This window comes from Lissotriton helveticus, chromosome 11 (genome assembly GCF_964261635.1).
Source record: "Lissotriton helveticus chromosome 11, aLisHel1.1, whole genome shotgun sequence".
NCBI lineage: Eukaryota > Metazoa > Chordata > Amphibia > Caudata > Salamandridae > Lissotriton > Lissotriton helveticus.
Window position 1 is genome coordinate 641,925,274 of NC_136072.1, and position 144,179 is coordinate 642,069,452.

Here is a 144,179-nt window from a genome sequence, read left to right on the forward strand (position 1 = left end):
GAGTGCACGGTGACCCATGCGACAGTGTGAGAGTAGGGTAAGAGGAGTGACTGCAGGGTGAGTGAGGTGACCATATGAATTCGGGTGAGGGTGTAAGTGCAGAGTGGGACGAATGAATGTATGGTTATTGATGGGCTTATTTCTGTGAAATTCCAGATTGAGCAGTGAGGGGGACAGGTGAGTGAAGTGTCACATGAGTGCAGGTTGAGTAGTGTGCTCGTGTGACTGCAGGGTGAGGTACGGGGTGAACAGCGCCAGTGCATTGTGAGTGCAGAGTGATCACTGTGAGTGCAGGGTAAGCAGGTGAATGGTGTGAGTGCATGGTGATCAGTGTGTGTGCATTGTGATCGCTGTGAGTGCAGGGTGAGGGTGAAAGTGAATGGCGAGAATGAGGAGCGATTTGTCTGAATTCAGGGTGCATTCCCTGACACTTGAAGTAACTCATCATGTTATTGACTGCAGCGTAGGGTTTCAGATATAAGCTAAAACTATTGCTATTATGGCATTAACCAAGGATCAGGGTGGAGGAAATACATGTGCTTATCTTGTAACAAACGTGGGGGCATATCAACAAGGGCCTTATCTCCGCCTTTTTGGCTTTAAAAGCCAAATATGCAGCGATAAAACTATCGCCCTATTTACAAGTGGATGCTAACATGCATTAGCGCCCGTTTTCCCGACCCCTCGCTTTGCATTTCTAATGAGATGCAAAGTGGGAGTCACTGGGCAGTACAGCTTGTAAAATATTGCTGATGTGCACATCGCGATATTTACAAGGAGGCCCAAGCATTTTAGCAGATGTTAGTTTTGGGCGAGAACCGCGGATTTTGCCAAAAACTAACATCTGCTAAAATGCTTACTTACCTATACTTTACATTTGGGGTGGATTATGCTGATACGACCACAGGGTCGTATCAGCAAGGTTATCGCCGTTTTCCATGGAACATCGCTGGAAAACCAGCGATGTTCCATGGAAAACACCGCTATAGCTGGAATAATTATCGCCATTGCGCTATGCGTTGTTAATACAGCGCAAGCATGGTAATAATTTACAGCGCTAGTTGGCGATAACATCTCACGCTAAGCAAAGCCAGCGATAATTATCGCTGCCGCTTGATAATATGCCCCTTCCAGTTTTATAATTAGGGTTGCCAGGTCATTATTTTGATGTCCCAGGCGATACAAATATAAGCAGTCACCTAAAGCTGTATTGTCGGTACTTGTCTGTGCATACTTGGAACGGGACATAAATAGAGAGTACTTTTAATTGTGTTCTAGGGCGGCCTGAATGATCCATGACTGATAATAAAAGGGAACAAAGACAGAAAAGTCACATTACAAAGGAATACATATGTCTTTATTTATAAGCATATTTAATGTCAAGACAAGTAATTTGCAGGCTGTTTAAACAACACATGGCTGGCTGGCATTTTACTTTTGGCAACTTGATGCCCTTTTAACCCTGTGGGGCATTGTGCGCCTACTTGTGTAATTTTAAAAGAAACTTTGTCTCCTTTCTGCTAAGAGTTAACCCTCCCAAGACGGGGTTAACTAAATAGAGCTGAAATGTTTCAGCTGCAGTGGGAGGCAGGATGCCTCCTCTGCTGAAACTGAAAGAAAGTAACAGTCACTTTCAGCTGCAGTGGGAGGCAAGGAGTATCTCTGCTATGAAATCTAATGAAAAGGAACAGGACTGTCTGTTCATTTGCTTTTGGTTTTAGCAGAGACTTCCTGCCTTCCACTGCAGCTGAAGTATTTCAGCTCGACTAATTAACCCCCTCCCAGGACGATTACAAATAACTGTTAGCTCTTAACGTGACAAAGAAAGAGCACGTCCCTCCCCCATCCAAACCTCTGTTACCGGAGTTCTCCCAAGAAACAGTTCAATTTGAAATGGCTTGTAGACTTGCGACCGGGACAGTTAAAGACCACCACAGTTAAGGTTTTATGGTGGAGTGCGTGCCCCTCCCTGAGATGGCACCCCACAGATTGAAGAACTCTGGTCTAGAGGCTTCTGGGATCTTAGAGCAGTGAATGAGACACTGAAATCTAGACTGGCAATGGTGGGCGCTTCAGCTTCTCTGAAATGGCCTGGTGGATTATCTTTTTTGTTGATGAGCTTTAGAAGTACCCCAGACAAAAGAATGGGATTATCCCCTCACAAATTGATTATGGGAAAGGCTATGAGACAGACTGCAGTCCCTGCCACTGTCTTAGTAAAAAATAACAGATGACGTGTTTTTTGATTACTATAAAGGACTGGCTGATGTGGTACGTTCTGTGTCTTGGTAGGTTGCGGAATGTGAAACTCTGGCTCAACTGGAGCTATGCCATGATCTCAGTCTCAGTGACTGGGGCTTGGTGAAGTAGCATGTACACAAGTCATGCTTGGAGCCTCGTTGGCGTTCCAAGTGAATTTAGTAACCACATCTGTTGTTAAATTTGATATCTTCCAAATTGGGTACATTCTGCTTGTACCTGCAGAAACCCATGTCCTCTTGAAGATATAGCGCCTGTTTTGGGAGTACAGCTGTTTACAGAAAGACAAGCTACTCAGGTCAGCCAAATTGTTGAGGGCACACAAGCTGCTGGGACTCCATATACCTTGTTCCTGAAGGGTGTGTGAGAGTCAGCTCTTGTAGGTAATGAAGGGTCACAGGATAGAGGACCGACCAGGTGAGATACTGACCCCGCTAAATGGGCTAGTACCCCTGAAAAACAAGTAGAACACGAAAAACATTGGCCCAGAAGACAAAGTTTGAGACGAATTCTCACTGAGGGACAAGTACCACAAACAACTGCAGAACTCTCCAGTCAGTCTGATCAAAGTGACAGTGGTGAAGAAGGGTCATCTTTGAGAAGGCCCAAAATAGTTAAAGTAGCGAGTCAGATATGCTGCACCTGAATGGATATACTTGAAATTAAACGACTGAGAGAAAGCATATCACTCCTTGTGTTACAGCAATTCAAGCCTGCATGAGCCGCCTTGAGAAAATGCTGTGTGCTCGCTGAAATTTGGGTGATTTATGAAGAAAAGAACTTGAGTCAATTGTGCTGGAATTATTCTACAGCAAAGCAGAATTGTGCTGATATTGAAAGATTCACTTACAGGACTGTAAAGAAAATGTAAACTGAGCCAATAAAGGATCTTTGTGGAAAAGCCTTGCTGGAACACCTTGCATTTAGCCTGTGCTGGAACAATACTAAAACATCTGATCTAAATTTATCGAAAGTAGCGACATCTGATTCTGAGGAGGTAATCGATCTGAAAGTGGTATTACCACAACGCAAATGTATATATGCATGTACACTTGCTATATTTTCTATAGTACTCATAGCAGTTCTTATAGTATTGAATCTGCCACATAATGTATATACAACAAAAGTTAAGCCTACTTCTGTGCCTGGATCTCCTTTAATGAATAAAAAGAAATTAAGCATTTCAAAATATAAGGTATTCCACGGAGATATGTCAACTGGTGATTTTTCAATGAATATATTTACTGAGGTTTTATATGAATATTTTGAAATAAACGGTACTCATGATTGTAATGTGCGTGTGCCATTGCCTACTTCCAGTATCTAAAGGTGTGACTTACAATCACCTTCCTGTGACTTATGGAATTTCATGCAGTGTTCTGACTAATTTATTTTATGGCAAAGGACAATTCCAGTATTATTAACCTAACTATGATTTCATCTTTTCTGAGGTGCCTGTGAGAAAATATTTAAATCCTGTGCCTGATACTAAAACTGCTGAAATGATGGGAGATTGTTTCCAGTATGCAAAACGTAAGCACATGCTATGCACAAGACATAGCTTAACAAGAATATTACATCAAATGGAGAGAATGTGTAGAATCAGTAGAAAAGAGACAGAGAAAAATAATGAGTAAAGCTGCAAATCATTTGAAATTTACATTCGCTTAGAAAACCAGAGTTTTAGGCAAGGGGAAATCAAGCTCCTCTTGCTTTAGACTGAAAACATAGAGGAAAGTTATGTTCATTGCAACACAAAACTGAAGCAAATACTAAATGTGTTGGTTCCAGCAAATGTGACCATAATTTCCAATTATTGGGAAATTGGGGATTGTTTTTGAGAGATATACATGCTGTCTTTCCTGGAATCTATTACATTTGTAGGAAGCATGCCTATTGCAGGCTGCTTAACAAATGGTACTGATCTTGCTATATGGGAATAGTTTTTCCGAACATTTATCAAGTGGGGCTATCTGATGAAACCAACAATGTGATGCACAGACTGTTTCAAAGAGATACAAGTGTTAGTGAAATAGAGGAAGACATTTTGGAAGCCATAATACCATCTGTTGGAGTGATGATGAATTTGCACAATATACGGAAACTTTCTACCGTAGTAGATAAGCTGTCAAATGACACCCCTGGTGGATTCTTAGCAATAGACACTAAAGTGATTGCCATGAGATCTATGGTTCTTCAAAACAGTCTTGCTTTAGACGTCCTTGCACAGGAAGGCGGAGTCTGACAGATGTTAAAGGTGCAACATTGGTGCACTTACATTCCAGACAAAAGTAAACATCTGAAAGGGAACATTGCACACCTTGAAAGGAATTTGAAAGATTTAAAGGTTGAGGGTGCCTGAAAATCAGTTGGGAAAGGCTTTTCCTCTATAGGTAGTTGGTTTGGAGAACTTGTAAGTTGATTAATGGGAAAAATCCTGAAGAGTATAGAACTAATCGCTATTGGTGTATTCATCTTGATTATCATCTTCAAGATTTACAGATGAATGGTAACTAAGAAAGAGACATGAGGATTAAAAAGGAAAAGAACTGAGATGGAATTAAAAGATAGACAAAGTGTATACTATGATGAGATGAAATCTTTGGAACAAGCTAGATTTAAAATCATGAAAACAACAGAGCCAAATGTGTCACATAAGATAATAATGTGATGGATTAACTCACCTTCAGAGGGGGGATTGATGCAGGCCAAAAGCAGCTCGATCCTTTGATATATATCTAAAATGATTTTTGAGATATTTCGAGTAGTACAACTGAATGGGTATAAATTACAGATTGAAGAACCCTTCAAAATAGACATGAGAGAAAATTTCTATATTGTAAAAGCATGCAGATAAATGTAAAGTAAAAAAGTTATATTCGCATAATAAAATATGTTAACTTACATGTAATGAACTCTTAAATTTTACTCATCAAAATATGAATGTGCATGAAGAACTAATAAAATATAATATGATTTGATTCCTTATGTGTATTATTTATGAGTTCATTCTGAATGTTATCATTGTACATGCAAAACCGTGCACCAAATAAGATAAGAAAAGTGGTGCTGCATAGTTATAGTTATTTTGAATGACAAAGTTACCAAACTCTCAATATTAGATTCTTATATATGTACTAATGTAATCCACTAAAATCGATATTGATATTTTATCATTTGCAATAATTTTCACACATGCAGTAATATGTCATAATTACATGTGAGATTTACAATATGACTAATGATTCCTTTTGAGTGCTTGTGCATTGAAAGAATACTTGTGCCTTGCTTTATATTCATGAAATGTGTATTTCCATTACTTTATATTCTTCATATCTTGAAAGCAAATATATGAGGCCTGCATTTTCTTATTTCCTTATTTCCTTACGCTGCCTTCTCATCATGAGAAAGCATCTTAATCTTTCAATTTAAAACTGAGTCTGATTAGAAGAGTTCTCACTCGCTTACACAGACCAATTGTTACAGAAGTTGATATTTTGGGAACTTTTTTATGAGAACTATTCATCTGAATTTGCTGATGTGCCTAATGCAGATGGATCATTATTTGTGGAGTTTCATATACCAGATGATTCGAAAATGTACATTCTGCAGTACCTCTGTAGTACAAAATGTCTTCTTTATGTCTCATGACAACCATCCTGTACAAACTGAACAATGGACTGAGTGGTCTGTTACAATGAGGTGATCAAGGAGGTGTCACCACCATAACTAGAGGATTATATTATACATTGATTTAAAGGAGGAGGAGAGATTTATATCAGAGAGAGACACTCAAAAGGACTTTTCCCTAATTGACTAATTGAGCCAGATGTGATCCCAGAGCCTGCCTTTGAGAACTTTGTTAATTTTTCTATTTTTCCCTATCGGCTGATGCATACTCTGTGTGTGTCATTCTCAGACATTTTCTTATGGGACACTGCCTTTCGTCTATGCTAAACTTACCTCTGCTACTTATCACTTTATGGCAAGTTTAAGCTATTCCAGAACTGCTTGTGTTCTTTAAATTTCTAATTCTAATCAATAATGTGCCCGATCTTTAATTCTTTTATAAAATGTATCTATAACTAAACGGAAGACTGTCTGTCATGATTGATTCTTTAAATTGATTGTGCATTTCCAATTGATTTATTAATGACAGGAAGGGATTGATATAGAGAAATCTCTGAGTTCCAGATTATAATGTTATGTTCTGCATCGCCCTAACAGAAATATTGGTCTGTAGGATTTTGATCTGACTGAATTTCTTCAGGAGAGTTTGACTATCTATAATAATTCTGTATGTATATAGCCTGATCTTGCAAGTTATGTTTGGATTTTAATTACTAGCCTTTAAATGGTTGTCCAATTCCTGGTCCTCGTTGGATAACCTCTCAAACGGATCCTCTATGTCCAAACCCTCATCGATAAAATAGATGGTCCATCGGAGGGCCATGTGATGTTATAAGAGAGAGTTTTAAGAAGCTAGAGCTATAAATAACAAGCATTGGTAAATGCATTAGGTTTCACCTATCTTATTGATAATACGCTGTTTTTGTTGTAAGTTGTAGCTTGGTGAGCAGTTGTGTATTATACATTATTTAAACTCTGTTAAGTGTTATGACTTGTTTATTGAGAAAGGCAGTATATTGTGCTGGACATTAAAGGCTACAATGGCCAACATTTTGGCTGGGGCAAGAAAATGCACTACCCCATGAGGAATAGGATACTACTTATTGACCCCCTTACCTTAGTGGAGAAAAATATACAGGCAGTAGAAAGACCACCCACATATATCTCTAAAGGAAAAGTTGTTAGGAGCACTGTAGCACATCACCATGATATGTGAATCACCTACTGACATATGTCAACAAAGACCACAGACGTGGTAATATTGTCAATTAGCTTATCAAATATATGTCTTCCTATATAGGAAACAGGAGAGTAAGGCAGAGATTAGAACATGTTATTGTCATCCCCCAAAACTCATAGCAGTTCAACCCAAAAGCCCACCAAAGAAAATATGAACAACTTACTTCATGCAATGACAGGAATTGTCCTTAAGATGCTATGCAACACTTGTAAGAACGTGAAGTCAGGCAGCGCTCCTCCACAACGTACAATGCAATTAAAATTACTAAAGAAAAACCATGTAGACAACCCCTTGATAAGGGTTGAGCACTAAAGGCTTGAACACAATGGACGAAATGTGTGTTGAAACCATCATTATAAATGAGTACAAACAGTAAAAACCCTATTCATCACTAGGGACAGGCAAGTGTCCCCCAACATATTGAGAAATATTAAAGCACACGTATGTCATAAATAGCAGAGAATCAAAATGATTATTAGTTTGAGTAAGCAGAATGGATAGGGATATCTGATGAAAACTGTCTAAAAATTGAAGCGTCATCTAAAAGTAGCTAGATATCCATGTCTAACAATGGTTGTCTGGTAAGTAATGCGTTATCTCAGGAAGGAAACAGCATCATCTGTGATGGAAGGCGGCAGTTGGTAAATGCAGTAGGTTTTGCCTATGTGATCAATAATAGGCTGTTTTTGTTGTAAGTTTTGGCTTGGTATTGGCGCTGCAGAAACACTGCAAAAAAGAGTTGCCCAGTTTTTGTTCCTTTGCAAATAATGCCTCCCCTCCTAGAAGGTTCTCGGTAGGAAGGAGAATCACAACAATTCACGCCATCAAATAGCGCCAATTATCAGTTTGGTGGTGTTAAATTTCAACACTGAATATCTCTTTTAATTCTTATTATTTAAGCACCGATTGCATTCCTTGAAATGTTGAGAATTACATTTATCTTGTTTTTACTTAAAAAAAACTGTGCATAAAAATTGTGCTTCCTGATAGGTCTGGGACAGTTGCAGTGACTATGCTGGGTAAGGAACAAAATCATGTAAATGCTAATATGCATTAAATTGAAAATTATTATAAGTCTCATGTCACAAAAGCACATTGACATTCTGTGCACAAGGTAAACTTATAGAGGCTATTAATGCTAAAAGGAGGATCTAAAGCCATACGTTATTAATGGGAAGAAGTGCTTATTTGTGTTTAAAATCGCGCAAGAACTTAGCAAGAAAGGCCACTTTATTAAGACAGGTGTGAAATAAACATCTGAACAACATATTTAATTTATTTATTTATTAACCAAACTTCTTTCGCTTAACTGAGCATCCACACCAAAGAGTAAAACCCCCCACCAAGTTAACCCTAATAAACCCAGAAGCAACTAACTCTTGTAGCTACCCCTCCTTTCCTTTAACTGCCCTTTGAAGATGGACCAACCCGCTCCAGACTGCCCACCCCCCACTAAAAACCCGCCTAAAAAGAAAAAATTCCACCTGTCCTAGCGTGGCAAACCTACCAAAAAACTAATTAGAAAAACAAAAAAAAAACTAAAAACAAAATAGAGGTCTAAAGTGAAAAAAAAGGGTAGGGGGGGTGGGGCCAAAACGATACTACGCAGCCCCCTCCCGACGACACAGCCCTTTCCTGCCCTGCGCTAGCCCTATATAAACCCTCAGACCCCCCTCGCGCACTGATTACCACCTGCCCGTGGCCAGCCTTGCGCAAACCTACCCAGGGAGAGACCGGCTCGCGCACGGCTCTCCCTGGGTCCCCCCTCGGGTCCCCCCTCGTGCAAGAACTCACTGTCCACATCTTCTTAGTAAGCAAGAAAGGCCACTTTATTAAGACAGGTGTGAAATAAACATCTGAACAACATATTTCATTTATTTATTTAATAACCAAACTTCTTTCGCTTAACTGAGCATCCTTACCAAAGAGTAAAACCCCCCACCAAGTTAACCCTAATAAACCCAGAAGCAACTAACTCTTGTAGCTACCCCTCCTTTCCCTGCCCTTTGAGGATGGACCAACCCGCTCCAGGCTGCCCACCACCCACTAAAAACCCGCCATCCAGGAAAACCTTTAGAGTTTTCCTGCTCCACTAGAAATATAAAATTAAAGCTGACTCTGCGAGCACCACAACTGAACATCCAACACTTTGGAGATTAAATCACGTAATTCTAATAAATAAAAAGATTGACCCAACTGGGAAAGCTGGACCTCATCCTCACGAAATAAATGTAATTCAGAAACCTGTAAATGAGGATGAGCCAAGCTGTAAACATTAATGTCTTTACAAAAAAGTCTCATTGAACGGTTTAGTTTTCTCCTCGCTCTGTCCTTCGCCGCGTGATTTCATGCCCCAGTCCAATGTATTCATGGCAAAAATTCCGTCCAGATCACCATGGTGCTCGCCCAGGCTACTTGATGACTTCCAGATCCATCTGCATCAATTTTATCAGAGTCAACCCAGATAAGGAAACCAGATCGTTCTCACCCAGATGAATGACTAGCAAGTCTGGTGGGCCCCCTCGTTCTTGACAAAGCACAGACAAAAAAGGAAACAATCCCCCCCAACGCATCCCCCCTCTACCATTCCAAAAAACCTCATGTGTGAAACTGCTGAGGCCCAGGGATCTCCCACAAAGTAATCGTTCTGCAGAGACTGCGGCCCATTTCACGAAGGAATGTCCAACTATCCATACCCTCCATTTAACTCTGTTCATGCTGTGCAAAGTACCTAGGAGAAAAACAAATATTAACAGGAGACAAAATGGGCTACTTTCTAACATTCTTTTCGCAACATCTCGACTTCCATCTCCCAATCCTGTGGATCTGAGACCAATCCCACCCCAACCTGGCGGCCTCAGTCGCCGCCCCAATCCTAAATGAATGAGTGCCAAAAAGTGGGAAGGATTCCACCCCAAAAACACCAGAACCTTTCGCAAAACTACCAATAACTGGGCAACAGAAATCGGGCTGCCATCAGCGTGGCAAAAAATTACACCCGGCGTACAAGAAGAAGACTCCCTGACAACCTCCCATTCCCGAACTGGGCAACAAGAAACCACACCGCTCCTACCCAAGAAAACCCATTTACCCCTACCCAACTGATCCGTTTTAGAGACTCGCAGCCAAAGGCGCAGCCTATGCCTCTCCACAGCAACTTCATTACTAGTCATGCCCGGCCTATTTCGCAAACCCAATAGTTCGGAAGCCCGGAATGCCCCTAAAAATAACCACACAAAACTAAGCATGGGCGGATCTAGCGGATCTCGCGTACGCGAATTTGCGAATTTACGGATTCGCAATCCGCAAAAATACGCGAACTCTCGCGGATTTTCACAGTTTTTGTGTTGGCGAGCGTTCGCGAGGATTTGTGGACCATTTCGCAATTGCGAACTTACTTTTCGGCTCGCAACGGCCGCGACTATGTTGTTTCTACGTCTGATTTATCAACATAGGTTCACAGCACCCTCTGTTTCACCACTGCCACCCTCTGGTACACCCATGCCACCCTCTGGTACATCCTCACTGGCACCCATTAGGTTTGTTTATCACTGTAGATTATGGGGGTGAAAAAAAGCAAGCACACCTGCCCTGCTTCAACTGCCATGAATTAATTTGGGGTTGATTAATGTGTCAGTGATTTAGAAACTTCCAGTCTGGCTGGCACCTGCTTCCTTCCTTATCTGTAATTTGCTTTCTGTTGCAGTGCAATTTTTTTTCACAGGACCTTTATGGTCTACTTGTAGCTATTCTATGAGCCTGCTGTTTGGGTCATAGCAGGGTCATAGAATTGTTGCAAATAGGCAACTGAACTCTGGAGGGGCCCCTCAGGAAGCACTAGAGTGAATGGTTACTAATGTTAAGTTTGAACTTTTGCACCTGGTGATTGCTTTCAGTTTAGCAAAAATCGTTTTTCTGCAATTTCGCGCAATTTGCGGGGCGCAAATCCGTGCAAGAAAGATTTCAAGAGCCGCGAATGCGTGCGAATACACAATTTTTTTTTTTTTGCGGCGTGTATGTTCGCGTGATTTTTTGCGTGTTCGCAAGGCGCTTGTAGTGATACGTTTGCGAACTTACCCACGCGGTCGTACACGGGCGCGGCCATCTTGTTTGCGTGAAGTAATTCCGTTTCCGCCCGCTATGTGTAATCTCGCAAAGTGTGCTGCTCGCTAGTACAATTTTGCGTGTGATCGCGAGGAAAATCTCGCCCGAACTTACCCACGCGTTCGTGAATGGGCGTGGCCATCTTGTTTCTCATTCATTACTATGGTTCTGGGCATGCTTTCTGTATCCTCTCTGAATCTCTGCCATCCTTTGCTTGTTTGAAGTTTATTTGATCTATTTTACTTATTATCTATCCCTCTATTTTTCTAGCTCTATATTTTTGTGTTTTCTGCTACTTTTAGTTAATTTTAAACTACTTTTTTAAACTCTTTTTTCTTTTCTTCTTCCCTATTCTATTTCTTCTTTATCATTTAACTTCATTTCTGCCCAGACCATGGTAAAGGGAACCGGGAAGCACCCTGAGAAGGGGAAGGGTCCCGCACCCCGTGCCCGGCTCCCGTGCGGGCGTTTGAGGGGGGAGCAAGTGATGCCAGGGGAGATCTTTAGCGCGGAGGAGGTGGGCGCACTAATCTTCTACGTCCAGCGCCGCCTCCCCAAGACCATCCTGGGAGGCGGCAAGATCTCAACCGGCTATGGCATCCGGGAGCGCCGGAAGCGGTGGGAGAAGGTGTGCCGGGCCATGTTTAAGCTCTCTGGGGTCCGGCGCACCTATAACCAGGCCACCCACCGCTGGACGGATGTCATGGACCGGGAACGGGACTTGCTGAATGCGCTCGGCGTAGAGGTCCCCGGGCTTGGTGAGTAGTAGTAGCTATTTCTAGCTATTTCATCACTACTCTGTTTTATCCGGCTCTGTTATTTGCAAATCTTTGTTCTTTACCAAGAGCAATAATGCTGCCGATTACATTGTAGGTAAATTATATTTCAAAATCTTCTATGCATTTCAGGTGCACTGCTCTCCTTCTCAGTAGCCTTGCTTGCTACTATGCTTATTTGTTTTGTATTTTGTGTTCATTTCATTGGCCTGAGAAATTATGTATGAGTGTAGTGTAAAGAACTGCGTAATGCTAGACACTAAGGGTCATATTTTCAATTACCGGCGCATCCCTGCAAAGTAGCAGGGATGCGGCAGTAATTGTGCGCCATGCCACCACCCCCCCCCCATGGGCCCAAAACGTCACAGAAGCCTTAGGCATCTGTGCCGTAAAGGCGGCGCATTGCTGGAGTTGCGTGCCAACGATGGCGCAGCTCCAGCAATGCTCTGGGGTGCCCTATCTCCCCAATGCTGCATCAAGCCGTACGTCGGCTTCAAGCAGGCGCAGGGTTTCAATCACGCATCATTGTCCTAAAAGTGACTGATTGACATCTTGTAGATTTCCCTCAGCCACTTTTAGGATTCGTTCCTGCGCAGGAACGCCCTCCCTTGCGCCGGAGGAATGGAGGAATGTGAGCCGCAAGGGACTTCTAAATCAGCCCCAACAGACTGAAGTCCAGTACTTCCTTTTAGACACATGGCTATAAGAAGAAATAGTGGTGGTGGTCGGTGGATTGATAGTTTGAGAATTCACTGATCTGCAAGCAGGATGGACTTTGTCTGTCACTTCGCGTGCTGCGGACTGCTGCCTGCCAGGCCTAGGCAAACCTTTTTAGTAGTCTGTTTAGTGAGTTACATAGGAACTTTCAAAGTCAACGGTCCGCAAATCAGGCAATACGAATAACGTAGTATACCACATGAGATAGGTCAATATATCCCGTGGAATAGTTGTCTATCTATTTGCTATTTCTCCAAAATATTTTGTTATTGTTCTTTTGAAATGTTTGAATTGGTTGACAAATCTCATCCATGTTTTCTGGTCTTTCTTTCTTTCATGTTGTACATCAGCTCCCCCCAAGGGCAAGAGGACACAGGAGGAGGAGGAGGAGGGTGCTGTTCAGGAGGATGCAGGCCAGGATCGGGCAGGCGAGGGCTCCTTTGCTGGCCCCAGTAAGTTTTAATTTTAATATAGAGTACCTATTTTTTCCTAGCGTTCCTCATTCGATTTTTTCTAAATCGTCTTTGATCTTCTTGTAGACTGGATCTAAATTCTTATCCTGCCTCGACTATGACTCCCTGTGGTATTACTAGATTATTCTTATTAGTCTGTCTGTGTAGCTAACTAAGATTGCACATTTGGCAATTCCATTGGACTCCCATTCTAGTCAGCAATAGCTCTATGCACTGAGTGCAGTCCTCTGGGATTGTCCATAATGTCTTTTCAAGAGTTCTAAATGTTTATGCTTTGACAATTGCCAACAATAAAAAGGTGAATGACCACTAAGAAAGAATAAGATACTACTTTACTTTTGGTTTGGATAGGAGGACAATCCATTCTACTACTGTTGCAGGGACAAATCTGCACAAACCGAACTATGAACACTAAATAGTGCATTGTTTATCAATTATAATAGGTGCAGGTAGACTTTCTTTCCACATACCTCAGTGATATCAGACTTCGAAGAACCCCCAATCTCCTTACTGACTAGATAGTGTGGCAGAGTCATTTAGCTCCCAAAGTCACCGATGATTGATCCCCAATGATCATTAGATTATCCAACGCAGGACAAGAGTACGGAGTCAGAGTCAAGAAGTGCCAGAGGCACTCATGCTTGCAAAAATTCCAAAACCTTTAGCTCATCCACTCTAGTCTGGAGGACCAAAAACCACAGAGTCTATTTAAGTTTAAAAGCTTTATTAAAAGTAAACACATTTATTAAAATCAAATTTGTCATAAAAGTAAACGTTTAACTGAAAATGGAAAAGGGCTTAGTGCTAACGATTAATTGGACACATTTCTTGTGGAAAAAGGGACATTTTTACTTTAGAGTAGACAGTTACAAATTATTACATTGTATTTCGTTTTTTTAACATTTGTTTATTCCTCCTAGACCAAATATTGTATAGTAGTGAGTGGTGTATTCTAACATTCTTAAATGTACTTTGAAGGTGGAACATCTGGTGGCGGGGCCAGCGCGGAGGTGGTGGTGTTGGGCGAGGACTCTGGGGAGGAGGCGGTGCAAGTGCCGGACGTTCCTGTGAGGGTTCGCACAGTGGTGGCGGGAAGAGGTAAGCTATATATTCCTTACTTATTGAGATTGAAGACTGCATAGTGTGCTAGTGTGTTAGAAATTAGGGCTAGGCCCAGGGCTGGCTCCACGGGAAATGGGGATTAAGGTTGGCAATCCTGGGCGGATGAAATTTCCTCGTTGCGGTGGTACTAGTGGTGTGTGACAGTGGCAGTTGCATGCCTATGGAAAAAAAGAAAACGAAACCTGGTTTGTCCTTACTGTAGCATTACAACGGTTACGGTACGATAGAGAATATAGCAGGTGACAGTACACTAGAACAGTGCCACAATGTAGCCTAACAAATGGTAAAGTATTGCAAGTATAACTAGTACTTGCGTTGAATTTATTTGACATTGGCTCCTACTACTACAAGAAATAGTACTGAAGCTGAGTAAGTCTAGAATATATCCTCGTATTCCTTCACCAGCCTGTTGATATGACCTTATCCTCCCCAGCAAGTGTGTGGAATTATTGATGTCATTTAGTCAGACATCAAGCAAAACCACACAGCCCGGGGGAAGAGGGTTAGGGTTTGGAAAATGGATGGGAATGGGGGTTTCTTTTTGGGTAGGTTTTGTTGAGAGAAGAAAAAAATAGCACAGCATGGACAAACAATAATTGAAGATAAAGAAATCTTTGGGTACAAACTAAAGCTAACCACATGCAGTCACACTCAAAGAAGAAAACAATGGATACTGTATCTGTATTCTGTATGTTGTTGGAGTTGTCCTGTTGAATTTGGTAAGTAAGTTGCATGCAGCAAACAATTCCTCTTATTAGCGGCACTCCTCCATTCCAGCTGATGCTTCGTCCATCAATGTTGGTGACCAGTGACCACTGACAGAAGACACCCTGTCCACTGCCTGCCTGGCGGATGTTGACTGAAACCCGGCCTGTAATTATTGAACGGAAAACAGGAAGTGCTATTACAATACCACTGATAAATAAATATAAGGTATGTACGCTGTGTGGTGCAAAAAGTCACACTTTGATTTTCCTAATAGACAGTACAATATTTTTGAAATTGCGTAATCTGTCTGAGTCACCTTTTTAAGGATAAATAAGTATGGCCAAATTAATTTAGCTGATCTTTCCCCTCAAGCTAGGTGTACTGTAAACTGTGTTTTAGAACAAAATTAGACCTTCCCAGCAATGCTCCCACCAAGACCCTTACTAAAGCCAGTCGCAAAAATGTAGAAGACCCCCAATCAGATCTCAAAAAATGAGGCCTAGCAGAAAAATGGTGACAAAACTTACTTTGAAAGTAAAAGTAGGCCCAAATACACCCTTACCCACCGTGGATTGTATTCAAACCACTTGCAAGCAAGTAAAAGTATCCATAGCCAGCATCGCTCCAAGAGTGCTCTAAGACCCCAGAACTCAGTTGCAAAAATCTAGAACACCCCGAAACACATGCAATCCTGCTGCTAGGGCTAACCCTAACGAACCCTAAGTTACAAAAAGTGCCAAAAGGCTTTTCCTTATGGATTTTGTCCAAACCACTTCTATCCGGTATTAGACCTTCCCAGGAATGCCCTAAGAGACCCGCCAACCCACCCGCAAAAAAGCACGCGACAACACCCCCAAACAGCCAAAAAGCAAAATCTCATACTTACAATATCTCTCGGCCTTCGGTCCAAACGCGCCGTGCAGCTAGGTCATCATCATCATAACTCCTGTTTTCCACCACGGATTTCCTGAAAAGCAAATGCAATCAAGATTAGACTGTCGCAGCAGTGCTTCGACAGAGACCCCGCTACCCACCCACAAACACCAGGAAGCCCCCCAAACAGGCCCCCGAAAACGCTACATTGAGCAAGATGTCAGAAGAAATAGCAAAAAAAAGGCTTTTCCTTATGGATTTTGTCCAAACCACTTCTATCCGGTATTAGACCTTCCCAGGAATGCCCCAAGAGACCCGCCAACCCACCCGCAAAAAAGCACGCGACAACACCCCCAAACAGCCAAAAAGCAAAATCTCATACTTACAATATCTCTCGGCCTTCGGTCCAAACGCGCCGTGCAGCTAGGTCATCATCATCATAACTCCTGTTTTCCACCACGGATTTCCTGAAAAGCAAATGCAATCAAGATTAGACTGTCGCAGCAGTGCTTCGACAGAGACCCCGCTACCCACCCACAAACACCAGGAAGCCCCCCAAACAGGCCCCCGAAAACGCTACATTGAGCAAGATGTCAGAAGAAATAGCAAAAAAAAGGCTTTTCCTTATGGATTTTGTCCAAACCACTTCTATCCGGTATTAGACCTTCCCAGGAATGCCCCAAGAGACCCGCCAACCCACCCGCAAAAAAGCACGCGACAACACCCCCAAACAGCCAAAAAGCAAAATCTCATACTTACAATATCTCTCGGCCTTCGGTCCAAACGCGCCGTGCAGCTAGGTCATCATCATCATAACTCCTGTTTTCCACCACGGATTTCCTGAAAAGCAAATGCAATCAAGATTAGACTGTCGCAGCAGTGCTTCGACAGAGACCCCGCTACCCACCCACAAACACCAGGAAGCCCCCCAAACAGGCCCCCGAAAACGCTACATTGAGCAAGATGTCAGAAGAAATAGCAAAAAAAAGGCTTTTCCTTATGGATTTTGTCCAAACCACTTCTATCCGGTATTAGACCTTCCCAGGAATGCCCCAAGAGACCCGCCAACCCACCCGCAAAAAAGCACGCGACAACACCCCCAAACAGCCAAAAAGCAAAATCTCATACTTACAATATCTCTCGGCCTTCGGTCCAAAACGCGCTGTGCAGCTAGGTCATCATCATAACTCTTGTTTTCCACCACGGATTTCCTGAAAAGCAAATGCAATCAAGATTAGACTGTCGCAGCAGTGCTCCCAGACCCCAAAACTCATCCACAAACACCCGGAACCCCGCCAAAGAGCACCTCAAAGGCAAGCAAGTCAGCAAAAACGGCAAGAAATTTCCGCCTCATATTTGGTCCAAAACACTTTTATCCGTTATTAGAGCTTCACAGCAATGGGCCCAGAGCCGTCAACTCACCCGCAAAAAAGTAGAACACCCCCACAAGTGCTGAGTCTTTCTTCATTGGGCGTAATCCAGCCCTCTGCTTTGAGGGAAATAGGAGGAGGAGGATAGAGGAGCATGTTCTTCTGAACTTGTGAACCTGAGGAATGTAGACTGCGGCACCTTCAAATCAATAAGCAAACAAGTGAAGACAGTTCTGCTGATGGGCTTGTTTTTGGGATTAGGTGATTAAAGTTTGAATTAAATTAACTGTGCAAAACAAAGAAAGACAGACACACAGGAATAAAAGTGAATAAGGACGAAAAAGAAAGTTATTGATTCATTGTCTCATTTTCAGGGCTCGGTGTCAGGGAATAAGAAGAAGATTTCGTCATCATACTCTGCGAATTCAGACAGGATGAGGTCAGCGTCACCGAACAGAGAACAAATCCCCTCATCTACGTTGCCGTCCTCCTCGTCTTCATGCGGCGTGCTTTCTCGTACTTTGTAATCTGGTGGTATGAGGTGCTGATTCATCTTGATCATTGTTAGCCTCTCCACATTTTTGGGCGAGAGGCGGCTCCGTTTGGGAGTTACAATGCCACCAGCAGCACTGAAAACACGTTCAGAAGACACACTTGCGAGTGGGTAAGACAAATAGTTTATAGCCAGATTGGAGAGCTGTGGCCACAATTGTTTTTTCCCATGCCAATACTGCAATGGCTCATCATTAAGAAAGACCTCTGTTGAGTCATTCAGATAGTCCTGCACCATCGACTCAAGGTCCTCAACGGTTCCTCCACTTTGCTTACTTTTTGCTGTGCCTGTGACCTTTTTTCGAGAACCATACCCAAGCAAAGTTAGCCAATCCTCTTCAGCAGCCACTGTTACTCTTGTGTGTGGTGCAGATGATCCGGTTGCCGGTGTTTTTAACAGCTGAGAGGTCACTTGTGCCACAGGTGCATAAGTGGATTCTTTTGACTGGGGATGGCCTGCTGATGCTGATGCTGATGCTGATGTACTGCCTTCTCCTTCAATATCCTGCCGTTCTTTTTCAAACCTCTTGGCTGACCAGGCTAGCCAACGTTTGTACTTTTTAACATCTTCATCAGCAAAAGGAAAGAATGCTTGGCCTGCCAGCGCCTCTTTGTAGCGTGGATCCAGAATAGTAGCACAAATGTAATGCTGTTCTGAGTTGATCTTTTTAAGACGTTCATCACCACGTAGGCGCTCTAATAATTTCTCCGACAAAAAAAAGGTCTTTTTTTTTCCATCTTTTTCTAACTCAGAAGACACCGCCTTCAGTTGGTGCTCCAGCATGCACAACAATGGGATAGCTTTTCCCAAATTACAGTCCTCCTGGCTGACTGCACGCGTGAAGAACTCAAAAGGACGAAGCATGTCTGTCAGGCTTTTAACTATGTCCCATTGCGCCGCACCCATCCGCAGGTCCTTCTGAGCTGTACCCTCTTTTAAGAAATAGTGATCGAGTACCGTATACTGCTCATACAGACGCTCAAGCATGTAGAAGGTTGACTTCCAACGTGTTGCCACCTCCTGGATGAGTGCTTTCACTGGTATTCGACGTTCAAGTAGCAGGCTCCTCAGATGCTTCCGGGCCTTAAAAGAATGGCTGAAATGGTTGCACATTTTGCGGCAGGTGGCCATTACCTCGAACGCTGGACTGTCTTTATCACTCAAGAATTTTTGAACTACCAGGTTGATACAGTGCGCCAAACACGGCACTCTGAAATAGTCACCCAGCGCCATGGCCTTAACTACATTGGCGCCATTATCCGTGGAAACATAACCAATCTGGCGTTTTTTTGGGGACAGCCAGTGAAAGACCTTTTTGTTAAACTCGTTCAAAATGTTTTGTGATGTGTGACTTTTCTCCAAGCCAAACATGGCTAGTGTTGCATGTTTCCGAGCAGCTTTAAAAACTTGGTCCGGGTCAACACCTGCGTTTAGCTTTGCTTTAACACCTGAAAAAGAGACCCAGTGTGCAGTGATGCACATGTAATCAGTGCCTGCGCCACTGGTCCACATGTCTGTTGTCAGATGTATTGTGTGAACAGCACTCTTCTGCAAAGCTGCCCCAATCGCCTCCAGCACATCTTCATGTAGTGCTGGAACCGCAACTCTGGCAAAATAGAACCGGCTAGGAACCTTCCATTTAGGGCAGAGCGTTGCCACTAATTCTAGAAAACCTACCGCTTCTACAAAAGAAAAAGGGAGAAGGTCCACAGCTAGCATTTTAGCCAGCTTAGTGTTATACAGACGCGTCAGTGGGTGGTTGCGTTCATATGGCGCGTCTGAAGAAAACATGGTTCTAATGTTGCCCTGGACCAAGCATTTACGGGATGATAATGACTTCGTTGACCCAATTATGCTCGCTGGTGAACTTTTGCGCGTTGGTGTCTCACTCGCTCCAACACTCTTAGTGTGCCTCACACGGGGTGTGCTGCTGACAGGGGTACTGGGTGTAAGTGAAGTGTTTGACACGTCTTCTTCCTCCTCGTCATCATCAGATGCAACATCAACGTTTTCTTGACTTCCAATTCGGGCTTCCTTGATCGCATCTAGGTGCGCAAACCATCGGACAGTGTGCTGTCACTCAAGATGACCTCTCTGGCCTCCGGTACCATAGTTGGTACCTGACTTACCACGACTAACTGCAAGCTTACAAAGGGTACAAATGGCGAACTTTTCCCTTTTTGGGCAAACAGTAAAGAAGTCCCAAACTGAGGACTTGAAGTGTCTGTGGGGCCTGGAGGAGGCGGCGATACTGGTGGTGGTGGTCATGCTGCTAATGCCAGATGAAGTGGAGGATCTGGATTGCCCAACTTTTGTACGTTGTGCACTTTCACCGCCACTAATTAAGGTCGAGGTGGATGGAGGTCCCTTCTTGTGAAAATGCTTGCAAAAATTCCAAAACCTTTAGCTCATCCACTCTAGTCTGGAGGACCAAAAACCACAGAGTCTATTTAAGTTTAAAAGCTTTATTAAAAGTAAACACATTTATTAAAATCAAATTTGTCATAAAAGTAAACGTTTAACTGAAAATGGAAAAGTGCTTAGTGCTAACGATTAATTGGACACATTTCTTGTGGAAAAAGGGACATTTTTACTTTAGAGTAGACAGTTACAAATTATTACATTGTATTTCGTTTTTTTAACATTTGTTTATTCCTCCTAGACCAAATATTGTATAGTAGTGAGTGGTGTATTCTAACATTCTTAAATGTACTTTGAAGGTGGAACATCTGGTGGCGGGGCCAGCGCGGAGGTGGTGGTGTTGGGCGAGGACTCTGGGGAGGAGGCGGTGCAAGTGCCGGACGTTCCTGTGAGGGTTCGCACAGTGGTGGCGGGAAGAGGTAAGCTATATATTCCTTACTTATTGAGATTGAAGACTGCATAGTGTGCTAGTGTGTTAGAAATTAGGGCTAGGCCCAGGGCTGGCTCCACGGGAAATGGGGATTAAGGTTGGCAATCCTGGGCGGATGAAATTTCCTCGTTGCGGTGGTACTAGTGGTGTGTGACAGTGGCAGTTGCATGCCTATGGAAAAAAAGAAAACGAAACCTGGTTTGTCCTTACTGTAGCATTACAACGGTTACGGTACGATAGAGAATATAGCAGGTGACAGTACACTAGAACAGTGCCACAATGTAGCCTAACAAATGGTAAAGTATTGCAAGTATAACTAGTACTTGCGTTGAATTTATTTGACATTGGCTCCTACTACTACAAGAAATAGTACTGAAGCTGAGTAAGTCTAGAATATATCCTCGTATTCCTTCACCAGCCTGTTGATATGACCTTATCCTCCCCAGCAAGTGTGTGGAATTATTGATGTCATTTAGTCAGACATCAAGCAAAACCACACAGCCCGGGGGAAGAGGGTTAGGGTTTGGAAAATGGATGGGAATGGGGGTTTCTTTTTGGGTAGGTTTTGTTGAGAGAAGAAAAAAATAGCACAGCATGGACAAACAATAATTGAAGATAAAGAAATCTTTGGGTACAAACTAAAGCTAACCACATGCAGTCACACTCAAAGAAGAAAACAATGGATACTGTATCTGTATTCTGTATGTTGTTGGAGTTGTCCTGTTGAATTTGGTAAGTAAGTTGCATGCAGCAAACAATTCCTCTTATTAGCGGCACTCCTCCATTCCAGCTGATGCTTCGTCCATCAATGTTGGTGACCAGTGACCACTGACAGAAGACACCCTGTCCACTGCCTGCCTGGCGGATGTTGACTGAAACCCGGCCTGTAATTATTGAACGGAAAACAGGAAGTGCTATTACAATACCACTGATAAATAAATATAAGGTATGTACGCTGTGTGGTGCAAAAAGTCACACTTTGATTTTCCTAATAGACAGTACAATATTTTTGAAATTGCGTAATCTGTCTGAGTCACCTTTTTAAGGATAAATAAGTATGGCCAAATTAATTTAGCTGATCTTTCCCCTCAAGCTAGGTGTACTGTAAACTGTGTTTTAGAACAAAATTAGACCTTCCCAGCAATGCTCCCACCAAGACCCTTACTAAAGCCAGTCGCAAAAATGTAGAAGACCCCCAATCAGATCTCAAAAAATGAGGCCTAGCAGAAAAATGGTGACAAAACTTACTTTGAAAGTAAAAGTAGGCCCAAATACACCCTTACCCACCGTGGATTGTATTCAAACCACTTGCAAGCAAGTAAAAGTATCCATAGCCAGCATCGCTCCAAGAGTGCTCTAAGACCCCAGAACTCAGTTGCAAAAATCTAGAACACCCCGAAACACATGCAATCCTGCTGCTAGGGCTAACCCTAACGAACCCTAAGTTACAAAAAGTGCCAAAAGGCTTTTCCTTATGGATTTTGTCCAAACCACTTCTATCCGGTATTAGACCTTCCCAGGAATGCCCTAAGAGACCCGCCAACCCACCCGCAAAAAAGCACGCGACAACACCCCCAAACAGCCAAAAAGCAAAATCTCATACTTACAATATCTCTCGGCCTTCGGTCCAAACGCGCCGTGCAGCTAGGTCATCATCATCATAACTCCTGTTTTCCACCACGGATTTCCTGAAAAGCAAATGCAATCAAGATTAGACTGTCGCAGCAGTGCTTCGACAGAGACCCCGCTACCCACCCACAAACACCAGGAAGCCCCCCAAACAGGCCCCCGAAAACGCTACATTGAGCAAGATGTCAGAAGAAATAGCAAAAAAAAGGCTTTTCCTTATGGATTTTGTCCAAACCACTTCTATCCGGTATTAGACCTTCCCAGGAATGCCCCAAGAGACCCGCCAACCCACCCGCAAAAAAGCACGCGACAACACCCCCAAACAGCCAAAAAGCAAAATCTCATACTTACAATATCTCTCGGCCTTCGGTCCAAACGCGCCGTGCAGCTAGGTCATCATCATCATAACTCCTGTTTTCCACCACGGATTTCCTGAAAAGCAAATGCAATCAAGATTAGACTGTCGCAGCAGTGCTTCGACAGAGACCCCGCTACCCACCCACAAACACCAGGAAGCCCCCCAAACAGGCCCCCGAAAACGCTACATTGAGCAAGATGTCAGAAGAAATAGCAAAAAAAAGGCTTTTCCTTATGGATTTTGTCCAAACCACTTCTATCCGGTATTAGACCTTCCCAGGAATGCCCCAAGAGACCCGCCAACCCACCAGCAAAAAAGCACGCGACAACACCCCCAAACAGCCAAAAAGCAAAATCTCATACTTACAATATCTCTCGGCCTTCGGTCCAAAACGCGCTGTGCAGCTAGGTCATCATCATAACTCTTGTTTTCCACCACGGATTTCCTGAAAAGCAAATGCAATCAAGATTAGACTGTCGCAGCAGTGCTCCCAGACCCCAAAACTCATCCACAAACACCCGGAACCCCGCCAAAGAGCACCTCAAAGGCAAGCAAGTCAGCAAAAACGGCAAGAAATTTCCGCCTCATATTTGGTCCAAAACACTTTTATCCGTTATTAGAGCTTCACAGCAATGGGCCCAGAGCCGTCAACTCACCCGCAAAAAAGTAGAACACCCCCACAAGTGCTGAGTCTTTCTTCATTGGGCGTAATCCAGCCCTCTGCTTTGAGGGAAATAGGAGGAGGAGGATAGAGGAGCATGTTCTTCTGAACTTGTGAACCTGAGGAATGTAGACTGCGGCACCTTCAAATCAATAAGCAAACAAGTGAAGACAGTTCTGCTGATGGGCTTGTTTTTGGGATTAGGTGATTAAAGTTTGAATTAAATTAACTGTGCAAAACAAAGAAAGACAGACACACAGGAATAAAAGTGAATAAGGACGAAAAAGAAAGTTATTGATTCATTGTCTCATTTTCAGGGCTCGGTGTCAGGGAATAAGAAGAAGATTTCGTCATCATACTCTGCGAATTCAGACAGGATGAGGTCAGCGTCACCGAACAGAGAACAAATCCCCTCATCTACGTTGCCGTCCTCCTCGTCTTCATGCGGCGTGCTTTCTCGTACTTTGTAATCTGGTGGTATGAGGTGCTGATTCATCTTGATCATTGTTAGCCTCTCCACATTTTTGGGCGAGAGGCGGCTCCGTTTGGGAGTTACAATGCCACCAGCAGCACTGAAAACACGTTCAGAAGACACACTTGCGAGTGGGTAAGACAAATAGTTTATAGCCAGATTGGAGAGCTGTGGCCACAATTGTTTTTTCCCATGCCAATACTGCAATGGCTCATCATTAAGAAAGACCTCTGTTGAGTCATTCAGATAGTCCTGCACCATCGACTCAAGGTCCTCAACGGTTCCTCCACTTTGCTTACTTTTTGCTGTGCCTGTGACCTTTTTTCGAGAACCATACCCAAGCAAAGTTAGCCAATCCTCTTCAGCAGCCACTGTTACTCTTGTGTGTGGTGCAGATGATCCGGTTGCCGGTGTTTTTAACAGCTGAGAGGTCACTTGTGCCACAGGTGCATAAGTGGATTCTTTTGACTGGGGATGGCCTGCTGATGCTGATGCTGATGCTGATGTACTGCCTTCTCCTTCAATATCCTGCCGTTCTTTTTCAAACCTCTTGGCTGACCAGGCTAGCCAACGTTTGTACTTTTTAACATCTTCATCAGCAAAAGGAAAGAATGCTTGGCCTGCCAGCGCCTCTTTGTAGCGTGGATCCAGAATAGTAGCACAAATGTAATGCTGTTCTGAGTTGATCTTTTTAAGACGTTCATCACCACGTAGACGCTCTAATAATTTCTCCGACAAAAAAAAGGTCTTTTTTTTCCCATCTTTTTCTAACTCAGAAGACACCGCCTTCAGTTGGTGCTCCAGCATGCACAACAATGGGATAGCTTTTCCCAAATTACAGTCCTCCTGGCTGACTGCACGCGTGAAGAACTCAAAAGGACGAAGCATGTCTGTCAGGCTTTTAACTATGTCCCATTGCGCCGCACCCATCCGCAGGTCCTTCTGAGCTGTACCCTCTTTTAAGAAATAGTGATCGAGTACCGTATACTGCTCATACAGACGCTCAAGCATGTAGAAGGTTGACTTCCAACGTGTTGCCACCTCCTGGATGAGTGCTTTCACTGGTATTCGACGTTCAAGTAGCAGGCTCCTCAGATGCTTCCGGGCCTTAAAAGAATGGCTGAAATGGTTGCACATTTTGCGGCAGGTGGCCATTACCTCGAACGCTGGACTGTCTTTATCACTCAAGAATTTTTGAACTACCAGGTTGATACAGTGCGCCAAACACGGCACTCTGAAATAGTCACCCAGCGCCATGGCCTTAACTACATTGGCGCCATTATCCGTGGAAACATAACCAATCTGGCGTTTTTTTGGGGACAGCCAGTGAAAGACCTTTTTGTTAAACTCGTTCAAAATGTTTTGTGATGTGTGACTTTTCTCCAAGCCAAACATGGCTAGTGTTGCATGTTTCCGAGCAGCTTTAAAAACTTGGTCCGGGTCAACACCTGCGTTTAGCTTTGCTTTAACACCTGAAAAAGAGACCCAGTGTGCAGTGATGCACATGTAATCAGTGCCTGCGCCACTGGTCCACATGTCTGTTGTCAGATGTATTGTGTGAACAGCACTCTTCTGCAAAGCTGCCCCAATCGCCTCCAGCACATCTTCATGTAGTGCTGGAACCGCAACTCTGGCAAAATAGAACCGGCTAGGAACCTTCCATTTAGGGCAGAGCGTTGCCACTAATTCTAGAAAACCTACCGCTTCTACAAAAGAAAAAGGGAGAAGGTCCACAGCTAGCATTTTAGCCAGCTTAGTGTTATACAGACGCGTCAGTGGGTGGTTGCGTTCATATGGCGCGTCTGAAGAAAACATGGTTCTAATGTTGCCCTGGACCAAGCATTTACGGGATGATAATGACTTCGTTGACCCAATTATGCTCGCTGGTGAACTTTTGCGCGTTGGTGTCTCACTCGCTCCAACACTCTTAGTGTGCCTCACACGGGGTGTGCTGCTGACAGGGGTACTGGGTGTAAGTGAAGTGTTTGACACGTCTTCTTCCTCCTCGTCATCATCAGATGCAACATCAACATTTTCTTGACTTCCAATTCGGGCTTCCTTGATCGCATCTAGGTGCGCAAACCATCGGACAGTGTGCTGTCACTCAAGATGACCTCTCTGGCCTCCGGTACCATAGTTGGTACCTGACTTACCACGACTAACTGCAAGCTTACAAAGGGTACAAATGGCGAACTTTTCCCTTTTTGGGCAAACAGTAAAGAAGTCCCAAACTGAGGACTTGAAGTGTCTGTGGGGCCTGGAGGAGGCGGCGATACTGGTGGTGGTGGTCATGCTGCTAATGCCAGATGAAGTGGAGGATCTGGATTGCCCAACTTTTGTACGTTGTGCACTTTCACCGCCACTAATTAAGGTCGAGGTGGATGGAGGTCCCTTCTTGTGAGAAAGAAATATGGAAGCGGTACGAGTTGGGGTACTTAACTCCAATGATTGTGGTGTTTCCACTGCCTCCTCGTCGACAACATCATCATCATCACGCTCAGCAGCTTTTCGGGCTAGGGTCAAAATGTCTGTTTGCTGCATGCCCGCTGGGGCTGCAGTGACCTTTATGATGACTGGGTCGTCGTTGTCAGAGTTTTCATCAGCAGCAGTATCCGCCACTTCTTGTTGAGCCTCATCATCACACTCCATAAGTCTGAGACTTTGGACGAGCTTCCTTTTACGCTTAACTACCTTTGTCAGATCATGTGCCTCACTCTCAGACGGCAGTGGTGCTGGTTCCCAATTTTGATCCGTATCATCAGAAGGAGGTGTGCTTGAAGAAGATGTAGACACCACCCTTGATCTTTTCCTTGCTAGGGGTGTGAAAGACAATGAATGATCATCAGGAGGAGTGTCTTCCTCAAATGATACCTCGCCTTGATTGTCGATTTCCTGATGTGCCCCTACTTCGGGAGGAACAACTATTGTGGGCACTTGTGACCCTCGATGCACCCCTGCTTGCGCATCTCCTTGCGCTGCCTCTCCTTCCACATGTACTTGGGCTTGTACTTGCACATGTGGTTTTTGTTGCGGCTGTGGTTGTTCAACACTCATCAGATGAGTTACAACAACCTGTGTTGATTGAGGGACATTGCTGCTACTTTCTTGCGATGAGCCAACATCACTGGTCGATGGTGATTGAACAACTAGACTAAGTGCCTCTGCAGCACTGAAGGGCTTGGACTTAAGTTGGCGTGGTGGTGGTGGTGGCACTGAGCCCAATGGAGCGGGGGTGCTGCTCCCAGCCTGGTCCCCAGCAGATCCAGCTGCTGCTGCAGGCATACTTTTTTTTTACTCCCAAAAAAAGGGGCGGCCGGCACACCAGTCTCCTTGGTAACTTGCTTCTTCTGCTCCTTACTGGCAACTTTCTTGATAGAGGAGCTACGGGTAACTTTTTTTGGGGCCATCTTCTTCAGAACAGCAGGCAGCAGTTGCACGAGTTGCAGAGTTGTCTGTGTCCAGACGTGACGTCGTGTGACGTTATGCTGCACACACACACCGCTGCAGGACTTCTTCCTGGCACTGGTGGTTCTCTAGAGTCTTGTGCACCTAAAAGCAATGGAAGACAGAGGAACATCAGTTCAGTTATACACCCCAAAAAATGGAAAAACACAGAAAAATAAGCACAATCCCATGCCATCCATGATGTTTACATTCAAGACACCACACAGAAAGACTAGGCCCATGCAACACTGAGTCACTACCCCTGGGGATAATGGATGAAAAGTAGGCTAAATAAGTGCAGGCCTCAGACCCTGCCTCTCTTCAAAATGGCCCCTTGCACCCCAAGCACATGTTGCCTGTACCAGCCAGCACTCAAGATGGCCACCACCACCACCCACATGGCCAGTCCACATCAACAGTACACCCCAAAAAAACAGAAAAACACCCAAAAATCACCACAATCCAATGCCATCCAGGATGTTTACATTAAAGAGAGTGAGACCCCACAGGCACACTCAGTCCATGCACCACTACCCCTGGGCAAAAGGCCACACCAGCAGCCACAAAAAACCGACAAAAAACAGCACAATCCCAGCCCATCCATGGCTTCAATGGTGTTTAAATTCAAGAGGACACCCCACAGAAAGACTGGGCCCATGCAACACTCACCACCCCTGGGCAAAGGGCCACACCAGCAGCCCCCAAAAAACGACAAAAAACACAAAAAACAGCACAATCCCAGCCCATCCATGGCCTCAATGGTGTTTAAATTCAAGAGGACACCCCAAAGAAAGACTGGGCCCATGCAACACTCACCACCCCTGGGCAAAGGGCCCCACCAGCAGCCCCAAAAAACGACAAAAACCACACAATTCAGCACAATCGTAGCCCATCCATGCCCTCAATGGTGTTTAAATTCAAGAAGACACCCCACAGAAAGACTAGGCCCATGCAACACTCACTACCCCTGGGGATAATGGATGAAAAGTAGGCAAAATAAGTGCAGGCCTCAGACACTGCCTCTCTTCAAAATGGCCCCTTGCACCCCAAGCACATGTTGCCTGTACCAGCCAGCACTCAGGATGGCCACCACCACCACCCACATGGCCAGTCCACATCAACAGTACACCCCAAAAAAACAGAAAAACACCCAAAAATCACCACAATCCAATGCCATCCAGGATGTTTACATTAAAGAGAGTGAGACCACACCACAGGCACACTCAGTTCAAGCACCACTACCCCTGGGCAAAAGGCCACACCAGCAGCCCCCAAAAAACGACAAAAACACAAAAATCTGCACAATCCCAGCCCATCCATGGCCTCAATGGTGTTTACATTCAAGAAGACACCCCACAGAAAGACTAGGCCCATGCAACACTCACCACCCCTGGGCAAAGGGCCCCACCAGCAGCCCCAAAAAAACGACAAAAACAACAAAAATCAGCACAATCCCAGCCCATCCATGGCCTCAATGGTGTTTAAATTCAACAAAACAGTTGTATCATGCACCCATAACCAACACTGGTCCTACTGGATACTGTGGCTAGGCTACCCACAATATATTTTATTTAATGTTCTGAAAAAGTTCCAAAATTTTAGTTGCAGCAACTGTAATGCCCCAAACAAACTTACTTGTGAAAGTTGATTTCTAATCCAAAAGTGATTCAAAGAAAGTCAAAAAGGCCTCAAATCCAAATATCCAGCAGCACCCACAAAAAGTAATCCTTCCAGGTCAAGGTCCAAATGAAAGTGACCAGCACATGAAGAAAGCACTGGGAGGAGCCTGCTGGACAGGAACAGGAAGTTGGAGACTGTGGGGCACTTCCTTCCCCCCCCCCCCCCAAAATGGACTCCTTGCAAAAAAAAAAGGCCATGCAAATGTCAACCTGAGGAGTGATTCTGATAAAAATCATCATTTTCTGAAGGTTTATCCTGTTTGCTGGTGGATTTCTTGTGCAGAATTGCTAAATCTCTATTTCGCAAGTGCGAGATTGTTCCTTTCCCCCGCAACTTCGTGTTCGCAGTTGCGAACTCTCGCGAGGCGTGCTGTGCAAGGTGGCAAGCCGCGATTACGTATTCGCGGGCGCCAAACTCCCGCGGGATCCCGCAGCAAGATCCAAAATGGCGCAGCACTCGCAAAATATGATCGAGAAAAACAACTCGGCAAACGGTGAATGACGGAAAGTGTACGCCGTGCACCACGCCGCGCGCCGCAATATTGTATCACCAAGCAAAAAATCCGCCGCGAGCGAATTCACGGATTTTCGACAAATTCGCGAGAGTTCGCGGATTGCGAATTTGCCGAAAATCCCAAAAATCCGCGAGCGGAGCGGATTTTACGCCCATACTTACACAAAACACAACCTAAATTTAAGACACTCAAAAGCATCGTAACAGCAAGAAGGCAACTGAAACCGCATCTGCTGAAGTAAATCAAAAGTGATCGGCTGCCGTAACTGCCTAGAGCCAGCCGGTAGCCTACCCAAGCCCTTCAGGACCTTTTTGACCAGCACCCCACCCACAGGATCCCTACCCCACCGCAGCTGCCCATAAAAAAAAAATCCCAGAAAGTTTACCAGAGATAGTGGTGTGAGAAAGACCTTTGTCAGCCAAATGCAAAACAAAACTCAACAAACTGTTCTTCAGTCAACCCCCCTTCGGGAAAACAGAACTCTTCACCAAAAGTCACAAATTCACGCCATGCTTGCAAATAACTCCTCCGAGTAGAAGCAGCGATTGAATTCTCAACCAACTGGGCGACCCTCACTCCCCCCAGGCCCATACGTACTGTGGGATTGTTGTTTGTTCGAGGTCTGCCCCAGGAGCTAGTCTGCTATACGAGATGAAGCGTCTGCTATACGATTAGTGGCCCCTGGGATATGTCTTGCTTTGAAAACAATATTCAGCTGCAAACACCTCAACACGAATGCACGCAACAACTTCAGCACTCGCAAATCCTTTGTTTGTTAATCAGGTCTACTACTGCCAAATTATCAACCCGGAATAACACAGTCCTGTTCCTAAACTCATCACCCCAGATGTAAAGTGCCACCAGCAGGGGGAACAACTCCAAAAATGCAATACTGCGGCCGTGATCCTTCCAGTGAACAGGCCAGATTCCAGCACACCAGAGCCCTTCCCAGAATATGCCAAATCTGTGTGCGCCAGCGGTATCTGTGTAAATTTGCACCTGCCATATCGTGTCCTCATCCGTAAAAAACAAGGACACGTCATTAAAATCTTTCAAGAAGGTCAACCAGATAGACAGATCCGCCCTGACTGCTGCTGTAATGCGCACCCGATGATGTGGAAGACACGCCCTAGACAACGACATTATTATTATATTATTATATTTAATTTTATACAGCGCACAGCTACCCGGAGGTTTCCCGGCGCTAAACCAAAGAGAGAGAACGGGGTAGTTACAAAGAACAAACTTTTACCAACAAAAGGGTCTATAAGTTAAATAACCAGGTTTTAAGGTCTCTACGGAACCTTAGATATCAAGATTCAGTGCGTAAGGAAAGAGGTAGAGTATTCCACAAGGAAGGAGCCAAATAAGCGAATGAGCGGCCGCCCATTCTGGCTCTCCTAATACGAGGCACCTGATATCTGTGTTGGGTAGATGAACGAAGAGTGCGGGGAGGACAATAGTGGTGAACCAGAGTGCTTAAATAAAGAGGGGCTGTACCTGACTTGATACGGTGCATAATGCAGAGGGCTTTAAATTTAGAACGGCTTTCGATTCGAAGCCAGTGTAGACTGCGCAAAGAAGCCGAGGTGGGAGAGGTTCTCGGGAGATTGCCGAGTAATCGAACAGCCATGTTTTGGACCATCTGAAGTTTACGAGTCACCTCCTTAAATGCACCCAGGAGAAGGACATTCCCATAGTCCAACCGAGATGTAATTGACGCTTGGACTACGGTTCTCTGGGTGTCATGGGGAAGCATCCATATGACCTTTCTCAGCCACTTGAGGATGGTAATACAGGTGGCCGAGACCTTGATCACATGTTGCCTCATCGACAGCTGATCATCAAATATGATGCCTAAGTTGCGAGCTGTTTTGGAGGGAACAGGTAGGGGACCCATTTGCTGTGGCGTGAGTGTGGTGTTGTGGCCAAACAGGAGAAGCTCTTTCTTATCCTCATTTAGTTTTAATTTGTTGTTATGCATCCAACTAGCTATATTGTTGAGACCAGAGAGGAGAGAAGATGTGGTGGAGTGTTGGCCTGTGGAAAGTGAGTAGATGATCTGAGTATCATCAGCATAAGAATAAATAATAAGTCCGGCTTGTTCCGCAATGGTGGCAAGGGGTCTAACATATACGTTGAAAAATAGTGGACTCAGAATAGAGCCCTGCGGAACACCATGAGTGGAATGATGGATTTTTGAAACTGAGGAGGGGGAAAAAACTTGAAACGTGAGATCAGAGAGATAGCTGGCCAGCCAATCGAGAGCTGAGCCACTGATGCCGATGGACTTAATGGCAGTAAGAAGGATGGAGTGGGAAACAGTGTCGAAAGCGGCACTCAAATCCAATAGGATGAGTGCCACAGTTTCCCCTCTATCTACCTGGCATCGAATGGCCTCAGATACCCCAAGAAGAGTAGACTCTGTTGAGAAGCCAGCCCTAAAACCAGACTGAGACTGATGGAGAAAGTTGCCTGATTCAATATGAGTGGTAAGCTGTTTGTTAACATGTTTTTCCAGGATTTTGGAACAGACCGGAAGGAGTGAGATGGGGCGGAAATTAGCTGGATTGTCGGGATCAGCGTTGGCCTTCTTCAGTAGGGGCACAATCATGGCGTGCTTCCACGTACTCGGGACCTTGGCTTCCTTGAGTGAGGCATTGAGGAGTTCCAAAATTAAAGTGAGTGCATGCGAATCAAGAGATAAAAGGATTTGTGGGGGCATGGGGTCCAAGGGGGAACCGGATTTAATGCAACCCAAAATATTCTGCAGAGAAGTGATAGTGAGGGGGTCCCATGCAGTCAACTGAAACTGGGAGGGCGAATCCCTTAGCGTGTTTGTTTCTAATTCATGCAAGGGTAAGGACATGACCTTCTCAACAGGGGAAGTAGTGTGAGTATGAGCTCCAAAATTAGTATAGATGATCTCGATTTTAGCAGTGAAAAATTCTGCCAGGGAGTTACATTGCATTTCGTTCAGGCATGGAGCCTTGGGCAGGCAGGACGTGCCCGAAAGTTCCTGCACTGCTTTAAATAAGGCTTTAGGTCGATTTTGAGCATTAAGAATGGATCGATTTACATGTTCCGCCCTGGCTGTATTACAAAGAGATTGGTATTTAGTAAGAGCATCTTTGTAAGTACGTTTCGCCCCCGGGTCGTAATCCACGCGCCATTTCCGTTCCAACTTTTTACATATAGATTTCTCCTTTTTTAATTGCTCAGTGAACCATGGGGCGGGGGAATGACGCAAGTTGTGTTTATATTTGCGCAAGGGAACACATGCATTGACCGCGGAGGTAAGCCAATTTTGTTAAACAGTCTCCTCCTCAATGGTGGCCATGTTAATAGAAGGTCTAGTATCCTTAAGACAGGCATTCAGTTTTTTAAAATCTAGATTCTTCCAATTTCTGCCAGCTCTAGGAAGCGTGGAGTTACCCGAAGAATTCGGCACACAGTCAATTTTTATAGAAAAACTAATTATGTAATGATCTGACCAGGGAATGGGCCTGGGGGGTTTACAAGTTACAGTGTCTAAATTGGAAAGGATGGGATCTAACAAATTTCCTGCCTTGTGAGTGGGGCCAGAGTTATGCAGAGAGATGTTCAGTGCTGCTAAATCCTGTATAAAGTGTGTACTGGTGGAGCAGGATGCACCGCTAAGATGTAAGTTAAGGTCTCCGAGGACCAGAAAATTGGTTGAGTGCAAGAGTAATGGAGCAATATGGTCAGGAAATGAAGAGGCCCAAATACTGGCCGTGCCAGGTGGACGGTAGACGAGAATGCCCGAAAGAGTGTAATTGGGGGAAAGCAGAAGTTTAAACAGACCGGCTTCACAATTAGGAATAGCTAGGTCTTCCCATTTACAAGAATAAGTTCTTTTAAAAAATGATTGCTATACCGCCTCCCTCTTTTCCCACTCTATTTTTACCTACATAAGTGTAGTCATCAGGGAGGGCAGAGGCTATGTCGGGGCCCGAGTTGTCGTTCAGCCAAGTTTCCGTGAGAAACATAGCAGCTGGTTGAGTGGAAGTGATAAGGTCAAAGATTTCGTTCCTATGCTTCGGTAAGGACCTACAATTTAAGCTGATAAAAGTGAGGTCAGCAGGGGAATTAAAGGATTTGTGCTGTGATGGGGTTTGCGGAAAAATAGAGGAGGCTATATCAATCAAAGAGGGAAGGGATAATAAGGATAAATTGCACTCCGGACAACTTAAAGGCGCATGGAGGCAAGACAGAGGGGGGTGGTGCCGTGAACATTGTAAAGGCTTAAGACTCATCAGGGTCTCACTGGAGTACGGAAAAGTCACTTTTGAAGAGGCAGGGGGGGTGGCCCCTGGTCCCGTTTGGTCGCGGACGGGCACAGATGGGCAGGACTCTGGCACGACTCCGGCGCGCCACCGTCGCGCCCGCTGCACGCGTCCGCCAGCACATCAGTTATGTAGGGAGGAGGCGGCAGGAAGACTAGACCGCTCCCCCCACTTCCGCCGGAAGTGAGTGCAAAAGAGGAAAGTAAGACCTCCCTCCACACCACGAGCTCGACATACCCAACCGTCTACAAAATGTCCTGCCAGCCCAAACCACTCGACATGCAAAATTCAAATATCCCAGCAATTTCTGAACCTTTCTTAGTTCCAATTTGCGCTCTCCCATCACTAGCAACAAAAATGCTGACATTTCCTGAACCTTGCTAGTGGGCAGTTGCGCCACCATAGCCAGCGTGTCAATTTTAATCCCCAAAAAAGTCAATGATGTACATGGACCCTCTGTCTTGTCCGGAGCCAAAGGCACCCCCAGCTCCCCCGTCATTGCCTGAAAAGTCTGCAATGCCACCTGACACTGACCGGACTGCCGTTCACCGATATAAAGGAAATCGTCCAGATAATGACAGACCAGCGTATGCCCACTGGTGAAAGTGAAACGCAACTGCAAGAAGGTATTGAAAGTTTTGAATAAAGCACAGGACACAGAGCACCCCATTGGCAAAACCTTGTCTACATAGAAATTTCCTTGAAAGTGCATTCCCAGCAAGCCAAAATCACAGGGGTGAATAGGCAAAAGCCGGAAAGCCGACTAAAAGTCACTCTTCGCCAGCTGTGCCCCTATGCCCGGCAGATCGCACCAACCCCAAGGCATCATCCACAAAAGCATATGATACACTAGAATCTTCTGGAGCAATGAAGTCATTGATAGAGGAACCCTCAGGCCAGGACAAGTGATGTATTAACTGGAACTCGCCCGGTGCCTTTTTGGGCACCACCCCCAGAGGGGAAACAATGAGATCAGGCAAAGGACAGTGCACGAAAGGACCAGCAACCCTGCCCACAGCAAGTTCCGCTTCCAATTTCTTCTGTACAACCTGAGGGCTCTCTTTCGCAGACTTCAAATTATCGGACCACCTACCCTGCCTTGGCCCATGATAACCAATCCTGAAACCTACCTTGAAACCCCATAGCAAGCATTTGGCCGCATCGGCGTCTGGATACTCCTGCAACCAATATTCCAGTACATCAAGCTTAATAGGAGTGGGGGCCCTTTGGAACAAACTGAGAAGCCTGGCTGTTGCCACCGTGCCCCCTCCCCTGATCTCCAAAACGCTGTCCCGGGAAGCATTGTGTGATAGGATGCCTGTTCCCACATTGTGAGCACTCATGTTTATATTTGCAGTATTGTCAGGTACAAAAACCTTTGTTATAGTGCCAGCAGGCACCGGATGGAGCTGTCTGCCCTCTGCCCATGACTCCCGCCCCAAACTGGGCGGGACAAAATTGAAAGGGCCGATACGTCACCGACAAGACACTAGCTGTGTGAATAGTCGCCGGCGGCTGAGCAGAAGCCATCCACTGCAACCACAGCTCAGCATCCACTTCTCCCCAAGAACGCTCAGGGAACAAACTCATTCTAGCCCGGAACTCTTCATCATACGAAAGCCAAGCATAGCCTCCAAAATAACTGTGCGCTTTCCTAATGACGTCCACGTATTTGAAAACTGCCACCGCCTTATCCGGATGATGCTCGCAATAGACACTGGCATATATAAAAAACGCAGACGTCCAATTCTCAATCGACTTCGGGACCCTGGGGCGACGAGCCAACTCCCACTCCTCTTCCTTAGACCCCTCCTTGGCCTGAATATCACGATGAAGCAATTTGAAAACATCAACAAACTCATTACGCCAAATCCTAGACTTCGTCTTTTCAGACAAATGAGAACCCAACGGCATACCAATACCCGTATAAGGCAATTTCTTATGGATGTTTTTGTCCCCATCAACAGAATCCTTGGAGGGAGGAACTTCCCCTGCCTTCCCATTTGAAGCGGCAACTTGCCCACCAGATGTAACACAATCATTATCCTGCCGCACCGGCAGCGTGTGAACAGCAACTTGCTCCCCAATCACCGCATCCCCAATACCAATAGATCGAGTACTTTTAAGAGGAAGACTCTCCCCTGGTTGCCAAACAGACCACTAACCCACCTTACCTTTAGGCAACTGCGACAATTTTTGTTGAAAGACAGCAGAGTCCCCTTGGTGTGACTTGCTCGTGGAGGATATTCGTACTTTTGCGCAGTCCGCACCTGACTCCTGCAAAATACTAAACACAACGGATTAGCCCGCCCAACCCGACCAAAAAAGTTGTTGCCACATGTCCCACATCACCAACACGTAATTCACCCTCTTCCAGATCATCATCATCAATATCCAAAGGTATGACATCACCATGAACATAATCACCACTGCCACCCGGCAACTCGCCGTCACCAACTCCCCCATCATGAAACTCCCATTGAAGAGCATCATTGCGCACTGCGCCAATCTGAAAAGAAGAAGAAACCGAAGGGAAATCCGCTCCAGACCCCTCTCCTGATCCCCCCCCCTCCCCAGACTGAACCGCAACCTGTTCAGCCCGCAACTTTCGTTTACCAGCCGAAGATGATTAATAAGAGCGAAAATTAGCATTGAAATCCGAAGGAAGAAAAAACAGCACAACTCTGACAAAAGAGAAACAACGTAAGTAAAATTAAGAGGAAAAGGAACGACATGCGGAAAGAACCAAACATGCAGTTGTGGTTGCAAGACAAGGGAAATTACAATGATTTTTGGGTAGCCAGAAATTTTAACAAGAACATGAAAACGGTCAGAAAACAAACAAAAAATAGAGAAAAGTCTAACGAGAGGGCCGCATAAGGAATAGAGAGAGGAAATTATTCTTATGTAGGAAAACATTTTTGAAAAAGACAATTACTGTGAAATAATTAAAACCGATATTTAAACATAATTAATCTGCAAACAAATACATGAAATCTGAAAACGCCTGATAGTTCTGCAGGGGCTAGTGAAATAAAGAAGGAACATAGAAAGAAGGAAAGAAAGAGCAATCACACGCAGAAAGAAAAACAGTAAAGACAATATTGAGTGTCAGTCGCAGAGCATTCTGACGATATTTTAGTCTTCAAAACAGCCCTTTTTCTTCTAGAATAAATAAATTGCATCCCTCCCCGCCATCAACCCCCTATTATTAATCCAGACATTATCAATCCAGTGCATTATCTAAAGATGAGTTTATGAACAGGAAATTTCTTTTCTGCAAAACTTTTGCTTGTACAGCTGCATCTTCCCTTAAACACAGGTGTATGAAAGGCATCAGAGCACTGTTAGAATACTTTGTTTTAGTAAAAACTCGTACATTTATAGCTAAACATTGCTAGCAAATGCGAAATGGGGGTCTCACTGGATAATTGTGAGAAATACTGAAAACCAGGTGTTTTTTTCCAAATACAATTATAAATACATTAAATTCCCTGCGTTATATACACAAATCTTAACAATGTGAATCACATCTCAGAACGTCTGTACCTTGAGGGGACAGTGAGCCCGCCCAGCTTGTGCTTATACATTAATTACAAGTTGCACCTAGAGAGTATAATAATCATTTAAATTCTGGTGTACAACATTACACTGTTTTATATGCATGCCTATACGTACATAAATATTCATATTTAAAATTAATAAAAACTCATAGCGCACCACGCAGCTGCTCGGAGGCTTAAAGGCAGCCACCCAATGCCGAAGTGAGGGTCCCTGGCAGGGGGCCCAGGAGGAGGCAAGCTTCCCCAGCTGTAGTTTGAGAGACACAGCTCTCAAAGAAAGAAGATGCTCCTGGAAGCACTTGAAGAGGGCTCCAGAGGTGCAGGGCAGGAGTACTGGGTACCAGTTAGTGTTCTGATATGAGCCGTGGTGCCAGAGGCAGTTAGTCTTTACTTTTTAGTGTCTTCTGGCAGCTGTATGGAGAGCGAGAAGAGCCATTCTTACAAACATTACAAAACTCGCACTGGCTTGTCCATAGGTGCTTCCTGTTCTGTTTACGTAACACTTTCTGGTCGCATAAAACCATTATTAAATACGTGCACTGTTCAGTATGGGTACTGTACTGTACAGCTGCCACATTCTGTTTTTACTTTCAAGTGGATGTACTGTGCTATACATGTGGAGGTCCGTATGTACGTTACATCATACATGTCCTGAGGTATGCATGTAAGGAGATTACTGTATATGAGCTGCACGTGGAGTACACCATACTGGTGCTATTGTATTTTGCACTGTAGTGCTTTGTTGCACTGGATGGTAAACAAGTAAATAAAACAAGTGAGATAGAAAAAAAGATGGCCGGCGCTGCTTTGGAACGCATAATGATAATGTATTTTAATTGTGCATTTCAAAGGAGTGCCGGCCATGTTATAAGATGATCTTCTCAATTTCTCCAGACAATGAGGCATAAGGGCTACAGCGCTGGCCTTGAAGCTGGGGAGCAAGTTTCGAGTATCGGCGGGAGGCTCAAGAGCCCCAGTGTAAACTGGTGCTCATGTAAAGCTCTTCAATAGTTCTGGCAGTTAAATTGATAAGGGTTGAACAGTGGGAGGTAGTTGGGAAACAAATACACGCTTGCTCACAGATAAAGTAGGTCACAGGTTACCAAAGTTGTTCTTTTTTTTGTTTTCGCAATCGTTTCTTGATACGCTCAAAAGTAGTTTCATTAAAGTGGAGGGGCATAGTACTTTGCCAATGGGAACCTGATAAGAGAAACACACATGGAAGAACAGGAAATAGAATACTTACAGGCAAAAGAAATGAGTGAAGGTAAAGTGACAAGCACAAGGACCAATTAGAAGTGAAGACGGAATGTAAGTGTCTTTTAAGATATATTTAATACAATCGATTTCACATGCACAGCATAAACCTAAAAATGGCCCAGTGACCCTGGAACACGTGTATACCTCTTGCAGCACCAATCAGCAGTGGAGTACCTTAAACACTGGTGAAGGGGGTTCACCACTGTACACAGTGAGCCAAAGGAGGCCACGTCCGCTTGCTGCTGTAGTTCAGCAAATTCAAAGTGAGTTAGTGAAGGTCAGGCCCTTTCTATACTTGAACATCTCCCAAGCAGGTGGTGTTTGGGTTTGGCTGAGAAATGTAGTTACCATGCTGTAAAAGCAGGGGCTTTTGCTTGTGGATTCTTGTGGTAGAAACCCACATCCAAAGAACTCATGGGAGCAGCACCATTATGAGAAGCCACTCCTTACTTGATGTTCCACAGTAGCAAAGAGAAGAAGCCTTTAGACTCCTCACAAGTATGAGTCCAGGTTTAGGCCCTAGCACCCTTCCAACAATGTTTTTGTCTCAAGAATCCCACCAAACAGGCTTCACAGTATGAAGTATGGCAGAAGAATAAACCACAAAATTCCTAACAAGACTATATGTTAGCAAATCAGTAGATTGTTTATTTTGAGTATATTCTCCATATAACTCGGGTTATTTGTGCCGAGTATTTAACTTTGCATGTATATTCCCCTTCAAATTATCAATCTACTTTATTTACCCCCCATTTTCTAAAGCATTTCTTGATAAGGTTTATGATCTCACTTTGTATAAGATATATAATGTTGGATCATTTTCTGGGGTCTTGGAGCATACCGGAGTTACTAGGCTCACACTGTGACAATCAGCCTTATATCTCTGACTGGTAACCCTACTGCTAAAACATGAAACTGGGCAACAAGTGCACCCCTTTGCTCTTGACCCTTAGACTAGTGGAGTCTAGCAGCCCAATTCATATTTGGGGATGTGGTGTGGGATTAAGGACTCCTAACTGAATAATACCATCTAAAAGTAATAAATGAAGGTTCAACTCATTTTCTTTTCTCAAAAGGAAACGCTCTTAAACACACACTACAAAACACCTTACATAAGATTTTTTTTAAATGCACTGTGATATATATACCTCTGCACTTGTGGGGGGGATGGGGATGGGAGACAGCTCATGCTGATTTGTAAGTCCTTGTCAGGAATTGTGCAATTTTCTGTTCAGGCTTTCACGTGGTGAATGATCTAATCCATGAATCGCTCCTCCTTCTTGGAGGATCTTCCCCGCTCAGGAGTTTTTGCAAGATTAATGAGTCAAATAATGAAAACTGCCTCCTTCTGGCTACACATCCGGATTTGATCAGTAGTTTTGACTCTCTCATGTACCGCTGGCCTGGCCTGGCCTACACATCCCCTCTGTGGTCACCATGCCTAATGCTTCAGTTGCCATGCGCCATGCACAACCCACTAAGCAAGACTGATGGCTCATCATCTCAATTCGGTCAAATTCTTGAGGTGCGCAGTGCCGGCAACTCCAGCCATCCACTGGCTTGCAGTCCTTAGCTTTGTGGTTTCTTTCTTTAGGATCAGACACAAGTATCCTCCACAAAAGCAAGGCTAGGAGCACACCCCAACCCCAGAGCGGATCTTCAGTGTAGCTTGTTTTCTTCATTTGATGTTGGCTGTTGAGCACAGGACAGTTTGTTAACTGCAGAAGTGGCTGGTTATTGTTCAGTACCACACAATTATAAGCACTACATCTCGGAGACCTCACCCATCAGCGTGAGTGGTGTAGGTTCTCCTGAGATGCAGCAGCAGTATCATTTCTTTTGGCATGGGCTCCTTAGAGTACTGCCTTCTTTGCCTCCAATGTGTCTTCTCAGCATTTGGTCAGTCCTTCCTTCAATCAGAGTTCAGACAGCCCTCTAGCAGGCTTGCAACACTTCTCCAGGTTTCTGGTCCCGAACCTGGCAAGGGAAGGTGGCATTAGTTACATCAACCATGGTGAACAAATTCCTGGTGGCTACTCGTCAAACCCCTGTATCTGGTAGGTTCTGCCTCATCTTTATTTTAAAGTAACAGATAGTGGTTGTGTATTCAAAGAGTCAGTTGTGAGACTGGTCCTGGGCACTGCTGCCCTTTTGCTCATTTCACTTGGACTACACCAACCACATTCCAGGTCACAAAGTATAGGCAGGAAGGACTCATGGAGCAAGAGGTCTCCAGGACAGAAATCCAAAAGATGGATGCAAGGGAGGATGCCCCACTTAACTACATGTTAAACTATGGGGTTATACCTTTTAGAGAGCAGGCACCCATGTGGCCCTTCAGCCACCCCGCCACATTGCACACATCTTATGCAACAGACACAGATGGTATTCCATCAATGTGTAAGCTGTCTGTGATGCCAGTGGGAGGTTCATCAATGTACATGCAGTGTTCCCAGGCAGTATCCATGACAGCTTCATATTCCGCATGTCACCTCTTGCCCGGCGTATGGCTGCTGGAGAATTTTTCAACATGTGGCTATTGGGTAAGTACCAAGCATTACAAATTAGTGATATGTGTCATTGAAATGTCTGAATGCCCCCCAATATTAACCATTGAACAATAAGCATCATGGCCCAACAGACACTGCATGTACTAACGCATAGATCATGTTCTGTGCACGTCAAAGAGGGAAATGTTAACAACTGCCCTTTCTTCCCTCCTCAGGCAATGCTGGGTATGAACTCTCCCCACATCTCCTCACCCTTTACAGGCGTGCAAACACTGTACCTCAGCGTAGGTACAATAGGGCACACATGTGGACTCGAGCCATCACAGAGCGCACTTTTGGTCTCTTGAAGTCGCAATTCAGATGTCTCGACCGTACAGGGGGTGTGCTGCTATACTCCCCAGAAGTTGTGTGCAAGATCATATTAGCCTGTTGTGTTTTGCACAACATTGCTTTAACGCATGGCTTACACATGCCTCTGGAACATCGGCTAGCTCTGATTCTGGGAAACCGGGCCATTGCACATGACCGACGTCAGGGCATGCAAGTCCGTGATCAGCTTGTTGCCACGTTTTTCACATGAGCAACCTGTAGTGTCATGGACAAAATCTGGTTTGCTGTCTGTTGTCAATGATGAAACTTGGATAGACATGACTGTGTAAATAAATCCCACCCTGAGACGACTTTGCAAGCCACACTACCTGCATGTAAATCACAGCTGTTGACCGTAGTCAAAAGGTGGAGTGTGCCTCAGGTAATGTGCCCATGTCAGCGATCAGTGTAGTGGACGTCCGTAAAAACAACTATTCACGCTAATGACAAACAATACATGTCCTGTGAGACATACCTGGACCTCATGAGGATGGGTCACCTAATCACAAAAGGCCAAAACCCCTGCATACTCAGGCCTGTGACCTCAACAGATTTGACTCCCCCACAAATGATGGACCCAGAATGTGAGTGATGATGTCATGGGTGAATCAGGCACCATGGGGAAGATTTATATTAACTGGTGCATCCCTGCATATCAGCAGGGATGTCCCAGTTATTGTGCGTCACGGCAGACACTCCTTGCGCCATCATGGATGCGCCGCATTTACAATGTGATGCACCATGGGGCAAGAATAGACAGATGTGTGACGCATCTGCTGCCATAAAGGTGAAGCACTGCTGGAGCTGCGTCGCAAGCACAACGCAGCTCTAGCAAGGCTTGCGGTGACCCTATGCCTAACTAGCTGCATCAATCCTTACGCCTGCTTCAAGCAGGCACAGGGTTTTGACGCAGCTTGGCCATAAAAGTGACTGAGTGAAATCTTGTACATTTCACTCAGCCGCTCCTGTGCCAGAACGACCCCCCCCCCCCCTGCGCCGGAACGCCCAACTGTGGCACAGGGCTTTACAACGTGACACATCTCCCAGATGCGACACGTTGAAAATACCCAACAGCATGGCGGTGGCTTTGCGCTGCTGCTGCATCACAAAAGTGACACAACTGTTGCGCAAATGTGGCAAACGGGGCTTGTAAATCTGCCTAAAGATCACAAAATTTCCCTCATTGACCAACAGTACTTTAGATATACCAGTGACCAAAAGAATTTTTCATATCAAAGTTTTAATTTATCATTTTTTTATAAATATAAAGTCACTTTATTTTTTTGATTTTTTCTTTTCAGAGTCATTTTATTTATTTTATTTATTTAGTATTTAGGCTTGTAGAGCGCGACAGCTACCCCTAAGGGTCTCCTGGAGCTAAAATACTGCAGCTAACAAGGGATGGTTTGGCCAATTAGTTATAGATCGAAAAGCCAGGTCTTAACGGCTTTACGAAAACAAATAAGGCTGTCCTCAGACCGGATGGCCAAAGGAAGGGAGTTGCAAATATTAAAAGAAGGGAGGTCTCCTTAATATTCCAATTAGGGACAAGGAGGATTAGCTCAGGAAACTATACACAAGTCCCAATATTTAGTCTTTGACAGAACCTCTTGTATACACCCCTCATAACTCAAAGAACCAAACTTGATAACAAACAAATAATCCAGACAATATACCATTTGGCACGTAAAATGCAAGCAATAATAATCAAAAAGCAATTTCTTAAAAGATAAACAGTTTATTACACATAGTACAGTAAAATGTTTGATAACAACAATGCACAGTTAATCAATTCAATGTTTTTTTTTTAATGTGCCATTCACATAAGGAACATTAAAATCACAAAGTTCAAGGTAGTCGAGGCAGCGTTTCGGTTTATATTGATAGCACCTTCATCAGGACAAGGTTCTGATTACAAAAGAAAACATACAATTAGGATCAGGCATTGATTGTTTTACAAATAATTTTTCTTTTTACGTGTTCTATGGTACAAGCAAATAATTAAACATTATCAAGTTATACCACTAGTAGATCTGTTATTTACATATTTAAATACTCCTGTTTTTGGTTCTGGTCGTTGAGTTACATGGGGTTATACATTGGGGCCCAGCTAGGAATGACCTGTGTCATGCGCTGGTTGCATTTTACGATGATTTATTCTTGTGCATACCTTAAATTGATAGTTCATTAATACTGTTAAATTGGAGGTTTCTTTTTCTCGGGGCCTTGATAAATAAAGGCTTTGTTCTTATACTTCTGCCCAAATTTGTTTACTAGGGTTGGATAAGTTGGCAAAATGAAATTATTAAAATCACTGATTTAATCAATTTCGGCGTTTCACTATAAATGACCTCAAGGTTCACTCTCCCCCTAGTCTTATATTACCTTTCACTTTCATGTACTTTGTGAAGCAGATGGAACCCGAGGGGGGCCACCGTATTATTATTGAAAAGTCACTGTGAGAAAACACGGATATCTATTAGGGTCTTTCCAAATAGTGCTGTATACACACATTATGACATCTTTCAAGTATGTAACCTTACTGACCTATTGTTCTGTTATGTAAGAACATCAGGAGTGAGTTATCCGTAGTCTCAGGTACACAGGGATCTATAACAATTAAGGTGAACATCCAATGTATCAACATTTTGTGTCTTTTCCTGCTCCTAAAGAATATGAGACTACAAGGCAAGATACTTACCCTGAAAACAGGGATATGGGGCCCTCAACGCAGCGTGACTGGATTCTTTTTGACTCTACCAGTGCTGTGTTTTGAGTTGTGGTCTCTCTTTCAATTTGACCTGCATAAAAATTATATATACATATATTTAAAAATGTATCTGATCACTCCATTCTTAATTCATCAGAGGTCGTCCTACTCTTGTTTTGAAATGTGGTCTCTCAATTAATTTGACCTGTATTCGAATTATCTATACGTGTATTTAACATTTGTACGATCTCTCCACTATAAATTTATCAAAGGTAGTTCTGAGCTTGCTGGCTCCTCTCGCTGGCTCATTTAATTTATTGCAATGCTAAATCGTTTAGAATCTCTGGAGGGAAATTTACTTACATATATTAAAAAAACGGCTACTATGTATAAGATTTTCGTATTACATAGTAATGGCCCCACTTATTCTGATAGCCGCGTTGAATTGCGTATGTCTTCATGGGTACTAATCACTCTCACTCCATGACACTATTCACGATTAGACTAGCGGTTGCCATTATTGCATCGTCTAGCGTATGCTTAATAACGGGTGAGGTTTACACGAGCGAGCGCAACCCGTGGCCTCTTACCTTCTTCTCTCAATTCGGCCTCCCTGCTCCCCTCACGGCTCCGTTTTCTTCGTTTTAGTGGAAAATAGGGGGTCAATATCAGAGGAGCTTTTTATTCAAGCTGTCGCGGTAATTTTAGATGTATTCTCGCGAGAATACGTCGCTCTTCTGACGTCATCGTTCCGTGCCAACAGAACTACAATTGTAGTTTTACTCATGTTGGGTGCCTCACATTGTAATAAAAAAACGGCTGAAAACTCGACAAAACTTTATTTAAAATGGACAGATAGAAATTAGTCACCGTCTTAATATTTATCATTCCTAATTCGTAGGGAACATAGAATTTCGCTTATTCTCCGCCTAGCATATAGGGCAGATGCCCCAGACTGACTTTGTAATTTCTCATAACATCTGTTCACTTTTAATTTAATATTGGTAGCGGCAATGCATCCCCATTATTCATGAATACAGAATGTAATTAGAGGTTATGCATCGTATATGGCCTATTGCCTTATACAAGGTTCTATATAATATTAAACATAGACAGAAAAAATTAATCGTAGTTAAGGTTCCAATATATCTATTCCACTACTATCATGCATGTTATGAGTATCTGTTCACATAGTCATCAATAGGATGCTGCCTGCTCAGTGGAGTTATAAAATCCGTTCCCAATCTTCTTTAGTGTTAAGTCCTTCTCTCACTGAATTAAATCAAGACATGAAGAATTGTTCACGTTTTTTACGTTTAACCTCAGTGTTACCACCTCTACTGTTAAGCATGGTAAGTTCTAATCCACACCATCTTAAATCATCTGCTGTGTGGCCCGCTGTTTTCCAATGGTCTGTCAGAGGGGCACCTTTTTTGTTGCTGCGAATAGCTGATTTGTGCTCATTAATTCTCAAACGAATTTCGCGAGATGTCTCACCAATGTATATAAAATCACAAGGGCATTTAATTAGATATACCATGTTTTTTGATCTACAGTTCATGAATGACTTAATTCTTTGCTTTGTTTCGTTATGTTCGACAAGGCCACCTTTAATTATATTTGCACAATTTGAGCAAGTACTACAGGGGAACGTCCCTAATGGGAGTGGAGTTTTAGTCATGCTCTGTTGTGACACTTTGTTGTCCTCTCTATATGTATGAACAAGACTGTTTTTAATGGTACGATTGCATCTGAAGGCAAACAACGGTTTGGGGGTCTTTTCTTTATTTTTCTTTGTTACTAGATTCCAGTTACGATTAATAATATTTTTCACTTTGTTACTTATTCCACTGTAATTGCTTACAAATACCAACCGTTTTTCCTTTTCATTTTCTGTAATTTTATCTTGAAACAGGGTCTCTCTATTGAAATATTTCGCTCTCTTAAAAGCTTGTTTGACCATACGTTTTGGATAGCCTCTATTAAAAAATTTCGTAGTCAGAACTTCTGCATGTTTTATAAAATCACGATTTTGAGAACAGTTACGTTTTAGTCTTAAAAACTGACCAGAGGGATATTATTCTTTTGGCAAGGTGGGTGGTGACTCTTGTAGTGGAGCATTGTGTTTCTATCAGTTTTTTTGGTAAACAGTTCTACCTGTAACTTGCCCTCGTCGTGTTTTATTATTATGTCTAGGAATTCGCATTTGTATTGGTCATGGTTGGCTGTAAATTTAAGGTTCCTATCTCCTAGATTTACTCAGGCAATGAATTCTCCTAGCATTTCTAATGGTCCGGTCCAAATAAAAAAAACATCATCTATATACCGTGACCAAACTGAAATATTTTCAAAAAAAGGTGCAATTGAATTAAAAATATGCATCTCTTCAAACTGTGCTACGTATAAACATGCCAGACTAGGGGCACAGGTGGCCCCCATGCTGGTACCCTTAACTCGTTTAAAAAACCTTTTATTGAATAAAAAAATGTTATTTTTCAGCACAGTGGTTACACAGTCAATAATGAATGATTCATGAGGAGTAGGGTCATTATCGCCTGGGCATAATAGAGTACTAATCATATCTATCGTGCTGTCTTGAGGTATGTTTGTGTATAATGACTCGATGTCAAGAGACACGAGGTATTGTGTGTCTGGATTAAAAGGTAAATTCTCTACTTTTTTGATGATAGCAGCTGTATCTTTGATATATACTTTCTGCTTGATCACATATGGTTGCAGAAATAGATCAGCATATTTACTCAGTGGGTCTGTGAGTGATCCTATGCTAGAGACAATAGGTCTCATGGGGTGGTCTGTAGGATTTTTATGGACTTTTGGAAGTCCATAAAGTGCAGGGACTGTTGGGTTGGTATTTAGTAGGAATCTATATTCCTCATCACAGATAATGTCTTCTTCTCTGGCGAAGTCTAACATTCTTTTAATCTTACACTGAAGATCTGACCAATCTTGCCTACTTGATTTTTGGTAATGATCTTTATTATCTAAAAGAAAGGTCATTGTGTCATTGTATTGTGTGGTCGACATCACAACAATACTACCACCCTTATCTGCGGGCTTAATAGTTAACATATGGCAGTTTTCCAATCTAGTGAGGGCCTCTCTTTCCTCTTTATTCAAATTAAAGTCAATCCAGTTTTTCTGATCAAGTAAATCTGAAACACTTTTAGTTACCACTGTTTCAAAGGCTTCAATCTCTTTGTTTACTTGTCCAATTTGTGGAGTCCAGGTTGATTTAGGCTTAAGGCCTGATTTGTTCAAAGAAGGTACTCTCTCCCTATCCTCAAAAAATGACTGGAGTCTAACTTTTCTAAAAAAAAGTTTGCAGGTCTCTCTCAAGGTTAAATCTATCAACTGGTGATACAATCGCATATCCTAGCCCTTTCTCTAGAAGTTTGATTTCTATGGTTGACAATTCTATTTCAGATAAATTAAGCACCGGAGCTTTATTTAGATATTCCAGGGTTTCTGGCTCCTGGTGTAGGGTCTCTGTTGATGTTGAGGGTGAGGGGGATATTTGCCTCTCCCTCTGCCTCTCCCTCTCTGTTGGACAAAGTTCTGTCGCTGTTCTAAAAAGAGAGGGAGTCTCTGTTTCCGCTTTTTGTAGTTTCTTTATCTTTGCTATTATTTCTATTGTCACTCTGTATTTCAGTTTCACTATCAGAGCTGGTGTATGAAGTATCAAATAATCTGACCTTCTTTTTTTGATAGTTATGGCCCTGATGTTGTTGCCATGGTTTGCGGTATTGGGGTAATTCTCCTGGACGTTCATAATAATCTTTCTGTAGGTATGGATAGATGAGTTCTGGATTATATTTAGTAATGTCTTTTCTTAATGTGTTACTTTTCATATTAAATAAATAATCTCTATACCCATCAACATCTTTCTGAATATCTTCCAGTTTTTTAATGGCATCCTCGAGAGCCGTGCACTCTGTTAATTTCTTTTCTAGGTCTTTAAGTTCTTGTCTCTCTATGATTAGTATATCTGATGCTGTCTCTATTATTAAGAGCATCCAGTCACGGCTGCATCGATTGGCCTCCAGGGTCCATTTTTCTATAAATGTATGATTGCCAATGAATATACCTGATTCGTTCGTCACCTGAAGTCCCTTGGGAATTATACCACTCTTGCAGTAATCAATGAGAAAGTCCGAATGTAATTCAGTTCTTATCATCTTTTTCTTAGTGTTCCATAGATTACGCCACTCTTCCTTATCGGTATTATTAATTTGTACAGATGAGATATTTTTGGTAGTGCCATTTATTATTTTATTAAATTGATCTTCGCTATAACTAAGCGTTTTGATGCCTTCCATGTCGGCTGATAATTACTCTTATTCTAAGGTGTAACTCAACACCTCCCCGGTTAACAAACCGTGAGTTGCAAATATTAAAAGAAGGGAGGTCTCCTTAATAGTCCAATTAGGGACAAGGAGGATTAGCTCAGGAAACTATACACAAGTCCCAATATTTAGTCTTTGACAGAACCTCTTGTATACACCCCTCATAACTCAAAGAACCAAACTTAATAACAAACAAATAATCCAGACAATATACCATTTGGCACGTAAAATACAAGCAATAATAATTAAAAAGCAATTTCTTAAAAGATAAACAGTTTATTACACATAGTACAGTAAAATGTTTGATAACAACAATGCACAGTTAATCAATTAACTTTTTTTTTTAAATGTGCCATTCAAAATAAGGAACATTAAAATCACAAAGATCAAGGTAGTCGACGCAGCGTTTCGGTTTATATTGATAGCACCTTCATCAGGACAAGGTTCTGATTACAAAAGAAAACATACAATTAGGATCAGGCATTGATTGTTTTACAAATAATTTTTCTTTTTACGTTTTCTATGGTACAAGCAAATAATTACACATTATCAAGTTATAACACTAGTAGATCTGTTATTTACATATTTAAATACTCATGTTTTTGGTTCTGGTCATTGAGTTACATGGGGTTATACATTGGGGCCCAGCTAGGAATGACCTGTGTCATGCTCTGGTTGCATTTTACGATGATTTATTCTTGTGCATACCTTAAATTGATAGTGTAGTGTAGTTCCTATTATCCCAATAGGCTCTGCGCATTGGAATAATACCTTCAATAGTATAGACCTAGGACGGAGGTTAACTAAGTCTTCTACTGACGATATTAGACTTAAAGTTTTGTGTTTGCCAGCTAGCTCAGAGTTCACTAGAAACTTTCTCGAATAGGCAAGGAGGATTTTAACCTCCCTGGATAGACAAGAAGGGATTTAGTTTCTGACAACCATAGAACATGACAACTTTGCTCTCCCCTAATCAAGAGTGTATCTCTAGAGTCGTGTGAAAACAAAAGACAACTTATTTTACTCAGTCAGTTCAGTGCATTCTTAGTTTCACCAGATTGTAGAGAAAAGGAAGAGACGGCCGTGTTCAATAAAAGATAATATTTATTGATCAGTCTCTTTTCTCGTACAAGAGAAATGAATCGATATTATTGTAATACTTATGGTTAAGTAAAGTGCATACAATAAAAGCAGGAGTATAAAATAATACTGTAAAAGCATTGATATGGTTTCTAAGCCATAAGATATTTAAAATGGATAAAATAGATACATACATATATACATTTGACTAATCGTACTCAACTGGTGCTTCTAACTACGCCTTCCCCGGTGTACCTGACCTAAGCCTAATACGTGGGCGGGAGTAGATAAGTAGCAGTTTAAGTTAAGTTTGTTTTGCCAAGTGACTGACTCAAGAATTCTCTGTAAGGGGTTATTCAGTTCTGTACCTGAGATCTAGAATGGTTGAGGGCTGGTATCTCTCGTCTTTGGTCTTGATATTCCAGCTGCCTGCAAGGGCTGCTTGGAAGCGCCGGAGCTGGATTTCTCGGCAGGAGAAAGGCAGCGTTTCCTTCTCAGCGCGTCAGGAAGGCGGGGCAGCGCCAGTGGGCTTCGCTCTCTGCTGGGCTCCTCGGCAAGTCTCGCTGCTCCGATCTCGTCACCACCGCGTGTGTTTGCTTAAGGCAATGTCGGTAATATTTATACCTGTGAGGTGCCGAGATTGACGTAAGGATGGACATATATACGTCAATAAGGATGTCATACGAACTGGTCGTTAGCACATTCTTTACTGAAGTTCTCGGTGAAATCAAAACAATGGCTGTAGGGATTTTCCCAGGTGGTCATAGGTTTGATTTTTTTTTGAGAACTCCGTATGCCTTATCAGGGGCTGGAGGAATAGTGCTTGCCTAATTAGATGGCAAGCGTTATGACCTAATCAGATAACGCGTTCCTGTGCCGTGGTGTGACTTATTCAGATAACGGTTTTTGCACCGTGTGATGGCTGCTAGTCAATTATTAACCAGACCAGGGTCAGGAATAGGGGGATCGATACAGAACCTATAGGAATACATCACAATAGTTCATCCTCACTTTTAAATTGGAGGTTTCTTTTTCTCGGGGCCTCGATAAATAAAGGCTTTGTTATTATACTTCTGCCCACATTTGTTTGCTAGGGTTGGATAAGAAATTATTAAAATCACCGATTTAATCAATTTTGGCGTTTCACTATAAATGACCTCAAGGTTCACTCTCCGCCTAGTCTTATATTACCTTTCACTTTCATGTACTTTGTGAAGCAGATGGAACCGGAGGGGGTTCACCGTATTATTATTGAAAAGTCACTGTGAGAAAACATGGATATCTATTAGGGTCTTTCCAAATAGTGCCGTATACACACATTATGACATATTTCAAGTATGTAACCTTACTGATCTATTGTTCTGTTGTGTAAGAACATCAGGAGTGAGTTATCAGTAGTTTCAGGTACACAGGGATCTATAACAATTAAGGTGAACATCCAATGTATCAACATTTTCTGTCTTTTCCTGCACCTAAAGAATATAATGAGACTACAAGGCAAGATACTTACCCTGAAAACAGGGATATGGGGCCCTCAACGCAGTGTGACTGGATTCTTTTTGACACTACCAGTGCTGTGTTTTGAGTTGTGGTCTCTCTTTCAATTTGACCTGCATAAAAATTATATATACATATATTTAAAATTTTTATCTGATCACTCCATTCTTAGTTTATCAGAGGTCGTCCTACTCTTGTTTTGAAATGTGGTCTCTCAATTAATTTGACCTGTATTCGAATTATCTATATGTGTATTTAACATTTGTACGATCTCTCCACTATAAATTTATCAAAGGTAGTTCTGAGCTTGCTGGCTCCTCTCGCTGGCTCATTTAATTTATTGCAATGCTAAATCGTTTAGAGTCTCTGGAGGGAAATTTACTTACATATATTAAACAAGCACTGGCGTTGCCAATAGGTCTCGCAGTAGGAAAGTTGGAGCTATTACAATTGCAAATAACAATGCTTTTTTTTTGTTTTCATTTTAAAAACATAAAGGGCTTTGTCATTTACAAAACCAATAGCTCCAACTTTCCTACTGCGAGACCTTTTGGCAAAGCCAGTGCTTGTTTGATGAATGTGTGTATACACACTCTGTTCTAATGCGCTATTGTGCCACACAACATAACAGGCTCACGTGCCACGATTTTGCCTACTGAAACCAGTCATGCTTTAGACTACCGACCAAGGCCGTGTCGCCAGTATTTTTTTAACACTTTAAGCTCGGCTGGCTCTCGTGCACAAGTGTGATCCTGGGCAAAACGTGCCAGGTAGCGCCAGATACACTGGTATATCGCTTCACCTCCACAATTCACGTTTTATGACACGCCGTGTGCCAAAGTCCTACGGTAATTAGTGGTTAATCTCGCCCCCTCCCTCCATTTAGCTTTTTTCCATTTAATTGTCTGTCCCAGGGCGGCAGATGGCAGCTTAGCTTGGGGCTGGAAGGAGGCGGAGGGGGGAGGCGGAGGGGGGAGGCATGGAGACGAAGAGACCACGGCAGAAGTCTGCATTCGCCTTGGGTCAGAGGTCATAGGAACATCTGCCCCGGGATGCTTCCAGGAGTCACATTTCTGCGGATGGGGGGAGGGCGTGAAAAAGACACAACCTGTTGCTCGAGGGGTTAAAGGGAAGTGTTGAAGCCGGCCAACAAAAGGGCAGACGATGTTTGTTGGACAACTGCGGTGGGCGTATCTCCGGCGGGCTGTACTCGACGCTTTTGGGGAGAAATAGTGCCATTCCACATAAGGAACATTAAAATCACAAAGTTCAAGGTAGTCGACGCAGCGTTTCGGTTTATATTGATAGCACCTTCATCAGGACAAGGTTCTGATTACAAAAGAAAACATACAATTAGGATCAGGCATTGATTGTTTTACAAATAATTTTTCTTTTTACGTGTTCTATGGTACAAGCAAATAATTATACATTATCAAGTTATACCACTAGTAGATCTGTTATTTACATATTTTAATACTCATGTTTTTGGTTCTGGTCGTTGAGTTACATGGGGTTATACATTGGGGCCCAGCTAGGAATGACCTGTGTCATGCGCTGGTTGCATTTTACGATGATTTATTCTTGTGCATACCTTAAATTGATAGTTCATCCTCACTGTTAAATTGGAGGTTTCTTTTTCTCGGGGCCTCGATAAATAAAGGCTTTGTTCTTATACTTCTGCCCAAATTTGCTTGCTAGGGTTGGATAAGTTGACAAAATGAAATTATTAAAATCACTGATTTAATCAATTTCGGCGTTTCACTATAAATGACCTCAAGGTTCACTCTCCCCCAGTCTTATATTACCTTTCACTTTCATGTACTTTGTGAAGCAGATGGAACCGGAGGGGGCCATCGTATTATTATTTAAAAGTCACTGTGAGAAAACACGGATATCTATTAGTCTTTCCAAATAGTGCCATATACACACATTATGACATCTTTAAAGTATGTAACCTTACTGACCTATTCTGTTTTGTAAGAACATCAGGAGTGAGTTATCAGTAGTCTCAGGTACACAGGGATCTATAACAATTAAGGTGAACATCCAATGTAACAAGATTTTCTGACTTTTCCTGCACCTAAAGAATATAATGAGACTACAAGGCAAGACACCGTGAAAACAGGGATATGGGGCCCTCAACGCAGCGTGACTGGATTCTTTTTGACTCTACCAGTGCTGTGTTTTGAGTTGTGATTTTATAACTCCACTGAGCAGGCAGCGTCCTATTGACGACTATGTGAACAGATACTCATAACATGCATGATAGTAGTGGAATAGATATATTGGAACCTTAACTACGATTAATTTTTTCTGTCTATGTTTAATATTATATAGAACCTTTTATAAGGCAATAGGCCATATACGATGCATAACCTCTAATTACATTCTGTATTCGAGAATAATGGGGGTGCATTGCCGCTACCAATATTAAGTTAAAAGTGAATAGATGTTATGAGAAATTACAAAGTCAGTCTGGGGCATCTGCCCTATATGCTAGGCGGAGAATAAGCGAAATTCTATGTTCCCTACGAATTAGGAATGATAAATATTAAGACGGTGACTAATTTCTATCTGTCCATTTTAAATAAAGTTTTGTCGAGTTGACGGACGTTTTTTATTACAATGTGAGGCACCCAACATGAGTAAAACTACAATTGTACTTCTGTTGGCACGGAACGATGACGTCAGAAGAGCGACGTATTCTCACGAGAATACATCTAAAATTACCGCGACAGCTTGAATAAAAAGCTCCTCTGATATTGACCCCATATTGTCCACTAAAACGAAGAAAACGGAGCCGTGAGGGGAGCAGGGAGGCTGATTTGAGAGAAGAAGGTAAGAGGCCTCGAGTTGCGCTCGCTCGTGTATACCTCCGTTCACCCGTTATTAAGCATACGCTAGACGATGCAATAATGGCGACCGCTAGTCTAATCGTGAATAGTGTCATGGAGTGAGAGTGATTAGTTTCCATGAAGACATACGCAATTCAACGCGGCTATCAGACTAAGTGGGGCCATTACTATGTAATACGAAATCTTATACATAGTAGCTGTTTTTTAGGTCTCGTGACCTACAATGCGCGCAAGCGCATTGAGGGATCCAGAATTCAAGTGCTCGAAATCCTCGTCAAACCAAGGGCTTCTTGCACTGCGGTTTTCTTAGAGTTCACGTGAATCACATGAGCAAACAAGCACGCGCATTCCCGGCCGCACAGCACATCAAAGGGCTTCTCCTCCCCTAAATATTCATGGCCGGCCGTACTTTCAGTTATCACCCTCCCACGCCAGCAGCTCTTCCTGCTCCGACCCCTGCTCTCCGCCCCCCTGCTGATCCACTTCACCCTGCCAGCAGCATTTGCATTTGCATTTCAATTCTTCCCCGGCTATGGCGCTACGAGGCTGCATGCCTGTGGGTGTAAGCACTACACAATATATGTGTTAATACGAATAGCATCACCCTTCTCAATTTGATTTCTCTTTCTTAGAAACGGGTACTGTATTCTACGAGGCTGCATGCCTGTGGGTGTAAGCACTGCAGCCGTACTTTCAGTTATCACCCTCCCACGCCAGCAGCTCTTCCTGCTCTGACCCCTGCTCTCCGCCCCCCTGCTGATCCACTTCACCCTGCCAGCGGCATTTGCATTTGCATTTCAATTCTTCCCCGGCTATGGCGCTACGAGGCTGCATGCCTGAGGGTGTAAGCACTACACAATATGTGTTAATACGAATAGCATCACCCTTCTCAATTTGATTTCTGAAAAAAACTCAGACTTCGGACGTCTCTTTCTTAGAAACGGGTACTGTATGCGTGCCAGGCAAGCAGAGTCTTTGAAAGATGCCCACGGCATTCAACCAACCTTCAGAGTAACGGCTGGAGAACATTTACTGAGACAGAGATGAGACACAACATCAAAGGAATGAGATCGTAGGCCCGTGTTTACAGGACCTCCGACTTTGGATAGAAGGCAAAAGAAGATGAAGTGCTTTGCTCAAGATCACACAATTTGGTCAAATGCGGAAGCCAAGATTTTTACTCGTGTTCCCCAGCTCCACAAAAAAACATAAGTCGCATGCAACAAATTAGCACCAAGTGCAAGCTATGATTTTCTAATTGTTTGAGCACGGGGCTGGAATTGTGAGAGACGCCCACGTGAAAATGCACAGGTCTGCGAATTTAGAAAAGGGAGAAAAAATCACCTAAAAAATCACAAAATAGGAAAGTGCCTTTAAAATCTATTTCTCCCCAAAAGCGTCGAGTACAGCCCGCCGGAGACACGCCCACCGCAGTTGTCCAACAAACATCGTCTGCCCTTTTGTTGGCCGGCTTCAACACTTCCCTTTAAACCCTCGAGCAACAGGTTGTGTCTTTTTCACGCCTTCCCCCCATCTGCAGAAATGTGACTCCTGGAAGCATCCCGGGGCAGATGTTCCTATGACCTCTGACCCAAGGCGAATGCAGACTTCTGCTGTGGTCTCTTCGTCTCCATGCCTCCCCCCTCCGCCTCCTCCCAGCCCCAAGCTAAGCTGCCATCTGCCGCCCTGGGACAGACAATTAAATGGAAAAAAAGCTAAATGGAGGGAGGGGGCGAGATTAACCACTAATTACCGTAGGACTTTGGCACACGGCGTGTGATAAAACGTGAATTGTGGAGGTGAAGCGATATACCAGTGTATCTGGCGCTACCTGGCACGTTTTGCCCAGGATCACACTTGTGCACAAGAGCCAGCTGAGCTTAAAGTGTTAAAAAAATACTGGCGACACGGCCTTGGTCGGTAGTCTAAAGCATGACTGGTTTCAGTAGGCAAAATCGTGGCACGTGAGCCTGTTATGTTGTGTGGCACAATAGCGCATTAGAACAGAGTGTGTATACACACATTCATCAAACAAGCACTGGCTTTGCCAATAGGTCTCGCAGTAGGAAAGTTGGAGCTATTGGTTTTGTAAATGACAAAGCCCTTTATGTTTTTAAAATGAAAACAAAAAAAAAGCATTGTTATTTGCAATTGTAATAGCTCCAACTTTCCTACTGCGAGACCTATTGGCAACGCCAGTGCTTGTTTAATATATGTAAGTAAATTTCCCTCCAGAGACTCTAAACGATTTAGCATTGCAATAAATTAAATGAGCCAGCGAGAGGAGCCAGCAAGCTCAGAACTACCTTTGATAAATTTATAGTGGAGAGATCGTACAAATGTTAAATACACATATAGATAATTCGAACACAGGTCAAATTAATTGAGAGACCACATTTCAAAACAAGAGTAGGACGACCTCTGATAAACTAAGAATGGAGTGATCAGATAACATTTTTAAATATATGTATATATAATTTTTATGCAGGTCAAATTGAAAGAGAGACCACAACTCAAAACACAGCACTGGTAGAGTCAAAAAGAATCCAGTCACACTGCGTTGAGGGCCCCATATTCCTGTTTTCAGGGTAAGTATCTTGCCTTGTAGTCTCATTATATTCTTTAGGTGCAGGAAAAGACAGAAAATGTTGATACATTGGATGTTCACCTTAATTGTTATAGATCCCTGTGTACCTGAAACTACAGATAACTCACTCCTGATGTTCTTACAGAACAATAGATCAGTAAGGTTACATACTTGAAAGATGTCATAATGTGTGTATACGGCACTATTTGGAAAGACCCTAATAGATATCCATGTTTTCTCACAGTGACTTTTCAATAATAATACGGTGACCCCCCTCCGGTTCCATCTGCTTCACAAAGTACATGAAAGTGAAAGGTAATATAAGAGAGTGAACCTTGAGGTCATTTATAGTGAAACGCCAAAATTGATTAAATCGGTGATTTTAATAATTTCTTATCCAACCCTAGCAAACAAATGTGGGCAGAAGTATAAGAACAAAGCCTTTATTTATCGAGGCCCCGAGAAAAAGAAACCTCCAATTTAAAAGTGAGGATGAACTATCAATTTAAGGTATGCACAAGAATAAATCATCGTAAAATGCAACCAGAGCATGACACAGGTCATTCCTAGCTGGGCCCCAATGTATAACCCCATGTAACTCAACGACCAGAACCAAAAACATGAGTATTTAAATATGTAAATAACAGATCTACTAGTGGTATAACTTGATAATGTGTAATTATTTGCTTGTACCATAGAACACGTAAAAAGAAAAATTATTTGTAAAACAATCAATGCCTGATCCTAATTGTATGTTTTCTTTTGTAATCAGAACCTTGTCCTGATGAAGGTGCTATCAATATAAACCGAAACGCTGCGTTGACTACCTTGAACTTTGTGATTTTAATGTTCCTTATGTGGAATGGCACACTTTTTTTTTAAATGTAATTGATTAACTGTGCATTGTTGTTATCTAACATTTTACTGTACTATGTGTAATAAACTGTTTATCTTTTAAGAAATTGCTTTTTGATTATTATTGCTTGTATTTTACGTGCCAAATGGTATATTGTCTGGATTATTTGTTTGTTATTAAGTTTGGTTCTTTGAGTTATGAGGGGTGTATACAAGAGGTTCTGTCAAAGACTAAATATTGGGACTTGTGTATAGTTTCCAAAGGAAGGGAGTTCCATAACGTGGGCCCTAAGTTAGAAAAGGAGCGACCTCCCATTCTGGAGAGCTTGATCCTAGGAACTGAGAAAAGGCATTGGGAGGAAGAACGGAGAGAACGGGAAGGTGAGTAACATTTTACTAGGTTCTGTAGATAACTAGGTGCCACCTCGTGCCTGATCTTGTGCATGTAGGTGAGAGCCTTAAACTTCACCCGGTTGTCATCCTTTAACCAGTGAAGATCACGGAGGCGGCTAGATATGTGATCGGTTTGCGGCAACCGCTGAGAAGACGCGCTGCAGCATTTTGAACTAGTTGCAAGCGTCGGGTGACAGCCTTGGCCGCCCCCAGGTAGAGTATGTTGCCATAGTCCAACCGGGAGGTGGCCAAGGCACTCACCACCGTCCTCCTTGTGTCATCAGGCAACATCCACAGGATCTTACGAAGCCAACGTATAATGGTGAAACATATGGCTGATACTTTACTGACTTGACATTGCATTGTCAGGCCCCTGTCAATGGCAACGTCCACATTTCGTACCTGCTCCACTGGTACAGGAAGGGGACCTAGGTTTGCTGGCCAGTGTCTCGAGGTCCACAGGTTAGGCTCTGTCCTAAGACAAGGACCTCCATCTTCTCGCCATTCAGCTTGAGAGGGTTGTAATTCATCCATTTTGCTATTTCTCCGAGACCAAACTGAAGGCGGGAGGAGGAGGCCTCGCCACAGTTCGTAAGCGAAAAGATAACCTGGTAGTCGTCGGCGTATGTGAATAACGTGAGACCGACGTTATCAACTATATGAGCCAGAGGGGTAACATATAGATTAAAGAGTAGGGGACTAAGGATAGAACCCTGAGGGACACCATGGGACTGTGAATAGGTATTGGAAGTGGCAGAATGGGGGAAAATTTGAAAGGTGCGTTTAGAAAGAAAGGAGGCCAGCCAATCCAAAGCCAATCCTTCCACGCCCATGGTGGCTAAGGCGTCAAATAGGATTTTGTGTGAGATGGTGTCAAACGCCGCGCTGAGATCAAGTAATATCAGCGCGACCGTTTCACCTTTGTCAAGCAAGGACCGTAGGTTCTCTGTAACGCCCAGGAGAGTGGTCTCCGTCGAGAAACCTGGCCGGAAACCAGACTGCGAGGGATGAAGTAAGTTGTTGGAGCTCACATACTGAGTAAGATGAAGATGGATGTGACGCTCCAGGACCTAAGAAAAAGCAGGTAACAATGAGATGGGGGCGGTAGTTAACAAGAAGCTCAGGATCGGCAGTTGGCTTTTTTAAAAGTGGCGTGACCATTGCATGTTTCCAGATAGCAGGAACCGTGGCAGTCTTTAGTGATAAATTCAGGATGGAACAGATTTTAGACAAATGCGGGGGATCGAGCGCCCTAAGTACAGAAATAGGGAGGGGATCCAAAGGGGAGCCAGATTTTACATTGCAGAGCAATTCCTGAAGACCTTCAGGCTGTAGTTCAGGCCAAGTTAGGAGCGGGTGGAGAAAGGAGGTCTCGGGCCGGGGTGCTTTCTCTACTAGAGCGGGTTGGGCTATGGTCTTGTTATTAGAGTTACAGGTGGAGATGTCCTGGTGGATCTTCTCCACCTTGCTTAGGAAAAACTGGGCAATTTCATCGCATTTCCTGTCTGTCAGAGGAGGAGTTTTAGCTAATGTGGAAGAGCCTGCGAGATTTTTCACTAAGCTGAACAAGACTTTGGAATTGTCGATGGCATCTGTTATAGATTTCGCCACAAAGCTGGCCCTAGTAGAGGCGCATGCTTTGTGGTAAGATTTTAAAGCGATTCTGTAGGTCAGAGATGCATGCTGAGAATAGTCTTTGCACCAAAAGCGCTCAAGCTTCTTACACCGAGACTTCTCAACTTTTAATGCCTCGGTGTACCAAGGGGCGGGCATCTTGTGAGATACATCCTGCTTTAGAGAAGCAGGGAGGACGTTGTCAATGGCATTTTTTAGCCAGAAGTCGATCAGCATAGCAGAAGTTTCCACACCTGCTGGTGTGGACAGTTCCAAAGGGAGGTGGGAGGCAAGAACTTTATTCAGAGAACCGATGTCCAATTTCCTCCATGCCCTGCTCCTTTCCGCATAGTTGCCTCTGTGCAGAGCTGCGGTGGTCAAAGCCGAAATTCTAAAATTGACTAGATAGTGATCTGCCCAAAGGACGGGCAAGGCCGGAAGACATTGTAGATCCGGCAGATTGGAGAAAATGGGGTCTAAGAGATGTCCACCTTTGTGTGTGGGACCATGATTATGTAAAATAATGTTCATCGCATGGAGGTCGGTGATCAAGGTTCTAGCTACACCATTGCTAAGGCCATCCAAATGAATATTAAGGTCAACCACAACTAGAAGAGAACTAACGTTAGGCAGCAGGGAGGCAATGAGCTCAGACAGGTGAGAGACCCAGTCATTGACTGGCCCTGGTGAGCGGTAGATAAGAGTTCATTCTTTATACAATACATTATATCCTTGGTACATTTCTATTATAACCATGATAATTGTAGAACAAAATCCTAAGAATAAATACATATACAATAATATTACTCAACGCCCTCCTGATTGCATACCAATACAGTCACTCCAATCATACAAAAACATTCACTCTCATACAAATATCAGCATACTATATCTGAAGATGATAGAGGATAATGGTCAGGAAAAAACAATTATTCTCCTGTCAACATTACGGGTCTCAAAAAGGAAATTTTAGAGACTCGGCACTGGGTCGCCGCGCGTTTCGGTGGAATACGTGTATAAAACACCACCTTCCTCAGGACCACTGCAGATATGACAGAAAATCAGGGGACCTATAAATGTAATAATATTAAAATTTACAACACTGGTCTATACAAGAATATCTACATTGATAAAAAAATACAAAAAAATCTATTTTTTATTTTCATTTGTTTGACCCGGTATAGAGATGAGCAAAACACTAATGAGCACATTTCAACATAACATAGAATACACACATCATTCCATTATCTATTACATGCAAAAATAAAGAGTTTGTGAAAAGACAAGTCCAACAGAGAGACCGACAGAAAATGTCTGGACCTCTCTATCCCTCTGGACACTGTTTAAAAAAAGCATCACCATCACCCAGTGTTAGACAAGTATGTATAATACCTACAATTCACAAATCCAATTCAGATAGCAGAACAAGGTGCAAGTTGCGATGAGTGTCTGTCAAACATTCACAAAATCGTCTGTTCAATCTCCTGAAATATGGGGACATATAGATATAAACTTATTTTTCCTTACAGCCAGAAGGCAGAAGAAAGATGTATAACTGACAGATCATATAATTACCCAAAATTAAGTAGAAAGAAATATATGGCTGGATTACTGGTTCGAATCACTGCTTCTTTCATCACACTAATTTCCCCAAAATGGCTGAGGAGTATGAAGAGAGAGCACCCCCTTTCTCAGAAAGGGAATTGAACATATTGGTAGAGGGGGTGCTGGAGAAATTTCCTCAGCTATATGGAGACCCTGAGCACTGCAGCCCGGGCTAGGCTATGGGCCAACATCGGCGAGCGCAGGAGTACAGTGGGAGTGTACACCAGGAGTGCTAGGGCCTGCCGCAAGCGCTGGGAGGACCTAAAGTGCTGGACCCGTCACAAGGCTTGCAGAACTGGCGGGCCTGTCTTCCCAGCACCATGTTCATCGTCCTAGCCTCTCCCCACTGTACAGGAGGGTCCTGCAAACAGCTTGGCGACCCTCCATGCTCAGCTGGAGGAGCATGAGCAGCAGGGACCAAGTAAGTGCATCATATGCAATATGTGTCTGGGAGTATGATGTGAGTGAAACAGTGCTGTACCATTGTGTCCCATGCCTCCATTCACCAATTCCGTGTCCATGCAGCAGTCCCCAAGATTAAAAAGGCACACTTTGGCATATGGACTGTACAGGGCAGAGTGGATTTTGGGAGTTGTAGTATCTTCATGACAACTGGGTAAATGAGCCACACTTGTCCATTCATATTGAATGCTGCTCTGCCAGCACCACTACCATTGAACCAAGGAAATCATATCTGATGTGTGCATTGGATGAGCAATGGTACAGAGACTGTCCAGTGTGCGCATGGCAAGCCATAGGAAATTGGATGCTGTGATTTGCATTGCATTTGTAGAGTTTGGGTACAATTGAGACAGATCATCATATGCCATGGAGTCAAGACAGACTTTGAGATCCTTGCATCACTCTTAAGTTTTCCTAAATTTGATGGGTGTGTCCACTGACAGACGTCTCACCCTCAGTGGCCTGTATGACATTTTACATGTACAGGTAGCTGTCACAACCACCCACCACTGTTCATCGGTGTACCGCACTACCTTTTAAGTCAACAAAGCCAATATGTGGCACTGGATTGTCCGATGATGTGTGGGCATGGCAAAAGGCCAGACTCACAATGTAGCTAGAGAAGTAGCCCAGACCCTATGTGGATGTGTGACCCACATTCGGCATTCGGCTTGTCCCATACAATGCAACAAAACAGATGACACTTGTCCAGACATTAAATAGCTGCAACTCCATATCAATGGCCAAATTGTATTAAATATGGACTATTCATGTTCTCCTTTGGTGGACTGGTTTTGGAACTGGCACATGTAGCAGTGACAGGACACACAGATCACAAGAATGCCAAGGTTGAGGTTTGGCCAATACAGTAGCCTAAGCCACAATAATACACATGAGATGTCCATGTCGAACTCAATTCAGTAAATGACAGCGAACATACATGTAATGTAAGTTCATAAACACTGAGGGGCAGATTTACAAGGCCCTTGCGCCTCTTTTACACCGCCGCTGGGTCACTTTTGTGACGCAGCGGCGGCGCAAACCAAGCACCATGCTGCTGGGTAATTACAACGTGACGCATCTGGGAGATGGGTCACGTTGTACAGCCCTGCACCACATGTAGGCATTCTGGCACTGGGGGGGTGGGGCGTTCCGGTGCAGGAACGCCTCCTAAAAGTGGCTGAGTGAAATCTAGAAGATTTCACTCAGTCACTTTTAGGGCCATGCTGCGTCAAAACCCTGCGCCTGCTTGAAGCAGGCGTAACGATTGACGCAGCATGTTAGAGATCGGGTACCCCCGAGCTTTGCTGGAGCGGCGTACGCTTGTAACGCCACTCCAACACAGTGCCGTTTTTCCACCGGGGAGGCGTCACGCATCTGCCCACCCAAGCGCCACGGTGTGTCGCATTGTAAATGTGGCGCATCAGGGGTGGCGCACGGGTGGGCAGATGCGTGACGCCTCCCCGGTGGAAAAACGGCACTGTGTTGGAGTGGCGTTACAAGCGTGACGCCGCTCCAGCAAAGCTCGGGGGTACCCGATCTCTAACATGCTGCGTCAATCGTTACGCCTGCTTCAAGCAGGCGCAGGGTTTTGACGCAGCATGATTAGCAGAGATGCGCCAGAAGTCATAAGTCATAAATCGGGGGGGGGGGGACCGGACACCTCTGACCATGATGTGGTGGAGAGCCACTCTCTCACACACTCTTCACCAGTGGCTCTTGAAGAGGTGTCCCCGGGGCAGGCCAAAATTCAATCTGGGCCTGTCATCAGTCATTCCCTACCTTTAGAGTCCCCCATGCCATCGGGGGCTCCAGCTCCATCCCCTGCAACCTGTCCCCTCCTCGTAGCCGCCAAGCCGAACACATCAGCTCCGGACCTGAGGAACCACCTCCCTCCTGTCCCCCCCAGGCCCTTCCCGGTGTTGTTCCTCCTGTGAATGAGCCAGGGGACTTGAGTTGAATGGTTGAGGGTCAAACAGACATGTCTGCTCGCATCTTGCTACAAGTGTGTCTAGAGATACGCACAATGCGAGCGGGCCTTGTCCGATCTCTGGACAACTTCGCCACTAATTTCTAGTCCCTGACCACAGCCATGTCGTCTGTTGTCTCCCAAATCCCTTCCCATACTACCGTCAATGTTTCCACCTGCCCGTTGCCCCACACTGTTTCCTCCCGTACTCCTCGTGTGTCACGAACCCATGTGGTGCCTGTTCCTGCACTAGCCAGCAGTGTGCCTGCATCGGACACTGAGGATCTAGACATTGAGGTCCTGGAGGATTACCAGAAGGATACTTGACTTTTTGACCGAGACATTGTTGAGGACAAAGATTTCATTTTCCCCCTTGTAAATAGACTGGTTTCCCTGACGCTCCCTGATGTATTATATTTTTTTTGCCCACCCCAATCCAAGTTCCCTTCTCCTTCTGCATTAAGATCATTTGTTTTCTTTTCTCCCTTCCAAATGGACGGTTATTTTCTGTTTATACATAAATATCTTTGAGGAATTCTACTTTGTTTAACTAGTTTGACTTCATTTTGAATGTCTGTTTCCAAATATGGACACATATTTTGTGAGTCATATGCTATGCACATAATAGCGTGTTGCAATGATGGGTTACTGTGAGGAGGAGCCTGTCTTTATCCCAGTAATCAGCCCCCGCCAGAGTTTTACTGATGAACGGCCGTCCCACGGCCCAGACAATAGAGGGTTAACTAACCCGGAATCCTCTTCCCTGCAGGAACGCCCAGGGGAGAGCAACAACCAATGGGACACGACCGGGGCCATAAGGAGGGCGGACCTGACACACGAAGGGGAGAACCCGGAAGACGCCAGTAATCCGGAGGACGACACGCGAAACACAATGAGGACCAGCTGTTATGAAGACCAACCCGAGGACAACGACCCCACCGAAGCAGACGAAGACGACGCTGCCGACGGCGAGGCCGAGACCTGGTCTAAAGATTGGTGGACACCCCCTGAGGACGCCCAAGTGCCGCTGTAACTCTGGAGAGTTATGGCTTTCACGGTGCGTGAATCGGGCGAAGGGGTTGGAGGGAGGGAGGCATCGTTATGGATAAAGACTGGGGCACGGGGATTTGTGTTGGTTTGTTGCGTTTTGTTTTCTCTCCCTTTTCTTTTCTCCATTTTGAGGAGGGGAGCAGGCGCACCTGGTCTCCATAGTTCTGACGATTTGAATGTGTACCGAGGTCTCGGCTAGTGTCTGTGATCGCGGGCTGCCATTTCCTTTATTTAAACCCTCATATAGCGTTACTCTCTCCATAAGCCTAATTTGTCGCCTTGCTTTACTTGACGGGTGAAAGAAGAAACCCATAATTAAGCTTTTTGGGAACCGCCTGTAGGTTTATATCCTGAAGTAAGGGCATGCTTAAAACCTTCTACGCCTATTTTCTTTGAGCCCTCTTTTTGCTCCTATCTTTGCACACATCCAATCCTAGTGCACCTGGGGATTTCCTTAAACACATCTTGGTGATGGTACTCCTTTAATAGAGGTCCTTAACAGCCATACTTACCACCTCTGTTTCTTCTCTCTTCACGCTACCCGGGGGAACGTCACCAACAACCACCTGGAGAAGAAAACGACATCGCCAGAGGAAATCCCTCACTATTCTGGAGACCTACCCCTAGAAGACGTCAATATGCTTTACTAACTCTGTTTGTGCACAGACTTTAAATAAACACGCCAAAATAGATCCACGCATAAGACCTCCCAGCTTCTTTTTTCGCCCGTCCCTCTCACAGTTACACTTGTAACTGTGTCTCACACACACACACACACACACACACATGCCTACATCGTTAGACAGGACATGATACACAACAGAATATTACTTTTGTAGATCTTTATTTTCACTATACACCTAAGGACCCCAAGACAAATTGACCACGTGAATGTCACTGGCGATAGTGTTTGCGACTCCGCAATTTTGGGGGTGATGAACGTTGTGAGGGGTCAGGTTGAGCTTGTCGCCTGCGTGTATGTGGGTGTTGTACAGGGTGATCTACAAGTGCAGGTGCAGATGGTGGACAAGGGCTGGTTGTGCAGATGGTGGGAGTGACTGTACAGAGATTCTATCCAATCTATCCAAAGCTTGGCTCACCCTGTCCACCACCTGATGGAATTGGACCATGTCCTGCAGGGACCCAGACATGTCTGACAGGGTAGCACCTATCTTGAGAACAAAAGGGGGGTTGGGCCCAGTGGGAAAGAGGGTAGGTCGGCCCACACTGAACTGTGGGAATAAGGGAGTTTTACCTAAGCCTCTGCTATGAATTCAAACAATGAATGTGAGTTTGAGGATAAACAAAAGTTTATTAGTCTATCCTGACAATGATTCATGTCATTTTTTCTTTTTGCTAAATCATCAAATTCTTTTGTATATAGACAGAAAAAAGATTGTCGTCAACTTCATGTATCGCCATATATTGTAACACGATAACACAATAAGAAATAAATCATAAATATTTACAGTGAAAAAACACATTAGTGGACATGTGATTATACAAACAACAGTGGTGTGCTCGCATTTTTGCTGAAACATGGAACAATTATTCGTGACTGAAAAATTCCTTGGTCAAAATCTCAATAATCAATACAACACAGGAAGAGTCAATTAACTTTTCAAATCTCACCCCAATTCCTGATACATTTATCAATCTATTTGTGTTCAAATCAGGAAATTAAAGCTAATTAATAAGCGGATGTCGCTGGCATTGAATGTCATTAGGGGAAGAAATGCCGACGCGTTTCGAGTCCCGTGCTCTTAATCAGCAGACTCTCATCAGGGCAGTGTGAATCAGATCCATGGGAACTATTTCCAAAAGGGGGAAAAAAAGGAGATGGGAATTTTAAGTACAAAGTCCTCAATCCATTTGCCAATATCATCAGTTACATCAAGATGCAGCGTAACTTGTTTTTTCGTTACCAAGGCTGCGCTTGCTTTGCAGTGTCGTCAGTGCCGTGGGTATCCCTGCAATAGAGTGAATGTTTGCTCAGGAATAATTTCAGACTGAGCGAACTAATGCTCATGTCGGCGGGGGACGCGAGGGAAAAAAATCAATCTTTACCTTTAATCCTCTTGCTTGAGCGGCGAGTATGCCGTCTTGCGGATGAATTGATTTGTCAGTTGCGATCACATATCTGAAGGTGTTAAAACACAATTTCAGAATCATGTATGTCCGGCAAACAACAGTCAATTGTCCTAACTGATTGTAAACTTACTCGTAAGGCGACCCCAGGGGGTGCGGAAGTTAATGCCGCTACTCTTTCGGAGGGGTTCGATTCTGTGGAAAATTAATGAAAGGGCGAGTGAGAATCGCTTCGCTGGTCTCACGTTAAAAAAACTGGGCGGAAGCACCCATTTTGCATTAGTGGCTTACCGTGTTATGACACGTTTGGCAGCGTTTCCCAGTTTAGCCCCAGCGTGGGTTCAGTCTGCTGGCAGTTTCCGCGGGCGTCCCAGCGAGTTTAAGATTTGGTCATGTGATCTTCATGTGACCAATCAAACCGTGTGGGGCCGTGGAGCCCATTGCAGTGTCTTGTGGGATTTGTAGTTGGACCAAGCTATTGATGCGATATAAGTAGGTCTCACGCCCTATTGATTTCACTTAGACAGTTGAGACCTTTATTTACACTGTCAAATTTCATGATAAGATATGCCTCTTTGCGGAGTAGCATAGTTTCCACACTAGGCTTGTATTTGGGGTCAATCCAAACCAATGTTGTCCATTTGAAATCATTTTCGCTGTGATTGTTGTTCACAAAATGTTCCACCATTGGTGCGGACAAGACTTTTTTCTTTATTCGTGAACGATGTTGTGTGATCCTGACATTGATGGGCTGACTTGTCTTCCCAATGTACACTCTATTACAAGGACACACCACTGCATAGACAACATTCTTGGTCTTACAATTTGTGAATGCATCATGTTTCCATTTGATCCCATCATGGGTGAAAACATTTCCTTCCAATGTCGTTGCACAGGCTATACAATTGCCACATTTATGGTGTCCACATATCGGTTTTAAATTCCACTGTGCTATAAGATCACTTTTCTGCTTGGGAATGTAGCTGTCTGCTTTTATGAGCTGTTGACCTAAGCTCACATTTTTCCGCATAGCGAAAATTGGTTTTGGGAGGGGTATTCCAACGTTTCCAATAGATGCCAGTTTTTTAAAATGATGCGTTTAAATTGGTTTGTGTGCTGACCAAAGGTCGTTACACACACCAGTTTCTCTAGCTCCTTTTTGTCCTTCACCTGGAGAAAAGTTAATTGACACTTCCTGTCTTGTATTGATTATTGAGATTTTGACCAAGGAATTTTTCAGTCACGAATAATTGTTCCATGTTTCAGCAAAAATGCGAGCACACCACTGTTGTTTGTATAATCACATGTCCACTAATGTGTTTTTTTCACTGTAAATATTTATGATTTATTTCTTATTGTGTTATCGTGTTACAATATATAGCGATACATGAATTTGACGACTATCTTTTTTCTGTCTATATACAAAAGAATTTGATGATTTAGCAAAAAGAAAAAATGACATGAATCATTGTCAGGATAGACTAATAAACTTTTGTTTATCCTCAAACTCACATTCATTGTTTGAATTCATAGCAGAGGCTTAGGTAAAACTCCCTTATTCCCACAGTTCAGTGTGGCCCGACCTACCCTCTTTCCCACTGGGCCCAACCCCCCTCTTGTTCTCAAGTTACGAGCGGGTAACTACCTGAGCGGGTAGGGATTGACACAAATGTGTCCTTCCTTATTCTAGTCAGAAAGATTAATTTGTGCGCAGGGGAGCATTCTCCTGCTTAGCATAGCAGATAAAGATACGCTGTCCTTCACGGAAAGCCATATTCAGAATCTCATCGCGTCCTCTCCATTTTCTTCAATCACTCTCAGCGCCTCAGCCAAACAGCAAAATGAGGCAGACAAATTAACTCGTCTCCAAAAAAAGCATATTCGAACTGAACTGCACGGCCACTTTTTACTCAAACATTTAAAAGCGGGGACTATCCCTTGGGGCCTTCAGGTCAAAAACATTCCAGTCATCTTTATTGAAGACGCAGAATATAAGAAAGGCTTCAGTCAAATAAATACCAAGTGCAGCAGAGATTTAATGGTGCACACCATAGAGACAGCACAACGCATATGTAGCCAAGAAGAGAGAGAAATAGAGGAACTCATCAAAACCATTAATGATAATCAGACTGTCACTGAAGCTAAAGTGCTCCTTGATAAAATTGAGAAAGAAATTGCACTTTTTAAAGATAATACCCTTAACATCAAATCAGCCCAATTTGACAGATACTCCAAATTATTTAAATTAGATCAAGTGTACCCTTTTCTTAAAGAAGATTTTTACACTTCAGGAGAGTCAAGGGGGGCACTCACATCATTCCAGGGTAGATCAAGGAACAGGTTCCTCACATTCTCCGACACAACTTCATCAGATTCTTCCCCAGACTCTAGGCAAAATAATTCCAAAAGACGAGGTGCTCCAGCAGCATCTTCTTTTTTAGCCAGAGGCGGCCAATCGAGAGTTCGCTTCAAGCAGCCATGGGAGATGCGAACTCGCAACAAGACTTACAACAACTAGAGTTGTCTACCATAGTCAACCTTTCTAATAAACAACTCACGAAAGATGAAGAAATGCTTTTGAGCCTGGGTCTCAAATGTGTCCCCAATAAAAGAACAGATTTCACAAAACTAAAATTGGAGGCATTGGATTTTTGTCGCAAAATTAGGGTGAAGGCCTTCTTTGCGGGTGCCGATGTGACGTTTAGCCAAGAAACTATTGGACTCAGAGTCAAATCGAGATTTACTCCCACACAAAACATTCCGAGGCAAATTATTGCTTCCGAACAAGCGGTCCTATCATCTCTCACTAAACTCGAAAATACCAAAAGTTTTGTGAAAACCAATATCGGTAAGGGTCTTACAACAGCAATTCGTGATCTCAAATCAGACACATCCATCTTAATAAAACAGGCCGACAAGGGCGGGGCAGTGGTGCTGTGGCCCCGTTCCATGTACCTTGCCGAGGGCCAATCACATGTGAATAATCGAGAGTGGTACAGGCCTTCCAAAGAGGACCCGGTACACGCAATTCAAGACAAAATTGCAAGAATTTCCTAGACAGGTCTGGATGAAGGCTTTCTTGGTCCTAAAGAGCTTGAATATTTAAACAAGAAATCGCCAAGAATGCCAGTTCTTTATTTTCTGCCGAAAATACACAAAAATGAACAGGTCCCACCAGGCAGACCCATCGTGTCAGGCTGCGACTCAGCACTAGAGCCAGTTTCTAAATATATTGATTTCTTTTTAAAACCTTTCATAGTGCAGGTGAAATCATATCTCAGGGACACGACAGATTTTATCACTAAAGTAGAGGGGCAAACATTTGATGAACAAACTCAATTGATGGTGACACTCGATGTCGCCTCACTCTATACCCAAATTCCTCAAGACGAGGCACTTGAGGTGATAGAATTATATCTTGATCAACGTGACAGACCCCACAGGGTACCGACCTCATTCATTGTGTCACTGGCAGAAATCACTCTACGGAGTAATTACTTCAAATTTGAAAACGATTTCTTCATTCAAATCAAAGGGACCGCCATGGGCTGCCCCTATGCGCCGGAGCTGGCAGTGCTTTATATGGCACAATATGAAGAACGATTCATATACAACAACAACCCATTTTCTGGGTACATAAATCAATGGCTACGATACATCGACGACGTCTGGCTCCTGTGGCAGGGGACAGAGCTCGACCAGTTCTACGCATGGTTAAACTCCCGGCATAATGACATCAAATTTACGCTCGAATCCAGTAAACAAAAAATGACTTTCCTAGACGTCCCAATAGGCACTTGCCAAGCAACGCTGACAACCACTATACACAAAAAAGAAACAGACAGAAACACCATTCTCCATTACACAAGTTCACATCCACAATGCTTGAAAGAAAACTTGCCCTACGGGCAACTGCTGAGGTTAAGACGCAATTGTACAAATATGTCAGACTTTGAGTCACATGCAACAACATTCTGCAGTGAAATGACGAAACGGGGTTATCCAAAAAAGGGCCAGATTTATCCCTAGAGAGACTCTTCTCCAGGTGAAGGACCAAAAGGAGCTAGAGAAACTGGTGTGTGTAACGACCTTTGGTCAGCACACAAACCAATTTAAACGCATTATTTTAAAAAAACTGGCATCTATTGGAAACGTTGGAATACCCCCTCCCAAAACCAATTTTCGCTATGCGGAAAAATGCAAGCTTAGGTCAACAGCTCATAAAAGCAGACAGCTACATTCCCAAGCAGAAAAGTGATCTTATAGCACAGTGGAATTTAAAACCGATATGTGGACACCATAAATGTGGCAATTGTATATCCTGTGCAACGACATTGGAAGGAAATGTTTTCACCCATGATGGGATCAAATGGAAACATGATGCATTCACAAATTGTAAGACCAAGAATGTTGTCTATGCAGTGGTGTGTCCTTGTAATAGAGTGTACATTGGGAAGACAAGTCAGCCCATCAATGTCAGGATCACACAACATCGTTCACGAATAAAGAAAAAAGTCTTGTCCGCACCAATGGTGGAACATTTTGTGAACAACAATCACAGCGAAAATGATTTCAAATGGACAACATTGGTTTGGATTGACCCCAAATACCAGCCTAGTGTGGAAACTATGCTACTCCGCAAAGAGGCATATCTCATCATGAAATTTGACAGTGTAAATAAAGGTCTCAACTGTCTAAGTGAAATCAATAGGGCGTGAGACCTACTTATATCGCATCAATAGCTTGGTCCAACTACAAATCCCACAAGACACTGCAATGGGCTCCACGGCCCCACACGGTTTGATTGGTCACATGAAGATCACATGACCAAATCTTAAACTCGCTGGGACGCCCGCGGAAACCGCCAGCAGACTGAACCCGCGCTGGAGCTAAACTGGGAAACGCTGCCAAACGTGTCATAACACGGTAAGCCACTAATACAGAATGGGTGCTTTCGCCCAGTTTTTTTAACGTGAGACCAGCGAAGCGATTCTCACTCGCCCTTTCATTCATTTTCCACAGAATCGAACCCCTCCGAAAGAGTAGCGGCATCAACTTCCGAACCCCCTGGGGTCGCCTTACGAGTAAGTTTACAATCAGTTAGGACAATTGACTGTTGTTTGCCGGACATACATGATTCTGAAATTGTGTTTTAACACCTTCAGATATGTGATCGCAACTGACAAATCAATTCATCCGCAAGACGGCATACACGCCGCTCAAGCAAGAGGATTAAAGGTAAAGATTGAGTTTTTTTCCCTCGCGTCCCCCGCCGACATGAGCATTAGTTCGCTCAGTCTGAAATTATTCCTGAGCAAACATTCACTCTATTGCAGGGACACCCATGGCACTGACGACACTGCAAAGCAAGCGCAGCCTTGGTAACGAAAAAACAAGGTACGCTGCATCTTGATGTAACTGATGATATTGGCAAATGGATTGAGGACTTTGTACTTAAAATTCCCTTCTCCTTTTTTTCCCCATTTTGTAAATAGTTCCCATGGATCTGATTCACACTGCCCTGATGAGAGTCCGCTGATTAAGAGCACGGGACTCGAAACGCGTCGGCATTTCTCCCCCTAATGACATTCAATGCCAGCGACATCCGCTTATTAATTAGCTTTAATTTCCTGATTTGAACACAAATAGATTGATAAATGTATCAGGAATTGGGGTGATATTTGATAAGTTAATTGACACTTCCTGTGTTGTATTGATTATTGAGATTTTGACCAAGGAATTTTTCAGTCACGAATAATTGTTCCATGTTTCAGCAAAAATGCGAGCACACCACTGTTGTTTGTATAATCACATGTCCACTAATGTGTTTTTTTCACTGTAAATATTTATGATTTATTTCTTATTGTGTTATCGTGTTACAATGTATGGCGATACATGAAGTTGACGACTATCTTTTTTCTGTCTATATACAAAAGAATTTGATGATTTAGCAAAAAGAAAAAATGACATGAATCATTGTCAGGATAGACTAATAAACTTTTGTTTATCCTCAAACTCACATTCATTGTTTGAATTCATAGCAGAGGCTTAGGTAAAACTCCCTTATTCCCACAGGGTAGCCCCTATGGCACGAATGTCCTCCTCACATCTGCCTGCTGTTGGTAGAAGTCCTGCTCCCCCTGGCCACCATCGCCAGATGCAGGCCCCCTCTGCAGGTGTCTGCCAGGGATGAGATGAGCAGGTCCAACACCAGGGGGGGTGGCAGGTGGAAGACTGGGCAGGAGAAGGGTGCCCAGGGGATACCTGCACCACAACAGGGCTGGTACTTCCCACAGATGGTGGAGGGAATGGCAGGGATACACTGAGTAGGGAAGAGCGGTTAGGGGAACCACCATGTCGGTCCAGGACGTGAGGGCTGTGAGGGAGTGATGTCTGTTATTGTATATGTGGGAGCGGTGGCTGGTTTGATCTATGCTGAGGACATGGTATTGTTTGTTTGGGAGGAGGCTGACAAACGTTGCTTGGTGGAGGATGTGATGCTGTGACATCAGAATCGTCATCCACGGAGTGGATGGATATGTGGTCATCATCATCCTCAAAGTCAACGTCCTCATGATCTTCCACCTCCTCTTGAGCATGACTTGCTGCCGACATTACTGCCTGGAGTATCAGGGGATTCTCCCCTCTGATTCCCCGTCGGCCAGCACTGGTCATCGGTCTGTCATCCTCTCCCTCAGCATCTTCTGAAACGCAGAGGTTGCAACCGTATTAGTGATTGACCTGGTATTACATGTGGTGCAACACCAGGGTTGTATTAACTGTACTTTGCATCAGCAGATGAGGATCATGTGACCTGGTTACGGTACCACCACAAATGACCGCTCACACCATAGCACTGAGGTGTTACACGGAGATGTACATAATACTAGCAAACTCACCAGCTCCAGCCACAACTCTCTGTCCCTTCGCGTTCCCCCCTGGTGTATCCTGCTGAACCGGTCTCCTCATAGACATAGACATAGACATAGCTGTAGAGGGTAGGGACAACATTCTCAATGATCTGCATCACCAATTGACAGACAGGCACATGTGACACTCCTAATTTGTATTTCACGTTGTAAACAACAACTGTTGATTCCATGCAGAAGGGGATCTTGCTCTCTGTCATGGCCTAATAATCTATGTTAGTGACACACCTCATGCCAGATTTACCTGAAGGACTGGCCCACGAGGGTCGCACAGCTGCAGCCAGGATATCATGCATCCCCCGGGATATTGTTCGCTCCAGTGGTATCATCCTGTCAGCACCTGTGATGAGACATACATGTCCATATTTTAGTACAACAGATTGTAGCTATGAGCCAAACTGTCATTCTCAATAACCATTAGCGGACAATCAAGGACAATGTGCAGCATGTTTACCTCATTGACATTACATGTGGGCACCTGCTCACATGCAGCATTTACCAGCTGTTACCTCCATGCAGTACTGACATCAATAAGATGACACATCAACTGACAAACTTGTATAAGAAGGTTACTGATATTTCAAGAAAGGGGATAAATGACCTTGACTCATCCACATCACACTGATTTCACCTTTACCATTGAGACTAACATTTTTCATGAGTGTAATGTTGTCTGTTGACAAGTCAGAAAGGAGTTCCAGTGTGAGATGTGCAGTAGTCAGGGACATGATATACAAGCAGGAAGGTTTTTAGTGTCAGTCACGCATGGGCGCACTGCCAGAATAAAGGCACAAAATGAAAATACGGTTGTGCAACTGGGTAAGTGGAAAAACCTATTAACCACTCATAAGGTTAAACCAGTAGGCTGGTGAAACACAACAATTCTAAAAAAGACAAACCCTATGCACACACAAATGTAATCAATGAAAAAATGGGAAGTATTGAAGTGCAATACGAAATACAAATCAGGCAGCAGAAAGAAAATTGTGTCCAGAACCGAAAACAATTTCTTCACTTCTTTAATTTCCATATACAATACAGCAGCCAGCCGACACGTTACATCGCTTACGCGAATCTTCAGGGCTGGGAAAATAAAACAATCTTTGTTGTACATGGAGACACAAATGGTAACGTTTTAATACAAATGACATAAAGCTAACATGAAGTTTATCCACGCTAAAAGACAAGTTCTACAAGTCCTGTCCCTTCAGACATATAATGAGCATTCCATAGTAGCCACCGTGCAACCCTTAGTGTGGACGGCATGTCTAGTTTCTAGAGACCTTATCAATTAGATAGTGTAGTACACTATAAGAGTAACTTATAGGTGTACACAGAGATGCCAATCTTTCTCGTATTCACAGGTAAGATGCCGTAAATAGGTGTACACAGAGACCAAAACGTAAGTGTGACCTAAACGTGTAAAAGTTGAAGCAACCTCCAGCATGTATTAATAAGACATGCTGCTGACCAATACCTAATGCCGTGGATAAGTGCCTATACGTCAGAAGACCAATGGAGTGATATATAGTGAGTACATTGGTAGTGATGTGAACAGTCAGACTGTTTCGTGAAAAGAAACATCTCCCAGTTGTTAAACCGGAACATACCTCTTGATTGACTGTGAAATTGTTGAAGGTCTGAGGGGACAGAAACAGATAAGTCGAAGAAAAAGGGAGGGGGAAGGGGCGGGATGGAAAGGTTGGGAAAAAAGAAGGAAATGACGCTTTCTTAGTAATTAAGAAAACATTTTTAAAACATATTCTTAGCATCTTGCAGCAACGTTAAAACCATAGCAGAGAGAAAATGAAAAAAAGCTCACCGCTCTGCCAGTGATACTTCCGACCCAGTGGGGCCCTTGACCAGTTCAAGATAAAAAGTGGAAACGAACACTAAATAAAAATAAAAGAACAGAGCATCTCTTTAGGAGAGACCGTAGATAGCTGTATAGGTCTTATACTAATGTTACCACATGTAAGGCCTAGCATAATTTGTGCAAGTTTAAGTAGAATGCACATTCTGAATGCCTACATAGTAGGTCCCAAATTCCATAAATATGCACAGCGCGTCTAAAATGATCGCATGATGATCAGTGTCTAGTTAGGGTGCAGAACTATTTCAAATGCTGTGCCTACACATGTGACCCACAATAGGTCTGAGTGTCACTAAATTATACCAATTAGACATTATGGAAAGTTATTACCCATTAAAACATGCGGTACGAATTGGTCTGTAATCACTGCGAACTGCCAAAATTGTGAACATCCTTTAGATCATCACTCAGACTGTAAACCACCACTAAGTGGCCAAAAACATAATATCTTCGCGTATGTTTTGCAGTCTCTTGTCTCGCGTAGTAATTAATCTCTATAATGTCACTCATAGATCCCTCAATTACTAAGGTCCATCTATCGTATAGAATGTGCCCTTTTGATAAAAAACGCCCAAAACGATCGCTCATAAACCCTTACCTGTCGTGTGTAACACCTAGCAGGAATCCCAGGTGTTTCTTCAGTGTGGTAGTTGGGGAGCGGATAACTCCATCTACCATCTATAATGGGGCAAAAATAAAATAATATAGAAGGTCCTGTCTATTATTCTCTATCGTCTAGATAAATCTATTTCCATATGTATCTCTCTGTCGTGTACCTGTATAACGGTTCATAAACTCACCAGTGTTCAAATTGTAGATTCGGGGGAAAGAGGCGAGAGGGTAGTAATCTCTCCAACTCTCAAGTATCCCTCGTGCGCTGTATGGAGAATAGAGAAGAACAGGCGTATTACTTAAGTCCCCTATAGTTGTGGTAGGTTCCCTAATAGTAATTTGAAGTAAAAACCTAAGGCCTATGGCAGATGCCTGTAAATATGGGGGCACAACTTACTAGTGAGACGCGATGTGCGCGCTGTATCCACAGCTCCCGGGTCACCGTGTTCCTTGTTGCGGACACGTGGCCCAGAAGTCGGTCCTCTTTAAAAATATTTGCGTCGGATAACATCCTGTCGACCACTAGAACGTTAACCTAAATGTTCTAACGATAGAAAAAACGCGTTGAAATGTGTCCAAGTACGGTCACATGGCCAGGGCGTCTAACACTAATGAACAAAGCCGCGTTCTTCTATATGATGGCTGGAAACATAAAGATTAAAAGAGTGACAATGCGCCAAGAAAAAAGATAAAAGGAGAAGAGAAAAGAAGGGGTTCTGAGCTTAAAAAGAGACCATCCTTTTTTGGATTCACTATGCGGTAAATATGTACATATACGTCCGTAGGGCGTATTTACTGCAATTCAACATTAAACGTAACATGCAGTGATACAAATGTGGCAATGGAAATAACTGGTCACATCCATTCTCCTCGAGTATTATCCAGTCCGCAAGAGTGCTGGTGTGTATGATGAGAACATGCACTATTTGCTTGTGTACTTGAAACGTGCATTATTGTGTCTCTCCTAGATAAAAGAACAACGTTACTAGATTAATAAGCCAAACCTATCTACGGTCCCCGTGTTTATGGGAAATGAACAATTAGATACAGATTGATTCTTGTTCTCATTAGGAACAGTCAATATGAGTCATTCATTTGTATCCATTATGAATCATACCAAGGTATCATTAACATTCATTTGTGATACTGTAATCACAACTAATCTGTGATGTATTTAAGGAGACACTGTCAACATTGCTGGTGATGCTGCTATAGACAGTTATTATTTATATGGACCATAAACACATGGATATCCAAAACAGGTATGAGATTTAGCGATATATCTGATATCCATAAAAGGTACAGTGTCTAAAAGACGATATTCATCACAATGAACAGTCTCTAATAATAAGGTGACTGGAGCTACATGTGTTACATACGGTTGATATCCACATATAGGTGACAAACATTTCCTTATTTATGGTCTTTGCATGTAATACAGAAAAACGGTCAGACACACAGGCTTAAATCAGTCTCTTAGAAAAAATTGTAATTCTGAGTCATAATTCAGTCCATGTCCCACCGCGTGCACATCTAAGTTTGAGCTCCCTGTTGCCACCGCTGACCCCCATAGTTATTGTCTCTATGACAAAGAATCGTACCGTTCTGTTTGATTCTGTGTTCTGACAACTAGCTACATGTAGTGCCACAGGATACTTGGGGTCTTGCTTAAGGATGGCTCTCATATGCTCCGATATTCGATCTTTTAAAGGTCGGATAGTGCTCCCTACATATTGTTACCCACAGTTACATTCAATGACGTAGACAACAAATTTTGTCGTGCAGTTGATGTTGGGTTTAATGGAAAATAGGTCTCCCTTCGGGCTTTTGAAACTCTTAGTGCCGTGCTTCGCCCACCTGCACATGGCACACAGTCCACATTTGTAAAACCCTACGCTGCGTTGGGACAACCAAGTGGTCGGGTAGGTATCATGCGGTACTGTAGGGCTAAGTCTATTTCTCAATGTATTGCCCTTCCTAAAACAGATCTGTGGTCTTTCTGTAATGTACTCTTGTATAGTCCTCTCTGTTTTGATAATTCCCCAATGTTTGACGAGGCTCTTCCGTAAAGTATCGTGTAGTGAGTTGTAATCAGTAACTAACTTAATAGTATTGCTCCCTGGTCTGTTGGAAACATGTGTGTGAAGTGTGTCTGTCCTGTTAGTTTTGGCTATTCTCCGCTCAGCTTTCCGGATGGCTATGTTATGTTATGTTATGTTAAGGGAATTTTGTATAGCGCACTGTCACCGGAGGTATCATGGCGCTGAGAAGGTGCTGAGGAAACAGAGGGGGTTTAGCAGGATTGTGGGAAGAGCCAGGATTTTAGTGATTTGCGAAATTGGATGAGAGTGCCGGAGGTCCTAACTGGGAGGGGGAGAGAGTTCCAAAGTTTGGGGCCGAGAAAAGCGAATCTACGACCCCCAGATCTGCAGAGTTTAAAGGAGGGGACCACCAAGAGATGCAGGTGAAGTGATCTAAGGTTACGTGAAGGACAGTAGGGTCGGATAAGGGATTTCAGAAAAGCGGGGCAAGAACCAGAGAGAGACTTGAAGATAAGACAGCCAACCTTGAAGGCAGCTCTTAGGCTGACCGGGAGCCAATGTAGTTTGACAAGAAGGGGTTTGGCGGACTGCCACCTCGGAATCCCGAGAGCCAGTCTCGCCGCCTGGTTTTGAATGATTTGCAACCTATAGATGGAACATTTGGGCAAACCATAATAGATGGAATTTGAGAAATCCAGGCGGGAGAGAACAAGGGCCATGATGACTTGTAGCAAGGCATCGGGAGTGAGGAGGTAGGCCACCTTCCTAATCCTGCGTAGTTGGAACATGCAGGAGGAGACCACTGTCCCCACCTGCGGCCCCAGGGAGAGCCCAGCATCAATAGTGATCCCGAGGCTTTTCACCGAGGCTACCGGGGTGGGAGGGGAGCCAAGCTCTGTCGGCCAGAAATGTGGACCCCAGTGGACGGTGCTCTTACCCGGCAGGAGGAGCTCCGTCTTTCCTGGGTTCAATTTCAACTGGTTCTGACACATCCACTGAAAGATATGGGACATAACTGCCTGGAAAGTAGGAATAGCAGAGGGAGAGTTTAGAGAGAAAATGAGTTGTAGGTCGTCCGCGTAATTGAAGACGCGGACGTCCCACTGCCTCAAAGAAAAAAGAAGAGGTTGAAGATAAAGATTGAAAAGAAGAGGGGATAAAGAGGAGCCCTGGGGGACCCCACAAGGCAGGTGTTCTCTAGGGGCCCTAAATGTACCTAGGCTGAGAGACTGGGATCTCCCCATGAGGAAAGATTTCACCCAGGCCAGCGCCAGGCCCTGGATGCCGGCCTGTTCGACACGGTGGAGAAGGATGTTGTGGTCCACCGTGTCGAAAGCGGCCGACAGATCTAATAATACCAGGGCCTGGGAGGTACCCTTGTCAGCTCCGTCTCTCAAGGTGTCTAGGACAGCCAGGATCACAGCCTCCGTAGAATGACAAGGACGGAAGCCGGCCTGGTTGGCCTCGAGAAAGATGGAACTCTCGATAAACCCCGAGAGGCAGGCAGGCTATACCTGTGTAGCCCCTAGATGAAAATCTGTCTTTCATGCCATGTATGCAGCGTTCAAATTCCAGGTTTTCGGTGCAATTTCTTCTAGCCCTCAAAAACTCACCATATGTTATGGAATTGATTTGGTGTGGAGGATGTGCACTAGAGGCGTGCAAAATGGAATTGCAAGCGGTAGACTGTCTAAATAGTTTACTGTGTAGTGTGTCATTGTTTACATAGAACTCAACATCCAGGAATTCAATCCTGGTTCTGCTGTATTCCATGGTGAAGTTGATTTCCCACGAATTGTTGTTCAAATGTCTAAAGAAATCTGTTAAGTGTTCCTCTGTGCCTGATCACAAGAGTATGCAATCATCAATATACCGACCCCACAAGATAATGGAGTCGATATATTGAGAGCCTTTCTGTCCCCATATTAAGTCTGCCTCCAGTGTGCCCCTAAAGAGGTTAGCAAACGACGGGGACATTTTTGATCCCATGGCAACACCCCTCTTTTGGCGATACCAAGTTTTGTCGAATACAAAGTAATTGTTTCTTAATACTAGTTCCATCATTGTGGATAGCATCTCAGTGTGTTGCAATAGAGATGCTGGTTGGTTGTGTAGTATCTTATTGATTGCCTGTATACCCAAGTCCATATTGATGCTAGTATAAAGGGACACCACGTCCATGGTGACCAAATATGTACCCGGTTGCCATTGTATGTCAGAAAGTGTACTCAAGAGATGTCTGGTGTCCTGTATGTAGGAGGGGAGATTCTGCACAAGAGAGCCGAGGAAAAGATTGATATATTCGGCGATTCTCTCCGTCGGACCCCCTATGCCGGACACTATAGGTCTACCTGGAGGAAATGGCAAGTTCTTGTGTACTTTTGGAAGGGTGTAGAGCCAAGGATACGATGGCCTAAAAACCTTCATGTACAAATATTCATCATCATTCAAGAGACCAGATTGTTTCCAAGTTAGAAGTCTACCATTGATCTCAATAGTGAGGGGGCTAATAGGGTTATGAGAAATGCGTTTGTAACATGATGTATCTGCAAGTTGGCCAAGGATTTCACCCTCATAGTCCACGCGGTTCATAATGACCACATTGCCACCTTTGTCGGCTTCCCTGATAGTAATTGTATCGTTCTTACTGAGGGTTTTTAATGCCAGGCGCTCGCCCTGTGTCAAATTGTCTTTATATTTAAAGACGTTGTCTCTGTGTCTTGCGTTGAGTCTGTCTATATCCTCTAGTACACGGCTGTGGAAGTTGTCTACGGCATTGCCACCTGGTAAGGTGGGGATCCATTTAGATTTAGACCTTAAACCACTCGATATGCTAAAATCAGAGTCCATATTTAATTCCGCCAAGAGTCTATCCATATCATATGGGGAGTCCTCGACATCAGTAATAGACAGGAGAAGATGCGTTGCTTGAATGTCTTTTATTGACAGGAAATCATCAGTACCAGACAAAGCAGGAATATTCTTTGCAACTGTAGTTGGTCGTACTTTCCCAGAAAAATGTTTTTTCAATTTTAAACTTCTGATAAACTTAAATAGGTCTACCTTGAGTTTACAAATATCACCCGTAGCATAAGGATTGAAATTAAGACCTTTTCCGAATAGAGAAATCATATCCGGAGTGAGGTGACATGAGGAAAGGTTGATCACCTGCACTTCTGTAGAACATTGTAGGTCTAATTCTTGTTGGTCCCTGACCTGAGCTTTCTCCTGTAATCTTCTGGGTTTGACCCTCCTATCCCTGCGGGTTTTGGATCTGATAGATCCCTTTGTGGAAAACCCCTGTTGCCTCTTCGCATACGCTCGATCTCGCGTAAAAAAGCAGAACCACTGGCTACTGGTCCTTCTGTATTTTCAGGGTCACTTTCACTGACACCTGTAGTGCTTAGTGAGGTATTACTGGATGATATGGAACTAGGGCCTGTCCCTGGAGGGATGTTCTTGTCCCTGACTGTAGTGTTTGGAATTAAAGAGTCATACCTTCTGGCATAGGTAAAAATCCTGCCTTGTTGATAATCTAGCTCATCTCTCCTGAGCTGTCTAGCTTTTCTGTTTTTTATGTCCAACTGTTGTTTTAGAAGAATATCGTCTAAGATGTTATAATTTTTCACAGTAGCCTCTGGTAGATTCAGATCTTTAATCTCCTGCTCTACCACAGAGATTTCTGCCTGAAGTTTATCAACTTTGTGATTAGCACTTTCTATCAATAAGTCCATTAGAGTCATGGAGTTATGTGTCAGTGCTTCCTGTCAGGGACATGATGTTGCTCATTTGTGCTTCGCTACCCATGAGGTCACACAGCTCATTTTTGAATGAGAGAACACAGATTACTAATGTCCATCCTTTCAGTGTCCTCTGTTCCCATACTCTATTTCCAACATCATGGTACTTCTTAGCTGACAACGGATGGTGTCTTGTGCAGCAGTCATCCAAACCTCATATGTCAAACACTCACCTATACATGTGAATACGATAGAAGGGAGGCAAGAAGAAAACAACATTTGGTTATGATCACACATTGCAGATGATGTGAGAAGCTTTCAGGCTTTCCCGCCTGCACTGGATTATCGTGTTGCTCTTCAGCCAATTCATTTTGCAGGTGTAACTGCATGAAGAGTCACCTTAGCAGCCCCTACACCCATCTCAACGGTACACAACTGGCATCAGTGTGTGCCTCAGCCATACCAATTTCATTTTGATTTAACCATGTATATTTTGCTAGGGATTTATCCTATCATTGAATTGCAAGCCTGTTGTGTTTTGGTCAGTTCATATGACACATTGTTCTATTGTATGTCCATTGTGCATTCACTTGGCATACATTTTGTGTCAGCCTCTCATTTGCCACCAGGGTCTGATCTGCCATGAGTTCAAATGCCATATGTGAGCATATTGTGATGCAGGACAACAGTATTGTACAACACATACAGTGGAGGTGAAAGCCCAATTAATGAGCATTCAGCCAGGTTGACTTACTTTGGCCCAGCACCGGAGCTGTGTGTGGTCCCTGAACAGATGTCACGTTCAACCTAGTAGCAGAAGTCAGTGTGTGTCTTGGATTCTGGGAGGACCGCATTGTACCTACAATGATAAGTGTGTTTTGCAACTTTACATTTCTGCAGATGCATGTGATGCACTCAATTTATGGCACAAAGGATGAGCACAAGCAGTTGTGGGCACCACCGTTGCAGTAGTGTGTCATACATGATGTAATGAGTGCTCCCACATCTAACTTAGAATGGGCCCACTACCTTGATGCCACCTATATCACAATTACATGCCTACGAATCAAGAGCTAAGGTCCACTATGGTGTTTTGTTGATGCCCAAAAAATAATCCATCCAATGTAAGCAGTACATGACCAGCTGTGTGGACTGTGCAATTTAATGTATATTGGAAAGATTTAAAGTTGGACAGTGGATGCATTGTCAATACTGCTGAGACTGGTATCTCACTGCTTGTTCATCATTTCCATAACTGTGGAAATAGGATTTCTTGATTAGGTCTACAGACACTATTAGAATATAGTGGACACACCCTTTTGACTAGTTGTGGCACTTGATTACATGATTGGATTCCCCGGTCTGGGACTGTTGGTGAAATACACGTTGTGTACCACAATTCCAAAGGTATGATGAGCCAAGACATTTTATATTTTGTCTTTCGCTGTTCACAAATGTCATATGGTAAAGGTGAATGTCCATTGACAACTCCGATTGTAATGAAGCAAATTTTGCATCTCTAGTTGACTTTCATAGGTGGGCACTATTTGTCCCTCTGTCGTCTCCTGACAATGTATGCATTTTGACCATCTCCTGGCCAGTTTGACTTACCAGTTAGTGAGGTTGTCATGCCTTCCTCTGTACGTTGGCGACTCCTCCCAGTAGATGTGATGCCCTCTGCTACTGCAGTTGTCTGTGCTCTGGCTGGATGTGTCAATGGGTGAGAAGAGAGTAACCAAATGGGAAATGTGCTTGTGGGACTGTTCAGGGATATCCCCATATCTTCTGCATGCTAACAGTGTTGTGAAGTACTGCCACAGATGGGGCAGGTAGGAGCAGTGGTGTGTAGGGGATGTAATGGCGTGGCAGAGTGGAAAATGGCCAACAGAATATGTGTATGACATATTTTGATCTGGTGATTCTCTAACCTTCTGCTTTGTGATTTAGGCTGGCACAGGGTGATGTACTACTTGGAGAATTTGTGGCAGGTTTACCAGCCCCTTGAATAAGATTTACACTGCTGTTGAATCACTTCTGTGACACAGCAGTGGTGTACAACAGACAACACATTTAGAATTATTCACAACGTGACGCATCAATGGTGAAGCGTCACTTTGTGAGGTCCTGCGCAACATTGGACCTGCATCAGCTTTGATGTAGGCAGGGTGGGCATTCCTTTGGGATATGCCACGTAAAAGTGATTCAGTGAAATCTACAAGATTTCAGAGTCACTTTTCCGGGTCCGCTGAGACGCAACCTTACGTCTGCTTGAAGCAGACATAAGGAGTGTCGCAGCACGTTAGGTATGGGCAGTCCATGGACATTATTGGAGTTGTACTGCTCTTGCAACACGACTCCAACAAAGCCCCCTCAAACACCATCAGATTCAACATACATCTGTCTATCCCTGCGCCACAGTGCACCGTCATGTAAATGCGAAGCATCTGTGTTTGCGCAAGGGTTGAATTGCATGTCACATTGGTACTGGCGCTTCCCAACTAATATTTGTCAATTGCTACTTAGCAGGGTTGGGTATGTATGGCAGCAGTACTGTGCACATGTTTTCAAGAGGGGGGAGGGATTAGCCTTTTCTAATGCAAAGGGTTCTGGGACTTGTGGTTCTACATAGAGGGTGACACATGAATCTCTGACTGACTATATTTTTATATACACTTTGGACACGTTCCTTACTCACAATGACTGTGTAACACAGACAATCTTTTCATGCACTTTTTCTTTTCATTCCATTTACCTGGTACCACGTAGCGGACGTCACCGACAGGCAGCCCATGGACCAAGTGGGGGTGTATTGTTGTAAGGATATCCTCCTCCAGTGGGGTGAGACGGTTGCGGGGTCCAGGGTATGCAGCAGGTAGGATCCTGCTTAATTCGATCCAGGAGTATTTCTCCTTCACCCTCTGCCTTTCGTACTGCCACTTTTTTCAATGTCCTGTACTGTGCGCCTCTCCTCCCCAAATGCTGAGACAGCAGTGGCTAACTGCTGCCATGGGGCTGCCTTCTGTGTCCCACTGGTGCAGTAGGGTGGGAGTCCATATAGGCGTTTGTGGTGCCTCACTATGAACTCCACAAGCTTGGTGGTCTCCTCTGCAGTAAAGTTCCTTTTTATCCTCATTTTCATTTTCTGTGTCAATGTGAACATTGTGGACACGAACTCTCTGTGGACAAACCTGTTCCTTCAATGTGTGCTGCTTTTATGTGTTTTGTGGTGCTGGTCAATTAGTGTTAATTAGCTTCAGCTGGAGCGTGGTGGGGGGTGGTAGGCACTGGCAACATTCATCATGGCAAAATGGAGCTATTGGCTGCGATTGGCTGCAGTGTCAGCAGATCCATGGGGGGGGGGGGGTGGTAGGCACTTGGACAGGTGTTTACCCTTGGCTAACATGACCAACTGCCAAAATTCGTATCTTCCGGCCCGGAATCGGAAATTACGGCCCAGAATCGGAAATTACGACGCAATGCTGGAAATTGCGGCCAGATTCGTAAATCCCGGCCCGGTGGTGGAAATTACGGCCCGGGTGCGGACGTAAAGTTAGTAGTCGTAAGTCTATTCTGTGAATACCGAAAGTAGTACGTTCATTCTGTGAATGCCAAAAGTAGTAAGTGCATTCTGTGAATACCAAATAGTAGTACGTTTAGGATTTAGCCTTAAATTCATTCTGTGAATCGGGCCCATTGTGTTTAAGCCTGCAGTACTGCCTACTGTCCACAGGGGCAGGGCTGAGCAGAAATATAAACACACTTGGTGAAACACAGGCCCCCACAAGGCAATTGTTTTTAAGTTATAAAAATTTACACATTCTGAAGTTATTTTTTATAATTTCGAAGACATTGCCTTGTGGGGACTCATAGTGCAATCAAGTCCCCACTGTGAGAGTGTGTTAACATACCCAAGTCCCCACAAGATAGTAACAGAAACACACACACACACACACACACACACACACACACACACACACACACACACACACTAGCACAGTTTAAAAGAAGAAGGTTTATCTGACACCAGGATGCTCATGCAAGGTGAACTTTGAATTGCATTTGAACAAGCAAATAGTGTTGGAGGTTCTCAAAATGAAAATTGCCCTGCTTTGAGTGACAGAGGCTACTGTATAGACTGAAATTGCATGCAAGATAATTGAAGCAGTGCGCTCTAAAAAGAATAAAGTGAATGCATACCCCGACTCCACCCACAAACATGTTCCATGGGACTTACACAAAGGAATTCTATAAGCATACCTGTCAACCTGTTGACATTAAAACGAGGAAGAAGTCAGACCTTTAAAAGAGTGATCCCATTAAGGTTAAAGGAGAATGAACTGATTTTTGAAGGGTGATATAGGTTTGAAGAGGCTGATCATGTGACCTTCACAGCATTGTTCTCTAATCTTGGAACTGGGAAGGGGTGAAGCTATGTAGAAATTGACCTTCTTCTCTTTAGCGTGGACCAACAGAATGTTGTGCAGTGGGATCTCACATCTGACACCTTACTGTAAATAATGTATTTCTTCCGTTCATGAGTTATTAAAAATGATAGCGTCTTCTCCATGTATGAAATGCACAGCTTATACTTTACTTAAACCTACCAATCATGTTTGAGGTCTCCAATAGATATGGAAAAAGGTATGGTCTGATGCCTGTAACAGCTCACGCCCCACAGTTTGGCGATCGAAATTCAGCTCCATGCACACCTCCAAAATATATGTATTTTCATTTTCATGCAGACCTACATCATTTTTGCTGAAAATAATGCATGCTCCACTTGTATTATGTAGAACAATTTCCGTCTCCAAATTATTTAGAGCATTTCGGCTTCAGGGAAGCCTTTCTCATCACCTTCCACGTGGAAGTGGCTGCAAGATATTCATGAAAGATTCAGAAGGGCCAATTTTCTATCAGTATAAGCAAAGGAAGAATGAATATTTTAATGTCGGAAGCATGTGACTTTCCCTTCTCCTTTTTCCTAACATTACTAAAACAAAACAGTTGCTTTTTAATGAATTATCAACGCCAATGTTTTTATTGACACCGTACACTGAATAAGTCATTTCAGAGTGAAAGCTTATTTGAACAAGGAATATTTGCTGCCAATTGATCCCGCAATGTTGGGCTACGTGCAGATGACAGCGCTCGGGGAGCCGCGCCCGGTGATCTTTTCATCAAGGTCCGTGTAGACCGCTGGTTTCCCTGGCAGTTCCAGCTGTCACAGTTACTTAGAGTTCACCGAGCTGTTTTTAGTTACTCATTCAAATATTCATGAGAAACCAGGGCTGTCTGGTAACAGCTTCATTTTCTGCTCGGAGCGAGCTTGCCCTTGCGGGCTGCCTCCTCCGGCTGTGATTGGGCCTCGGGCAATCACGTGATCTTTCAAGGATAATGGAGTTTCCAGGGGAGTGTGCGGAGCAAGCATGTTCTCTGCCTCTTATCCGCGCTCGGCTTGGCAATGAAAATAATTGCAGAAGACAGTTATGGATTATCAAAGGGACGTGAAGTGATCAAATCTATATCAAACACCGGTGTGTGTGCTGTTGGAGAAAGCAAATCCTTTAATTATTTACCTTGTGGGACAGCTCACACATCGGGAACTCGGAAAACGGCCATATTTCTGTGCAAATATTTACTTAACAATATTGTACATGAACGCTGAAAGAAAAATGAGGGCAATTTTGTGTAAAGTTCTTGGGAAAGACAAGTGGACTGGGACATTCCTCTGCCCAGGGGATTTACTGAAGCCATTTACTTCTCTTATGTTTCATTAACGTCCTGTTGATAAATGCATTTATTCATACGTCACGGTAAATGAGAGGAGGTTTTCAACCAAATGATGGTTAGCAACCTTATTCGGCAGACTTTATTAAAATAAATACTATCGCAGGGCATATTTATATACACAGTTAACCATATTTCCAGCTTTAAGTACGATTTTTCTCATAACGCTGCATATAAACCTTAGGCAGATTATCATAATTCATATTATGGATCACAGTTACGTGCTGTGTTTGCAATTGGTGATCTTCTTCAAATAGAAGGTGGATTACATATTCAAACAGTGTGTTCAAATAAATGCATTTGAACAAATACAAATAACAAATGCACATTACTTAAATTAATTCTAGGGTATGCCACTCAGTGTTGGAACTGGAAAAAATGTTACTCCTGGAACCCATAAATTAGGGGGAAGGTGTGGTAGAGGAAAAGGGGTGGAGTTGAGGGGCGGAGCTTGAAAACCAGAGTCTGACAATCAATTTATACATTTCTTTTTAAAAACAGCTGTTGCATAGAAATTGGCAACTAGGACATTTGTAACAGTAAATCTGTTATAGGGTAATTCATTGATCGCAAAGAGGCTACATCTTAAAATATCTTACAGGGTTAGGGCACATGTGGCAGAGACCAATGTGTGTCCAGTAATTTTGAGGGGATTATAACTGTGGTAAGATAACTCTTCTGGTTAACACAGTTTTGGGAGCGTTCTGTGTTTTTTTTCATTCACAGTTTTGAACCATAAAGTAGCATAGACGGTTAATGTGCCTCGTGCAAAACACATCGTATAACATGCAGATCACACATTTGCATTGTATTTAAATAGTTAAGTGGGTTACGACTTTGGGCACTGAGATCATTTTCTTACTTCCAGTTCATAAGTCTCAAACGGTCTAAAATAGCACAGTGATCTATTTACCTGCATGAAGGAGCCACATGCGAAATATGATTTATGGGTTTTTATTCATATTGTTTTTTTGCAATCTGGTGTGATTCTAAGATTGCAAAGAAGAGTCCCTTCGGGAAGTAATAAGGTCTTATTAGTAGAGACAACCACAATCACGGCATTACGCTTTATATCCGGACTTTGCGTCGCTCCCCAACCATTCACTCTTAACATATAATGTCTACAAGTATGGATGATATGTGACCCCTACACCTTATAACCCTCATTGTCTTACGTAACAATTCTTGTACATTGATTTACACACTTGTTTGATTAATTGTGCCTGTGTGTGTAATGTAAAGTGCTCTGACGCCCTACACTGGAATGAGTAGCTCTTAAAAAGAATTTTAAAAATAGTGGGTGCCATTTACATCAATATTTATGTAATTACTCATACAGAGAGATAAATCCTGCATTCTTACAATGCAAGCACATTTCTTACCTAGCGAGTTGAACAAAGTTAAAAACCTGCCTCCAAGTCATAGTTTCTCTTACGTACTTGTGAAGTGATAAAAAGCTGTGTACTTTAACCTTTGTTTTCTTCCATTACATTGGAAACTGGTGTTAGCCTCCATATGGCACCCAGCTGGGATGATATTCGAACAGAAGTAGGGGCTATAGCCCTTTAATGAAGACTTTTATTTGGGCCAAGCTGGAAGTGTAAATAAGAAAGCCCCTTCTCTGCCTGTACTTTGCTGCTCCGAATGGCACACAGACAAAATGTGGGCACTGCTGAAATGTGTCCTGGTGTTGGAAAATGACACCAGGACGGATTTTCTACAAAAAGTCAAACCAGGAGCTATTCAGGTCCAGCACACATGCTCCATGTAGCAATAGTCATAAAGGTAGAAGGGGTGTGCAGGACTTCAAGGTAAGAAACATGAGAAAGATTACAGTTCCAGGGAAAGGAATGTGCTTTCCCTAGTCCCTTACACAACCGGATGGTTCTTCTACCTTTAAGAACAGGACAAATTCAGTGGGCCTCATTTATGAAGAGCTTGCGCCGCCAATGCATCAAAAATAATGACGCATCGGCGGCTCAAGTCAAACTCCATATTAATGAAGTGACGCATCTCTGATGATGCGTCACTTTCAACCCTCTGCGTCAGAAGAACCCCTGCGTCAAAATGCCCTGCGACAAGCAAGTATCAAATTAAGCAAGTTGGGCAATACTTCGGAAATACCTGCGCAAAAGTGACGCATCCACATTTATGACTTTTCCCAATTTTGACGCATCCGTAGCTGAAATGGCGCAGCGTTGCGGTTACGTCAAAATCGGCACGCCTGCAAAACGGACGCGTAGGAAATGACGCATCCACACATACATATAGGAGAGGTTGGAGTGGACATTGCTGCAACTATCCCTACACCATGGAGGTGGTAATGCTGCGAGTAGGAGCCAGACGCAGATAACCAGCACCAGGAACCCCACCACAACCCCCCTCCCCACAATCTCCCCCAACCCCCAATCTCCCCCACCCCCCCCAAAGGCAACGCAGGAGAAAGGAGCGAATATTTCGTCAAAGGAGCGTTCTGAGATGCCTCAGGGATGAGGAGATCATCAGTCTATTTCGCCTCAAGAAGCAGACCATAGAACACCACCTACGACTCATTGGTCCAAGGCTAGAGGTCACAACCAACAGGCCTACCAACACACCTCCACAGGCAAAACTCTTGGCTGTGTTGCATATGCTAGCGTCGGGCTCCTTTCAAACAACAGTTGCCAAAGTGTCTGGAATATCCCAACCAGCTTTCTCAGCATTCCTACCCACTGTCCTGGATACCATCATCCATCTGACACCCCGCTACCTCCGTTTCCCCAACCACCCAGAACAGCAGATGGAGATCAAGCAAGGTTTTTATGATATAGCAGGCTTCCCACATGTGCTGGGTGCCATGGACTGCACAAATGTGCAATTAGTACCTCCAGGAGCAACTGCACATCTGTACATAAATCGAAAACATACTTACTCCATCAATGTACAGGCCATTGTGGATCACCGTGGACTTTTTACAAATGTGCTGGCCAAATACCCTGGCAGTGTACATGATGCCTTCATATTCCGGAACAGCATTATAAATGACCGCTTCAAGAATGGCCAGTATGGCAATGGCCTACTTGTAGGTAAGCAAAAGAGTACGATAGAATGCACCATTCATGCTGCCATACTGGTAATATTGCATGAATGCCACATTAATGAGGTCATGGATGGAATAATGTTTCACTTGTATATACATATACATATCTCGAAAACAAGAAGAAGCAAACTGCCGTCCCGGGTCCCCAGGAAAGCAGACAACTCCACGAATCCAGTATCCAGGCAAAGGTTTTTATTAAGCAACGCTTAACAGAGAAAGAAAACTGACGCGTTTCGGGCGGGGTGCCCTTGATCACAGTCAATTTAAAAACCCCTCACACCTGAACTTTTAAACTGCGTGTGCATACCATGTGACACCTATAACCATGGAAGACATACTATTATTACATATATTTTGGCAAATGTTCGGGAAAAGGGGGAAACAAAGACACATAATGTTAACGTGGCTTAACATTGCCTGACACAAAAAGAAAATAATATCTGAATAAATTCAAAATATAATAGTGACACAAATTCTGGCCGCATAAATGCTAAATGTCACGTATTTCTAAAAGTTTTCAAGGGCACAAACAGTAAAAAATTCTATCATTTATGTATACCGACAGTAAAGGAATAGATTGAATAAGGACAATACCATTATTACGTCACATACTAACCAAACTTTAACTCAATATGTTAACACAATTATTAATTAATATCTATGTGGGAATACATATATACCCATAAAAATAAATGTCACTCATATATGTACATACAATTGTCGTCTATTTACTCCATATACAAACGACCATATCTCATATGTACATTTGTGTTGGAGATACTATGTTCAGTGGATGATATCTTGATACTCAATAAATACTGTACAAATATATACAAAAATATACATTAAAATCAAACAATTCCTGCCCTGTTTGTGTATAGGTGGGGACATCATTATATAGTGATGGCAACCCCACCTGAATATGCTTGCTTCGGGGACATCAAACTAATGATGGCAGCCCCTATTTTCCCAAACAGCTCTCCTACGTCTAATAGTATATCTACCCCAACAAAAATAATGGGATTGTGTGCCCAACATCTAGTGAATAACATCATACAATAATAAACATGAATAAACTAAATCATTGAATATTGTTTCACTTTGAATATAGTTGTTGTGCATACATCATACTCCAACATATAGTAATGGTAAATTTAATTCAAAGTTCAAACGTGAAATATATACATGGGGCGAAGTGAAGGAAAAGTAAGTCAACTTACTAAAAAACAGAAAAGGGGGTGTAATTAATTTTGTTTGGTAAATCAATATGGTGACCTAAGAGGGGAGGCGGACTCCACTGATAAGCTTTCAGGCAAAAGGATATATATAGTGCCTACTAATACCAGATGTCACGTTAAGGCTAATATATACATAGTGAAGTGACTTTATAGGAAATGATATAGGTCCTCAGTGGTATTCAACCCGTTCGGGACCTTGGTATCTAGCTCTAATATCATTCTGGATTCCAGTTGGCGAAGTAACTTGTCTCTGTCTCCCCCTCTACGAGGACGAGGCACAGAGGTAAGAACATAGTAGCTGAGACTTTCCAAATTATTATTGTGGACACTTTTAAAATGTCTCGCCACCGGGTAGGCATTGTCGTTGTTTACAATTGCTCGGAGATGCTGTAAAATCCTGACGTGCACCGCAAGCCGAGTACTCCCAACGTACCTCAGGCCGCAAGTACACGTCAGGACATACACAGCAAACTCCGTTCTGCAATCGTATTTGCCTTTGATTTTGACAGGCGTGGGACTGAAAGGAGTCATGTAGGTGCTGGTGTTTACACCAAACCTACACGCCCGACAACTAGAGCATTTAAAAAAGCCCTGATGTTGCGGGAACCAAGTTTTCGGTTTGAGGATTTCGGGGAACGCATTGGTAACATGATTGCGGAGGGTCGGCCCTCTCCTGAAAGTGATTCTAGGGTTATCAGGGAGGTCAGATGCTATCACATTGTCTGTTTGTAGGATCGGCCAGCTTTTGGTAAGGATTGATCTAATTTTCCTGTTCTGGCAACTATACGGTGTGATGAATCTTAATCCAGACTCTTCAGAACTTGTTTCGGTGGTTGTATTAACACTGTTCTGCTGTAGAAGGCATTCCCTAGATTTTTCATTAACCTTTTGAACTGCCCTCTTTAAAGTGTCAGCATGATACCCTCTCCTCCTGAATCTGCTAAGTGCTTCATTAGTGCATCTCTCCAATTCATCCTCACTGCTGCAAATTCTTTTTAAACACATACATATACATATATATAAGGTCATGTAAAGCCACATAGGGTGTCAATCCATGTCCTTGAAAATATGTGTCCATTTTCATGCTGAACTATGTGCAAAAGGTGTGTTGGATGTGTGTTGCTGGGTGTGTTCTCTGCAACATCCATGCCCTCTGGACACTGCCATATTAAAAATTGCACACAACATATGGCCTGTACTTTACCTGAACCACGTCAAACATTTCATTGTACCTTTTCATTTTTGTTAATTTCAGCTGACCAGGGATATGGCATCCAGCCGTGGGTCATGACACCTCACGGAAACCCCCAGTTGCCACAGGAAATAGCCTACAACCAGGCACATTGCAGGACAAGAAACATTGTCGAAAGAACATTTGGTCTGCTGAAGGCCAGGTTCAGACGCTTGGACATATCTGGTGGACGTATGTTGTACTCACCGTAAACAGTCTGTAAAATCATATTGGCGTGTAAAATACTACACAACATATGTGTGCTGACAAATGTCCCCTGGGATGAGGAGAATGAAATAAATCAGCATATGGCGGAGGATGACCAGGAGGATGGCCATGCTCCAGCAAACCAAAACACAGCAGCAGGCATCCGCAGACGTGCCAACATAGTCCGTAATTTCTTTTCATAATGTTAAACTGAAAATTATCATCATGCATCCGGATGTTTGTTCACAAAAATAAAAATACATCATCAAACCTTTTCTTGCCTGTGTATATATATCACATAAAAAATTTACATTGCAAGTTGCATGAGAAACTCATATTTGGAATATATTAATGAAATTGACTCATGTCTGAAGGCTGGCATCAGACATACATCAGCCCACATATTCATTTACATTGTGCTGCCTTGCTTTTCCACCTGCAATGGCCCCACACTTAGCAGTGTATGGCCAACACAGGTACCCTGGCACCATAGTGCAAGTGTGTCTGTGTGCAGGGTAGGATTGCATATGTGTAGGAAGGTGACTCTTCCTGTACAAAAATATTCATCCATGCAACCAAGCAACCCGTGCACCATTGTGCAGGCAGGCAGGCCATTGTGCCTCAGTGCAGATGAAAAGGACAGGAAGCTGCCGTATCTCATAGATACAGCACCTTCCCGCCCTTTCCTCTTGCTGTAGGGAAGTGCAGCAGGAATGCATGCTGTGCTTTCCCACGGCAAAACATCATAACTGAGGCTCCAAATTCACAATTGTCATTAATCAAATTTTCCCAGGAAGATTTTGTGGTTCACAATATGAAAAATGCACAGGTGAAGGTGACCCCACATAATGAAATCTCACACAGCAGTCCAAACAATAAAAAGATACATGTATGTTGTAAAGTCATGTGGAACCAAAATAAATAATAGGACAAACCTTAAATTAAAAAATATGTTAGACAGTGGTTGTCTGACAAAATATGACCAATGTTGGTCTCAGTGCTCACCCAAGTTTGCATAGTCCGAAATATAGCGCAGGCACAGCAATGAAGTTTGTGTATCATACGTCCGAATCTGACCCATGCATTCCTGACTCTAGGCCCAAATGTGACGTTTGGTCATCATACGTCAGAATCCGACCCATGCATTCCAGACTCAAGGCCCAAATGTGACGTTTGGTCATCATACGTCAGAATCTGACCCATGCATTTCTGACTCTAGGCCCAAATGTGATGTTTGGTCATCATACGTCAGAATCTGACCCATGCATTCCTGACTCTAGGCCCAAATGTGACGTTTGGTCATCATATGTCAGAATCTGACTCAGCTGAATATACTAACTCCATAAATTGACGCACAAACATTTAGTGTGCCTGTTGAGACACTTTCATGACAAGTGTAAACCACACATCTTGTGCCCTGCGTCCAAAACACTGCTGTAAGTTTGAGCAACTGTACATTGACAAATAAAAAGAGCGATGCGCCATTAATGATGATTGTGACGCATGGCAATAATGATGCACCGGCAAAAACGGGTCGCATCGGAAGGGGAAAGGATGTAATCAGTCTGCCATGCTTCAAATGAAAGATGCGACAAATAAGGTTTTTGCGCATGCCAATAATGACGCATCGTCGAAAATGAGTCGCATCGCAACAGGAAATGATGTAACCAGCCTGCCATGCTTACAAACAGGAAGTCAAATCCTACTTTCACTTTCCATTTCACTCATTTGTGGTCTGTGCTAGGTGTAGGAGTGTGTTTTCCAATTGCTGGAGTGTTGTGTCTTGTTCTAAAGTGGTTTTTCTGTGTGTGTCTTGCTTACTGTGTCTAAATTGTCTCTGTACTGTTGTGTAGTTGTGTATTGTGTAGCTTTCTGCTGTTTGTAAAGGGTGTGTGTCTGTTTAGGGGGTTTAAGTCATAGTTATAGTGGGATTAGTTATAAGTAAATATTTTAATTGTAGCTTTTAAACATTGTGGCTTGTGCTGTGTGACAATGTCAGGCAGGTCCAGGAACCTGACTGAGCAGGAGTTTGGGGGGGCTTCTTTGGCTGATAGTCCACTACCTCCCAAACATGATTGGGAGTGGAGGCAGGGTACTACAGGGGTACCCAACACAAGAGAGGAAGATGAGGTCGGAGAGGGTCCGGTACCAGATGGAGAGAATCTTTGGTATGGACAGGACCCTAAGACAATATAAACACCGCTTGGCTGACATTATCAACCGTGAGCAGGATCTCCTGGACCACCTTGGCATTGAAGTTGACGGAACAGTTGGTAAGTTAACTTTCAGTGATGTTTTGTATAAATACATGTGTACAAAGGTAACGCAATTTTTTTTTAAATAACAGGGGCCTCATTTATGAGCCCCTTGCGCCTCTGTAACGTCACTTTTAGTGACGTTCCGGTAGCGCAGAAGCCTGAGTGATATTTATCAGGCCGGACTAAGCCACTTTTTTAGGCATAATGCTGCCTGATAAATATCAGCCCTTTTAACGCAGTGTTCTGTGTCAAAGGGGCGTGCAATGGGTGTTGTTGGGGGCGTTACCAGCAACATCCATGGCCTTTTGTCACTGCCCCAGATGTATGAGTCTGAGGCAGCGCAAAAAGCTCACGCCTGCCCAGGGGAGGCGTAAGGGAGGCGCAACGGGGAGAAATATCTTTATTTCTCCTCGTATTTCTTTTTTCGCTGTGTGCTGCATTGTGCAGCACAAAATGAAAAAGCGTGTTGTGATTATTTATGTACAGGAAGGTTTCCCTTCCTGTACAAAAATAATCATCCCCACAACACAGGCACCCTTGCATCATGGTGTAAAGGTGCCTGCGTTGGCACACTGCCTCCATTCAGTGGCGGCACAGGGGAGAAGGACAGGAATGTGCTGTATCTCATAGATAGGGCGCATTCCTGCCCTTTTCTTTTGCCGCAGGGCAGCGCAGCCGGAAGCTCTGCTGCGCTGCCCTATGGCAAAAACTCATAAATAACACCCCAGCGCTGCACAGTTGCGCAAGTCATCTTTCTGAGCAGCACTGTAATGTTTTTCAGCACAGTGATGCAACATAGCTAACTTTACATGATGCATCTTTGTGCTTTTCCAGGCACTGACACATAAACTGACGACATGCACTGGCTCAGGCACCCTTGACCCATGGGGCCAATACGGCTGTGTAATGTGTAAACTGGCGTTGACTACAAGGGCATTGCACCACTGGCATTTCCCTTTTTAATATTCAAAGAGTGATGTATCAGTGGCGCACAGGCATTCTGATTAATCAATGTTGGTTCATCAACTGTTGTGTGTAGCCATGCCATCCCTGCGTTCCCGTAGTATCCTGACGCCTTACACGAATCACATTTGTGAATGATGCTGCATGAAAAGGAGAGATGCGTGTGAGCACCAATGAAGAGTCACAGGGTGCCTCACTAATGAGGCCATTCGCACCATTGGAATGTCACTTTGGGCTGACCTTCTGTTGTGCAGAAGCCTGCGTGACATTCATCATGCAGCACTAAGGCACTCATTTTCAGATCAAAGAAGCATGATCAATAGCAGTCACCTCAGCGGTGTGTTCAGTGTTAAAGGTGTGTGTAATGTGTGTTGCTGGGGCCATTACCAACAACATCCATGTGCATCTGACACAGCCCCAGATCAATGACCAATTGTTAATCTGTGGCTGTGCCAAAAGCTGACACACCCCCAGGGGAGGCGTAAGGGAGGCGCAACAGGGACAAATTTCTTTATTTAAAAAATCATTACACATTGTTCAGAAACATGCTGGATTATACAGCACACACAGAAAGAGGACAAGCCGCTTTGTATGTGTTTAGTGACAGAAAGTTTCCACGTCCTGTACTAAAACAATCATACTTGCAAGGCAGGCCCGCTTGCACCATTGTGCATATGTGGCTGCGTTGGCGCAGGTAGCACATTGTGCGCCGGCACAGGGGAAGTTGTCAGAAATTTGCTGTATCTGATCCATACAGTGCAATCCTGGCCCTTTCGTTTCCTGTAGGTCAGTACAGCAGGAAGGCATGCTGCACTCGGCTACGGCAAAACATAATCAATGTGGTACAGGGTGTTTTACTGCGTACGTGTCAATTGTGCCCAATTTCACGCAACATGTTGTATGTAAGTGATGTGACATGGGTGCTGTTGTGGTTGTGTCCATGCTACCACCATGTCCACTCATATATCCCAAAAAATAACAACATTAACACCTTGGAATGACTTAGGACACAAACCCACACCCAGTGTTGGTGTTACAACGCACAAGGATGATTAATGATTTCATATTTCATTGTTTCCTCTGCTGCCAATGTGTTGTGTAACCAACAGCATACATTTTTGGAGATATCAACTCAGAAATTGTCTTTGTGTGTGAAGGTGTCCCTACATGCACAAAAAGTTAGCACCATGACGCTGCCATTCATGCACCATGGTGCAAAAGGTTTGGTGCTGGGGCATGACAGCAGTTCGTGGGCAAGGCCAGGGAAAGGCACAAAGATGCAACCTTAAGGAGACAACATGTTTCATCATGGTATATCATATTTATGCATCATGGAGCCAGAAATTAATTTGCACGCACTGTCAATATTCCATAAATTATAAGCCCAGACATCAAAAGTAGTGCATAACATTTATAGCAAGTTTGATGCAAACTTCATGGTCCACCCTTCATCACACCTTGGAGGCCCTGTATATACAGTATTCATCTCCAGGGCCATCACATCTGAGTAGAATATGTCTGCCAGCGTCACAAGTAACCTTGTAGTGCTGCAAAATCTAAACACAAACGTGTTTGTCTGTGTTTTTTACAATACACAATGTGCTATATTCCCGTTTGTAGGTAGCACAGATGCACAAGTGTCAACCGAGTGCAAAGCATACAATGCCTTCATTCAATTATAATGACTGTGTGCAGGAAGGATCACATTTAATTGTAAGAATTCTCCACAATTACTGGATTTTCACTAACTAGTTGTGACGTTGAATGCAGCGCACACTGATTCCCAAAATGATGAAACTAAGACATTTGTGCATCAATTTGCATACATGATGGCATACCAGGGGCTCATTAAGGTTTGGTTGCATACCCAAACATAGGATTCCTCATACAGCTGGGATTACGTCCGGTCACATGTTTGTTGTGTTTAAATAACAACATCAATACAAATGATAGGCCACTATCGTGCATTGTCACGTGGGAAAGAGGCACAGATCTACAAGGCCAGGAAAAGTGTATGTAAGGTGATTCCCATGTCCGGGTGAACATGGGCTACTTGCACACCGATCAATGTGTATATGTGTCATTTCATGTGTCTTGCAGTTGTTGTCACAATGCACAAATCAATGAAGCTGACACACTCACAGATCTAAGGGTCCCAGTGCATCTGGGAAGGATCAATAAACAAATGCAAAGCCATGTGCGGCATTAAGGAGGTGCAACTTCTCAAAATGGGTAATTAAATACCAGAAATGGTTAATTACATATGCAAGATATTTGTTTATTTTGGTGTCTGACGCATAACACAGCACGCACATCTGTGAATTCTCAGATGTTCACTTTCACCTTTGTACAAAATTCGTCCATAAATGCACAATCACATACATCAACACAATGCAAACATATTTGCAACAGGGGGCAAGTGTGCATGTTTTTGCAAATGGCATCTCAATGTGACACCACAAACAAGAGAGAACATGTATGTTACACATTCAGTGGAAGAGTGTGCTTCCCATGTAAAGCACTTAGGCAGAGCATGTCGTATGAATTTGGGAGCTACATGGCACGCACTGTAAGCCCCTGGCGAAGATACCATTGACTCACATGAAATATATGTACAGTGTTGAAATGTGCCACATACCCTGATCATTTGGTCTATTTTTTTCCCTTGTAGGTGGTCCACCCCCATACACAAAGGACGAGGTGGAGACATTGAAGAATCCAAATGCCACTGGTGAGTGTGATATAATTTCAATCTTTGTCTGTTTACTTACAATGTCTCCTCATGCATGCCTTGTATGGAGACCGTCCAGAAGCATCATCCTTGCATGCAGCATGCTTACACATCACATGTGCATGGAAGTGTTAAGGAGACATTGGCACTATGTGAAAATGCATAATGTCAAAAATACGGGTCACATGTATGAGGTGTTACTGTGTGCGAGTGCCAAATTTACACATCTTGTGCTGCAGTATGTATCAACAACATAAATGGAGACCACATTCAAACAATAAATCAATACAGTCATAGAGCGCCCTACTCGCCCGTGAGGGTCTCAAGGCGCTGAAGGGAGGGGGGTGCGGCTACTGCTAAAATAGCCAGGTCTTGAGGTGTTTCCTGAATGGTAAGATGGTCCTGGGTCAGTCGTAGGTGTGCGGGAAGGGAGTTCCTTGTCTTGGCGGCCAGGTAGGAGGATGATCTACCTCCGGTGGTGGATCTGCGAATCCTTGGGACGGTGGCGAGGGCGAGGCTGGCGGAGCGGAGCTGGCGGGTAGGAGTGTAGAACGAGAGGCGGTTGATGAGGTATTCTGGGCCCATGTCGTTGAGCGCTTTGTGTGCATGGGTGAGGAGCCTGAACGTGATCCTCTTGTTGACGGTGTCCCAGTGCCGGTTTCTCAGGTGGGAAGATATGTTGCGGGGGTGAGAGATGTCGAGGATGATTCGTGAGGAGGCATGCTGTATGCGCTGGAGTCGTTTCTGAAGTCTGGTTGTGGTTCCTGCGTATAGGGCATTCCCGTAGTCCAGTTGGCTGGTGACGAGGGCTTGGGTGACCGTCTTTCTGGTTTCGGTGGTGATCCACTGGAATATCTTTCGGAGCATACGCAGGGTGTTGAAGCATGAGGATGAGATGACGTTGACTTGTTTGCTCATCGTGAGGGAGGAGTCCTGGATGAATCCCAAGTTGCGTGCGTGGTCCGTGGGTGTTGGTGCGGTGCCCAGCGCTGTGGCCCACCAGGAGTCGTCCCAGGCGGATGGGGATTGTCCGAGGATGAGGACCTCCGTCTTGTCCTAGTTCAGTTTCAGCTGACTGAGCTTCATCCATTCTGCAACGTGTTTCATTCCTTCATGGAGGTTGGTTTTGGCGGGGGCTGGGTCTTTGGTGGGGGAGAGTATCAGCTGGGTGTCGTTGGCGTAGGAGATGATGTTGAGGTTGTGTTTGCGTGCGATGGCCGCGAGGGGGCTCATGTAGATGTTGAAGAGGGTTGGGCTGAGCGAGGAGCCTTGGGGTACGTGAGAGTTAGTGTTTGTAAACAATGCCTACATGACACATGCACATTGTAGAAGACCAAAGATATAGGTCTTATTTGTATTAATTCCTTGCGCCCCAGGTGTGTCAGTTCCACCCATTTTTAGAGTGATGCACCAGTGCTGCAAGGCCTTCATGAATAAGGCACAAAATGTATGCAGTTACCTATGCGACATAAAGGGTCACCTGCAGAATTCCCTATTGACATCACAACTTCACATGCAATGATGTACTTGTGTCTAAATGGTACTAGCATCATTAACAAGGCATTGTCAATCCACATACCATGTCTTAACGTTGGCTTGGAATTGATGCCCCCTGTCATGCTGTGTCTACCATGAAAGTGTTGTGCAGTGTGTGTTGCGTTGTGTGTCACAATGCTGCACGCATTTACTCAGAAGCAGCACCCCATTTACAAGTCTAACTGATATAGGAGGCGGTGCCAAAATGAATAGCAGGGCATACCTGTGCTTTTTATTGCAAAACAACCAATATTGCCATGTTTCATGTCAATTGTGCATTTAACATGTGCGTTGCCTTGTGCAGCATACAGGGATAATGTTCCGTAAACCTTGCATTGTATCTGTGTAGGATGTGTCAACTTCAAATGCATAAACAAACCTTGCCTGCACCCAGATGCACTAGCACCATGTTGAAGAGGTGCCTGCATCTGTGCATGGCAGAGCATTGGGTTCAGGTGCAGGCCAAAAGCAGTGGAATGCACCGTATCATATGTATAGAGGCCTTTCATGTCATCTTGAATTGTCATAGTGTTTGACATTTCAATACATTTCTTTGCAGCCCTGTGTCTAACCATCAATGATGATGCCACCATGCTTCAAAAGTGATGCCCTGTTAGCAATAGGCCCTTGACAAAATGTCCCTTACATTGCCTGAATGTGCATGTCTACAGGTGTCGATGTGTAAGTGCAGACTGATGTGGATGTTATTGCTCCATTGCAGACAACATGACACCAGATGAAGAGAGGCAGTTTCGGATCCGTTTTGAAAGATTCCGCCCCATCCGCCATGTTGCACGTTCCTTCCGTCAGATGGGACGCAGGCATGAACAAACCCATGCAGCTGGAACCTGGAGATCACCAACTCCTACTCCAGCATCCAACACGCGCAGACGGAAGCCAAAGGAAAAGCCATCTGCCATGGACACAGGAACAGGAGCCGAATCATGCCAAGCACATTCTCCCCAAATGAACACCTCATCCCCTACACAGGCTGGACCCTCAACCCTACCCACCTCTGCACCATCCACATCTGGCTCATCTGCACCTCCAGCAAATCTGCAGTCCGGATCATCCACAGATTCCACATCAGGACATTCCTCTGCTCTGCCCCCTGTGACCACCACTGCTCCACCATCTGGACCCACCTCTGCTCCGCCCCCTGTAACTAACACTACTCAAAAATCTGTATCGTCTTCTGTACTGCCCCCTGCGGACAACACAGATCCCACACCTGGACCTGCTGCTGCTCCCACAGAGCTCGATATTGGCCTACTGATGGCAAAAATAGACAAACTGGAAAAGGGGCTACAGGACATGACTCTGAAGATGGCGGGGCTACAACTCCAGCTGGCCACCCTATTGAGGATGGTGTCAGATATAAAAGAGAGCATGACACAAATGAATGAGCAGCAGTACCCAGCCACTCACCAACACCATTGCAACTTTGCTTTGTCTCCTTGACATGTTATTGGACATGCACATTTTCTGCCAATGTTTAATTTTACATCTTTAATTGTTAGTTAGCCATTAGGATAGTTGTAGTACTTAGGAATAGTTTTAGGATAAATGTTAAGTTATTAGGATTGGGTGGGGGGTTGATGTTTAGTGAATGTTTATTGTGTTTTAAGATGAATGTTTTTTTAAACATCCCCAAAAATATATCTTTGTTTAGTTAGGTAGGTTTATTTAGTATGTGTTTACTTTAAGTGTATGTATGCCTGACGTGTGATTGTTGAATAGGGGGGTGGGGGGTTACTTGTGTGTTGTGATGCATGTGTGAGGTAGGTTAAGGTATTGTTAGTAAGTATAAGTGTAGATGTTAGGATGTTAGTGTAGTAGTTTAGATTAGTTTAGTGTAGGACTCATCTTTTAATGTTTTATAAGTGTAGTGTAGGTAAGCATATCATTTTAGTGGTGTTAACTTATTAGAAAATAAAACTTTGAATTGATCTACAAAATGTCTGACTTGTAGGCATCTGAAGTGGTGACATCAGCTCAGTTTGAGCCTTACACTTGCTGTTCAAGGAATGTCAACAATGATCTAAATCTAACAACCTCGTAAAATGTTAGTAACGTAAGCCAACCTTTCATTCCCCTATCACTAATTCATAGAGCCCACTACTCACCCTTGAGGGACTTAAGGTATTGTGTGACAGGTGAGCTTATTTGATCACCAATCATGTGAAAAGTCTGGGGGCCTCATTTATAATGTTTTGCCGTAGGGAAGCGCAGCAGGCCTTGACTCTGAAGATGGCGGGGCTACAACTCCAGCTGGCCACCCTATTGAGGATGGTGTCAGACTTAAATGAGAGCATGACACAAATGGATGAGCAGCAGTAGCCAGCCACTCACCAACACCATTGCAACTTTGCTTTGTGTCCATGACATGTTATTGGACATGCATATTTTCTGCCAATGTTTAATTTTACATCTTTAATTGTTAGTTAGCCATTAGGATAGTTGTAGTACTTATGAATAGTTTTAGGATAAGTGTTAAGTTATTAGCATTGGGTGGGGGGTTGATGTTTAGTGAATGTTTAATGTGTTTTAAGATGAATGTTTTTTTAAACATCCCCAAAAATATATCTTACTTATCACTAATTCATAGAGCCAACTACTCACCCTTGAGGGACTTAAGGTATTGTGTGACAGGTGAGCTTATTTGATCACCAATCATGTGAAAAATCTGGGGGCCTCATTTACGATGTTTTGCCGTAGGGAAGCGCAGCAGGCCTTCCTGCTGCGCTACCCTACGGCAAGATAAAAGGGCAGGAGTGTGCCGTATCTGTAAGATAGTGCGCATTCCTGTCCTTTTCCCCTGCACCGGTGCACAATGGGCTGTCGTCCGCCAATGCAGGCACCTTTGCACAATGGTGCAAGGGTGCCTGCCTTGCGGGGAAGATTATTCTTGTACAGGAAGGGACACCTCTCAGTTAAAAAATCATCACAAGAGGCTCTTCCTCTTTCTATGTGTGCTGCATTCTGTGGAAAAAGGAAGACGAGGAGATATTTCTCCCCATTGCGCCTCCCTTATGCCTGCCCTGGGTATGTGAAATTTTTTGGCACTGCCTCAGATTTCCTATTCCTCTTAAATCTGGGGCAGTGTCAAAAGGCCATGGATGTTGCTGGGAATGCTCCCAGAAACACCCATTGCACGGGCCTTTAATGCAGAACACTGCGTTAAAGGGACTGATATTTCTCATGCAGCATTATGCCAAAAAAAGGGCCTCAGTGCTGCCTGATAAATATTACGCAGGGTTTTGCGCCACAGGACGTCACAAAAAGTGAGGTTCAGATGGCGCAAGGGGCCCTCATAAATGAGGCCCCCAGGTATTGAGGCTGTAGCTCAATGCTTGCAGTGTTGGCCCAATGCTGAGGTGGAGTATGTCCCAGGTCTTGGCTGCAAGTAGAAAATAGATCTGCATCACGGTCTAGCTATGTAGATGCATGGAAATTTGACCACGGCTTGGTCTGCAGAGCAGAGGTATCTCTTGTGGGCATAGAAGGAGATTCATTTGTAGAGGTTTGGTAGTCCAGTGTTGTTGAGGGCTCTGGAGGCGTGTGTGAGCACCTTGAATGTCAGTATTTCTGTATGGGTGTGGAGGCAGTAGATCTCCTGTATGTGCTGGCTGATGTGGTATTGTCATGGGACCCACAGGGATCGTCTGGCTACGGTGGTCTGGACATTCCTCATTTGGTTCCTTTGAGATTTGTTGATACCGGTGTAGAGGGCTTCCACATTGTACAGGCTGATGATGATGGATGTTTGGCTGATGGCATTACTGAATTCAGTGCTAATCAATTTGAAGGTCTTGCAGAGTATGCGGAGGGTGAGGAAGTATGGTGAGGATACTGCATTTATCTGTTATGCCATGGTGAGGGATGAGTTTAGTACAATGTTGAGTTTGCGTGCCGCAAACGAGTGGTGTAGTGTTTACCCAGGGCAGGGGCCCACCAGGTATAGTCTCATGCGGTAGGGGTGGCTCTGAGGATGATGACCTGTTTGGTCAACAATTGGAGATTTGCCCAGCTGAACCACATGCATGTTGCCACATCTTGCATACTTTGTGGTAAGTTGTGTCCTGTGATGTTGGGTACCTTGGGGAGGGAGAGGCTGAGCTGGGTGTATTAGGCGTAGGGTACTATGCTGAGTCCATTTTCACTGATGATGTCAGCAAGTGGGGCCATGTAGATGTAGTAGACAAAGGGACTGAGGGACAATCCTTGGGGAACTCAGCATCAGTACTCCGTGTGTTTTGATGTGAAATGCACTAGGCTGAATCATCAACTTCGGTCTGCAAGGAAGGAGACAATCCAGTGTGGGGCATTTTCTTGTGTCATGCCATAGTGGAGTCTGGCTGCTAGTGTGTGGTGGAAGAAGGATTTTGAAAATGATGAGAGATATTGTGGATATGGAGTTGCAGTGTGGCCTTGTTTGAGGAGTGTGTTGATGTTGCAGTGGCGTGTAGGAGGGACCTCTTGATGCTGTTTCTCATGGAGCAGGATTGAGAATGTTGTATGATACAATGAAGTTCACTGGGTGCATGTTGACACTCTGGTTTGTGACTTTGTGTGCAAATGTGAGTGGAGAGATGGCCATGTGGCAGGGGCGGTGGATGACATTTGAAAGTGGTGGGGCGCAAAGTGATTTGCATACTGCACCATCGCGAGCGAGCGCAGCGAGCGAGCCCGAACCCCAAAAGGAGGGTTATGGGGAGGTTACCCCCCAAGAAAATTTTGAAAAAAAAGAAGAAAAATCGTGCATTTTCAAGCAAATTTGAGAAAGCAGGAAGGTTAATAAAGCAATTGTGAAAGTGCAGTTATTACATTAATAGATGGCATAACATAGGTAGCTGCTTATTCAGTATAATCACAGAGCTTCATACATTCCGTCCAATTATAGACTCTGATATTGGCATTAAAAGTACCCTCCAGCTTATCAGCTTCAGCAAAGTTTCCAACAGCATAGCACCCCTTTGCTACTCACAGATTACAGGTTCAGCCACATGATGAAAATAGCAACTCATTCAGTGTGATAATTAAGGGAGCAGAGCGCATGGAAAACATATTTAGTGATGGGCCGAGCGAAACTCAACGAACAAATTAACTCCTTTCATCTCCTTTATTTCAAACCATTTACAGGGCTCAGGTGTTTTAAACCTTGTGAAAACAACAAGCTAATTTGGTGAAAGCATACTTAGAAATCTGTATTTATGTATTGTAATTGTAGACTGGACCAAAAACGAGGGAAGGGGCTCCACTAAAGCACCTCTCCCTTAAATATTTACATATAAATTTCATGCGGTCTGACAAGTCTGCCAAAGCTGCAGCAGATGAGCTGGGGCGTTTACTCCTATGCCTGGGTGCTGGGGCGTTTACTCCTGGCCTGGGTAATGCTGCAGAGCTGCAAACTAAGGCGCTACCAGGTAACCAAGACCCAAGTGCCACCACAGCATCAATCTGTGCAACCATTCAACAACAACTGGTTCAAATATGTTCTCTCAATGTTTCAAGCATATTACAAATGTCACCAAAAGATGTTAATATTTCACTTCTGTTCTTGGATTTTTGTCACAATAAAATACACTGAACATAATCTTCACAAAAGTTATTTACAAAAGTTTAAGCTATTGCCATTATAAATAAATTACAATAACTTTTATTAACGTATTAATTATAAAAAAAATAAAAGCCCTTGCTATTTGTAATATAAATACATCTAAGTCACGTAAATACAACACATATTGCATTACAAATGCCATAGGTGTCACATTTGCGAAAGTTAAAACTATTGGCATTGTAAATGACAAAGCTAATAATTTCGCTATTTTCAAACCCAACACATAAATAAAAAATGTGTCATTTACAATACCAATAGCTCAAACTTTCCTAAAGCGAGACGGAGACCTATTGCATTGCAAATGCTTGTTTATCTATATACTCCGTCCTCTAATGGGGAGGCCTCTGGGAGAGTCGTATCACGTGGAATGACCGCCACCAGTGCGTGTTTAATCTGTATATAGTGAAACTGTTCAGTGGGCGCCATTGTGTAATGTTCTTGTAAATGGGCAAAAGTGACGATTTTACCCCCTCTCCTGATGTCACAAACTCGCAAGATCCCTATTGTGTCCCTTGCTCTTGCCCAATTTGCCTAGCTTTCTCGTGTTCCATAGTGGGTTGTGCTGTGTTAGTCTTCCCTCCCAGCCCAAATGTCGCGTTACTGTGTGCCATATTTGAACAGTATGCGCAGTCGGCCCCATAAGGTCTGGTTTTCGAATGGTGGCCATTATTGAATGTATTGGCCCCTTGTCTTACAGAGATGGTTCAGGAGTTGGCCACCCTTAAACCGTTTTCTAAGCAAATATCTTACAGTTGGATAGCTACTGTCCATCTTTTAATTGGAGGTATTTCCAAAACATGGGACACCCCACTGAGCATCTTCCTCCCCGCCAGGTCATTTTCCTCACTATCAAGGGGCTCAAAGGTCCAGTTAAAGTCCCTCACTATAACAGCAGAGGCGGCCCAAGAGAGACTGTCAAGGAGCTTGCCTAAAGCCAGTATGGTTTCGGACCTCTACCCCACCACTATGTCCTCTTGCATATTCATTATAAATCTCAATGTTACCATAGGGGCCAGACACTAACCGAACAGCAAGAATGTAATTACTCTCGGCCGGAGGTACCTATATCTTAAGGCCAATGAACTCAGAACGGCAATGTTACTTGAAAAAAACGCTATTCTACGTGATGTTGGATTTAATTCAGGCATCGTCCTATCCCAAGAATCTAAAGTCCCTGATGTGCAACCCGCCTCACTCTCCACACTATTGGAGCAGCTCTGCTCAGGGGAAGACTTATCTTCTTGGTGGGGATCAATAGCTTCGATGGCTGGTGTCTGAACAGTGAACACTTAATGCAGGCTCACTTGCGGATGACAGACACCGTCGGCCTGGGCGCGGAGCTTCCTATTGTGTCACTGGCCTTAAGTACAGGATGGTCCCCCCCAATTTTAGGAGTCTGCAGCTATAGAAAAAGGTGGCCGACCGCTGGGGCGTCACTGGGAGCACCCGGTGGTGAAGGGATGGAGGGAGACACGCACCTGATGCAGGTTATCAGGGACATGCGCAGCCAGATCAACAAAAGAGGGAAAACCAGGACCTGAAAGAGGAGCGGGGCTCCGGCTCCCCTCAGAGTGAGCGGCCGGATCCATTCCAGGGAGCGAGCTCACACACAGGTCCAGGGAGAAGAGCGGCCTCGTGTGGGGATCTATCGATGAGCAATGCAGACTTAAGTTGGCAGAATAGAGTAGGTTGCCTATGTCAGTCACCAAGCAAGAAATCACAAGTTGCACCAAAGTGCTAAGGACAGGGAGGCGTTGCCACACCTAAACCTCTGAATTCCTTCTGTAGGCAGTAGTAAGTGGCCAATGTGAAGTGAGTCATCCGTCAGGGTTACCATAGGAAGAAGGTCCCCTACATCAGAACATGTAAACAAATAATGCTGAATAGCCAGTAAGAAACGTCATAAATATGACTGTAGTTCTTTTACCCGATAGCTATAGGTACATCAGTGATTGGATGAGGCAGGCAGTTCTCCTTCCAAGAACGACACATGGAGTGGCACACATATGTTTATTTAGCTTTTTTTGTAGCAAGGACCAAGCCTTATGGGCATCATAGAACTGTGCATGTACTGTATTTATTTTATATAGTAGTGTATTGTACGTAAAAACAATAATCAGACAGGTGGCATGGGAGACAGTACTCAATGCTCTAGAGACTTAATTTTAAAAAAGCATTCATGAGTGCAGGATGTCAATCTGACAAGCCAATAATTGCAGTAGTTATAGAATTTTCGCAGGCTGGCAGAGGGCACCATCCTGAAACCCAAAATCTCGCATACCCCCAGCCAAGCATGCCTACTTAGAGCCGCTCTCCCTTCTTACCAGCTCTCTCCGCTGTCCGCTGGCTCTGTATTCTGGTTCCGGACTTCAGTGATGCACTGGAAACATGAAGCTGGCATCTTCGGCCTGGGGCCTTCTCTGGGATGTCCGTTACTGTATCCCATGCTTCACCAGATAATCCCCTTACATTTTTCCATGGCTGCACACCCTGGGCGTATCATGCTTTTTAAATGAAAGGAATTCAGAACAGCCATGGGAATGGGCGACTAACGGCGACAGAACGACATTGAGACAGTATATGCCCCAAATGAGCAAATCAGCTTTGAACGCTGGTCACAGAGTGGAGATGCAGGCTGTTTTTACTTGTTTTTTCTATAGCAGCGAGACAGGAGCCTAGTACTTCACCTTGGAGATGAAGGGGCAGCGGCATGATGAGGAACCAATTTAGCCCAGGCAGCGGGTGGTGCGAGCAGTGGCTTCAGTTCAAAAACGAAAGAAACAAATTTATAACTGCTGCCCGCTTGCACCGCAGCCCGCCTCATAAGTAACTCAGGGCCAGGGGAGGGAGTCGGTCACGGTGACACGGACGGGACACGGTCTCTGCTGCGCACGAGGTTACTCGCAGAAGCCAGCGCACGCATCCCGGCGATAATGGCCAATCACTGCATGGCTTCACATGAAGTCACACAGTGATTGGCCATAACAGTGCGGCTGAGGCAGTGTGTGTCACCCCCATGCGCGGCATCCAATGATCGATGCTGCGCGGTGGACCAGCCAATCCTGGTGCTGCATGCACTCACCTTCCCCCCTGAATACCAAAACCACGTACTTCAAGGGAGGTCTCATCAATGCTAGATCTCTAGCTTGTCACAGTCAAGATATATTTGACTTAATATCAGACCACAATTTAGATGCCCTCTTTATCACCGAAACGTGGCTTAATGATTCATCCAACCCCGATCTGGCTACTGCCCTCCCTCCTAATTTCACTTTTTTTAGGCGGGACAGACCGCTTGGCCGTGGTGGTGGAGTGGCATTCGCTATAAAAAAAACCTTCCCCTGCCATATATTCGATTTAGAACATCTCAAAGAAAGTGAGGGCTTAGGCTTCTCAATTAAAATTAATGCCGCCACTTCCTTTTCAGGGGGACTTTTATATCGTCCTCCTGGTAACGCTTCCCCTTTTCTTGACTCATTAGATGAGGTCCTGGGAACATTCATACTGCGCTATCCCAACTTCACCTTGTTAGGAGATTTGAATTTGCATCTGGAGTCGTGCCTGGACCCTCACGCCATCTCCTTTCAACACTCACTAAACATCTTTGGACTATCCCAATATGTCACTGCGCCCACCCATCGCGCAGGGCATACCCTTGATGGTATTTGTTCTAATTTTACGTCTCTAACCACGTCCCCTCCGATACCTCAAATTTGGACTGACCATTCCTTTATTCCTTTTGATATTATGACACAAGCGCCCATAGTGTCCAGCAAGAAACACCCCCCCTCCTCCTTCACAGTCAACTGGAGGAAAGTTATGGAACACATTAAGCTGGACTCTCAACCTTTACCCAAACCCCCGAAATTCACTGGAGACGTAACAGCCGACTCTCATAATTTCCACACATGGATAGACCAAATTGTCTCGGCGAACTCTGCATCTAAAAATCAATATGTGCAACAACATAAAAGTAAACCTAACGCCCCCTGGTTTACCCAGGCCCTTTCCGATAGTCATCTCCAATGTAGAAGACTAGAAAGAAAATGGAGACAAACGTATGATGATGCCACAAGGACATTCTATATTCAACAAAGGAAACTATATCTCTCCAACATAAAAACGGCAAAAAAGGACTATTTTACTAAAGCCATAAATGAGGCCCATCAAAAACAAAAAACTATTTTTACGATAGTGAAGTCCTTCACCCATCCAAAAACTCTCGCGCCCGAAATCCCCCCCTCTGCAAGCCTGTGCAATCAAATCGCAGACTTTTTTGTTGAAAAAATTGGTAATATTCAGAAAGATTTCCCCTCTCCTCTGACCACACCCCATGTGGTAACAGACAATTATCCTCTGCTTTCTAATTTCAAACCGGTGTCCATCCAACAAACACGCAAGGCAATTCTGGCTTGCGAATCAGGAGCTCCCACTGACTCCTGTCCTCCTAGCATCCTGCATCATTTGATTGATACAGTTAACCCCTATATCAACTTCATCATCAATGAATCTCTTGAGTCTGGGTCAGTACCTAATGACTGGAAGAAGGCTATAGTGAAGCCTCTAATGAAGAAACCAAACAAATCCCCCACTGACTTGACCAACATGCGTCCCATCTCACTACTCCCTGTCCTTGGTAAGCTCACGGAAAAACTAGTATACGAAGAGCTAAAAACTTTTGTAGAGACTGGTAACATCCTGCATCCGCAGCAGTCGGGTTTTCGCTCTGGTCATTCCACCGAAACAGCCCTCATAGAACTAGCTGATTCCATCAAGTTCCTGCAGGATGAGAACAGGCAGGCCGTCCTCATCCTGCTTGACCTAACAGCAGCGTTCGACACCATCTCGCATGTCATTCTTATCAACAGACTGCGAGAGATTGGCGTGACAGGCACAGTTTTGGCATGGGTTACATCCTTCCTATCTAATAGGTCCCAAACTGTGTCCTTGGGTCCCTATCTATCCAGCGAGAAACCTACAACATCAGGAGTCCCCCAGGGGTCCATACTAAGCCCTCTCTTCTTTAACATCTATATGGCACCCCTCCTCGCTGTGATAGAATCGCATGGGATCCTCGTCACGTCATACGCTGACGACACACAACTTGTCGTCACAATTGACAAAAAGTGTGCGAACGCAGAGTGGCGTTTCCAAAATTGTCTTTCGGATGTTTTCCAGTGGCTAAACAAAAATCATTTAAAATGTAATAGCGCAAAAACCGAAATCATTCCTCTGAGTAAAGATCTTTCTTTTTGCCCGAAGGACTGGTGGCCCATAGGATCTGAGGCCCCCCCCAGTGCCGTGCCTTCAGCACGTAACCTGGGTGTGCAATTTGATTCATCCCTCTCCTTCGACGAACACGTCAGGATCACGGCCGGACGCTGTTTTGGACTTATTAAGTCCCTAAAGAAATTCTTTGATCTCCTCCCCATTGCAGCCAAAAAATCAGTCGCGGTAGCTCTTATACTTTCCCGACTTGATTACTGTAATGGTTTAATGGCGGGAGTAAAAAAGTCCACCCTCAAAAAGCTGCAAAGCATACAACATGCAGCTGCCCGTCTGGTGCTGGGACTTCCTAGAAGGTCATCAGCCTCCACGGCGCTGAACACTCTTCACTGGCTACCCTTACATAAAAGGATCCTTTTTAAACTCCTTCTTACCGTCTTCAGAGCTATGAAAAACTCAGGGCCCCTTTATCTTGCAAAGCGCTTTGCATGCTATCATCCTCCGCGATGTCTGAGATCCTCTGGAAAAAATCTTATCATCATCCCAAGATTCAAGTACAAAACTAGGGGCGGGAAAACTTTCACCGTCCTGGCAGCCAGGGCATGGAACACCCTTCCGGTCAATCTTAGATTGACGGACAAGGAGAGTAACTTCAGAAAACTTCTAAAGACATGGGTTTATCAACAATCAGACATCTTTGTATTTGCAGCTATATAGCGTCAGCTTTTTCATCTTCTTTCATCTTTCACGTACCCGTTGCACGTTATCTCAGCGCCAAGATGCTCCTTTCGGAGCGAATGCCTGCGCTTTACAAATACCCAAAAATATCAAATATCAAATATCAAATATCATGCAGCACCAGGATTGGCTAGGGGGGCATATTTGCTGCTCGCCCCGTCGCCCTCTGTAAACCCCGGGGGCTGCGGCCGGGTAAACCAGCACCCTCTGCTCACGCTCTGTAAGGGAGCTGGCAACTGTGCGCATGCTCGGGCAAGTTTTACACCAACTTGCACTTGCGCACTACGGTCTAAACTGGTCTGCTGCAGCCTGAGGGTGTGGTCACATGGACTGAGTGACTGTCACTCAAGCTGCAGCAGGCTGAGGCCACCCCCCTGCCTGCACACTCCAAAATCGCCGGGTGTGTCCCGGCGCCGGTCAGGCAGATGATTGCAATTTAAATTAGGGGATTGCTGCTAAATTGCTAATGCTTAATGCGCGATGCAATGACGCCGACGGTGGGTCCATGTGGCTGGTGGGGCTACGCCCCTACGCCCCAATGGACGCACCGCGGCTGCCCTGTGGGTCTTGCTGTCTGTTTGGTCAGCAGAGGGATCATTGGTAATGGCATTTACCTCTCGCCATTTGCATTCATTGTGGAGGTGCCTGTTCCAAGGGTGCAGTTTATAGTCTGTCACTGTTCACGTGCAATGGGGGATGCAGCCCTGTGGAAGATGTGCTGTGGGCAGGGGTGTGTGTGTGCTCCTGTATCTATGGCCATCAAGGGGTTTGCGTTGTCGTCCATGTTGACATGTGCCCAGCAGAGGATGGTCTGCATTGTGGATTCTTGGTGGAAGGTGTTGTGTTGGATGCTTTGGTTCTGTTCATCAAAGTTGGCATTCACTTTGCTGATCTAGTGGTAGGAGAGTGATCCAAGTTTCTTGCAAATGTCCGTGGAGGGAGTGAGGCCTGAGCTTTTGCTGGGTCATTGTGTGAAATATTGTATGGTGTTGATGAGTTCCATGGATTGGCATGATTTGTAGAGGATTGTGCCCTTGATGAATTAGCATTTCTGTGGATCTGATGAGTTTGACATTGTGCTGTGATGTTGGCCCTGTAGGCGGTGTGTATTTCCTGGGGTTTGGAGACCCTCAAAGCTAACTCCAGTAGTCAGCACATGAGCATTGATTCTTGTATGTCCATGGATAAACATGTGACATTAGTGTTGTGTTGTATGTTGTGCTTCTGGAGGTGTGCAGGCATGGATGTGCATATGTAGTCCTATTTATGTCGTTCGTTATGAGCAGAGTTTGTGTTGCTCATGGTGGGTGGAGGAGTGTGTTTCAGTGCTGAGGCAAGGGGCTCTGTGTTGATTTTGCACCAGTGTCTGCACAGGGAATGTGGCATTGACATGTGTACGGTGTGTTTTGTGAATGAGGAGGGGATGCAGTGGGGCTTGGATCAGGGAGGATGTGTGGGGTGGCCAAGGCAAATGTTGCTACCTCGGATAAAAATGTGGTCAAGGGTGTGTCCCACCTTGTGAGTTGTGGTGATAACAAGTTGGTTATATCTGATGTTGGCGATGTTGTCTGGGAGGGCGGTGAAGTTAAATTGGCAGAGGTTGTCAAGGTGTTATACTGGTCTCTGCGCTGTACATAGTCCGGGGATTCAAGGTTGTTGTGCACTGTGTGATCTGCATTGGTGTTGGCAAATGTTGTGGCAGATCAAGGATGTCTGTATGCGAGGGATCAACATAGAGTTGTTCTGTAGTTGACTGTGATACAGGAGTGGACATGTTCAGTACTGTGCAATGAGTTGATCATAATGGCGTTAGTCTGTTGGATGCAGTTCCTGGAGATGGTGGCAAGGCATTCCTCCATGGTGTTTGTGGCCGTATTTCCGCATGATCTTGTACAGGTTGTGGATGGCGTATGCAATGTCGGTTGCAGATGTGAGCTAGGCAACGTCACTTGTGCAAGAGGGTGTTGATGGCCTCACAGATTTACATGACATGTCTGTGCAGAGAACATGTGTGTAGGAGGATATGCAGCTCAGCCATTTGTGTGCATTGTCATCCAGCTGGCTGGCCATAGCTGTCATTGTCTGGAGACGGGGTAAGGTGCTTCAGCAGTGTCGACATGAGAATGTTGCTTGTAAGTTGCACGGTGTTGTGAGCTGACAGTAGTATTATCTTACAAGGTTGCATGCATGGAGTGCTGCAGTTGTACCGGGGGTGGTTTTTGCGACCAGGGTCAAATCAAATCAAATCAAAAGTGCTTTATTCGGTATGTATATGTACAACCATATAGCAACAATCAAAATAAAATGCATGTACGTCATGATTTACATCGACTCTGGTATACCAAATGCTCAGTACTATATACAATATACATATGCGGCACGTGTACAAATGAGCAAACTTAAAGTGTATATTAATACATTCGCCTGATAATACATGTGCAAACTGGCTGTATAAAGTGCAATAGTGCTGAGAATACCCATTTACTGGCGCATGTGCAAAATTGTCAATATTAAAATGCATATTGTTACATACGACTAGTAATACGTATACCGACTGGCAATAGTAAGGTGCATGTGAGTCAACTGAATATGCGTCATGATTTACATCAACTCTGATTTACCAAATCTTCAATACTATGTACAATATACATTTACGACACGTGTGCAAAATGAGCAATCTTGAAAGTGCATATTAATACATTCGCCCGATGGTACGTGTATAAACTAGCAGTACAAAGTGCAGTAATGCTAAAAATACTCATTTACTGGCGCATGTGCAAAGTTGGCAGTATTACAGTGCATATTGATACAAACGACTGGTAATACATGTGCAAACTGGTAATAATGAAGTGCGTATAAGTCAGGGCCATGTATTGGGATCATACAATAATTGATTTCCGTGCAAAAATACATTTTAAAATATAGGTAGCTACATAAAAACATATATCTGGATTCTCTAGATTAAACATCAGTTGCATCGCTTTCTTTGTGCTGCGCGTGTTATATTTTAAAAAGATGGGTTTCAAATAAAATTTTCTATAAGAAATATAAAATTTGCAAAACAACATGAAATGGCAGCTACTCTGCTTGGATGCACAATCACAGGGGCATGGACATGTCCCAGGTTTCTTAATTGTTGGGAACGCCACTAGGTGGTGCACAATCCCTAAGCGTAAGCGAAATAGTACAAAACGGTGCGAACTTTTGCTGACAACAGTGAGGTATGATTGTAAGCCTTCATTAACGTTATATTCTAAATAGGAATTAAACGTGCTTTGTTTTGCATATTTAATCATTCTGGTGCTATCTGTATGTTTCAGGAGAGTTTTTTTAAGCTCCTTCTTTGATAACCCTGTTCCTATTGTTGGTTCTGCTAAAATGTCACAGCCATAAAGTGTCTTATACCAAGATTGAATATGGCATAACCATGGTATATTTGAACAGTGGTCGAGCTTTGAACAGTCATTGATCACATCCTGAGTAAATTTTGTTTCTTCCTTTGACCAGATTGATCGCCATAGGGACAGAGGGCGTAGGGCAATTAAGTCCTTAGCATGATTTAGGCCCACTTCCCTATGTGTTAGCTCATTTGAGGCCGCAGCGAGAGCACAAAGCAATCGTTTCAGGAAGGCATTCTCCTCATGCTGAATTAGGTTACCACTCTGAGAATGGTATCCCCATATCCCAGCCCCATAGAGGGCTGATGTAATGCACCTAGAATTGTATATTGACAACATCTCTTGAATTCTACGGCCCCCTAATTTTGCTGCAAATCTAAAAACACCGCTTATATTCCTTGACATTTTGAGACGGACACTGTCTTGTTCGTTAACCCACCTCCCATCTCCTGAGAATGTGATGCCCAGGTAACAAAAATTCCTTACAGATTCTAATTTCTCACCGTCTAGGTAAAAGGGCCTGCTTTTTCTTGTCTTCCTACCACAAGACATTGTGAAGGTCTTTCCTTTGTTAATTGTCAACTTTCTGCCCTCAATGAAGGTATGAAACTTGTCAATCAAACGTTGCAAGCCGTTTTGAGTGCGGGAGAGAAGAACCGTGTCGTCCGCGTATAAAAGAATAGGAATTGGCTTACCGTTAATAATAGGTGCATCTGCTTGAATTCTTCTTAAGTTTTGATCTATCTGATTTATAAAAAGGGAGAATAGCAGTGGGGAAAGCACACATCCTTGTCGGATACCTCTATTGGTTCTAAAAAAGGGTGTGCATTCCCCTGCAGGTCCGAATCTAACTTTACTGGATAGGTTTTCATACAGTCTGGCCAGGAAGTGTATAATTTCAATCGGAGCTCCCATTTCCAACAAAACTGGCCTTAGGAGTGTGTGTTCCACCAGTTCGAATGCCGAACTCAGATCAGCAAAGCACAAAAATAAATTGCCCTCTTTGGCTTTTGTGTATTTGCTGATTATGAGTTCCAGGTTCACACACTGCTCCATTGTGCCCATCCCCTTTCTGAACCCGTACTGCACTGGGGATAAGATGTTATTTTCCTCTACCCAGGCTTCCAGTCTCTCTAAAAGGACTCGACTGAGGATTTTAATTGACGAGTCCAGGAGTGAGATGGGACGGTAATTTCGTGCCTCTGACCTGGAGCCTTTCTTGTAAAGAGGCACGATAATGGACTGACCCCATGTTGCAGGGAGCCTATCTTCTATAGCAGCATTAAAATAACGTGTCAGTATTGGGGCCCATAAATTCGTTTCATGTTTATAAAAGTCCATAGGTACCCCATCGGGGCCCGGGGCTTTACCGCCTTTACTATTTCTTCTTGCCTCTGTAACCTCAGTTAGGGTCACGGATAACTGCATTTTTCGCCATTTGGAGCTAGGTGCTATGTCCGTAATTAAAAGTGTCCCATCTGGGTTAAAATCAGAGTTAAAAATCCCAGTGAAGTGGGTTATCCAGGCGCGGCAACTGACGTGGGAGGTAATTTCAGGGATATTATCATTCTTTAAAAATTGACTATTCACGGTTTCCCAAAATAATTTATGTTTTTTTGTTTCCGCAGCCATATCCAGCCTGACCCAAGCCTCGTTTTCCAAGTCTTTTTTCCTGGTTGCTAGGGCAGTCTTATAATTGAGACGCTCCACTTTAATTTTATCTGTATCCCTCGGCTTGGTATCAAGTGCTTTTTTTAGTTTGTTTAGTGACTGGGCACAATGCTTATCGAACCACGCCACTTTGGTTCTCCTCAACTTTCGACTCCTTACTGTTAGTGAGTTATCGATTACTTCGGTTATTTTTAAAAAGTTGACGAGTCACTTTAGATGTCAAACAGTAGGCTATTTCCCCACTACATTTGGGGAGAATATCCTCCATAAATTCGACAGGGTTAATTCTGATCCACTTTATCCTCATACCGTTAGGTCTTTCGGCTATGATCCCTTGGACAGGTCTTCCATAAACATGTGTTTTTGGCCCCCAGCCTATTAATACCATCGATATGCTATTGTGATCGCTCACTGGCTGCTCGGTTACCCAGACATTAAGATAGACTGATCCATTGGATACCAAAATATGGTCGATGTTAGAGTAGGCATCCCTCCCTCTAAATGAGGGGCACTCTTCGTTGTCTTTATTCTTTGTACAGTCTAATAGTTCTAGGTCTAATTTAGCTACTAGGTTATTCAGCACGCTCCCATAATTAGTGTGTGGGAAGTGGTTATAAAAAGTACTACCTCCATTAAAATACTCCTCACGGTGGCCACAGATCCCCTTCTGTGCATGACTGCATGCTTGAATGTTAAAATCTCCCGCCCAAATTATTACTGGGGGGTCACTTGATAACACTAGTACTTCCTCTATTGCCCACTCTAAATCCAATACAATTGTGCCCCTGTTGGGTCCCACTATATTGTTGTAAAAATGTATTATGACTAAATCCTTGCCTGTACCATGTACTAAACGCAAAATTGATGCATATTGAGCCACCTCCACATAACCACCAGGGCAGAACTCTGTTAGAGAAGTGGATATCAGCGTCAGTAGTCCACCTTTTGCTCTTCCTGCTGAAGAAGCTATTGCATCCACACTGTATGATGTATACCCCTCAACTTGAATTTGGGCTCTATGCCACGTCTCCTGGAGACAAATTATATCGTGACCTTGTTTGACAAAGCTATCCCAAAAAGGCGTAGTTATTTTAGCAGCAATTCCCGCTATGTTCCACGTAATGACCTTTAGGCCTTCAGCAAAATTATCGTGGGTTGTATCGTAGTGTGTGATCGATTCAGGCCTCTCTAAACTCACGTCAAAGTTATGTCTGTGTCAGGGGTTACATCAAGCTGGGCTATTGTATCATTATTGTGCTGGTCACTACTTACTGGACTCACTGCAATATCCCCTTCTGCCTTGTATATGCTCAACAACCCTTTGTCGATTTCAGCCGTTCCCCTAGATACAGTTACTTCAGGATGAGGTAATGCAGTTTGTTCCCTCAGTCAGTCATTCTCATCTAATGAACCAAAAACCTGAAATCTGTTGTAAGTCGGGATTGTAACATTATCCCATAGATTGTACAATGGTGCTGGTTCATACGCTGCATTAGAATAGTTAGAATGTGCGTCTCTATAACAGTCGGTAAGCCGTGTTGTGACTTGTTTTCCTGACTGACTCCTGTAGAAATAGTCTAGAGGGAGCAAGGTTGTATTATATTCATGTTTAGAGGGTATGGGTGCATTTAAAATGGAATCTCTAGCCCAGTCAGGTATCCTGAAGTTTATAACTATGCAGTCCCCTTTTATTTCTTTCTTGCTGGGTCCCAGCCAACATACTCTCTGAGTAGAGATAATTTGGTTTGCCCCTCGCATTGGGAACCCACAATTTTGGGCAAGCCAATGCAAAGTTTTATTCTTGAGTGATAGCTGATTTTCAAATTGGGTGGGTTTAAGCTTAGGTACGTTAGCAAGAATAGCTACATACGGGGTACATTCTGGCGGGACATTAATCGTTGCGGGAATAATGTTATTAATATGCCGCGCTGGTGCTGTTTTGGCCATGTTGTTAGGTATGGGACCCCCTTTCTCCCTTTGCCCCACATCAGTTTTCTGCCCCGTTTTAGCATTAGAAGTAGGTAATTTTTCTTGGGCAGTAGCTACTATTACCGGGGCCAGACGACTAGATGTACTTGTTTCGCTGCCAGCCAAGTTGTTACTGGGTTTACCCTTTGATGCATTGGTTGTGGGTTGCTTAACTTGTGTGCTGATTTGTTCTAATAAATCTAAGTTGGCTAGTCCCAGATTTTCGCGGATCTCCACTTTATCCATTAGGACCCTCAATCTTTCAGCCATTCGTGTGATGTGGGATTTTACCATGTGCTCTAGCTGTTGTATGAGGCCCTCCATATTAATTGTGGGTGGATTTTGTTGGGCAAAATCGTGATTTTCATCCAACTGCAAATTTCTGCCCTGATGCGATGTGATTCCCCCCCCTCCCTTGGTCCAATGTGGTTTGGATTAATCTCTTCTTTTTACTTCTATATTTCTTCCCTTGTCTATTTACAACTACCAATTTCCTACTAAAGGCAGATTTGTGTTTAGACCTACTGGTTCCATGATCACCCATGCTACTCGATGGGCTGGTGTTAACTGACTCTGCTATTGAGTTAATATCGTTGATGCCAAAATCATCTAACTCCGCTCTGACTTTTGGCACATCAGTCACTATTGATGGAGGAACGATCTCACTGGGTTGTAAATTAGGGGTTAGTGACAGCCTACTCTCCCGAGCAGCAAATACAGTGGATGGTGACTGTTGTAGTGCCTCATCTTGATTCTGCCCATTCCCTGGTAAGTCTGCATAAGAATGTAATAAAATAGAATCCTGTGACATAGCTGTTATATTGGATGTATTAGCAGGTGTATTAACTCCTTGTGTGGGTTGGGTTACCAGGCACATGCTCGGTGGTAGTGAGAGCCGTCTTTCAGTATTTTCTATAGCAGTGACAACCACCCCAATTGTTTGTTGCAACATTTTGTCAATTGGGAGTGGGGTTGGTGGCAGCATTAATTTCCTTGTCGTCGATCGAGTGGACATTGGTGTCTTTTTAGCCATGGTACTACTTGTTGCTTCAGTCAGTTCTAAAGTTGGCAGCAGTTAGATCAGTCTCAAATCAGTTGAAATGGTTTACCTTAAAGGATGTTTTATTTGTAAAGCCAAGGGACGTGGCCCAGCCCAGACTCCTCGGGACTCTGAGGGCCTTAGAGCGCCCGCCCTTTGCCCGGGCTTCGCCCGGCGTCCCGCGAGGCGGGGCTTATGCTGCTTTTATGCGCCTCCTGGTGCGGTTTGTGACAGCGCGGGGCGCGTGGGGTGGTGGTAGTTGTGGTTTCAGCATCTGCCCTCCACTCAGCGGCCGCGCTGCAACGATGGCGAGTCACAGCGAGGCGGCGGGAGGCAGGGTACTTTCCCCCGACGTCCACACGGCAAGAAGACAAGGTGACAGGGATCACAGGCAGCCGGTTAATCCTCGACCGGTCCGTAGGCAAGAAAAGCTGTTCACTTGAGCTGGTCACTTGAGCTGGTCGTGGTCCGGTTGTGTATGTTAACCGATGTGCTTGACTTCAGCACACCAATGGTACCCATATACATCAGCCGCCATTGAGCTGGGGTCGTGGGTAGGGAGAGCAGCTTGAAGGCAGGAGCATGAACGTGTGTGGGTGCTGGATGCAGAGGTAACTGCAGTGGAAGTGGCAAGTAAAAGACAGTGGGAATACAGAGAAAAACTGGGGAAACACAACAGACAGGCAAAATTGGCGCTAGCAGTCAAAGCTTACAACAAGGGCACAAAGCAGTGAACAAGGCACTGCTTTGACAGACCATGGTGCCACAGGCAAATGGGCTCATTGCCAATCTACATTGTACTAGTGGTACGGATCGTACCACACATCTAGTGGGCCACAGATAATATACATCTTAGATTTGAATAGGCCTAGGACATTTATAGTGTGTTGTTGTACAATAATCTGTGTGACAGGCCTGTACAAAAGTAGTTATTGTGGATGTATGCAAGCTGACTCAATGTCCCATTGTATTGTTGCTGATTTACAAATTGACTTCAACCTTGAAATCTGTCACGTTGTCACTTCTCCAAATGAAAAGTGTAACAGTGCTCAAGGATTAGTGGTGTGCCGAGGCTTTGTCAATCGCTCAGATTTACATTTGTATTTAGACGACTCAATTCTGCCATGTCATGGAAGTTCTGTTGCCATGGCTAATTCCACGGTCATTTTTGTGCATCAGTGTGTCAACATACATCAGGCACACTGTCTTTGCAGCACCACAAAAGTGTTTGTATGACCTCATACATGAGACACCATTTGAGTGATAAGGGATGTGGTTGCAGGCACTGGTGTGAAGCATGTCCATATTCCTATGAATGAGCAAATTGCATTGTCTACAACTAATCTTACGTTAGGATGTGCCTTTGATGCCAGCCACATGCACATGTTTCACATGTATACATACCTGTGGTATGTCAGATTTTTCATTATAACATACATACACCTAGGACTGACCCACATAAATGCTAGCTTGCAAGCAGATTTGCTTTTAGCATTCACACCCTCCTTGTAAAATTTTTACTGTTTGTCATACCAACATGGGACATCATGTGCTATCTTAGACATTGCCAATTCCGTACTACACAAGGTACTAGTCACTTAATTAACCTTGGCAGTTGCACATTGCATGCTGTGCTTGAAAAGTAATTTTATTGATACAATTAAGCAAGTAGCAAGGTATGACGGCACACTACTAATTAAGGGACACTTACAGTAGGGTTGAGGATGTACATGCACAGTCCATACAAAAACATGACTTTCGAGACATTTAGGTGTGAGTAGGATTTAAATGTGGAGAAAGGGAGAGTTTACATCATACGTTCACCTCACAGAGAAAGGCCACAGATAAATACTTGGAAATCCAGTGACTATGAGTAATCAGTCTTTTTTCATTACTGGGGTACACTGTCAGTAGGATGAGCACCGGACAGTGGATATTTTGGATCATCTGACAATAGGTGATGCTAACGTGCAGTTTTGCGGAAGACTGGAAATTTGTCATCATCATCTTCCGCAGATGTATGTGTTGTCTTAGCTGATGGTGTTATCACTGGTGCAGTAGACATAGGAGGCATACACGCATCAGGGGCTGAAGATGTGGAAGGGAGTGTTCCTGCATCATGGTCCTTGGCCAACAGGTAACGCAGAAATGCACTGAGCATGACTTGCTGGTTTACCAGCACTGCTGCAACATCCCGTTGGTAGGCAACTAAGTTGGTAAGGTATGTATCCTGTTTCTGATTCATGACTTCAAGTATGTCCTGGATGGCCCTCAGCCTGTTGGCAACTTTAAGGCTGCCACTTGTGTTGGGCATTTGTTTGTGCCTCTGCTGCATGACATCATATATGTCATTCAGGGCCTGGAACAAACCACGTGGTGGAGCGTCGGTGCCGCTTCCATTTTCGGCACTGCCACAACCTGATCCTAGACAACGGAGGACTCCCTCTAGGGTGGTTGCCATGCTCTCAATCCCTTTACGCACTTCCTCTACCAACTGGCCCTGTACTTCAACAACACGTTGTTCAAATACATTTAGCGTGTCCTGTGAGTGGGGGATGTTGTGGGAGGTGGTGTACGAGGGCTTCCATGTCGGTCATGTGGAGATCCCACTATGCTGTTTTGCGTTATTGTGCCGGGAGAGGGTGCTTGGATCAATTGTAACAGGTCCTGGAAGAGGCCTTGGTCCATGCTTGGTTCACTGTCACCGTCCACATCATCTGCTTCAAACAAAGGTTCCTGCTCATGAGTAGGTGTTGCATGCCCTGAAATGTAACAAGATGTAGGTTTATGCTCATGGTTGCACACTTATCACAGAGCTCTTATGACAGGGTGATGTCTGTAGCTTTGCTGCATGGGTTGGTGTGTTCATGATTGACCTTGACGAGTTGGCTGGAATTTTCGGAATTGTTGAGTATTTAGTTGTGGTAGTCCGTCACAGCGTCCTCGTATGTGTTGGATATTTCAGGTGTCTTGGTGTTTATCCAGTTCTTCACAAGGAATTTGCTGGTGCGTCTTGGTTCTTGGAGATCAGTGCTGTACCATGCGGCGTCCCTGTAGTGCTGTTTGTCAGGCTTGCGGAGCGGGGAGGGCTGGAATGCGCAGTTGGGGATCCAAGTGTGAAGTTCACGGGCTGAAACGCTGGCATTGGCTGTGTTTGAGGCCGGGGTGGTGGTTGAGCTTTGGCAGCAGTGTAGGCAGGTGAACTGGCTGTGGGTCATGTTTGCCAAGGCCTGTTGTCAGTCTCCGATGTTTTCCGTGTGTGAGTGCATGGAACGTGGCAGAGCTGCATCAGTGAGTGGCTCAAGATCAAGTGTTACTGGCAATGCTTGCATTTGGGACACGGATGTGCGCATACATACTTGCCTTAGGTGTGCCTTCAGCACACCATGAGCATACGTCTGCTGTGCGCTTGCGCAGCGCCTGCCATTGAGTAGGGTAGGTGTGAGGAACAATCATCTGTGATGCAGGAACGCATGAGGACAGGGGTGGGGGCCTTAGGGGTTGAATATTTTAAATTTGTGGAGTGCGGGCTCAGATGAGACCAAAAAACAAACTTAAAATGAGGACACAAGGGATGAGTGACTGATGTGATCATGCTATGTCTCCTCAAGGCATGGGAGGGTGGGTAGGACAGATCAAATATGAGGTGGGCCATGTACGGATTGGCACGATGACTCAAGTGCACAGCGACTGTTTTGTTGGGCCACCCATGACGACCAAAGCAGTAATGCCCATTTCCATGTTTGCTTTGCAGGCTGCATTTCAGCCTGCATGCCCAACACTCCAGCATGTGGCTGCATTACTTGTCCCATTGCCAATTACCAGTCACACCAGCATATCACAGCGTTGTGATTGACTCAGGGTAGGGAGCCTGGTTGCCTACTTCCTTTTCCTGGACACAAAGGCAGGGTTGCAGAAGCTCCAGAGACATGGGACATGGCTTTGAGGTAAGACTTCCCTCAATAGATGTTTAGCAACACCCGCTCACACACATCCCCGCATCCATACAACATTCAGTGTTATTTCCTGCATTTCCAACCTCACGGCTGTCCACCCCCGCACTTGTCAATGTTTGCCGCTGTGCGCCCATGCAGAGCAGGTGTACCACTCTTGTGCCAAAGGCACATACGTACTAGCAACACATGCCATGACATCACATTCCATTCAATTTTTTTTAAATACAAGGCATGTTGCAACTGTAGAATAGGTGTTGCATAGCGGAGACTTTAAGTACATTGTTTCAACTTCAGTGAGTGCATCCCAAAACTATCCTTGTCACCACACACCCTGACCTGAAGCATGCAAATCCTTTATGAGCAACCACAAAACACACAAAAGAGTCTGAATTGAGACTAATGCACACCCGATTTTTCCTTAGCAAAACAAATATACACACCATTTGTAATATTTTACAACATTATACACCCTATTTTTCATGATTTACATAAAAACACATAGTTTAGCCATATTTTGCCCCATGAGACACCCAAATGTTCTTAATTAACGCAAAAATGCACAGCATTTTTCATATTTTGTACATTGAACACACAAAAATAATTGTTTTACAACTGACACACATAACCACATGAAGTACTTACATCACAACATTATTGAGCTCACAATGAGTTTTTTTGAAATGATATTTTACAACACATGTGTTGCGTTGTTGACATTGTACTGCCTGCATTGTAATGGCCGTCTCACAACCAAAAGGCAATCATAGTCTACGCTGGTTGCGTCTGACTGGCTCTGGTCCACACTCAGCACCAAGGATTATTCCTCTTGGATACTGCAACAATACAATGTCACCAACCTCCTTACCATCAACCCTGTACGCCACCTCACCTGCCAGGACCAACCTCTGCTCCAGACATCGCCATCGCTATCAGTGACAACTTCAGTGTCACCTGCAAGAGGCACCATGACCATCAGAGAAGAGGCATTGACATCCCATACAGTGGTACACTCAGAATGACCAGGCACTCTAATGTGCCAAGGGTGACCATGGACAACGTCAACTCCATGATCCTGACCAGGCCCATGGACATCCTCAGCAGCACACTCATGTGCAGGACACCCAGGCCATGTGCCCCATTCTCCAACACTCCTTCATTGCACCCCAGTGTCTGACATCCACAGACAGCATCCCTCTCAGTGACCTCAAGTTCCACCTCACTCAGCAGGCAAAGTTACCAAACCACCAACAATGTGTGAATGATGCCAATTACATATTATGTTGTACAATGTGACATGGCTTTCCGTAGCCTATTATTATGCCTGTAGCACATTGTGCCACCAGTACATAATCACAGTTACATCCTGGCAGCACAGTGGTGCCAGTCCAGATTATAAATGTGGAAAACTAGGTCTGTTGCAGGGTGTTGTGGGATTGGTATTTCATATGGGTTGTTTTGTGTTTGCACCTGCATGTGGCAATTGTCAGGTGTGCCAGTGGGCCAGTACTACACTTTTGGCATATGTTTTTAGATGTACATGGTATATGTATTAAAATTGAGACATCTGCATGTCCAAGGTACAAAACATTTGAGTGACACTTCACTGTTATTGACATACATGACGTCTCTTTGCACAACACATGTCACTAATTCAGCCTGGCACCTTAGTAAATGCACTGCACAACATTTTTACCAACATTGCCCCTTGTAGAAACTTACTCCGTGTGTCTTGCGGTTCCTCATGCTCAGCACTGTCCTGTCCTGGGAGTCCTACCACCAACTCGTCTGGGATGACCGCCGCAACCCGCTCCTCAAGGGCATCCAGCTCATCCTGGTGTGCTGGGCTGCCTCCTCCTGTCCTCATTGCTTCCTTCTGATTTTGCGCCATTTTTTCTTTTGTCCTGCGCTTGATGTAATTCCAGCGTTTCTTAATGTCAGTCACTGTCCTCTTTGATTGAGCCACACAGTTGACCTTTCTCAATATGGACTGCCAAATGGCCTCTTTTTTGGATAATGGCAATTTCGAGCTTGCAAAAAGCTGGTGTTGGTGGTCTGTCACCTCATTGATGAGTATTTCGTTCTCCTCACCACTGAAATTTACTTTCCTTTTCCTCTTCCCCTGTGTTTTGGGCTGGGCATCCTGGCTGCCATGTGGGAGGTTCCCTTGACTGCTGCTGTCTCCTTCATGCTCCATGGTAGCTATTTTTGTCTTTACAAAGGATTTCAGAGGTAGATGCGTGTATTTTTGTCTATTTTCCGGAATCTGACGCAACGTGAAAGTGGTGCAGGGCGACGTTGTCTTGCGTCAGAAACGTGATTCTGACTTACGGCACTTTTCCAGAAGTTGCGTCACTTTTCGTTACGTCAAGACGGCAGCGTCTGCGTCACTTTTTTTTTACTTTCAGCATCACTTGCGACATGATGCGCCATTGCATTAATTTGACGCATCAACGTCGGAAAATAGTGACGCAGCGTGTCGTACAGGATTGTGACGCATCTCTGCGCCTGCGCAGAGATGCGTCACTTTTCATAAATGAGGGCCCGTGTGTTTCCCTGGGATCCAGCCCAAAATAGCTGCCAGAACGAAAGGGATCCCCTACTTTTCAGCACTGATGCTGCTAGAATTCCAAGTTCACTTTCTCTCCAGTTTAAACTAGTCTGTCATCAAAACTTCCCAAACAGCTCAAATGTTATTAGAGAACCGTCACCAATGAAGATACACCTGTACAGTAAGCATATTATTTTGCAGCTTTATATAGTGTGAACTTGGCCCGCAGATACTGGATCGCTTTACATGAACACTAATTACATTATGCAAGCTCACATACATTTTGTAAAAATTTTTAGGTGTGGAGAGATGAAGCGATTTGTCCAGAATCAAAGGATGTTGAGCCAAAGCCGAGACTTGTACCTGGCTCCCCAGTTCTAAAGTCGATCTCTCTGTCCTTAAAGCCACATCCTCTCCCAAGTGTATAAGTCATAGCCCAAAAAAAGGGGGCACCATAGGCGCCATGCGGTTTTTAAAGTTAGTTTTAGCCCCACTGCAAAGTATCCATGCTGCTGTACAACATAGCTATTAAGCACTCTCAAAGTCAATAGGTCTCGCAAGCAAGACCTTTCGGCTTTGCCAAGTGTTTTATTATAGCTTTTTTCGGACAATATGGAATAGGACAGCATGATTTATAAGTGCAGTCCACCTGTGTGGTCTGTACCTATAAATCATACTGCCCCCATGCCATGTTGTCAGCAAAAAAGCTATAATAAAACAATTGTCAAAAGCCAATAGGTCTCGCCTGCGGGAGCTATTGACTTTGACAATGTTTAATAGCCATGCTGTACAGCAGCACGGGTGCTTTGCAGTGGGGCTAAAACTAATTTTAAAAAGCGCATTGACGCAGTTAGAGCTCATGCCCTTTTTTAAAAAGTGTATGAGTGCTGGAAGCATCATAGTCCTTTTTTATTATGTTTAGCCACACTCCACAACCAAAATGCAGCTAAAGAGCTTGGCTACAGATCATTGTCAAAGTCGGCAATGCCCATGTTGAACAGCATTAACAAAAGGAAATGGCAGAGCCAATAGTCTCAATAGTGAGACCTATTGGCTTTGCCAATGGTTGTTAATTCTTGGCAGAACACCCCTGTGTTTCTGAGCAGATCTCACCACCATGTGCGAAAAAGGAAAAACATTATGAAATTCGGCAAAAATTCTATCACATAAAGAAAGCAATTTTGTGCATGTCCATGTCATAGTGAAACTACATTTGGAAGCAGAAAACATCAGTTGACACAATAAACATCCATTTCAAAGGGGAAAAGGATGTCCTTGAAATGTGTGTGGCATAGTAAAACATAGCTAAAATGTTATCACATAAAGAAAGCACATTTGCCCATGTCTATGTCATAGTGAAAATACATTCTGAAGCAGAAAACATCAGTTTACACAATAAACATCCATTTCAAAGGGGAAAAGGGTTTCCTTGAAATATGTGTGGCATAGTAAAACATAGCTAGAAATTGCAAGAGGTTCAATGACAATTTAAAAGCAAAAATACAAGTAGCACGTTAATCCCAGCATGATCAGCAGGACAGCAATCAAACTGAAGCAATCAGTACTTGTCCATGCTCCTGTTAAAAGAAGAATAAGTGAAGCCTACACACCCTGGATAATTCGAAGGCAATGTCAATGAAGCCAAATGAATGCTAAGCAATGGCAAGTAGTTGTAAACAATATCTCCCACAAGCAAGAACCCATGCAAAGCATGGGCTTTCACATGTGAGACCTAAAAAGTCAGTTTACACTTCCAGTCTAGCTACTTGATGGATTTAGAAAACACCTCTTGCCTAAAATCTCATGCCCTAAGGTAAGTATAACTCACAGCCCTGCCACTAACTGTTTATTCATGAAAAATGAAACTGCAATTATTACATTGATATAATCAAGAATTTTATCAAAGATGTCATGAGTGTTGTAATATCTGGGGTAATTAGCAGTGCATGATGAGGGTGTGAGTTAAAGTTACCTTAGGGTGCGAGTTAAAGTTACTTCAAATAACTCTAACGATAAGTGCTGAATTTGTATGGTTTTGTGCAAGTAAATCCAGAACCTAACTATAACATTCCTTTAACCTTTGGTTTTTTAAAGTGAATTTCTATCTTGTAAAAAAGATTCTATTTCCTAACTATAACGTCCCTGTAACCTTCTGTTATTTTATGAGCCACATGGACCCCCTTGGCCATGCGACCACCACCTTCCCAGGACAACAATAAATATTTATAAGGGGGGCATGAGTCCCATCATGGTCCCAGTGACCACCATCTCCCCCGGGGCAAATATAATAAAAAAAGTTAGGGTGGTCCACGCTGAGCACCTCTGTGTCCCGGGGACCACCACCTTCCCGGGACAACATGTAATAAATATATAGGGGGGTCCGCGTGGGCCCCTGGGTCCACCACCTCCCAGGGGCCAAATAATATTTTTATAATGGGAGGGGGCTGCATGGCCCCCTCCTTAGGCCAACTTCGGCCCCGGAGACCCCATATCCTTGGGCCCAGCCATGTTTTTCTGGGTGCACTGGAGGCAACCCAGGGCATACACTGTGCAATGGTACCGCAGGGGGAGCCTCAATGCTCCTGGGGTCCCAGCCAGCTCCTCACTCCTGCAAAAGCCGGTATTGCTCCACCAAGCAGGGAGTTGCTTTAAATAGCAGCTCCTTGCTTGCTGGAGCTATGCTTTTATCTGTTTCCCAGCATGCTTGTAAACAGCTTAGTTACTTTTGCTTTTGCTCTCCCAGTAAGCAAAAGCAAACAGCTACCTCCCAAGGGAGGGTACCTCGGGAGGTAGCAGGAGCCAGCCCTACGAGGTGGCTGACCCCAGGGCATTCTTTGGCTCCTCTAGTGGGGCCAAGTGCACCCCAGCAGTATTACTTTAAGCCCAGGGAGGCGGTGGTACAAGGGGCCCGAGATTTCTGACTGACCCTTTTCATTATTTGATTGTAGCCTCAGGGAGGTGACAGACCTCTGGGCACAGGGCTGTGGGCCCCCCATTAAATTTAATGATCAACCCAGGGAGGTGGCGGTCCCCGGGCCTGCAGGGAAGCAACATAGAACCCCTACATTCTTTTCTCTTTAGCCACTGTGAGGTGGCAGTCCCCAGGGTTGCAGGAGGGCCATTCAGACCCCCCTGTATTTATTTAAACGGTGCCCCGGGGAGGTGGCGGTCCCCAGGACTGTGGGGCAGCCACATGCACCCCTGCATTTATTTACTTTCATTGCCCTAGGAAGGTGGCAGTCTCCAGGGCTGCTGGGGACTGTGCAGGCCCACTGCATTACTTTACATTCATTGCCCTGGGAGGTGGTGGTGCCTGGGGCACAGGGGCTGCATATAATGATTGCTCTGAGGAGGTGGCTGTCACCAGGGCTGCAGGGGAGCCACATGGCCCCTGCATTAATTTTGTTTATTTAGCCTCAGTAAGATGGCATTTTACCAACATTTACCCAAGGGAGGTGGTGGTTCCCAGGACTTTTATTAAGCCTAGAAAGTGGACTTTATGAACCCCCTCCTAAAGTTAAAAACAGCTGTTATGCCCCTGGGATTTTGCCCACTGGGGGTTTCCTTAAAAAGAAGTGCGGGAGCTGGTGCTTCTTTCTTCAATTTTGCCTCGGATCCACCTACAAATTTGCTGCAAAATTGGAAACTAAACCTTTTTAACCCCCGGCAGGGTCACTGTGGAACCCCGCCCACCAGTTATGGGGGTCAGGATTTTCCTATCCTGCCCTTTTTCTTTATTTTTTACATTTTATGTGGGACTCCGCTTCAAGCCATGTTCCAAGATGGCTGCCAACACTTCCTAGTTGAAGTGTTGGCAGCCAATCAAAATTCAGCATGGGGACGGTAGAACCGCAAGTCCACTGCAAGGATCTGCGTTCCTCGATATCTATCTTTTTTTTAACCTTGAATATCTCTAAAGCCACTGAAAAGATTTACACCAACTCACAAAAAGTATGCCTTCTGGACCAGCATCTAACTTTCTAGGAAATTTGGTGTAATTACTTTCAGAGGTTTGGGCTGTAGTCATGTTCAAAATCCCTATATGAAAATTCATGGGAAAAGCTCATTTTGGGACGCCCTTTTTTTCTCGACCCTCTTGCTTGCTGCTGAACTGAATAAAGTATACGTTTTGAAAATCTTGTGGATTTTCATCAAGCGGCACCAAAGTTATTGACAAAACAAAAAATACTCTACCTATCTAGGTCCTAAATATAACTACCTACTGGCGACGCATATAATTCCTAAACACAAACAGCTCCCCTTGGAGCCAATGACTCATGAGATGTGGTGCATAGTGCATACGGAGTGCACTGGCCTAAATTTCACAAAGGCAAGCAGGAATAAACGCACACTCAGGAAATGATCACCTGTGCAGAAGAACGTTTACTGCATACCTCATAACATGTTTTAACTGTCTTGAGGTAAAACAGAAAGTGCTAGTGTTTATACATAGTGAGATAGAAATCAAGAAAGGACACATTACAGTCAGCACATCAGTGACTGCTAAAGATACTCTGCTTTCAGAAATCAAGTTGCTCAGAGATTAACTGAACCATTGATCAGAGAAGGATACCATTGACAAATTCATGGCGACAATGAAAATCCGCATTGACAAACATAAGGGAGATAAAAAAGCTAAAAAAACAGATGATTATGAAAGTGGGAGAATTTTGACCTTTAACCGCGAGTATGACAGTGTCTTTAATTCTCTAGCAACAATGCCTACTGTCATAACTACATAACCTGCAAACCTCCGTCTCTGAGCCAGGGACAATGAGCAGCAACGACACCAACACTTAAGGAAAGTCAGAAAGCATAACATCGGCAGTGAATACAGTTGGAAACATGCAACTTTTTTGGGATGAATACCGACTTCTTCAGAGGGGCCGTTCAAATACACAAGTAACAACTGTCCTGAAATTCAGAGACCTGGGGGCGGGCTCAAGAAGCAGAGGCAGAGGAAGAGGTCAAGGAGTAGCTGGCAAAGGCAACAGACTCCATACAGAGAAAATAAAAGTAGGAACAAAGGGGCATGTGGGAACCAGCGCAAAGGGCCTCTACACAGCAATATAATGGATTTGGAGATCGCAAATAGAACTATCATGAACCTTACTGACTCACATGTTATGTTATGTTAATAATACTTGTAAAGCGTGTGATTACCCGAGGATGTCCCGGTAATGGTAGCTTAACTTCATTGATGTATAAAACAACAATATCTCAATTGGATTCACTTGAACAATAGATATATTTGCATGTACAAGACATTACAAAGGATGTGGACATTAAGGTAGAGAGACTCAAATATTTTAGTTTTTGAAAGTGCATATAGCATCATATATTAAAAGACAATATTTGCAAAACAGTCAAAACTACAGTTTGGAGAACAGCACTTGAGGCATATAATGCGGTGGCAACCCAAGGGCGCTTTGTGCACTACGTGATAGTGAGACAAACGGTGACGGCGCGAGTGACGTAGGGTGAGAACAGCGATAGGCGCAGAAAGAAAAAATGAAAGCACTATATACAAAATTGTAGATTCCTCTTTGATGAATGGGTAATTGCTGTTAGTTTGGGAACCGAAGAAGGTAATGTGCCATAAGTTGCGCTGTATTGCGGGTCGACGGCGTTTCGATCCTTTTGATTTAGGATCTTCATCAGGACCGGGTTGTCGATTAACGGAAGTGCTGTAAGTAAAAGAGGTAGGTGAAGGGTCGGAAGGGGAGCAAGGTACGTGATGTGTCAGCGATGGAGGGACGGGAAAGACCGGTGGGTGGGGGGAGGCTAAAATAAGCGGGGGGCGGAAGGGCGGAAAAGGAAGGGGGGAGGTGGAAGAGAAGAAAAGAGGAGGAAGAGAAGAACAGGAGGGGAAGGGGGTAGGTGGGTGGTGGGGGTGGGTTTAGGATCCAAGGTGGAGGACAACGGGGGGAATTAACTCACAGTGTGGGTGCTGGCCCAGAAACGGATCCCCGTTCTGGTGAGGGACGTAGGTTGATTCGTCGTGTAGTATGGAGTATCTAGTTGCAGGATCCAAAGGATTGTGACTGAGTAAGAGGAGTAAGGGGAGATTATGAGAACCAAATTAGTACATCGAGAGGACTATGTGAGAAGTTAGCCGGGCAAATGTTGTCCACTATTCTAGTGGGCACCTTGTACCAGTCTAAACGACCCTTATGATGGTGGTTGTAAAGTTAACCTGATAGATCAGCTATCCCAGTGGTAGCATTGACCAGCAGTCTTAGGCTAAAACTTCAGAGAGCATGTGAAGCCAGCTGTTTTATCATATATAATTACTTGAATACCAAATGAAAGGACACCACACTAGGTATATATCAAATATATATGTATTTATTACTAACACAACCCCTCTGCACTCTGTATGAGGTCAGAGTTCGAGATACAATACAAGTTACTCATTTAGCATACTAAAAGTTGCACAAATACAATTCTGCCCTAGGGGCCTCACGAACCATATACTAAGTACGTGGTATAAGGACCATTTCAGGAATAGTGAATAGGCCTAGGGAATCTCTGGGGCTACACTACAGAACCAAAGGTTAGGAAGTAGGAGACCCACGGGAGATGCGTGCAGTGTGGGAACACAGTCGCGAGTTACCATAGAGTTATAATGGGAACGTAAAAGTTACAAAGTAGTAGATTAAGGGCACTTCCGGATGGACTACGGTAAAACCCTGTTAAACTAGGACACTTATAGAGTCAACACCCACCGGAGCACCGAAGTACTCGAGTTACCTCACCCAGGGAAGCCGGGTGCATAGGTGTCTTTTCATGTCGGGTTTCGTCGCTGTTTCCTATGGAGAGCTGCAAAGAAGTGCTGCAGGCGACCAGGAAAAAAGTGTTCGGGTGGATCCAAGGGTGGATCAAAGATGAGAAGAACCTGAAAGCAGAGAGGACAGACTCTGGGTCACTAGCCAGTGACCAGGAAAGAACCAGGAAGGAACCAGGCGATGTCGAGATACAATCAGGTGAAGAGGTGAAGCTTGTATTTGCAAACACGAGGACCAGGAGGTGTCAACAACCAGGAGCTGTATTCCAGCTTTCCCACAAAGGATCTAGATGGCTGCGGTGTCGGTATCCAGATTGGACCCAACAAGCCTTGGCGAACACAATCCACACAGGAAGGGAAGATTGGCTTCAGGTCAGACCAGCAAGGTCTGAGGAGCTTCTCCTTCGCAGAGAAGCTAGAGCAAGCCTGGAGCAACCAGGCAAGCAGTGTAGTTTTACAAGGAAGTCTTCGGAGGGCTAACTAGCCAACGGGCTAGCAACTGGGAAGATGCATCAAGCTGAAATGCAAGAGCAGGCCCCACGCGGCACTCGTGGAGTGTGGAGGGCTGAGCTTTAGTGCAAATGGTGCTCGGGTCTGGGGCTTATCAAACCCCAATGCACAATTTCAAGGGTACTTCAGAAGCTGCACGGTTTAGCAAAGAACAGGTAGTCCAGGGTGTCCAGTCCCACATCTCTCGTGGCCGCCACGGGTCTCAGCTTTGCTGCCGATGTGGATCAGCGTCGGAGAAGTCTAGAAGTCCAGATCCTGAGTCACTGAGTCTTCGGGTTCCGGCAGGAGCATCGACAAAGCAAACCGGCAAGTTACTGGTGATGCCTGTTTGCACAGGGTGGTCACTCCTTGACCACAAGGGAGATGTCTTCAGTCTTCTAGTCGGTATAGAACGTCGAAGGTCCAAGAGTTCTGTTTCAGTCCAGGATAATCTAATGTCTCTAGACACAGCTCCTATCTTCATACTAATCTAAGGGGCTGGATTACCTGCTAGGTCCCTCCTATGGGTTGACCCTGAGAGGGGGGTGGTACACCCCTTTCTCTTTGTCCAGTTTCATGCCAGACCCCAGCAACTGGTTTGAACCGGGCTATGCATGGAGCACCTTGTGTTCCCCAGACAGTGTCTCATTTTGCAGCCCTCCCTGCCCCAATACACTAAAAGCCTGTCTGGGGAGATGCTAGCACCTCCCAAGGCAGGAAACCTATTGTCCAGGCCTCCCCTGCCGGAGTTTTGTCCAGCAGCTGGAGGTCAGACTCGTGTCTGTGGCAGCAGCATCCATTTTGTGATGCTGAGGCTCTGTTCAACTTTAACCGGGTAAAGCAGTAACTACATGTCTTCTCCTTCTAGAAGGGTGGAATGCTACCCCCGCCGCCAGAACTGGCGGGAGCGGAGGGGTAGTATTCCAAAGTGTTTGACACCTTACACAACATGTTTTGATAAAGCCAAACCAAAGTTAGCATTAACCGCGAGGATTATAATGCACTTTAGAGTATATGGTATGGCTATATCATAGAACAGCTATAAGGACATGTTTAAGAAAGCTGCAGAGGGGCTCAGCTCAGCTCATGCTAGAGCACCCTCTCACATAAAACCAAGCCCACTGCCTTCAGGATTGTCAAGGCCTGCCATAGGAGTGACTTATAGGTATATATGTGTCTATATATAAGGGTAGATATAGGTATACTATATCTAAGCAAGGGGTGATTACACCACCTTGCCCAAGCTGAGTGATCAGCCTGTGGTGTCAGTTTGGATGGCCAGCCAGGGGTGGCATAATACATGCTGCAGCCCCTGGTAGGCCTTGGTTGCACCTATGCCCTGGGTACCTATGGTACACTATACAGGGACTCACAAAGGTGACCCAATACCCAATCAGGTATGTACCTAAAGTACATGGTATCAATTTAGAAAGAGAACAGCTGGGCTGTGGGTCTTATTAGCAAGCCCACAGCCACACTAAAGTCGAAAAACAAGAAAATCACAGCAAAAAGTGGCGGTGACCATAGGAAGTAGACCCTACTCTCCTACAGACTATAGCAGAGTAATGGAAAGTAGCAGAATGAGTAACTTACAAAGGGGTACAGGCGCAAAAACGGAGCCCCGTTGAGGCCAGGAAGACAACAATGATCAGAGGGATATGCAGGGGTGGTTCGGTAGCTAGGTCCAGAGGTGGGTATCCTATCAGTAAAATGAATGCAGGGAGGAGATTAGAGGTAGGCTTGGAGGGAGGAGGGATCGCTGGGAGAGGGAGCGCAGTAGGGCACTTACGTGTGAGGGTCAGAATTAGTGCGAGGATGCAGCTTTATCTCGGTCAAGGCAAGGCAGAGGTCGGAAAAGTATGGAGAAGCCGGTCCGGTGGCTTGTCCAAGAGATTGGGTGCGCTAGGCGCTACACAAGAAGGGAAGGCAGGACGGTGATCAGCGTTGATTCAGGATGGGGGATCGGTCACTGCCAAGGGGGCACTTACGTGGGAAAACGCGGGAACGGAGCCCCGTTCCGGCTGGTTAGGTGATTGAATTAGGCAGGGTCTTGGGATCCACTGTCTTCTCCCGGTGAGGGCACCTAGACATAGGGAGAAAAGGAGGGCAGATGACGGGCTGACCTGAGGGGGAAGAAACAGATCGGACGTGCCTGGGAAGGTTCCCTGGGGGAAGGACGGGGCAGGGGGGCGGCGGACGTACTGTGAAGGAATGGACTGAATGCCGTCAAGGATCTGTTGAGTAGATCTGGATCTGCGGGAAACACTGCAGTGAGAGGGAACCACAAGAGAACTGATAGCTCCGGGTTGGGCGGGGCCAGATGACGTGGGAGCGGCGTCATTGAGGGGGCGAGGTCACAGCAGGCAATTGAGGCCGGTAGGAAGAGAAGGAATGGAATCTGTGTGAAGATTGGTTGTGAACATATTGGGACGAACAAAGTATATGAAGAATGCACAGTGGTTAGAATCATTTACATCTAGAAACATAATTGATTGTGCATGCGAGCATTTGTATACAAGGGATATCAGTACACATTGAGGACAATGCGCGCCAAAGATAAAAACGTTTGGGGCACAAAATGCAACACAGTTTAGATGAATACACTTAAGGAAAAACGGTTTACATGGTATAGAAGCGCTTGATTAGGCTAGGATTGAGGGTCATAGAGCAGTGTGTCACATGTGTTGGGCACTGATCAGAGCAGTAATCATTACAGTTAACATGATAGTAATACAGCACATACAGGCGGTATGGGACACGTGCCTTGCACAAGGGCAAGGGTGGTGGGGCCAAAGTCGGGACCTACATCTCCGCACGGTAAGATTTATGGGCGTTTCAAAAGGCCTGATGGCAATGTCTCTTGTTGACTTTGCGGTTAACGAGGTAGTCGGTGGCAAGGAGGCACAAAAAGAGAATGTAGTTGTTGGGCCAATCACGGGGGGGGGTTTAGTGGAGACTGGAGACAGCAGTGAAGGTCCGTAGTGTTGGGGTTAGATGGTACTATTCCACTTATCGAGTGTATTCAATCCTTGGTTCACAGAATTGCACATAGTTATCCACTTACACTCTCTACGGTTCAAGAGGCTTTGGAGATTCCCACCTCTTAACTTTGTGCACTACGTGATAGTGAGACAAATAGTGACGGTGCGAGTGACATATGGGTGAGAACAGCGATAGGCGCAGAAAGAAAAAATGAAAACACTATACACAAAATTGTAGGTTCCTCTTTGATGAATGGGTAATTGCTGTTAGTTTGGGAACCGAAGAAGGTAATGCTCCATAAGTTGCGCTGTATTGCGGGTCGACGGCGTTTCAATCCTATTGATTTAGGATCTTCATCAGGACCGGGTTACCGATTAACGGAAGTGCTTTAAGTAAAAGAGGTAGGTGAAGGATCGGAAGGGAAGCAAGGTACGCGATGGGTCCGCGATGGAGAGACAGGCAAGACCGGTGGGTGGCTGAAGGCGGAAAAGGAAGGGGGGAGGTGGAAGAGAAGTAGAGAGGAGGAACAGAAGAAGAGAGGAGGAGCGGGGGGTGTAGGTGGGTGGTGGTGGTGGTGGGTTTAGGATCCAAGGTGGAGGACAACAGGGGGAATTAACTCACAGTGTGGGTGCTGGCCCAGAAACAGATCCCCATTCTGGTGATGGACGTAGGTTGATTCGTCGTGTAGTATGGAGTATCTAGTTGCAGGATCCAAAGGATTGTGACCGAGTAGGAGGAGTAAGGGGAGATTATGAGAACCAAATTAGTACATGGAGAGGACTATAGCAGAGTTATGCAAAGTAGCGGAATGAGTAACTTACAGAGGGGTACAGGTGCAAAAACGGAGCCCCATTGAGGCCAGTAAGACAACAATGATTAGAGGGATATGCTGGGGTGGTTCGGTAGCTAGGTCCGGAGGTGGGTATCCTATAATGAAAAGGCAGGGAGGAGATTAGGGGCACAACACCAAAACTTACCCTCTGAAATCCTTCACCAATTGCAGGTCACAAAACATGATATACGTCATCCGGTTCCCGGGTGATCTGGTTTACATTGGCCAAACAACCCAAAATATCAAACAAAGGATTATACAACATAAGAGTCGAATCCATTGCAAAACCTCGACAGCACCTCTTGTCGCACACTATGTCGAAAACAACCATACAGAACTCGAAATTTCCTGGTAAGTGATTGAGCAGCCCACTCTGCCGTTAAGAGGTGAGAATCTCCAAAGCCTCTTGAACCGTAGACTGTGTAGTGGACAACTATGTGCCTTTCTGTGAACCAAGGATTGAATACACTCGACGAGTGGAATAGTACCATATAACCCCAACACTACAGACCTTCACTGCTGTCTCCAGTCTCCACTAAACCGCCCCCGTGATTGGCACAACAATTACATTCTCTTTTTGTGCCTCCTTGCCACTGACTACCTCATTAACCGCAAAGTTAACAATAGACATTGCCATCAGGCCTTTTGAAACACCCATAAATCTCAGTGTGCGGGGATATAGGTCCCGACTTTGGCCCTACCGCCCTTGCACTTGTTCAGGCACGTGTCCCATACCTCCTGTATGTGCTGTATTACTATCATGTTAACTGTAATGATTACTGCTCTTATCAGTGTCCAACACATGTGACACACTGCTCTATGACCCTCATTCCTAGCCTAATCAAGCGCTCCTATACCATGTAAACTGTTTTCCCTTCAGTGTATTCATCTAAACTGTGTTGCATTTTGTGCCTGAAACGTTTTTATCTTTGTCGCGCATTGTCTTCAATGTGTACTGATATCCCCTGTATACAAATGCTCCCATGCACGATCAATTATGTTTCTAGGTGTAAATGATTCTAACCACTGTGTATTCTTCATATACTCTGTTCGTCCCAATATGTTCACAACCATCTTCACACAGATTCCATTCCTTCTCTTCCTACCGGCCTCAATTGCCTGCCGTGACCTCACCCCCTCCATGACACCGCTCCCACGTCATCTGGCCCCGCCCAACCCGGAACTATCAGTTCTCTCGTGGTTTCCTCTCATTGCAGTGTTTCCCGCGGATCTAAATCTACTCAACAGATCCTTGACCGCCCTCTGACCGCAGGACTTTGAAGGCATTCAGTTTATTCCTTCATGGTAAGCCCACCGCCCGTCTCCCCCCTCCTTCCCCCAGGGAACCTCCCCAGGCACGTCCGATCCGTTTCTTCCCCCTCAAGTCAGCCCGTCATCTGCCCTCCTTTTCTCTCTATCTCTAGGTGCCCTCACCGGGAGAAGACCGTGGATGCCACGGCCCTGCCTAATTCAATCACCTAACCAGCCGGAACGGGGCTCCGTTCCCGCGCTTTCCCTACGTAAGTGCCCCCGGCCCTTGGCAGCGACCGATCCCCCGTCCCGGACCAATATTGATCACCGCCCTGCCTTCCCTTCTTGTGCAGGACCCGCCGAGCGCACCCAATCACTTGGACAAGCCACCGGACCGGGTTCTCCATACTTTTCCGACCTCCTCCTCCTCGCTTGACTGAGACGAAGCTGCATCCTCGCACTAATTCCGACCCTCACACGTAAGTGCCCTACTGAGCTCCCTCTCCCAGCGATCCCTCCTCCCTCCAAAACTACCTCTAATCTCCTCCCTGCCTTCATTTTCATTATAGGGTACCCACCTCGGGACCTAGCTACCGAACCACCCCTGCATATCCCTCTGATCATTGTTGTCTTCCTGGCCTCAACGGGGCTCCGTTTTTGCACCTGTACCACTCTGTAAGTTACTCGTTCCGCTACTTTCCATTACTCAGCTATAGTCCTCTCCATGTACTAATTTGGTTCTCATAATCTCCCCTTACTCCTCCTACTCAGTCACAATCCTGCAACTAGATACTCCATACTACACGACGAATCAACCTACGTCCCTCACCAGAACGGGGATCCGTTTCTGGGCCAGCACCCACACTGTGAGTTAATTCCCCCCCGTTGTCCTCCACCTTGGATACTAAACCCACCACCACCACCACCCACCTATGCCCCCACCCCCTGCTCCTCCTCTCTTCTTCTCTTCCTCCTTTCTTCTTCTCTTCTACCTCCGCCCTTCCGCCCCCGCTTATTTTAGCCTCCCCCCACCCACTGGTCTTTCCCGTCCCTCCATCGCTGACACATCGCGTACCTTGCTCCCCTTCTGATCCTTCACCTACCTCTTTTACTTACAGCACTTCCGTTAATCGGCAACCCGGTCCTGATGAAGATCCTAAGTCAATAGGATCGAAACGCCGTCGACCCGCAATACAGCGCAACATATGGTGCATTACCTTCTTCGGTTCCCAAACTAACAGAAATTACCCATTCATCAAAGAGGAACCTACAATTTTGTATAAAGTGTTTTCATTTTTACTTTCGGCGCCTATCGCTGTTCTCACCCATATGTCACTCGCGCCGTCACCGTTTGTCTCACTATCACATAGTGCACGAAGCGCCCTTGGGTTGCCACTGCATTATATGCCGCAAGTGTTGTTCTCCAAACTGTTGTTTTGACTGTTTTGCAAATATTATCTTTTAATATATGATGCTATATGCACTTTCAAAAACTAAAAAATGTGAGTCTCTCTTCCTTTATGTCCAGATCCTCTGTATGGCTTGTACATGCAAATATTTCTGTTGGTCAAGTGAATCCAATTAAGATATTGTTGTTTCATACATATGTACAGCCAGATCTCAATCTGGTCTACGGGTTATACTCCTGTTGCTTTTCCCTTAACTCTATTGAGACATGGTAGCACAGAAATGTAGCTGGAGGGGACTATAGTTTAAAGAGCCACGTTTTCAGTTGCTTCCTAAATGCGAGGAGGTCAGAGGAGTTCCTCAATTCCAGGGGAGGGCATTCCATGCTTTGGCCGCACCTGTGATGAAACTTCTCCCTCCCCACAAGGCTTTCTTTACAGGTGGTATGCTCACCAGTTTGGCCTCTAGAGAGCGTAGGGTTCTTGTGGGAATGCACCATTTGAACTGGTGAGTTAGGTAGTCAGGGCCCAGACCATGTAGTGCCTTAAAGACAATGCATAGTGACTTAAATTGCACCCATTTCCTAATGGGCAGCGAGTGTAGTGTTTTAATTACTTTTTCTACCGATTAGAATTTAGGGGTACCAGTCACTAGTCTTGCTACCCCGTTTTGCAGAGTCTGCAATCTATTTAGATGCAGCTTGGCATATTTAGGTAGAGCCCATTACAGTAGTCCAGCCGTGATAAGATGAGGGATGATACAACTGTTCGTAGGCTGTCTTCTGGCAGGAAAGGTTTGACCTTTTTAAGCAATTTGAGGGAGTGAAAGGTGACCAAGGTCGTGGCATTTATCTGATCCTCAAAGTTCAATCTGTCATCCACCGGTATTCCCACATTTGTTGTCTTCCTCGTGGGTTTGGGGAGAATGCCCAGGTCTGCTGGCCACCAGTCTGGAGTCCAGAAGTTGGGCTTATTTCCGAACATGAGGATCTTGGTTTTGCCTGAGTTTAGTTTTAGGCAATTCTGTGACATCCAAGATTTGACTGCCCTCATACAGTCATGACATTTTTTGCCCATCCCTACTTCCTGCCCTGGTAGCAGCAACACTACAATGTGTGTGTCATCTGCATATGAGGTAAGGCTAAAACCATGAGTTCTGAATCGAGGGGCCAAGGGTGCCACATATATATTAAAGAGTGCTGGGCTAAGGGATGATCCCTAAGGGAGTCCACATGGCAGCGAAAACGGTTTGGAATAAAATTTCTCTAAGGCTACTATTTGTTTCCTGTCTGTTAGAAACGCTTTTAGTAGCTTTCACGCCTTGCCTTTGACTCCAGCCTCCAACAAACTGTCCATCAGGAGGTCATGATGGACTGTGCCGAAGGCCGGGGATAGGTCCAGCATAATGAGGGCAGCCTCACCTCCTTGGTCCAAGGCTTTCCTAATTTCTTCTGTTGATTTAATCAAAGCGGTCCCACTACTGCGCCCTTCTCTGAACCCATACTGAGTGGGATCCAATAGCTTATTCTCGTAAAGAAAGGCACTCAGCTGGGTATTTATTTATTTCTCCGCCATTTTTGCTGGCAACAGGAGGCAGGAGATGGAACTATAGTCATTTGAATCCTTTGGATCCAGATGATTTTTTTCAGTAATGGGAGTATTTTCCATGAACTGGGGAAGTCTCCTAGTTCAAAAATGGTATTGAATACTGATGTCAGTATGGTGCCAATGGGTTCTGTGGCTAGGTTGGCTACTGTCACTGGACAGAGGTCATAGGGAGATCCTGACTTGACGGAGCCCAGTAGGTTCTTTGTCTCGTTGATACCAGTCGGTGCAAAATTCTCCAGTGTAGGACATTCCCCTGGGCCTTGTTTAGGACATGTCATGGAGTTTCCTGTAGCTCCTGGCGGTAGTTGGTTGAAGGCAGAGAAAATGCCTTCTACCTTGTTCTGAAAGTACCTTGGCTTGATTCAACCCTAGGTGTGTTTGGGGTTGCCACCCTAGCTACGGTTTTATAAAATTCTTTGGAGGAATTTCTTGCAAGTTTGATTTGATTGATAAAGAAGAGTTTTTTGCATTAAAAATGCCTTGTTTATATGCAGTGAGGCTTTGCTTATAGGGTTATTTATCAGCAGTGTTATATTTCCTTCGCCAATTGCGTTCTAGCCATTTGCAGGTAAGTTTCTGTCTTCTAAGCTCTTCTGAGTGCCCTCTCACTGACACCAAAAAGATTACCTTGTGCTTCAAGCTGTTCTTCTGTCCATCAGAACAGTTCAATTATGCAGAGACACGGGAAGACCTGTTTAAATTTGTGAGAGAACTCTCATTTATAAAGTGCCATTGCCTCGAAGGTAATAACATCAGGGTAGGCCAGGGTAACAACAGTGGTATTGTTCCTTGTGATCTTAATCAGTGATATTGAAGCACTACTTACCATGCATGAACTGGAAACATGTGCAAACGATGTGGATGTTCCTCGTAATCGCCATTCTTTGTTGGAAAATGTGGGCATAACTTACGACCATGCCTCCTCCAATGGTTTTAAACCCTGCTCAACGTTTTTCTCTACCATGCCACATGACTACGTTGACGCTTATTGTGAAGTTATCATGAAAAACCTCACCAAACTCTGCCACAAATCACGGAAGAGGGGCACCACACAACACAATCTTTCTCTTTCCAAAGAGACAGGCAATTGAGTAATTATCTGCAGGCACCAGTGTCATTATACGCTCCGCAAACAAAGGCGATATTATGGTGCCCCTCACTAGGAAGATTTACATCATGGAAATTACACACCAACTCAGTGACAGTATGTTTTGCACAACCATCAACAGGGAGACATATGTCAAGAGCATCGCTGATATTTATAACAAACTCACTGACTGGAAGGACAAGAGTGTTCTCGAGTAGGAGGAATATTGCTTTTTGAAGTAAGATTATCCCAAGCTGCTGGTAATATTCATCCTCCCTGAGGTACACATGGGTACCTATGTGTGAAGTGACAACATTTGAGAACACTGGTCACAGTGTCAACAGTAACATATGTGCAAAGTTAGCCAAAGTTCTTTTGACACTACATTACTGGTCCAGAATGGAACATACATATAATACTTGTTAGTAGTTTTCTGTCAAACCTCCATCACTAATCACCAATGTGTCCTTTACATGTGTCTGTAACATTAATGTGCAAATATTACCTCTCAAAGGTGATATTTGCACCTTCGACTTTCTTGTTTCATTTTTTGGGCAAAATACTGTCAACTGTGGTGTACACTGCTTTATGGTATTCTAGCGTTTATGCCCAGTAACACACAACACAGAGGATGAGTCTTGTGTAAATCATATGGCTATGGCTTACTCCATAATTCAACACGTGACCCCTTATTTGGAGTAGTGGTGATGCACTTCACATTCTAAAGTACAGTACTTTCAACTGCTAAAATGATGGCTGCCTGTCCTTGCTTCTA